This window comes from Phyllopteryx taeniolatus, chromosome 2 (assembly GCF_024500385.1).
Source record: "Phyllopteryx taeniolatus isolate TA_2022b chromosome 2, UOR_Ptae_1.2, whole genome shotgun sequence".
Classification (NCBI taxonomy): domain Eukaryota; kingdom Metazoa; phylum Chordata; class Actinopteri; order Syngnathiformes; family Syngnathidae; genus Phyllopteryx; species Phyllopteryx taeniolatus.
The window spans coordinates 36,602,503-36,746,681 of NC_084503.1; the positions used below are offsets into that span (position 1 = coordinate 36,602,503).

Here is a 144,179-nt window from a genome sequence, read left to right on the forward strand (position 1 = left end):
GTTTGGCCGTGTCACTCGGTGCGCGGCGGGCCTTGTATACTGTACTCAGAAAACGAGCATTTGTGGGTTAAATGTTGGAGTCTTTTTCAAATAACTGTTTCAATTCATGTGACTTCTCTATTTGAATTCCAATTAAAATTTATTTGGATTACTTGTTTTTTCTTTTAATTGTGGTTGATATTTAGCAATATTAATGGATCAAAGCTGTCCGACGTAATGCTGTCCCTCACTGCTCTCATGATCAAACTATTCACTGTCCTTTGAATAAAACATGACCATCACAGTAGAGCCAGAACGCAAAATGACTGTCAGCCTCTTGTGAAACAAATGTGTCTCTGTGCTAATGTGAGGAGAGCCTCTGTCCTCTGGTAGGAGGCGGACAGCAGCCAGCAAGTGCGCCATTCCTCTACTGGTCAAACTGGTTGAGACATGCAAGACTTTTGCTGTCTACACAAATTGTAATGAGCTGTATTGTTCCCAAAGTGGGAGAAGAGAGGGGTGGGGGGGAATCCTAGAGACTACGTGAAAAGGACCGTGTGGGAAAAGACGTCATAAGCTTAGTTCCACTGACAGGTTCATTACGTTTTAAAGGTCACATTTAGGAGTTGTAACATGGATTTAGGCTAATAAGAGCACCTCCTGTCTGCAAAGGATCGGATCCGACAACATCATCCTGCATACTGTAACCTGCCACTTTACTCATTTTCCATTATACAGAATGTGTCTATTATTTTTGTGTGTCTGTAGTGCAGTGGTTCTCAAACATAGGTGCGCGAGCCAAAATATTTTTACAGTACATTTAAAAAAGTGTGTACCAACACACGCATCAGTAAAAATAAAATAAAACAATTACTCCTCCCTACCTTACCCTGATGTATCATTACATAATGTTGTGTTGTTGTTGTTTTTCGAACAAAAAGTGTATTATTACAGGAATTATGTCTTTTTTTCCAGAGCAAAAAGCATATTTGTTTCCAGAATATAATTTTATTTACTTATTTATTTTAAGAATAAGGGTGTCTTTACCAGAATAACAGGCGGCATGTTCCGGGTATAAAGTTGTATTTTATAAATTCACTTTAAATTCATTTATTCTATTGTTAATCATTCACTTTAATATCATAATATTATGATTTTATCCTGGAAAATGACAACTCAATAGAATGACAAAGGGCAGCCTTGGCGGAGTCCAACCCTCACCGGGAACGAGTCCGACTTACTGCCAGATATGCGGACCAAACTATTGACTCCGGTCGTACAGGGACCCAACAGCCCGTATAAGGGGGTTCGCTACCCCATACTCCCGAAGAACCCCCCACAGGACTCCACGAGGGACACGGTCGAACGCCTTCTCCAAGTCCACAAAACACATGTAGACTGTCATGAACATGGTTAGGGCGACGGCGAGGAACGCAAGGCAAGAACATGGTGGACCCAATTGCAGGGAAGCAGGGAGGCAAGGCAGGAGTGCGGGAATCTCAAAATAATAATATTTAATCACAATGATAAAACAACAGGCGACTATGACAAAAACAACTGGCGACTATGACAAAAACAACTGGCGACTATGACATGGCAAGACATGTGACAACGACAATGAACCGACAAGGACTGAAAGAACCCAGGGAACTAAATACAAACAAATTGACGAGACAACGAGGAACACCTGGACAAGACACGAGTGGCTGGAGAGAGCTGATTGGTCGACACAAAATAGACGAGAACAGGTGGACACAACAACCTAATGAGCACACGACAAACATGGAACACAGGAAAACATGGAACAAAACTAAACACAACCCAAACCCAAAACACAGACCATGACAGTACCCCCCCTCTAAAGGAACGGATCCCAGACGTTCCCCAAACAACAACCAAAAAGTCATCAACCCAGGGTGGGCGGAAGGGGGCCTGGAGGAGGGTACAGAGTCCACCCCTCAGGTCAGTCTGGTGGCCATCCAGGCCACCCGAGGTGAGGTGCTTGGCTGAGCGGTTCAGGAGGTCGTCCAGGACGCCAAGCACCAGGGTCTTTACAGGGCCATTCAGGCGGACGGCCACGGTGCCGAACCCAATGGTAATAGGGTTGGGTGGCGGCCGCTGGACGAGCGCCGCCGGAGCGTGGTCGGGTGGCGGCCGCTGGACGAGCGCCGCCGGAGCGTGGTCGGGTGGCGGCCGCTGGACGAGCACCGCCGGAGCAGGGTCGGGTGGCGGCCGCTGGACGAGCACCGCCGGAGCAGGGTCGGGTGGCGGCCGCTGGACGCGCGCCGCCGGAGCAAGGACGGGTGGCGGCCGCTGGACGCGCGCCGCCGGAGCGTGGTCGGGTGGCGGCCGCTGGACGAGGGCCGCCGGAGCGTGGTCGGGTGGCGGCCGCTGGACGAGGGCCGCCGGAGCGTGGTCGGGTGGCGGCCGCTGGACGAGGGCCGCCGGAGCGTGGTCGGGTGGCGGCAGCTGGACGAGCGCCGCCGGAGCAGGGTCGGGTGGCGGCCGCTGGACGAGCGCCGCCGGAGCAGGGTCGGGTGGCGGCCGCTGGACGAGCGCCGCCGGAGCAAGGACGGGTGGCGGCCGCTGGACGAGCGCCGCCGGAGCAGGGTCGGGTGGCGGCCGCTGGACGAGCGCCGCCGGAGCAGGGTCGGGTGGCGGCCGCTGGACGAGCGCCGCCGGAGCAAGGACGGGTGGCGGCCGCTGGACGAGCGCCGCCGGAGCAAGGACGGGTGGCGGCCGCGGGACGAGCGCCGTTGGAGCAGGGTCAGGTGGCGGCCGCTGGACGAGCGCCGCCGGAGCAAGGACGGGTGGCGGCCGCTGGACGAGCACCGCCGGAGCAGGGTCAGGTGGCGGCCGCTGGACGAGCACCGCCGGAGCAAGGACGGGTGGCGGCCGCTGGACGAGCGCCGCCGGAGCAAGGACGGGTGGCGGCCGCTGGACGAGCGCCGCCGGAGCAAGGTCGGATGGCGGCCGCTGGACGCGCGCCGCCGGAACATGGTCAGATGGCGGCCGCTGGACGAGCGCCGCCGGAGCAAGGACGGGTGGCGGCCGCTGGACGAGCGCCCCCGGAGCAAGGACGGGTGGCGGCCGCTGGACGAGCGCCGCCGGAGCAGGGTCGGGTGGCGGCCGCTGGACGAGCGCCGCCGGAGCAGGGTCGGGTGGCGGCCGCTGGACGAGCGCCGCCGGAGCAAGGACGGGTGGCGGCCGCTGGACGCGCGCCGCCGGAACATGGTCGGGTGGCGGCCGCTGGACGAGTGCCGCCGGAACATGGTCGGGTGGCGGCCGCTGGACGAGTGCCGCCGGAGCAGGGTCGGGTGGCGGCCGCTGGACGAGCGCCGCCGGAGCAGGGTCGGGTGGCGGCCGCTGGACGAGCGCCGTTGGAGCAAGGACGGGTGGCGGCCGCTGGACGAGCGCCGCCGGAACAAGGACGGGTGGCGGCCGCTGGACGAGCGCCGCCGGTGCGGGAGCCTGGCGCAGCTGCCGAGGAGCCGGAACGGGAGCCTGGCGCAGCTGCCGATTAGCCGGAATGGGAGCTGCAGTCGCTTCCTCAGCCTGCCGCCATTGAGGTGTGGGAGTAGAGGGTACAGGAGTGGAAGAGTGCACAAGGTCTCGGGAAGGTGAACTAGGAAAAATGGCTGGTACTGAACATGGCTTGGGGGCAGGTTTGACTAGACGTGACTTAATTGGAGCCGTGGAACAACGTGTGGGAACAGGTGAAAAATCAAGTGATTTGTGAACAGGGGGGAAAAAACGAGGGGGCAAAATTTGACCTTTACTTGGGCGCCTCCGTTGGCCACCACGCGACGGTCCCGGGTAGATGGCCAAACGGGTGCCCAAGAAAAGGTCAGAGGGAAAGGATTTGGACTCACTGGGGTTGGAAACGGGGAGACGTGACAAAAACGGACGAGGACGGGATAAACTAGGGAAGGAACCATAAAAATCTAAATCTGTGTCAGAGTCAGAATCAGATAGGAGGTTAACTAAATCAGGGCCATCTTCACAATCAGAAAAATCTGAATCTAAAGAAACATGTGGATGTACAATAGTAGGGCATGGTGAATAACTAGGACAAGTGGGGGGACCCGAGGAAAAGGACAGAAAAGACTGAATGATAGGGCTTACTGGAGGAGGGTAGGTATGGATGGCAGGCTGAGGACGGTGGGAGGCAGTTTGGTGGCGTCCAGGGTGACGCCATGTTCTTCCCGCTGGGTCCTGTTCTGGTCGGTTCATTCTGTCATGAACATGGTTAGGGCGACGGCGAGGAACGCAAGGCAAGAACATGGTGGACCCAATTGCAGGGAAGCAGGGAGGCAAGGCAGGAGTGCGGGAATCTCAAAATAATAATATTTAATCACAATGATAAAACAACAGGCGACTATGACAAAAACAACTGGCGACTATGACATGGCAAGACATGTGACAACGACAATGAACCGACAAGGACTGAAAGAACCCAGGGAACTAAATACAAACAAATTGACGAGACAACGAGGAACACCTGGACAAGACACGAGTGGCTGGAGAGAGCTGATTGGTCGACACAAAATAGACGAGAACAGGTGGACACAACAACCTAATGAGCACACGACAAACATGGAACACAGGAAAACATGGAACAAAACTAAACACAACCCATGACATAGACTGGTTGGGCGAACTCCCATGCACCCTCGAGGACCCTGCCGAGGGTGTAGAGCTGGTCCCCTGTTCCACGGCCAGGACGAAAACCACACTGCTCCTCCTGAATCTGAGATTCGACTTCCTGACGGATCCTCCTCTCCAACACCCCTGAATAGTCCTTACCAGGGAGGCTGAGGAGTGTGATCCCCCTGTAGTTGGAACACACCCTCCGGTCCCCCTTCTTAAAAAGGGGGACCACCACCCCAGACTGCCAATCCAGCGGCACTGTCCCCGATGTCCACGCGATGTTGTAGAGGCGTGTCAACCAGGACAGCCCCACAACATCCAGAGCCTTTAGGAACTCTGGATCTCTCATCCACCCCCGGGACCTTGCCACCGAGGAGCTTTTTAACCACCTCGGTGACCTCAACCCCAGAGATAGGAGAGCCCGCCTCAGAGACCCCAGACTCTGCTTCCTCACAGGAAGGCATGTCGGTGGAATTGAGGAGGTGTTAGAAGTATTCTCCCCACCGGCTCACACCGTCCCGAGTCGAGGTCAGCAGCAGCCCATTCCCACTATACACAGTGTTGAACTCCTCCCATGCCAGAGTTTTTGCTTCAGCGACCACCAAAGCTGCATTCCGCTTGGCCAGCCGGTACCCATCAGCTGCCTCAGGAGTCCCAAAGGCCAAAAAGGCCCAAAAGGACTCCTTCTTCAGCTTGACTGCATCCTTCACTGCTGGTGTTCACCAATGGGTTGGGGGATTGCCGCCACCACAGGCACCGACCACCTTACGGCCACAGCTCCGGTCGGCCTCCTCAGCAATGGAGGCGCGGAACATGGTCCACTCGGACTCGATGTCCCCCGCCTCCCCGGGAACATGAGTAAAGTTCTGTCGGAGGTGGGAGTTGAAACTCCTTCTGACAGGGGATTCTGCCAGACGTTCCCAGCAGACCCTCACAATACATTTTGGCCTGCCACGTCGGACCGGCATCTTCCCCCACCATCGGAGCCAACTCACCGCCAGGTGGTGATCAGTTGACAGCTCCGCCCCTCTCTTCACCCGAGTCTCCAAGACATGCGGCCGCAAGTCCGATGACACGACCACAAAGTTGATCATCGAACTGCGACCTAGGGTGTCCTGATGCCAAGTGCACGTGTGGACACCCTTTTGCTTGAACATGGTGTTCGTTATGGACAATCCGTGATGAGCACAGAAGTCCAATAATAGAACACCGCTCGGGTTCTGATCGGGGAGGGCCGTTCCTCCCAATCACGCCCTTCCTGGTCTCACTGTCATTGCCCACGTGAGCATATTGTACTGTAATTCTAACTTGCATTTAGTATCGTTATTTAATAGTTATTCATCACAGGTATATAGTAAGTCTTATGGTTTAAAGTTACCATTTTTGGTTCCTTGCACATGCCAGTAGTTTAGTTTTTCAAGTATGTAGCCTATCTACAGCAAGTTATATTTGCACAAGCTACATACAGCTGATTCACATTTAAAGGGTAACAAAGGCAAAAAAAAAAAATTAAAGGCTTCCCATTCGCAGGCAAAGAAACAACAGGCCAATAGTGATTATGTATTGTTCATATTAGCCGGACGGCCTTCTTTCTTGTGTTTGTATGAAACCATTTTCCCTTCAGCTTTTTGGCAGGTTTACAAAACACAGGCATGCATATCTCTCGGAGAGTTCTTGGGGAAAGTTGTGAAACCTGTTTTTCTTTAAACCACGTGGCTTCTTGCTGTCAAAGACAGGGTTACATTTCCTCTAAGGTGTGGATGTGACGTGTTCGGATAGAAGCACCTCATCAAACTCAGTGAGTGCAAAGCTTCTGTGGAGGTCAACACATCATTCGCCTAATAGCAAAGTTGCTTAAATTTGATCTGAATGTCTCCCGAAAATGAGAAAACAACAAATTCAACAGTCCACTTGCCATGATTCAAGATTTGTGGATTACTATGACCTGGATGACTGAAAATCTACACAGACATAAATAAAAAAACAATTTAGCACATTGGTATTTTTATTGATATTGTAACAGTAAGTTCAAAATGGCTTGGGCAATTATGCTGTGAGGCTAAGGACATTCAAACTAATGGTTTCAATAGCGTTATTTTCAATTTGAGATTTTTTTTTTGTGTTCACTAAGGCTTACAAAAGCCACATTTGGGGGATTTCCTGGGATCCTATTCTAGTGGCCTCAAGTAAAACAACATTGTATTACATAAAAGTCCGTAAACCAACCGGTTTGACCTCAGATCATTTTGAGGACTTTTAGGCATTAATTTCAAGTAAAAAAGTTGAAATCTAAATACATGCATTTTGAAGCGTCCACATCTTTGTTTTAATGAAACGTGTTCTTCTCCTTCTTCTCCTACTACTTCTATAACTTTTATTATGTCATTCTCTTTTTGCTGAGAGGACGGTAAATGAACGTCAACGAACCTTTTGTCGAGTTTTCTTTGCGGCGGCCCCTCACGTTCGAACTCGCCATGACGGGGCTGATTGGCTAATGAATAATTAATAAGGGGGGAGGAGCGAGTGTCGCGATCGACTTAAGCAAGACGTTGCAACGTCACTGTTGAGAGTGAGGAAGAGACGCGGAGGAGGAGGAGGAGGAGTGCATGGCTTCTCACTGTCACTGGAACGACTGTGCGTGCGCCGAACAGAAGGTAAACGCTCTGCATTGTGATTTATGCTATTATTAAGATAGTGCAGTTACTGTTATGTATGTTGCAAAAAAAAAGAAAAAAAAAGTTGTTTTCCTTGCTCAGCTGAGCTTGGTTGACTCATTCAAAATGGGCTGTGAGGGAGACAGATACAGTGTTATGGTTCTTAATTACGCTGTTGTATGATTTCTCAACTTTGCGCCAAGATTGATATAATAGATGTGAAAGAATCAGATAGAGCATTTTGAACATCCTATACAGACTGTGATTGATTTGCTTCGTGGCAATGGTTGATGGACAGTGCGAGTGTTAAATTAGACAGATATTCGAGCCTCTTTTGTAGGGACAGTTGTGCCTTGAGATACGACTGACCTAACTGACGAGTTTTCCCAGAGACGAATCATTGTCCCGATGAATTTTTGCTTTGAAATTTCAGTTATGACCGCTGTGTGGTGGCAGTTCACGACGAGCAGCAGTTTTGTCAGCTATTGAAGAATTCTTCAAAATTTGTGTTTTCTAGCTTAATGCCCCCCTCAATTGAAGTTTACTGTCAACCTGAACTTCAAACAAAGAATTCCACATGGTGGATTTAAAACAACTACATAGCGTTGCTCGAAGAAAGTCCGCTAAGCTTAATGCTAACAAACAATGCAAAATGCCACAGACGGGCTAATGAATAGCATCATCATCGCTGTGCCGTAACCATTTCATTATTATTATTATTATTAATTGAACACAATATGTGGCGCAACACATGTCGACCAACAATATAACAATGCTGACAGGCATACTGTACAGTCTTTATTCTCCACAAAAAAAAAAACCCAAAAATAATGCATCTTATTGTGGAGTTGTGGCCATCTCGATACATATCTATTATTTATACTTCCTCCAGGTGGCCAAAGTGGACACACCAGGGGGAGCCGCACAATCACAGTGAACGATTTAAATTCCTGAAAGAATGAAGCGCCGTAATTGTTGTTTGTTGGATCTTTTTGCAGGTCCAATTGATTGGTGGTGACGCTAATGTGTGCTTTATAGGCTTTGCATGGTTTGTGGTTGATATTCAGACATTAAACATTAATTACAGATTCATGCAAGGCTTAAATTTTGTTATGGAGTTGTGTGATTTATGGTGGATGAACCTTTACAATTAAGATATTAGTCATGGTATCACTTACAATATAAGGGTATAAACTGGTTAATGACGGACCTGACTGTGACCTACCTAAACTATTGATATTATATTATTTTTATAATCATTATTATGTTATGATACATTGTCGATACAGCTGGATCAAATATTGATATTGAAATGTTAATATGCTGTAACTATCCATTTAAAAATTATTATTAAATAAAACAAATATGATCCAATACATTTAATTGATATTAAAAATGTACATATCAGCCTTTCACCTGACTTTATCTGCATGCTGAAATCATTATATAGTTAAATTAATTTCTTACATTGTCACTTAGATGTAATGTATAAATAGATACCATTGGGAAAAAAAGACTCTATATTGTATGATTTAGTATGCCACTCCGCTCTAGTGACCCACCGCTTGCCCAATAAGGAGCCCACCTTTGGCATTATACGATATGTCACTATTTGCCTATTTATAAATAATTTATTTGGGTATCCGTATTGTAATGCGGTCTCTTAAACTTGACCGATACTGCTGCTGTGTGACTCATTGTTAAATTGGGGTATTTGAGGTTAAAAATCTCACAGGTGACACAAGGTAAAAGTGCCTTTACACACCCGTTCCTGATGCGAGGGTTCAAATGTAAGCGAGCCAATGGCAGCGAGTCCACAGTTTGCTTTGGCACCTTAATCTCACTTGTTCTTGCATGCCGAAGGAATGAAGATTATCTGCACACCGGCTGTCAATGGCTTGATGCCACACAAGGTGCGAGCTGTGCCGCATGCTTGAGGTCCTATTAGACTATTTACTGCAGGTACAGTGTAATGATGATGATGATGATGATGATGATGATGAGGCTGGTGCTGTGATATACACTAGGGGGGAAAAGCCTCTTGTGTCGCTGGCATTTGTCTCCCTCTGCAATTATTTACCGTCACTGCTGTGTGCAAACACTACTGCACTCTTAACACTGTACCTACCCAATCACAAAGTTAAAGTCTGCAGTCATTTTTTAGTCCAGTGTGAGCAACAAGAGGTGACAAGACCACGGCCGGGGTTCCCTGGATTGTTTTGACCCACACATGACCCCTTCCCCACCACCCTTCCTCTTCCTACACTCTTTTCTATCTTTTTAGTCTTTAACAAGGGTTAACGGACATTGATGAGATCCGGATTTGTGCCCTAATTTTTAATCCAGGGAGTCCTGTGGATTATCCAGATGGCTCTAACTTCTAATTGAAAGCATTTTAATCTGATAACGTTGTTAAGACATGTTTGATTCTTGCAATCATATGCATTCTCTTTTCTTCTGCACAATTGACTTGAATTAGCTGTTATATATCTGTCTACTATATGCATGAATGTTTGTTTGTATGGTACAGCGGTACCTTGAGATACGAGTGGCCAGATTTAAGATTTTATCGAGATACGAGCCGTCGTTCGGCCAAATGTTTGCGCTGACTTGCGAACAAATGTTTGAGATTACAGTGCTGTAAAGTGGCAGTGAACTCAACTCAACACACTTCACAACAAGCAGCAGTTTGGCTGACAGTAAACTTTAAAAATTTTTTTTTGAGGCTTCAACATGTTTAATGCCACTCCCAGTTGAAGGTTGCTGTCAAACAAAACATGAAACAAGAAGAACTACATGTTTATTTAAACAATCACATCACTTTGCCTTAAGTATAGTAGCTTAATGCGAATGCATAATGGGTAACGCCATAGACGGGCTAACAAATAGCATTTATGTGGGGATGTTATAAAGCTTTACGCAACGGATATTTGAACACAGGCAGTAGAGCAACACGTGTAGACAATATAACAATGCTCACAGTCACAGGCATATATTCTTTATCCTCTGCAAAAAAAAAAAACGACATTACTGCAGCTGAGTCACTCACAATCGTTGTGGAACGGTCCTTCGTTTGTGTCTGCATGACTGTATTGTACTGCCCCCCGGTGGCCACGTTGCACAGACCAAGGAGCTGCAATGAACGAATGCCGCACCCTGACTCTGGTTGTCTCCAAGGTTCCTCTTTAATTCCATCAAGTCCGCCTGCATGCACTTGCTCTCCAAACATCTGCTTTCTTCTTGTTGTCACAGATGGGTCACAATAGCATTTGTCATGTTGTGTTGTCATAACACAGAGTGTAGCTGCTACTGTCAAGGACAGTGATTTATGGCCCTAAATTGCTGACCACCCCCATCCCCTAACATTTGCTCTGCTGGCTTAAGATGCTCCCTGTAGTGACATGAACGCTACGCTGACATCTCACGTAGGGACGCTCTGCTTTCTTGTGATGGCCAACACAACTGTTTCAGACAATTGACTTCAAAGCACAGCCACAGACCATTTAGATTGGCAGTACGAGGGCTGTTAGACCAGTTTACCCATTTTTATCTAGGATTACAGTTCAGTAGTTTTCACTGTGGATAAAAAATTAATAAGTTGATACGTTGATAAGAATTATTTCGATTTTGTGGAATAGATTGTTGATTAATCGACTCCTGAAGCAATTGACGCCAAATGGAGTGCACTGCTGGGCTTCAACTCGCAAAGGCAATGTTGATTTGGTTTCAACTAGTTCATGATCTGAAGAACAACTATGCTATGTGTTACATAGCATAGTTGATTTTTACTCTAAAACAATTGACGTGCAGGTATTATTATTGTTCACTTGCGGTCGGTGTGTCTTCAAAAGGAGACTAGGTGAGTGATTTGTGCGTCAGCGAATGAGAGTGTAGTTATCGTTTGTTATCGGCAGGCTGTTAACTGGCGAACCGTCAGAAAGTGACTGGGTGTCAGTTGTGGGCTATCGAAGTTTGTGTATGAATGTGCTTAGTGTTTCTTTTGTTCAATAAAGTGATTGAAAGTGCACCAGGAGCTGTCTGTCCTTGACCACTTGCGGGATCATTACAGTACGTTCTAACTAGCGGTGGTAGGCTATATATTATTAGCTAACGATGTATAGGTTACCTTGTGTCGGCGATTGTAGACGTGCTGTTGTGTCAACCAGTTCTATTTTACAGTACACAAGTTGCACTTTATCTTCTTTTTTTTTTTAGGTGTTAAAAAAATCCCGAACTTTGGACATTCTCTGTCTTTTACACAGTTTCCTCCTGGCCTGCTGCAATCGTGCTGACATATTTCTACAGGGAGTGGTGCATGTGTCTGCAATAAGATTAGTCAATGCGGAAGAATGACCGCTGCGAAGCTTCGAGGCAGAGATTATTCGTCAACTTTTTACATTTTTTTTATTATTGATCATTCAAGTTATTCGATTAATCGTTTCAGCCCGAGTGCCGAGGCTCAATAAAGGTTGTGAAACACTGACTGAAAGGATAGACCTAAACATACTTCATCCTTTTTGGTCGACTTATCATTCATGTAAATTTCAGCTTCATATGTATCATATTAAAAAATGGCAGACACTGCTGTCTTGTTTACCGCCATGGCAAAATGGCAACACAAACCAGTTCAGGCTTTGCCGTTTCAAACCAAACCAGGTAAGCTTAACTGCACAGGGTCTATTTGAGCCATGGTGCAGTCTGGTGCATGTCTTAGCAGCAACAAAGACCACACACATTGTGGAATACAGTATTAGGACATCTCTTGTAAGGGAGGTCTAACAGTATGTGCATTGTTTCTTTTCATCCTCCGAGACCCATATTGTTTTCAGTTACAGTGGACCCTTGCATTCAATCATTTAGAAATCCATCCATCCATCCATTATCTGAGCCGCTTATCCCCACAAGGGTTGCGGGAGCGCTGGAGCCCATCCCAGCTATCATCGGGCAGGAGGCGGGGTGCACCCTGAACTGGTTGCCAGCCAATCGCAGGGCACATAGAAACAAACAACCATTCGCACTCACATTCACACCTACGGACAATTTAGAGTCTTCAATCAACCTACCATGCATGTTTTTGGGATGTATATCGGTTGTTAGCGGCATTACTGTATTTTAATCTTGGTCTATGGTGTTGATTGGGGAATTATTATTTTTTTGGTGGTCATTGGTGTAAAAATTTTGCTGGCCAACAAAAAGCATGCATCTCCAAATTTTGAGAGTTCATATTTTTTGCCTAAAAATTCTGATGAATTCAATAAAAACACTACATTTAGAGATCCATGCTCTTCATTGGACAGAAAGATATTACAGATGGAAGAATTCACTCACGTAAAATTTCAACATTCCTGTCTTCTGTCCATCAGAACGAGGCATGGCTGGGAAGCCATTCCGGGCTACCCAAATCTGGAGCAGCATCATCTCCAACCTCCACACTCATGTGGAGGTCAAGCGCCGGCGGCACAATCTCAAGTCGTACCAAGACTGCTTCCTGGGCTCTGAGGCTGTGGATGCTGTTTTGGCGCACATCACCTTGAATCACTTCTTCGGCGACGAGGCCGTTCCTCGCCAGAAGGCCGTCCGACTTTGTCAAGCCCTGATGGACTCGAAGGTCTTTGAGCCGGTGGGCATTAAAGTGTTTGGCAAGGAAAAGAAGCGGGCCACTTTCGAGGACAGCAGCTGTAGTTTGTACAGGTTCACGAGCCCAGAGACGGGCTTATCACCGCTGAACAACACCAAGTCCAACTCCACGGGGACCATAGAGAGCGGCTATGACTCTCCCGCCATAAACAGGAACAAGAACAGCTACAGTCCATTATGTGAAAGGTAGTAACACATTACTTTAGCTCTCATTTTGGACCTGCCAATCCATCTATTGGTGCATTTTGTGCTCATCTGATATATAAAAAAAAAAAGTATTCACTTTGGTGCCATTTCTTCAAGGAACTATGTTGGAGTGAGAGGAAGAACCTTATATAGACAGGCGATAGTGGTATCAAAATCTCTTTTAAGTATGATGCAGTGCAGTGTTACACCACCGCAAACTAAAACCACAACCATCAGTTTCAATATACGGTACTACTGTATATATAACGTTTATATAGCTCCTTAGGGCGGGATGGTGGCCGACTGGATAGCACATCCACCTCACAGTTCTGAGGACCCGGGTTCAAACCCGCCCTCCCCTGTGTGGAGTTTGCATGTTCTCCCCGTGCCTGCGTGGGTTTTCTCCAGGCACTCCGGTTTCCTCCCACATCCCAAAAACTTGCATGGTAGGTTGATTGAAGACACTTAAATTGTCCATAGGTGTGAATGTGAGTGTGAATGGTTGTTTGTTTATGTGCCCTGTGATTGGCTGGCAACCAGTTCAGGGTGTACCCCGCCTCCTACCCGCAGTTAGCTGGGATAGGCTCCAGCATACCCGTGACCCTAGTGAGGATAAGTGGTGTAGAAAATGGATGGATAGATAGCTCCTTTTCTACCGAATGTTGTGTCTGGTGAGTAATAAAATAGAACAACATAGAAAAAAAATATTTTTGATGATGCTTTAAGTATGGACAGCATTGGTCAAATCAGGTCTGAGCAGAAATATTGTGAAACAAAAAACCAAAAAAAGATTCCTTTAATCAGAAACAGCTTAGAGCAGGTGTTGTATTTTGTCTCAATGTAATGATATAATGAAGCCTCAAAATGGTTCTCATCACTCCTCTTCACCAATCCCCCTTCCCTGTCTGATTGCCATGATGTAACCCTCCAGACAAGAAGTGCTGTCGTACTCCACTCACTCCCCTGTAAGAATAGGCAAATCAGTGGAGTACGTGCTGAGAAATATCAACCTGAGCTCGGCCATCACGCCTCAAATGATCAACTTGGGCCTCTCACGGGAGCGTAAGTAGCCGTCAACACGACAAATGGCACAAAAGGTCACAAATGACGGGACGTGTGTACCTGCGACCTTTGTAACCTTCCAACTGCTCTCGACTGCAGTGGTGGCTGAGGTGTGGCATCAGCAGGCTGTGTGCAGGCTTCTGCAGTTGATTGAGCTCCCGCTGCTGGAGAACTTACTGGAGGGCAAGGATGCCTCGCGGACTTCTTTGCAGGCCGTGGACAGCGACTCAGACCTGCTGTTGACATCAGGCTACTTGGACAGAGAAGTGCTCAAGGCCTTCAGTGAGGCACAGTAAGAAAACTGATAAGAATGTTGATTTATTTTTTTTTTTTTTTGGGAGTGGGGGGGGGGGGGCGCTGTTCTTTTACATGAGAACAGTGTTTTGGAGACCAAGAGACTGCACACAAAAAAATCAGTGTGTGCTTACTGGTCTTAAAGGGTGTGATGTACAATATCTCCCCGACAATCATGAAGTCTCCTTCCGCTAACCAGATCTCTGTTGTAGTACCAAGACTGACCTAGTAGTAGAAGAATAGTAGAAAGAAGTAGTACAGGAAAACACTTCGTCCGTCCTGGGCTTCATCTGTAAATGTGCTGATGATGTCTCCACCACCAAGACAATGACTGTGAACCCGAACCAGAAGCCCTGGCTAAATGCAGTGGTGATAGCACTGCCGAAGGCTAAGGATGCTGTTTCAGGGCACATCGGCACTCAGGGCAACAAGAAGACAGCTAGCTACGGGCATCAGGAGGGTGAAAAAAAAATCCAGGGCCACTTCACCTCCAATGACCCTTGGAAATCAACAGCATGTGGCATCAAGTACATCGCAAATTACAAGGCCAAGGATGAACAATGCCCAGAAGACGCTTCCCTACCTGATGCCACAACCAGTTCTTTGCCCACTTTGAGGACCCCAACAATGTTACCCCCACCCCCAGCGCCAGACTCACACCACCACCCGAAGACATGTCCCTCAACTTAACTCCAGCAGACGTGAGGAAGTCCCTGCACAGGATTAACCCCTACAAGGCCCCGGGTCCTGACAACATCCCAAGGTGTAGGTACTGAAAGACTGTACCCACCAGCTGGCTAACAGACGTCTAACATCTCGCGCCAACTAGCGTCTGTCCCAACCTGCCTAAAGACTGCCTCCATCATCCCCATACCCAAGAGCTCCACAGTAATAGTTCTGAATGACGATCGGCCAGTAGCCCTCACTCCTATAGTCATGAAGTGTTGTAAGACGCTGATCATGGCACATATCAAAAACTCCATCGACGACATTGTGGACCCACACCAGTTCGCCTACAGGAAGAACTGCTCCACTGATGATACCGTCTCAGCAGTGGTCCACACAGCCCTCACCCACCCACTCTTCCGCCTGCTCTTCCTGGATTTCACCTCCGCCTTCAACACCATCATCCCACAGACCCTGGTGCAAAAAGTGGACATTCTAGGGTGAGTCCATCACTGGGGAACTCGGTCCTGGACTTCCTGACCAACAGACCACAGACTCTCAGCCTGAGTTGTGCCTGAGTTCAACTTACAGTATCACTGGCAAATTGTAGTATCATTATGAGGAATGTTGCTGATTCCATTACTTTAGTACCATACTGCATGGTTTGGTAGCGCTATTGCACTATATCTGTTATTCTGGTTATGTTATGAAGCTACACAAGAGGGTCTTCACAAGAGGGTTTGCTGTAGCTATTGCGTGGATCTTCAAATCTCCTAATTACATCACGTGGTTCTGTTTGTTTCAAATACCAACTGCTTCCTCTCCCTCAGGGCAGATGAATGGATGACTGGTGCCTTGGACTGTCTGGAGTTCGTCCCCGACGACCAAGTGGCGGAGGTCAGTAAAGGTCTGGCCGGCTGCGCGAACGACCTCATTGAGTGTAAGAGGCTGCTCTACCAAGTCCTGGCTAAGCATTACGTACAAGCCGACCAGCCGCCTCTCCTCTGCAACCACGTGTTCGACATCCACTCGGGCATCTCGGAACTTCTCGGTGAGGAGACTTTTTTTTTTTTTTTTAAATACAGTGAACACCTGTTTAACACTGGAGATATGTTCCAGATCCACCCGCGAGATAGTTGAAAAAACATAAAATATAGAGCAATTTTACCCCTCTCACATGCTTTAAACATATTTAAACCTATCAAAATACAGTAGTAATAGTAGTAGTATTACTAGTAACAATATGAGTAGTACTTTAGTACTCCTTAGTTACTCTTGCTCACATAGTTTTCCAAATAAGAGGCAAAGTATGTATGCTTCAAGCTGTTTATTTGTCATTCACAGTTGAAGTGTACTATAAAATGGACACATAAAACAAGAGAATTAAAAATTGAATATTTAAACACCAGAATGTTCATCCAAACCATATATTCGTGGGCAGCGTGACGCAGAGAGTAAGAATGGAACCGTCGCCAGACTGCCCCAGGGCAGCTGTGGCTATACAATTAGCTTACAACTACCAGGATATAACTGAGGAGTGAATGAATAATGTGTGAAATTGTAAAACGTCTTAGAGTGCCCAGAAAAGCGCTATATAAGTGTAATGCATTATGATTATTATTTTTATTATTATAATAACGAAAGTCCGCTAGCTTAATGTTAATATAATACAAAACGCTATAGATAGACCAACTGAAATTAGCATAGATGTTATGTTATTTTTAAACCAAACAACTGTTACTTTAACACACACTGACCAACATCACATACAGCAAGAAATTAAACATTGTTCATTTAAACACCAAAATGTTCAACAAAACCTTATGTTAACAAAAGTCTGTTAGCTTAATGCTAACATATAATGGAAATGGGTTAACGTATAATAGGTGGGTTAACGTAAATTAGCATATATGTCATGGTAATTATAAACCTTCAAACAACAGCTACTTCAACACACACGGATCAGCGTTCAATACAGAAAAAGTGAACTAAACATTGTATTTTTAAACTGTTAATAGGTTCAACTAAACCACACAGTACAACATTAGTCACAGGCTCATATTCTGTCTGCTTAGTCGGACTCTGCCTCCTCTTAATGACTCTACAGCTCTTGCATTTGAGCTCAGTGCTGGCTGGCATGCTGCGGCACAACTACACTGTATATTGTAAAAACCCATTAAAAAAAACCAATCACTTAAAAATCCACGCTATAGCTCAGTGTACACTCTTTTCTCCCGAGGCTCCGCTTCCCTTTGCCTCATGTCATGACTATTTTTGTGTGGTGTGCGGTCAGTAAACGGCAAGCTGGAGCAAGCTCTGGAGGCACTGCAGCTCAGCGTGAAACTGCAGGACTCTCGGTGCAGGGAGGAGCTGCGGCGGCTGCTCAGGTTCATGGCCATCGCCGCTAACACGCAGGACATCAAACTGCACAAAGAGGTGTGTGCCTATATTTACACAGCTATGTTTAGGAGGATAAGCCACCGTGGCTGCGAGGATAGGCAGAATTGATTATCCATCAATTGACTACACGGTCCGAAAACAAACAATGTGTATGAAACAATTTTTTCCGGAAAGAATACAGTACAAATTAAACTCGCGTCACTGTACATTTTAATTCAAATGAATAACATACAGTAAAATGAGTAAGAATAATGGAAAAAAATAATGTATTAAATGTATTTTTTTTTTTTAAAGTGGTAAGAAATAGATTTTTGGGTAATTTCGTCCGACGTCGCTACTCCTCATTTGATAAGCTCCGTTTTAACGTCAGGATGTAGTTATGTAGTCTGGTTTTTATTATTTGGTGACCCCGCACATGTCCCCCAGATCGAGAACCGAATGGCAGTGAAGAGGTCGTTCTCCAGCGCCATCGTGTACAGCAAAAGACTCTCCAAAGGCAAAGTGGACCTGATGGTTCTGTTTCTGATGGACAACCACTGCGATCTGTTTAAAGTGAGTGTTCTGCATTGCGCCGAGTGCAGGCAATGTCGTGTTTGATTATAATCACGCTCTCAGCAAGATCTCGTAGACCGCTGGGGTCGACCACACGCTGTTTACACGAGGTTCAACTCCGACGCACATCAGGAACAGCTTAAAACTAATTGCATCTGTCTCTCCTCAAAAAAAAAAAAAAAATGACGAGCTTCCCAACAGGAAGGAGGTAATAAACAGTAATGTTATGTAAGGAGGTGCAGCGGAAGGAAAGATAATAATGTAGCTTTTGTTTGTGCTTTTCACTTGTTTCATTCACTGTTCAATGGCCACATACTTACTGGTTGCAACAACATTCCTAAAGCAAACATGTTCTTTAACATATCTTATATCAACTGGTTTCAAGCTATTGTATTTTGTTTATTGAATCCCCAAAAAATATTTTACGCATTAACAATACTAAATAACTACAAATAGTTATATTGTAATTAATATCCATCCACCCATCTTCTGTACCGCTCTATCCTCACAAAGGTCGCGGGCGTGCTGGAACCTATCCGGGTACACCCTGAACCGGTCGCCAGCCAATCACAGGGCACATATAAACAAACATCCACTCACATTCACACCTAAGGGCAATTTAGAATTTTCAATCAACATATCATGCATGTTTTTTGGGATATGGCAGGAAACCGGAGTGCCCGGAGAAAACCCGCGCAGGTACGGGGAGAACATGCAAACTCCGCACAGGCGGGACCGGGATTTGAACCCCAGTCCTCAGAACTGTGAGGCAGATGTGCTAACCAGTCTCCCACCGTAATTAATATATTCAACTAAATAGAACAGTCACAATGTGCAGTTGTTTCTTTTTTGTGTGCAAAAATGAATGTAACACAATTCAAATTTAAATAATAAATAAAATGAAAATACATTGAAAGAATACAAACAGTCTGTATTTTTATATTGCTTAATTAAGTATTAAGTTCCCGAAGTTACACTGTTCCCATATTGTTACATGTCTTTAGTTCCTCAATAATCAGAGGTTGGTAGAATAGCTACAAATTACACGATGACTGAGTTGCACGCCATTGTTTCTGTCAATTTTCATGTAAAGTGTGCCTGGCTGCTTTTGATTGCTAGTAGTCGCTAGTAGTTCCGTTGGATTGGTGAAACAGAGTCATGTGACAGTGCCCAAGGCAGAAGACTTGCTGACAATCCAAAACAAATTGTTCATGCAAGCAAATATAATACGAGTACAGACAAAAAATGTACAATAAATGGTTAATAGCCTTCATGGTATTGGTTCTCATTAGATTTTGCTGGTGGACAGAACAATGTGTCTGGTATACTGATGGAATTATTTAAAAAAAAAAAAAAAAAAACTAATTACAATGTGTGTTTCTTTACTACCTATGTATGTAATCTACAGTAAGCTTAAAGTCACTATTTTCCCACCATCAGGTTCCAGTTTCATTACACAAGACGGTCAGCGACAGATTAAAGAATATCATTAAAGGGAAGGACGCGGATATGATAACAGGTATGCAGATTTCACACTGTTGTTATCTATTTGACTTAATTTAAACAAAAATATATTTACTCTTATTTTCTGTATGCAGGGTCGACATATTGCACAAGACAGAACGCAAAGACTTATTCGGAAGATGCAGAAAAACACACCAAAGAGGAATTGTGGTCGTTACTGCGGACAATCCACGAGAACCCAAACCTGCCCAGCAAGGAAAAGAGACGTTTGCTAGCACAATTTTACAAAGGCCACCCGGACATTTTTGTGCAGTATTTTGGCAATAAATTATCAAGCATGAACATGTTGATACAGTAATAATAATTGGTTAAATATAAAGAGTGGAGCCTTTGTGACTGTGAATGTGGATTTGAAAGGATTAAGCTGTGAAAAGTGGGACAATTTGGAGTTTAACCCAAATGTTGTGGTGAAAAAAATATGCCTCAGAAGACAAAGAAAGCTTGGAATTCAAACCATAAGTGTGATTGCAGCATGTTGTTACAAACTTCAGCTAAGTAGGCATCCAAAGTGTTAAGCTTTTTCTTTAACTTCTTTTTTGTGATGCCATCACAAATGCGTGATAACGATAGACCAGGAAATGGACATTACTGTGACATACAAAAGCATCTGGCTGCTCAGCACATTATGAGCAATACAACCTTAAGATTTTTTGTTTGTTTGTTTGTTTTTATGGTGTGGTTCTTTTTTTAATATTTGTAATTATGTTAAGAGTTAAAATGTTACTGTAAAACTTTAAATATCACCTGCAGAGTTAGGTTTTATTGAATTATTGTTGATCCCGGAACAAATTTATTTGCTTTAGATTATTTCCTATAGGAAACCTTAACAAACTAGTACAGATTGTGTTCAACTTTCGAGGTTCCAATGCATTCCTTAAGCATTGCGACACCTAGTCATTACAGGTAGCAAAAACAGAAGAAAATGTAATGTTTCCACCCTTTTCAGCGACAAAAGCTTTTTAGTTGCAGTTCATCCTAAAGCCATTTGCTGAGGATTAAGCTTGGGTTGGAAAGTTCTTCCACATCAAACTCAAGTATGCTTTAATTGATATTGCTTTGTACACTGTGGACAAAGTTGGAAGCATAGGTCCAAAATGTTTAAGATTCAGGCAGAACTAGCCAAATCTATGGTCGGTGAATTAATCAAGAGGTGTGTGCCGATACCTTATATTTCCCTATTTATTTTTATGACTGTTGCTCTTCCAGGACTAAGCCAAGTATGGATGTTTGTACTTCGTGAAAAAAAGGAACATGTTACAAATAAACGTGATACAGACCAGCTGTGTCTAAAAAAGCCTTCTGATGCTAATTTGAAAGTCTGATGTTGCAAACAGTCAGAGATCCATGCAAATCATCCCCCATTGGTGTCGGAGCCCCAAAACCCTCGCTTCAGTTATGTCATCAAGGTTGGGTTTCATATGGGGCTCCATAGTAAGATCTGTTTACAAAGGAAGTGGCTCTTTTCTTAGGTGACAATAGCTTTCTCATTTCAAGCACAAATCATATTGATCGCATGATTGCAGATAAACAAATGTTTACTATAACCATGTTTAAAGTTTCCAGACAACTACTGTAATTTCTCGTGTATAATTCCACATCCCCCCCCCCCGCCCCCAAAAAAATTGTCACAAGTCAATAGTGCGCATTATTTATAGGTATAGGGGGAAATGAAAAAGAAAAACAACCTTCACATTTTATAAATGTATGCCACCATCTAGTCGTTATGCAAAAGCTGTATACTTTCATTCCAATATGCTACCACCACCTAGAGGTTATGAAAAAGGTGTACACTTTCATTCCAGTATGACTGGGATGAATATGCTTGCATATTTGTACAGTTGTGCTCATATGTTTACATACCCAGGCAGAATTTGTGAAATGTTTTTTTTTTTAATACGACTGATGACTGAACAACCGATTAATTTCTTCTTATTATTATGTCTAATAATAATGCTTTTCTGAAATGCTTGACAGTTTAATTTGATTCCCATTAAAATAAAATGTGTTTCGCCTGGTCCTTCATGTTTTCTTTAAAGAATTGTATCCATCTTCCAAATTCTGCCTGGGTAATCAAACATATGAGCACAACTGAGTGTTTTCTATCCATCCATTTTCTCTACCGCTTTATCCTCACAAGGGTTGTGGGCGTGCTGGAGCCTATCCCAGCTATCTCCGGGCGAGAGGCGGGGTACACCCTCAACTGGTTGCCAGCCAATCGCAGGTGTGTTTTCTCATTTACTAAATAAAAGTAGGGCTGTGAATGTCAAAATAAGAGCACGAAAATAAAAAAAGTATTACGTGTTCAAATAAAGTGCTTAACTTCAGAATAATTCTTAAAAAAAATAACAAAATACAGACTATCTTTCATGTTTTGATCATATGGGTAGAAGCAAAATCATGCATTGTAAGAATGCATTATACATAGGTAGAAGGGTTTTCCAGAATTTTGTGGTCAAATTTGGTGGTGGGTATCATACATGGGTGCGCATTATACACGATAAATTATGGTATGTAACCTAGAATGTGTGACTGAATGGTTACATACAATGCCCTGCAATTTGCAGGTGACCAATCGAGGGTGTACCCTACCTCTCTCACACAAAGTCAGCTGCGATTGGCTCCAGCTCACCTGTGACTCAAATAACAGAAACTGGATGGAATGATGGATAGAAGGAAAAAAAAAAAAATCAACGGCTGCGTGTTCAGTTTTCTGTGGCCATAGTTCCAAAAGATGTCAAATACTGCCCCCTATTGTGCATGTCGAGCGTGAAACATCTGGATAGTTGGTTGTATTGTTCAATTAAGAAGAGTGGGGAAACCATTCTATAAGGGGCCATTTCAGTTTTTATTGAGTCCTCTGAGGGCCATACAACTAATTTGTGGGTTAACTGCTTTTGGCTTTGTATAATATTTTCACTGTGTTTTATATTTCTCACTTGAGGTTGAAAAGTATCTGATTTTAGAGTTACAAGGCTGAACAATGAGACAAAGACACATGATGGACTTAATGTACACTTTTATTCAAAGGGATCGTCTCCTCCACTTATCTAAAAATATTTGCCGCCACTGGAACATAACAAGGCCAAAAACTGAACTGTTTGCCACAACCGGTGGTTGAATTAAAAACTTTGTACAGGATCAGTCAGTCTTTCAACATAAAAACACAAGGACACTCAGGCTTAGCGTGTGCGTGTGTGTGCGTGTGTATGTGCTGTGTGAGTCTGCTGTACAGAGGTCAAAAATCCGTCAGTCCAAAACTCTCCAAAAACAAACATAATACCTCCTTTGGCCGCTTGTTACATTCTTGTAAGGTTCACGCTGTAATGGTCGCTCTATCGAATCCTCTTCTGCTGGCGAGCGCGGTAGATGTCATGGACGGGCGGCGCCACCGCTCCTTTGTCGTCTTCCTCGTCCGAGTCTGCGTTGGGCCTCTTGAGTGACTTGGTGGCAGCGTGGTTCTCCACAGCACCATTGCCCTCGCCGCCACCATCGGGCAGTCTGCCAGTGATGAGCTCCACAGCAGCTTCGACAGCTTTTATTTTGAGGGGGGGGGGGGGGGGGAATAATAAGTATAGAGTAAAGCCCTGCATATTTGCGATTCCACATTTGCTAATTAACCTATGAAGTATTACTTTGGTGCGATCTCGTTAAATATTGTATGTAAAAATGTATGCATTATATCATGTAAATGTTTGTAATATAACTACAACTGTTATTTTTAATTCCCTGATGGTGTTTTTTCATCTGCATTTGAGATGTCCTGTTTTGTTGGCGGTCCTTGGATGCACCTCGTGCAGTCAAAATGAAACTTAAAAGTAGATTTTTTCTCCTCTTCCGATGCACCTACTACTAGTAGCTGGTGTAATCTACTTTGCAGTTATTTATTATTGTGTGTAAATGCCATACATTTTGTGTTAAACTAGTGCAAATATTATTTTTTCCATGTGAGATGTCATGTCAGTTTATGCTAGCGTGTTACTTAGGCTAGTATGCTAACGAATGTGGTGGAGGTGGTTTGTTTGTGTTGAACAATTAAACGACTGAATACAGTTGTTCATGTAACATGGTTTCATAATTGTGTACATGCTGGGGGCATAGTGTTGACGCTTTGCTGTTTGTTTTTACAGACCAAAAAAACAGACCACAGTAAATAAATACATTTCAACACATTACAATTCACACTGCATACCAGCCCCCGTTTTACATGCTCTGCCTCCATCTTGTGGGATGTATAGACATTTACAACCCCCAATTTTAACTATTTGCTGCAAGGCTCAGTCCCTATCCCCCGCCAATAGCATTGTGTCCTCCACGCCAAAGAGTAAAAAGACCATCTGTATTGTTATCAGTTCAAAATCCAGCATCTGTGATGGTATTGGGGGGTAATTAATTTACACATCTGTGAAGGCACCATTAATGCTCAAAGGTACATACAGGTTTTGGAGCAACATATGCTGCCATCGAAGCAAAGTCTTCTTCAGGGACGTCCCTTCTTATTCCAGCAAAACAATGCCAAGCCACATTGTGCATGTGTTACAACGGCATGACTTTGTAGTAAAAGAGTGTGAGCACTAGACATGCAGATCTTTCTTCAATTAAAAATACGTGGAACATTCTGAAGCACAAAATACGACAGCAAGTGAAGTTCAAGCATCAAGCAAGAATGGGAAAGATTTCCACCTAAAAACCTTCAACAATTAGTGTTCTCAGGTCCCAAATGCTCGAGTGTTGTTAAAAGGAAAGGTGATGTCACACAGTGGTAAACATGCCCCTGTCTTGCTTTTTTGGAACATGTTGCAGGCATAAAATTCAAAATCAGCGAATATTTGCAAAAAAACAAAGCTAATCAGTTTGAACATTAAATATCTTTGTAGTGTATTCAATTGAACAAAGAAAGGTTGAAAATATGTTTGACAACATCCCATTTACATTGTAATTTGGGGTTTGTATTATATACTCGCTAGCTACAGTATAAGTGCACAAGCTAACACGAGAGCTGTGTCCAAAATTGTGCCTTTGGCCTCTAAAGTCAAAATGCATGGTCGTAGAAAACCATAATGTATCACCTAAACAATTGATAACACTAGAAAGTGAACCCCACATATTTGCGGCTTGGCATTCGCAAATTCGCTAATTTATTTTAAGGGAAGCTATGTTCTGATAGTCACTAAAAAACTAAACTACAGTATTTGCTGCTTTTGTGCTCAGGCCAAACCCAAGTCTAATATACAATGTTGCTTTGGCGCAATCTTGGGGCCATGTTGAAGAGAGGAGAGGTGCTTCTTTCGTTAGCCCTTAGCCTTGTCTAATAGAAAAGTGTTTTGCCACCATCTTGTACCATCTATAGGAAATTACAAAGCTTTTTGGCTGGCAGAGCTCGGCCCCTATCCCCCGAAATGTATAGAGTTAGATAAAGAGAGACACAGGCAGGCAGGCGGGAAGGCAGGCAGACAGACAGCTAGACAGACAGCTAGACAGACAGCTAGACAGCCAGACAGACAGACATAGATAGATGGATAGATAGATAGATAGATAGATAGATGGATAGATAGAACAACTTACTCTCAGGAAGTGTGCATCTCCTGAAGGTCTCAATGAGCTCATCCACTTGAACAAAAGGACCCTACAGAGTAGACAATAACACATGCTTTAAACATACCCACACAAAAGAAAACAGTAGACCACTACGGACGTTCAGTATTACTGACGGTGAAACACGTGGGTGGGGGGAGCAGCTTCATTAGGAGGACGGCCACTGGGGGGACAGGGAACACTCCACCGGGGACAGGGTGCAGGCCTGGAGCTGCGGACACAAACGAGGCGATTGTGAACACAAGACATGAGAACTGTCGCGGTTCAAGAGTTTAATGAGGACTACGTACCGGCCAGGTGGCGCGGCTGAAAAGGGATCATCTGATTGGTGTCTGGCTTGGGGTACTCTGGTTTTCTGTCCATTTCATCCTTCAGCATGGGCGCAGAGGGCGCCGCCACAGCCTCAGGAAGCAGAGCTGCTAATTTGGTACGAGACACATCCTACAAACACAATTCATTAGAAGAGTAAGACACAGGTTGCAAACTCAAGGCCCACAGGCCAGATCTGGCCATCAAGGTCCTTTCATGAGGCCTGCGAGTAGGTGCCACAATTTTTTGCTGACATCTATTCATAATCAGCCAAACAAAAATTATAATGAAATGCACACACAAGTTCAACATAAAATAAGAACATAAAGTACAAAGGGTGTGGTGGATCTATACATTACAGAGGTAGCAGTGGTTTCTACATAAATTGCATACAAAATATGGGAGATGATAGCACATGTGAAGTACTGTTACACATATGTAGATTAGACGGAATATAACAGTATACACACACACACACACACATTTGTACTGTAGCATATACAGGATTCATTTACATTATTGCAATGATAAGTATTCATTCCATGTATTGCTATAACATCATAGTTGTTGTTATCGTATGGAATATAATAGGGCAATTAGGGTTTCCCAAGAGGAACATACGACGTACGAAACGCAAACAAGCAGTGGAGCTAAGCTTCTGGGTATCCATATGGTTTTGGCAGAATGTCACTGTCATTACAACATGACAGAAATAATGGGTGCTAACTTACTGTAATTAACTTTACTGTACTTTAATTATTTCACACACACCGAAACTTTAGAGCAAGATTCGACATAACGCCGGCAAGTTTACGTACAACCGTTAGTGCTGGCACTAGCTTGCTTGGCAACATAACATTTTGTTGGCTGCCTGTGAGCCGTATCTAGGGTTGGGCATCATTTGAATTTGAGCGATTCCGGTTCCTTAGTTCGATTCCGGTTCCAAACAATTCTCGATTCTGATTCTTTTAGGGGTCTGGGTCAAAAAGGTTTGCATGGTTTAAATAAAGGGTATCAAAATCATGAACATCCATTTTCTTAGCAGCCCGCAGCATAGACTAAAATGAACATTCGACTCGAGGTTCTTTATAACCAGTATCAATATCAAACCTATGAACTAAAAGGCAATGTGTGTGGAACTAACCCAATTGACTTAATATTCATTAATTCATGTTTCAGCTAAAAGTTAAATATAGCATTGTTAAAATAGTTATTTTAACTGTTTTATTTTATTGTTTCACTCACCCAGTTGACTGAGAGTTGACTTCACTGACAGCAATAGTTTTTTTAACAATGCTATATAGCTGCCCCTGTATTCTGTTTCATCGCGTCAAATGGTTTATATGTGCTAGTTTTAACTTGACTTCTTGTTTTAAGCTTGCAGCCTTTTATTTTAAAGGGTACCCACAAGAACTCAGCATTTTGGCACGAAAAGTAACGTCACACGGCACTGGTGATTTTTAATGGCTGGAACCAAATGCTCTAAAACGCTTATTCCTTTCCCTACCCACCGATGAGGAAAAAGGTTAGTGTTTATGACAATGTGAGACATTCATTGTGATGTAAAGTTGCTACAATGAACTTTTAGCCCAATGTTAAGCTTTTTTTTTTTTTTGGTCATCGGCGCTAACGTTGGTTTGAAGACTAAAATAAACACTAAAAACCATCAGTGCAAAAGTGTCAGCAACCATTTACCTTTTTAGCTGTCTCAATGTTGTCATAGACGTATTTTATTGTTTCACTTACCCAAGTGACTGAGAGTTGACTTCGCTGAAACTGCACGGTGTAGGCTGAGGCTCGGAGCGCGTCAGACGCTACACATTGTTTAGAGTTAAAACTCCTTTGCACAATATAATCTTATGACAAGTGTTGCACTGAGGTGACTGGTCATCCATTTTAACAAAGTTAAGACAGACTTTTGTTTGCCGCCGCTGCCATTGGGCACAAGCGCGTCTCGTGCCCGTTCTTCATTGGTTTACGCCACTACTTCTTCGCGGCTGGAGGACTAGGCATCGAAACTGGGAACTGACATTTTTTAATTTGAACAGTTCCAATCGGTTCTCGATTCTCGATACCCAAACCTAAATGCCACACTCGTTAACTCATTTGAAATGGCATTACACGATTGTATCAGTGTAGCGTGTAATAATAATTTTTAAAAGCACAGTAAAAACGCAACTTCCAGTGGGATTTAAACAGCCTCTGCCAAGCTTTACAGATAGAGTTAAAGCAATAACAAATGCCAGTAGTGTTTTTATAGCATAATAATTCACACTACTTGTCTGCACCAAAGCCATGCGAATGCACCACTACACCATCAGTGACTGATTGAATTCCTAAAGATGTTGTTCCCGTTTAAATGTCATGATCAGTTCCTTTTTACACAAGATACAACGTTTGTTTAGCATTTTGTTCCCTTACTGTACCCAATGTGATCCAAACCGTGAACTTAAAACCAAAGTATGCGCCAAACCATTATTATAGATCTATGTCAGGGGTCACCAACCTTTTTTAAACTCAGAGCTCCTTCTTGGGTACTTATTAATCTGAAGGGCTACCTGTTTGATACACACTTCTGAAATAACCAATTTGCTCCAATTACCTTTAACTATATGGTACTAGCGGCACGGTGGACGACTGGTTAGAGCGTCTGCCTCACAGTTCTGAGGACCTGGGTTCAATCCCCGGTCCCGCCTGTGTGGAGTTTGCATGTTCTCCCCGTGCCTGCGTGGGTTTTCTCCGGGCACTCCGGTTTCCTCCCACATCCCAAAAACATGCATGGTAGGTTAATTGAAGACTCTAAATTGCCCGTAGGTGTGAATGTGAGTGGTTGTTTGTATATGTATGTATGTGCCCTGCGATTGGCTGGCAACCAGTTCAGGGTGTACCCCGCCTCCTGTCCGAAGATAGCTGGGATAGGGTCCAGCACTCCCGTGACCCTTGTGAGGATAAGCGGCTCAGAAAATGGATGGATGGATGGATGGATATATGTTACTATTAATAATAACAATATTCATCTATGTGAAGAGGACTGAAGACGAGGGCTAAATGATATTTTGTTTGAGCATTGTCATTGCGACGTACATGGCCGCAATAGTTACATCGCAAGGTCTGCTGCGATGTTAGTGTACTGTAATTTTCAGTGAATCAACTGTAATATTAAAAGCGACCATGAGAGGGACCTGTTTGGACATGCTCAAAAGATTGTACGTCTGGCTGCATTTCCCATTTCCCTCTTCAGAATGAAATTAAGCAGGGACGGGGCAGCTGCGTGAGTGCGCGAGGTAAGTTCAGGGACAATCAATAAATGGGAGTGAATGTTTTCTTTTGTAATACAGTACATAATTGTTAAAATGCATTACTCAGAATGCTTTAGGTAAAACACTACGATCACACTGATAATATGGAGTTTTGTAATATAAGAATAGATAAAATATTTTGTTAATATAGTCAGCCAGTTCTGTCGGCAGAACATGAGCAAAGTTCTGTGGAACAGTGGACCAGCTCTACACTCTTGGCAGGGTCCTCGAGGGTGCATGGGAGTTCGCCCAACCAGTCTACATGTGTTTTATGGACTTGGAGAAGGCGTTCGACCGTGTCCCTCGGGGTGTCCTGTGGGGGGTGCTTCGGGAGTATGGGGTACCGAACCCCCTGATACGGGCTGTTCGGTCCCTGTACGACCGGAGTCAGAGTTTGGTCCGGCAGTAAGTTGGACTCGTTTCCGGTGAGGGTTGGACTCCGCCAAGGCTGCCCTTTGTCACCGATTCTGTTCATAACTTTTATGGACAGAATTTCAAGGCGCAGCCGAGGCGTAGAAGGGGTCCGGTTTGGTGGCCTCAGTATTGCATCTCTGCTTTTGGTTCTGTTGGCTTCATCAAGCCGTGACCTCCAACTCTCACTGGAGCGGTTCGCAGCTGAGTGTGAAGCGGCTGGGATGAGAATCAGCACCTCCAAATCTGAGACCATGGTTCTCAGTCGGAAAAGGGTGGCGTGACCCTCTCCGGGTCGGGGATGAGATCCTGCCCCAAGTGGAGGAGTTCAAGTATCTTGGGGTCTTGTTCACGAGTGAGGGAAGAATGGAACGGGAGATCGACAGGCGGATCGGTGCAGCGTCTGCAGTGATGCAGACTTTGTATCGGTCCGTTGTGGTGAAGAAGGAGCTAAGCCGAAAGGCGAAGCTCTCGATTTACCGGTCGATCTACGTTCCTACCGTCACCTATGGTCACAAGCTGTGGGTCGTGATCGAAAGAACAAGATCCCGGATACAAGCGGCCGAAATGAGTTTCCTCGCAGGGTGTCCGGGCTCTCCCTTAGAGATAGGGTGAGAAGCTCAGTCATCCGGGAGTATCTCAGAGTAGAGCCGCTGCTCCTCCACATCGAGAGGAGCCAGATGAGGTGGCTGGGGCTTCTGATTCGGATGCCTCCCGGACGCCTCCCTGGTGAGGTGTTCCAAACACGTCCCACCGGGAGGATACCGCGGGGACGACCCAGGACACGCTGGAGAGACTACATCCTTCGGCTGGCCTGGGAACACCTCGGGAACCCCCCCGGAAGAGCTGGATGAAGTGGCTGGGGAGAGGGAAGTCTGGGCGTTCCTGCTAAAGCAACTGCCCCCGCGACCTGACCTCGGATAAGTGGTAGAAAATGGATGGATGGATAGTCAGCCAGAGCTGTGAGGAATTGAACCAATGTCCTTCCACTATCTTTCCTGTCATATGGTGTTGCGTGTTTTTGTTTGCACATTAAAGGTCAGAGGACAAAGATGTTATGGGGTCAGTTAAAATTCATATTTGCATTCTTTATATGTTATGTAATACATGAATGTCACTTCCAGCAAGTTGTCAACTATGGTTTAAGCTAAAAATTAAGTTTTTATTACGCGTATTGAGCACTCCCTGAACATACCCGAAGCTCAAGACACCGGGGTGTGGTTACCCTATCCACCGCAAGGGCTACCAGAAGTGACGTTGGAATTAACAAACAGCGCGCTAAACTCTATACACAATGGCAAGCAACGTGTGGGAATAAGAGGAAGAGGAGGAGGATTTCGACATACAGGAGCACCCAACTGAACTTGGCATCGTCAAATCATACGTTTCAGCCGATCAGGAGGTCGGAACCTGACAGTGATGACAACGAGCAGCCAAGTAGCAGCTGTACAACAGAAAAAGAGAGTGGCCACTGGGTCGATGTGACGGTATGTCAAAAGCATGTCATTCTAGAAATAATGGCACCCCAGGGGTGCCAATATTTTTTAGCATGACTATACGTATTATATATTCATATAAGTTTCAGTGACACGGCACAAGCTTTTACATAGTATGCAGTATTCCTATATATTGTGTACACCTCGTTCAAGTAACTTTATAACACGCCGCACAGAAAGTCTGTTGGCTTGTCATACAAGCAAATATACAGACAGTACTGAAAAGTACTTCGTGGGTCTTCTTTTCTACTGCCCAGTGCATAATAACCATAATAGAGTCGTAGGTATATACAAGGAAATGCTCACCTCTTGTCTGCGCCGCTTCGCTGCTGCACCGTGGCGGCTGCGAGATTTAGTTCTCTTGCTGGCGGTTGAGGTCCCAACGGCCGTAGGAAAAATAGTTGGCACCGCAGCTGGTTTCAGCCTCTGCCTAACTACACCTGTGTATCAAATGCTTTCTGCTAAGTCTTTCTCAAAACACGCCAGTTCGAAGTGATCAGCACAGAGTTTGGAATGCTTGCTAGGCACCCATAGCTCACCACGTTTCTTCCCCTGTCGATTGACTTTCAGTATCCACTGCTCATGTATTCCTTTTTCACTTGGAAAGCCAAAAAAACTCACCACCGCTTGTACAACCAAATGCCACACAATAAACCATCGTGACATCGCTAAATTATAAGACAACAAATATACAAAGACGGGAACAACAAGCATAGAACAGTAGCACACAATGGGAAATGAACATGCTGTTTGGCTCGTGTTACGTCACAGCGCCGGATGCAAAAAGCAGAAGGCACATTCTGAATCATATTTATCGATTTAACTGCTGTATATCTGCTGTATAATCACTTCAAAATGGCAGATGTGGGTTCTAAAGGGGTTCTAAAGTTATCAAGAAATTGTTTAACATCTTTGTCCTCTGACCTTTAAGGACAAAAGCAATGTGCAAATAATCACGTCTACATCATTCCGAGGAAATCTTAATGTCCCATTATCTGTGACCTATTTTTAGAACAGGCCCCCAGGCTACTCATGTGGTCCTCGGGGGCTACCTGGTGCCTGCGGGCTATGTGGTTTCATAGTTATAACTGGTCCCTTGTGGGCAACTATAACTACAATGTGGCCTGGAATGAAGAAGAGTTTGACACTACTGGATTAAGACGTATGGTTTAAGATTTTCATTCATCCAGTGGGACAGCCTGTTGTTTTCACTATTATGCTTGGCTCAGACAAGAAGACAAATGTGGCCTCTCACAATGGCACTACGGCAGATTACTCTCATAAAATCTTCTTGTCTTGGTCAAAACACTGATAACACTACAAGACATATACAGTATTATGATATCACCGCATCCAAACTTCTACGATCATTGGGCTAATCTTGTCAAAATAAACTGTCGCGAGAGGCAGGACCGGGAAACGAGTCAATGCCACCGGATAGAACTGCAACAACAACAAACGCAGCAATGTTTTGTTCAAGAAAACAAAAATAATAATAATAAAAAGAGGGGGGGGGGGGGAAGGTGGTGTCGTCCCTGGGTGCTCCAGAGAGGACGTTTTGGGCTGTCCATTCTTCAAGGAGCGCTTGAGGTAATGTTCACGTACATTTAATACTGCTAACAAGCAGGCAATATAACATTATGTAGATAGCGAGTGCTAGCGCTAACATTTGTAGGTAACCATGCCGACGTTCTGTCGATTCATGCGCTTTTAGTAACTGGTTGGTTTGTGTGTGCGAATAAATGTTGACAACAGCGCGCAAGGGAGGTGATGCGCCGTTTCAAGACGCAATCCTATTGGTCGATGTTAAGGTGCTGTGTCAGAGGGTTGCCGTTCATATGTCGAAGATATCCCACAAAAATCAAACATGCTAGACATGTCATTATGGCATCGTGGAGCTACCATCCTGGCAAATCATTGGTCGTGGGTTATGTCACACTACAAGGGGTTTTGTCATTTCTGACCAGATATGTCGGGCACAATCTGGGCAATCGCCCGCGATAGCAAAGTGAGCCAATAACGTTGTTAAAATCCTGTAGTCTGGTCCTGTTATTAGGCACCGGTGATGGTCAAAGCACACACCTTGTATCCCAGAGCCTTGAGTTCACTGGCGGAGCAGGGATACAGGTCCATGAACTTGTATCTATCCACGAGCAAGGCCGTCTCTTTGCCCTCGTACTCCTCCTTGAAGGCAGTGAAACGGCGCCGCTCCACCTTCAGAATACTGGCCAAGTCACCGATGTTGCTCTCGAAGGCCAGAAAACGAGACCAGATTTCTCTGAGAGGATGGAGACGTAGTAAAAGCCAATCAAAATGAGGCCTGAGAGACCGATTGGTCAATGAGTCAATATAATGAACACTGCAGGTACCCTGATTTCTCTGGTGAGAGGTTTCCTGAGGTAAGGACCCGTTCAAACAGAACCCTGGTGTTGTTATCCTCTGCAGGTAAGTAGAAAGATAAAAATATATTACATGACTACAGGGAGTGTTTTCTCTACATATTTCAGCTTCCTGGGTGGCAAATGACCCAAAGTATCACTCTCAAACAACACTTTCCTCTATTTTCTATTTCTTCAACGAGTGGCCTATGCCGTAAGGGACATCGTGCCTCAGTTAATTTACAGCGCCTCCTAGCAGCCTGCACAGCTTCCTAAAAAAAAAAAAAAAAAAAGGTAGACCCACTATGTGGCTAGTTACATTTACTATGACTGATACCACCAATTGTCATGTTGCTAATGCAATTGCTAACCATAGCAGTCTCCAAACAAATTGTTCTCTTAAATTTCATTTTAACTATAACATACATTTTTCTGGGCGGGAACAAAAATATGTTAATTATAAATTTTAAAAACATTAAAAATGTTATAATACTAAAAATTACAAATATGAAAATTCTCATTTAAAATTGCACCATTGGTGCAAGCAAAGTCTTCCCACCAATAGGCACCAGCTACTCACTGCCGTTGAGAAAATAAATGAACACAGAACCCACCATTAAGGTGCGAGAGGTAATCGATGTATGCGAGTATGTACTCTGGAATGTCGCCATATTTCTTCAAACCAAGTTCAAAAATCTTAAAGGCCACAGATTTATCCTGTTGGGCAAAAAAGACAAAACATTAGGATGATTCTGTAAGTGTCTTTATCACCTTCTGGGTAACATTACAGGCACCCCTCACCTTGCTGCAGTAGTACTCCATCAGAGCTGCTGTGACGTACACGTGGTGGCGTGTGCGCAGATCCTCGCGGGCCTTTTTGAAAATTATGCGGCCCGATTTGATGCCCTCCGCCCTCCTAGCGAACTTCATGTACTGGATGTACACCAACGTGGGGTCGATGTCCTCGATGGCCAGCAGTTTATTGTAGATGGTGTGCACCTTCTCATGCTTCATACGGCTCTGTAAGGATGGCAAAAAGCAGATAAATATGAAGGATCCTCTCCAGTATGTCTCCGATTGTTGTAAAGAGCATTAACAGTTCATTGGGTGACCCACTTCTTCGTAGTCGGCGAATGAGAAGTAAAGAAGCATGTTCTTCTTCAGTAGTGTCCCAATGGCACGCTCATAGATGTTAGCTGCTTCGTCGCTGAATAGCTTGGAGTTATTCATGTCCTGAGATGGACAAAACGCAGCCATTAGACAAGGCAGTTTGATGATTTAAAAAACACTTGTTTAGGTACACCTTTACACATTAGTGTAAAGGTGTACCTAAAAAGTGTTAATGTAAAATAAATAAATATTTATTTATTTATGCACTTATTTAACCTAAATAAGTCCAAAACAAGAGCTCTATCAAAGTTTCTGCTTTGACTAAGATACAGTAACTACAACCCCAATTCCAATGAAGTTGGGACGTTGTGTTAAACATAAATAAAAACAGAATACAATGATTTATACAACCTATATTTAATTGAATACACTACAAAGACAATATATTTAATGTTCAAACTGATAAACTTTATTGTTTTTAGCAAATAATCATTAACTTAGAATTTAATGGCTGCAACACGTTCCAAAAAGCTGGGACAGGTGGCAAAAAAGAAAAGTTGAGGAATGCTCATCAAACACCTGTTTGGAATATCCCACAGGTGAACAGGCTAATTAGGAACAGGTGGGTGCCATGATTGGGTATAAAAGGAGCATCCCTGAATTGCTCAGTCATTCACTAGCAAAGATGGGGCGAGGTTCACCTCTTTGGAAACAAGTGCGTGAGAAAATAGTCGAACAGTTTAAGGACAATGTTCCTCAACGTACAATTGCAAGGAATTTAGGGATTTCATCATCTACGCTCCATAATATCATCAAAGGGTTCAGAGAATCTGGAGAGATCACTGCATGTAAGCGGCAAGGCCCAAAACTAACATTGAATGCCTGTGACCTTAGATCCTTCAGGCGGCACTGCATCAAAAACCGACATCAATGTGTAAACGATATCCCCACATGGGCTCAGGAAGACTTGGAAAAGCGTTCTGTGGTCCGACGAGTCCACATTTCAAATTGTTTTTGGAAATTGTGGACGTCGTGTCCTCTGGGCCAAAGAGGAAAAAAAACATCCGGAGTCTTATGGACGCAAAGTTCAAACGCCAGCATCTGTGATGGTATGGGGCTGTCTTAGTGCCAATGGCATGAGTAATTTACACATCTGTGAAGGCACCATTAATGCTGAAAGGTACATACAGGTTTTGAAGAAACATATGCTGCCATCCTAGCAACGTCTTTTTCATGGACGCCCCTGCATATTTCAGCAAGACAATGCCAAACCACATTCTGCACGTTTTACAACAGCTCGGCTTTGTAGTAAAAGAGTGCGGGTACTATACTGGCCTTCCTGCAGTCCAGACCTGCCTCCCATTGAAAATGTGTGGCGCATTATGAAGCGCAAAATACCACAACGGAGACCCCGGACTGTTGAACAGCTGAAGCTGTACATTAAGCAAGAATGGGAAAGAATTCCACCTACAAAGCTTCAACAATTAGTGTCCTCAGTTCCCAAACATTTATTGAATGTTGTTAAAAGAAAAGGTGATGTAACACAGTGGTAAACATGACCCTTTCCCAGCTTTTTTGGAATGTGTTGCAGCCATAAAATTCTAAGTTAATGATTATTTGCTAAAAACAAAGTTGATCAGTTTAAACATTAAATATCTTGTCTTTGTTGTGTATTCAATTAAATATAGGTCGAATATGATTTGCAAATCATTGTATTCTGTTTTTATTTATGTTTAACAGAATGTCCCAACTTCACTCCAATTGGGGTTGTAGTAAAGCAGGGTCATAGACATCCATATGTACCAATACGAAGCGTACTGGTCTGTACACAATGCATTCATCTTCACAGTGTCTTCAGTCTTTGGATTCTGTATGTCATGAAGCTTTGAGGTTGATAAGTCTCAGGCTCTCATCTCATATGTTAATACAGGCGATCACACTAACATAATGAATGTCATACCCCTTTCTCTGCCAACAACTTGCTGGACTGCTCCAGGTACTGAGCTGATTCGTACCACACATCAGGATGGTGCCCTAGCACCAGCAGACACTGCTCATAGGCAAACATCACTGCAATGAGACAAAGGAGTCAGAAAACACAATTTCCTGCAGTGCTTACACGCTAATTAGCAGAGTCATACACGACAACATGTCACCTCTCTTTGTGATGAGAGTCTGGTCTTCTGTGCGCAGCGGGTTGCTTTTTTCCCACTGGATGTACTTCTTCCACATGTCCACCTGCTGGGCCTCCTGGGGGGAGTTCTGGGGCGGCACCGACGGTGCGTTCCTGTCCAGCCCTTTCATCACAGTCTCATACTCCTGCCCACACCAGACAACCGCTGATTCAGCAAGACCATCTTGACATTGAAGGAACAAGGTTGTACATTTAATTTTTTTTGCAGGTGCCTGGGTATCTTACCTTCGCTACTCTCCTGGCGTTCATGTAGTCTCTGCTTCGATCTTCAATCATTTTTTTGGCCAAGTGTATATTGATTCCCTGATGTGTTAATTAACCAACCACCAGCATTAATAGTGAAAACATATTGAAGCTGTACAAAAGATTGATGACCTCACCTCCTCATATTTGCTATAATCTCTCCAAAGTTGCTCTATGTTAATCATGGGATTCACACAGCCCCTCTGGTAGACTCGCCGCACTGCTGTGATCCGCTGGTTCTCTGCATATGAGCCCACAGCCTCACTGGTGGTACATAAAACAACATCAGCATCAATGTTAACTTAAATGGTACATACAAAGATAACTGGAGAGGAAATCACTCACACTCCCTTGAGGAAGTTGATGTAGTCAACCCAAATCTGTGAAAAAGGACCACAAATCATTAGAGAACAGTTGTAAATGTACATTTTAAAATATGTACAGTGCCGTAAAAAAGTATTGGCCTCGTTCTCAAATTCTTATATTTTTGCAGTTTCCTCACTTGAAGATCAAACAAATGTAAATAGACAAATATAACTCCAGTGTATTAAAAAATGCAGTTTTTAAATGGTGATTTAATTTATTATGGAAAAAAACTATTCAAAGTTACCTGGCCCTGTGTGAAAAAGTAATGGCCACCCAAACCTAATTGATTTGGCCACCCTCAGCAGGAACAACTGAAATCAAGCGTTTTCTATAGTTGGCAATGAGTCTTTCAAATCTTTGTGGAGACATTTTGGCCCAATCTTCCTTGCAGAATTTTTGAATTCAGCAAACATGGAGGGTTTTCGATCATGAATGGCCTTTTTAAGGTTATGCCGCTGCCTTTCAGTCGGATTCAAGTCTGGACTTTGACGAGGCCACTCCAAAACCTTAATTTTTTTCATTCAGAAGTTGACTTGCTGGTGTGTTTTGGATTGTTGTCCTGCTGCAGAACCCAAGTGCGCTTCTGCTTGAGGTCACAAACTGATGGCTGAACATTCTCCTTCAGGATTTTCTCTTAAAGAGCAGATTGGTTCCATCAATCACAGCAAGTTGTCCAGGTCCTGAAGAAGCAAAGCAGCCCAAGACCATCACACTACCACCACCATGTTTGACTGTGGAGATGTTCTTTTTCTCAAATGCTGTGCAACATTTACACCAGACACACCCACTCCAAAAAGCTCAACTTTCATCTTGTCAGTCCATATAATATTCTCCCAAATGTCTTGGGAATCAGATGTTTTTATTTGCAAAAGTAAGATGAGTCTTAACATTCTTTTTGGTCAGCAGTGGTTCTCCCCTTGGAACTCTGTCATGGATGTAATTTTCCCCCCGGTTCTCTTCCTTACTGTTGGGTCATGAACACTGACCTCAACTGAGGCAAGGAAGGCCTGCAATTCTTTAGAAGTTGTCCTGAGTTCCTTTGTGGCCTCCTGGATGAGTCTTGAGGTAATCTTTGTAGGCTGGCCATTCCTGGGAAGGTTCACCACTGTTCCATGCTCTCTCCATGTGAGGATAATGGCTCTCCCTAAGGTTCGCTGGAATCCTAAAGCTTTAGAAATGGCTTTTGTAACCCTTTCTAGACTGACAGATGTCAATTACTTTATTTCTCGACTGTTCTACAATTTCTTTGGATCATGCCATTTTGTTGCAGCTTATTTTGATCTTTTGCCTGACTTGATTTTGTCAGCACAGATTCTGTTTAAGTGAGTTCTTGATTGAACAGGTCTGGAGGTAATCAGGCTTGGGTGTCGTCAGTGAAAATTAACCAAAAATTGTGATGAGCCATAATTAATTCAAGATTTAACAAGGGGGGGTGGTAATTACTTGTTTTTTTTATATAGGGCCAGGTAACTTTGAATAGTTTTTTTCCCCTTAATAAATGAAATCCGCATTTAAAAACAGCATTTTAAGTTCACTCAAGTTATATTTGTCTGATATTGACATTTGGTTGATGATATTAAACAATAAAGTGAGGAAACTATGGAAAAATATAAGAATTTGAGAAGGGGGCCAATAGTTTTTTTTACAGCACTGTATATTTAATGTACCTGATATGACATAATTTCCATGCCAATTTTATCCAGGGCAAAGTCATATGCCTGGGCCATCTTCTCCCTGAGGGCAGCAAAATGTGTCTTGAACTCATTGAATATTCATCAGGAAGATTTACAGGAGTCACGCTTTCTTACTTGTAGCTTGGGAGCTTTCCTTTGGTCTCTCGCACATACGCGAGGTAACATTTCCACAGGTCGATGTGCAACACTTTCATCAGGCATCTCTGAAACAACTGCAGCAAGAAGATTGCATATTATACATGAGGACTACTTAGAAGTAGAGGTGGCATCAATGTATTTAAGTTTAAAAAGTACATTTCGAGAACATGATTGGAATTCCGAGCCATTATAAAAAAAATTGTGGGAGGTAATCAACTGTAAAAAATCATTTTGAATTTGACTCTGGGCTCAACAAACAAAATATAACAGGCTAGTATGTGGGGAAATTAATACAGACTGCCAGCCTGCAAGTTTGTGGTTGTTTGTGTTCCCTAAAATGAGTGGAACAACACTCCTTTCATGTTGCCTTATAATATTTTCAAAGCACACGACACCAGAATATGAAATGAATGCAAAATATATTTCATCCCCAGGAAATCAATAACTTAAATTAAAAAGTGCTAGACTCCATTCCAAATTCATAGGGACACTCACCTTTTCTACCTTGTCATAGTTTTTTGCCTTAACCTGCAAATAAGACAAATATAAATGCAAAATTATTTAAAGAGTAATTTAAAAAAAAAATTATGGCTTCCAGGAAACATGCATTCATGCAAATTTGGGTGGACACACACAACTCTGCAGATCAACAAAGTGAAATTCACACAAGAATGACAAATTACTTGCACAAAAGGTTTATTATGATTATTATGTGGGGTAGATTGTGCCTCAAAACACTGAAAAATACCAGTTATAGTAAGATGTAAATACAACTTGAAGGAAAGGAGATACAAAGAAAAACTGCCTCTGTGGTGTATATTCTCTTTGCAGACGTTCTTCAAATTAATTTCCTGAGTGACCAGTGTGAACATCCTTTGGGACAGACTGTTTTTTGTTCTAATAGCTCTCCAGATAAAAAGGATTCCACTATTCCAGCATTGTGTGAAAGAGTAAAGAGGAATAGAAAAATGATAATTGAAATATGATAGAGTCCACTGTTTAGGCGTATGATTTTGTATGAGAAAAACAAGTCAGCCAGTAGAATTGAGACTTTTATTTTTATGAAGCAAAACCAAGCTAAACTTGCATGACAGCTACATGAGCACATGAAGTCATAGGACTGAAACCTTTTTTTCCATAAGACTTGTTCACTCATGTTCCTCTGAAACAGATTCACTAAACACCTGTTTTGTTGAGGCAAACCTTGGTAGTTGCGCCCCTTAAAAATGTCAATTACTGTGAGCCTATTTTACATAAACGCATTAAGCTCAATAGGAAAATACATCTGAAAGAAATAATGAAAACACAAATTATTCACTCAGTCTCTGAATACTACGGCATTGTACTATGAAACCCAATTACCTATGACTGAGTGGCATTCAATTTCTAAATTTAAGCTTCAGTCCTACATGTTAAGTGATTCTAAAAGGTCTACACACCCCTGTTCAAATGCCAGCATTTTGTGATATAAAAAATAAGACCAAAGACAAACTGCATAACTCAATTGTAAAATATTTTTTTGAGAGGAAGTGAATATAAACAGCGGTAATGATGTTGTTGCACAACTATGCACACACTTATAACTGTGATGTGGTTGTGTTCAGAATAGAGGATGATATTCCCAATCGGTCCTGTGGGATGGGAGTGAATGTAACTATTAATCACGGGATTGGGCAGCAGCAGGAACGAAAGTCACCAGGAGTGGGCGGGAACAAAGACAAAAAATAAATGGGCGAAGGGGAGGGAGTGGGATTCTGGAAAATTTTGGTTTGGGATTGTGATAAATCTGTGGGAGGGAGCAGGATTTTCTTTTTTTAAACACTACTCCGGATTGGGATCAAACTCTCTGGAGTGGGATAGAGAGGTGAGTTAAAATACACTCACTCTAGTTCAGAATTACCCAATCACATTCAAACTCTCCCATGTCAGCCTCGAGTTCAGAATTACCCAATCACATTCAAACTCATGTTAAATGGGAGTCAATAAACTTCCACCACTATTTAAAGTGCGGTGGATCAACCCGAAATAAATTTCAGCTGTTTTAGTAGGCTTGTTTTCCCCTTCTGGAAGAAGCCTTAAGGCTTTGTGCTAACACTGACTGATATTTGGACATGTTCTATTTCCCTCCACCTTGACTAAGGCTCTAGTTCCAGCTGAAGAAAAACAGACCCACTGTGATCCACTCTCGGTATTGTCTCCTTTTGGTGATAAGCAGTTGTGTTTGCACCACACATACCTTTTGGAATTATGGCCCAAAATATTCAACATCGGTTTTATCAGACCATAATACATTTTCCCACATGTGTTTTGGCAATTTTGTTATGGTCCAATTGAATCAAGGTTGAATTTTTTGGGTCATAATACCAAAGGGTATGTTTGTCCGAAACACAACACTGACCATCACCAAAAGAACACCATACCTACAGTGAACAATGGTGCTTAGGGGCTATTTTTCTTCAGCTGGAATTGAGGCCTTCAGTTGGAACTCGGGCCTGAGACAAGGTGGAAGACATTAAGAACTGTTCCAAGTAACAGAAACTTTAGGCTTCTGCTAGAAAGCAAAAAAATAAAATAAAAAAGTCAGGAAAATGCTACAAGAACATCTGAAACGTATTTGGGGTTAATCAGAGGCACTTGAAATGTTGGCCTGTGTGCTTACTCAATTGAATATGAGTTTGAATGTGATTGGTTTTTTTTTCTGACATAGCAACATCCCAGTTATGAGTATGTGGACACTAGAGCAACCAGATTATTTCAGTTATTTTTAGCACCCCCCCCCCCCATCTCTTTTCCCCCCCCCCCCAATGACAAAAAAACTGCCATTTGAACCAGGGTATGTAGACTTTTTAGCTCACCTGTGTTACCATTAAGGAGTGGGAAAAAAATACACATTGTGGCCCCATGTACAATCCAGTAGAAGAGCTACATCAAACTGACAATTGCACTGCATCATGCTAAGTGAGGTTCCTAATATTTGACTCCCACATATGATGTAGTAAAGATATGAGGAAAAGCTTTCATTAAAACAAAATACGCTCCTAGCCCCTAAACCACAATAATAAACATTGTTCAATTATTTCTGTCGGTATTGTGGATATCATTTCATTGGGCAAGTGGCCATAATGTGTGGCCGGTCAATGTGCTTTACCAAATTGATAATTATACATTTTCATGCTTTTGAGATCACATATGTCTGATGAATGCTCCAAAGTAAATCCAGACTCAGCAACTTTATGCTGTACTTCAAGGGGACTGAAGGGGCTCACTGGCGGTATGCAAGCAACCAATGCTTAGAGAAGCTTAGCCAACCTTAAAGGTGCAGACCTGTGTTGACTTTCACTTCCTTGCAAACCATGAATAGGGGAGACCACCTACATTTGACATTCAACTCTTAGTATACACCAGAGGTCAGCAAATGACCAAATACAGGTTCTGGGTAAAGGCAATTAACACTGTGAAGAAACGCTGACTGCAAGTCTTCCAAAGGAGAAAACACTACACCAAGAAACCCAAAATAGCTTTGACACATCGTAAAGACTTCAATCCTGCCTTAGTGCAATCTTGAGCGCCTCAAACCAACCAGCATATACACAGAACTGTCACTCATTGACCAAAACAATGATTATGGATCAATCGCTGATCAAATTGTCCTTAATATCTAAAGAAAAACACTTAAACACAACTGCTGCAGGAGGAAATCTTGAAGACTACTGTTATTGTGAACGTATATTCTTGACAGCAGCATTAAAGCAAAATGAATTGCACTTACTCCTGCTGCCAAACTTAGTACCTCCTAAGAAACGTGACACAACTATCATGCTTTTTTAACCTTGTATTCTTATATAAGCTTAACAAGTAAAATACTTTAAGACAGGGGTGGTGAATCTACAGCCAGTGGGCTAAGTACATGTTATAAAAACCACCCAAATATTTAACCTACAAATTTTCATAAAAATAACATGTTATAAACTTCACATGGGCCTGAGACGACTTGAAACTGAAGTGGTTCCCTACAGTTGCTTTAAGATTCAAATCAACTTTGCCCAATAACCACCAATGAGAGATATTTCCCTCTCCCGGGTTCTTTCCGCTACCTGCTTCCTGAGGTCCACTGGATCTTGCTGCAATGATGGTGTAATTTTCCATGATAGTGCACTCCTTTTACATTTGGATGTTACCCACTACATTAGACGTTGCCAAGCAGATTATTAGAGGAAGGAGACTTAAAAGATAGTGTTAACGCCTAACACAGTTGAATGCTCTTTTTTTTAACAAAAAAATGAAGGGGCTTAAAAAGTTCTCTGTTGTTGCTTGCGTTATTTCAAAAAAATATAGCAAAAACAAAAAATGGTGGACTGGTCTTTTTCCATTCATTCAGTGGGAAGGTGGTGGGGAATGTAACAAAAGCAGAGTATTTGTTCATCATATTCCAAAAGAAATGACACAGGAGGCAATAAATTGACACAACAAGTGAATAAAAGGCTAATGCACTCCAAATACCATTAAAATTGTTTTAATACTGTTGCAAACCAAACATGCAACAAATGCATTTTACCCCATTTAAAATATGACGAGAAAAATACTAATTAAATCCTGGGAATAAATAAACTTTCCCATTTTTATGTTTAAAGGCACAATCCTTAATAATCATTGTTAAATATGGACAGATGGCTGTGTATTCTTTGGCAGGGATATCCTTGAACAGAGCTTTCAGCAAGCAGCTCAAATTAAGAATTGTGACTTTAAACCCCATCGACGTAGGAAACAGTGTGAAAAACACATTGTTGATCATGTAAGGAAAAATGGCATGCATACGAATGAAAGGAAAAAAGTATTGACCTCAGCTTCAATGAATAGCTTCCAGAATCTGCCAGAACTTGGAAACTGTGTGACAAGTCGCTCATATGTCTTCCTTGCTTTATCAATAGGTTGGTTCTAAAGAGGGAGAATGCATTTACAGCCACAAAACGTGAGCAAAAGATAAAGCTTTAAGGCTTTAACAAATGAATACCGCCCACCCCCACTTTTAAGCCCATTATTATTTTAAACCCTCTGCAGTAATGCAACTCTTGAGTCACTAAACCTGTGCTTCTCGAATCAGAATGCTCCAAGCGTCAAGGTCATATGGGTTTTCTTCCAACTTCTTCTCTGCCTTCTTCACCTTCTCCGGGACATACTCTGCTGCTGCTGCCGCCGCCTGCAGTGAGAAGACCATATGCATGAAAATTAATAAATGTTTATACTGCAGAATGGAAAGTCCAAAACTTGTACAACGCAGACTGTGATGGAGAACGTATCGGAAGGGGCCGTTTTGGTTACATTAAAATTAAACTTTGTTCTGCACGGTTTGCGCTAAATGAAGCGACAACGCCACTCATTAATTATTATTATTATTTTTTTAAATCGTCTTTCCTGTTACGCTCCTGCGTCTTTCCAAGCCGCATACAAGTGCATTTGCATTTAACAACAAGGATTTCCGTGTAAATATTTCAGTGAAAAGGAGGAGGGAACAATTCAGCCAATCGACACCATACAGACAACGCAACCACGAGCTAGTCATTATAGCGTAAAACGGGCGTTATACTAACATATAGGTATCCGAACGACATTATTGCGATATACCGGTACATTCTAACATATTTACGACACAATGGATACACTTTGCAAAGTACAAATATCACAGCGAGGAAAACTGGCACACGCTAGTAGCAGTAGCATTTCACTACGGGGCCTAAGCGACAAAAGCTAACTTTACCTGGTCGGCTGCTGTATCTGTAGACATGGCTGGAAGAGTAATATGGGGTTAGAAAAGTACTACAGTATGATGAATGATTAAATGGCAACGTGGTGGCGAATTTTAAAGCAGCTCTGGAAGACGCATTATCTTCGAGCCGATATATCACGTTGCCCTCAAACAACTCGCTGCTCAGTAACGAGCCGATTTTTTATTTATTTATTTTTTCAAAATGGCGAGCGACTTGCTTTCCGCTCCGTATCGCGCAAACACAATAAAACTTCCTGCCTCAATCCTTCAAAATAAAACAACACCCTTGTCAAAAACAAATTAACATTCACAAGTTATTTTACACCCTTATTATTGTTATTCCACCAAATTTTGATACTTCACATTTCTCCACTAATTCGTACTCCACCATTCTTATGACAATTTTAAATCGTTGAGTTCATTCGCAGCATCCTGGGAACAATTTTCCACTTTCCTCAAATTCCACACTTCGAACAATAAAATTCAAAAAAGAAAAAATTCCAATAAAATTCCAATAGTTAAAGGAATAGTTTATGTAATAGCCTCGTCCTTCAACATTTCTTGACCGATTCAAATCATTCTAACTTCCAAATTGTCAGCTCATTCAGGACATTTTGGGATGTATTACCATTATAATTACCAAAATGGTAAAAATAAAATTCCAAATTAACAAACATTTTACAATATTACTCCCTCCTTACACATTCCTTGACCTATTCAAAGCAATCCAAATCTCACATCTACATTTCAAAATTTTAGTTCAGTTTCAGCTTTTCAGTATTTACATCCAATTTTCTAGTTTTTTTGTTTTTGTTTTTTTTTGTTATGTTTTCAAGAAAAACAGGTAATAACCCATCATAAAATTGACTACGTCCAGTTCAACCATCAATGGTACACTTTTAATGCGACCTTTTATTTGTCATGTGCTGCTGTTACAGACACTAGGGCACCTGCAAAACATGTATATAAAAAATATTGCTGAATAAATGCTTGATAATTAAACAAAGAAAGTTAGATTGTATTTGAAAACTAATTCAATTTGTGTAGTAATTTTAACTGCTAAGCTAACTGGTCAAGAGCAAACTTAGCTATAGAATAAAAAAGGAAATGCTTTGATATTATTATGTCTCTTTCTGATAATATGAGTAACATGGCTGCACACTCCATTGCAGCTGAAAACAGTGAGGGGAAAAAATGTGAAAAATGGAAATGAGTAATTAGCTTGATGTAATTTCTGCTGAGTCGTGTAGCTCACTTTTTGTCTCTTCTTCTATATAGGTCAAAAGTCTTTAGTAACAGGGTTGTGTGTATTCAGAGCGTAATGTCTGTGACAAAACAAAATGCTTTAACGGGTACAAGAAACCCATATCCACTAAAATCATTAAAAAAAAAGCTGATTTAAAAATCATTGTATATTTACATTGAATATGTTAGTTGGTCTTCAAGAGGGAGGGACAAGAAAAAAAAAACATTTTAGGGGGTGTTTAAGAGCTATTTGGTACTTATTTCTGAAACACTACTACTCCAGGTACACTTCCTTTTGTCTGAGGACAACTGAAATTTACACAAGCGCATGTTTTAATGTTTTGTGCATGAATGTTTTTAAACTTCATGGGAGGGACAGGAAATGTCTTGCAATTCTGGAATGATCCATCCGGCAACCTATCAAATTAAAAGCAAAGAGGTATAGCTCAGCGGTAGAGCATCATCTATAAGGACTTGGGCTTTGGAACCAGGGTCATGGTTCAGAATGTAAAAAATGGCAATTAGTTGTTGGAGAGTTCCCAGTCTCCTTGCTGGCTACTGTCAAGGTGCCCTTGGGCAAGGCACTGTCCACATCCCCCAGCTGAAGAAGTGCAGCACTGTTTGTGACATCACTTGCCTGCGTGTGTGTGATTTGGTTCCATGTGTGTGGTGTGCAACACAAAATGTACTGTATATACAGCTGAGTGTAAATTGAATTCCCCTCTGAGGGACTATAATCACTTGCCTATTAGGGCTGTAACTAACAATTTTAATAATCGATTAACGTTGATTAATTTGATAGTAGATTAGTTGACGATTAATCGATTAATTGTTGTGCCGCTAATCAGTATAATACATTACAAATTGAAATTTGGTAATGGTTGCACGTGGAATTACAACGATGCATTTGGTGTGCAAAAACATTCCACAGTTCCAAAAATATTTAATCGGAAGTTAACTAAATCCTGGAATTTGACACAAAGTGTTGTGGGGGTTTTCCACAGCTCCAATTTCATGACTATTGTACGGCATTTATAGACGTGCTGTTCCCCTCTCTGACCAGTAGGATGGGACATTTGACAATCACGGGAGACGCGCGTGTGCGTGCCTGGGCAACAACCCAAAAACTAGACCAAACAAAAAGATTGCAGAGTCATCAACCATTCATTTCTTTGGTCTGAACCAGTACCACCTTGTCACAAATCCCGTGATCATACAGGATGAAAATAATTGTATTTTAAAATGGCTATATATCCACTAAGGTATACAGTGGTCTGTTTTTAGGCTGTGTTTTCGCATCGATCGTTCTTTGTGATGGATTGCTTTGGTCTGGCTAATGCCGTCAGCTCACAAACATTCACTCTGGGTCGACGACAGAGAGGAAAGAGACATGTTGGAGGCTAGCAGGGCTGCGGAGCAGCGCATCTAGACGGGGGGACGGCCACCCTTTCCTAGATGGGCTACCTTCCCCTAAGTGGAGGGAGACACATTAGAACTGCGTAGCTCTCGCCCGAGCACGGCTTGATCTTTCTGGATGTTCGTATGCGGGATTCAGATGACGTTTGAAATGTGGGAGATGGTGGCTTTGCCGAGGGGGAGCTCTCCCTTCCTGTCGTCTAGGACAAGATGGCAGCAGTGCAGGCGAACTGGGCATGCTATGGATTTATAAATCCGTAACATGTTCAGAGAAGCACTGGATTGTATTTATAGTGACTCTATGTGAAGGTAAGTGGAGAGGCGCACCTTGTGTGTAATTATAATTGTCTCGCTTCACGTTTTAAAACCAGTTTGGTCGTGACGTAACACTGCCCTAACTTACCAACAAACTTGGCTATCACACGATCTTGACTTTGTGGTATCAAAACAATCCTGGTTAGATAAACTATTCACTACTTAGAGGAAAATTCTATATACGCCTACGTGACTGTGACGTCGGTTGTAATTATTAACGCGAGTGTCTTGGGCATTCTTGGTGTTTTTACGTCGGTGTTGTCATGGAGAACCGTCCATTTATACATCGTGATGACATGTTTGAAGAGCAATTTCTACGGCGTGGATTTAACGGACCGGGTCATTTGTGAATTGTGAGTCCCGTTTTCGTTAACGATGTCAATCCATTTACTTGAGGTTAACATCTTAAGACGTCAGTCGACAGGCGAAAACTCGCACAAACACGGAAGACTTTTGAGCTCAGCGAAGCATTGAGAGTGCATAAATTCTCTTGATATTTAACCGGATTCTATCCTACAGTTTGCGTTCAAATAACAGACTATCGACACTATTTGCGTTTTGCGTATTATGTTTAGATTTCGATTCTCAGAATAGAAAAACATTACTACGTGACTGACTGGTTTTCTCCCACTCACCGGCCGCAACGTTAGGTAGGTCTAATGAATATAGGCTTTACACGATCAGGATTTTTGGGGCGAGTTGAAAAAAACGATAACCGATCCGATCACAAGATGGAGGAATGTGTCTATTTATATGACCTGTTCATTTCCTGTATACACTTGTGTACTTAATTGCTCAACAAATTATATTCACAATAAATAATGTATATTTGTTCATCTATTTATGCCAGTGAGGCATAGTGACAGACGCAACAAATGATAAATGGTCTTCTATTAGATGGCAGTAATTAATGTATCCACTTTTTGTGACATTTTTGTTTGTTGGTGTTCCGTGATATATTTCAATTGTAAAATATGTTCCTTGGCTCCATAAAGGTTGGAAATAACTGCTCGAGTTAGATCGTGTATTCTAATCAGTCAGGTCAAACCAACATTACAACATGACAGAAATAATGGGCGCTAACTTACTGTAATTAAATTACTTTATTGTAATTAAATGACTTTATTGTAATTAAATTACTTCACCCACACCGAAACGTTAGAGCATGATTCGACAGAACGGAGGCATGTTTACGTCCAACCGTTCGTGCTACCACTCGCTTGCTAGGTTACATAACATTTTATTGCCTGCTTGTGAGCCGTATCGTATTAAATGTAAGTGAACATACCTCAAATAAGCCTTAAACGAGCGTCCTCTCCTGTACTGAGCACTGGTGACCACTAACACACGTTTTGCCCCATTTTGTCCTTATAATAGAAAGTCGGCGCGCTCCACTCTTGTTGTCGTCGCCACGGTAACGAGTGTATCCGGTCGCATTTGAGTTGACAAGATAAAGCCCAGTGGTCGTAAAAAACTGGATGCGGTGGTATCGGAATACAATATTTTATTGCAGTAATATGACGGTGTAACCAATTATAAATAGTATTGTTCGATGTATGTAAAGAAGGGATTTGGTGAAAACAATGCTTGTAATATCTGTAAAAAGTGAAGGAAATTTGGTACAGATTTTCTGACAAACTGAAAAGAACAAATTCATTTAGCTTTTGCAAGATTCCCCCCCCCCCAAAAAAAAAATTATGTGGGATAAGAGAATGTTTGGGCGGCATGGTGGCCGACTGGTTAGAGCGTCAGCCTCACAGTTCTGAGGACCCGGGTTCAATCCCCGGCCCCGCCTGTGTGGAGTTTGCATGTTCTCCCCGTGCCTGCGTGGGTTTTCTCTGGGCACTCCGGTTTCCTCCCACATCCCAAAAACATGCATGAATTGGAGACTCTAAATTGCCCGTAGGCATGACTGTGAGTGCGAATGGTTGTTTGTTCCTATGTGCCCTGCAATTGGCTGGCAACCAGTTCAGGGTGTACCCCGCCTCCTGCCCGATGACAGCTGGGATAGGCTCCAGCACGCCCGCGACCCTAGTGAGGAGAAGCTGCTCAGAAAATGGATGGATGGATGGATGGAAGACAATGTTTGATGCACTGCATCACACTGAGAGCTGTTTCTAATAGTTTCACTAAGCACAGTAATTCCCAACCTGTGTGGCACGAGAGATCATCAGGGGTGCCGCGGGAAGTTATCCAATTTCATTTAGTTAGTCTGAAAATTATTAGATCATAATTAAAAATATATCTTTGTTCATTTGTCTGTGCCAGTGACATATAGTGACACGCAGAACAATAAACCTGTGTATCTATTTGCCATTCGTACGACAGAATTAGTCATGGCTCCCTGCGCGTATAGCTTTGTGTTCAATTAAACAAGCCCGAATTTCACACTGACAATTTCACACTGACATTTTTGGGTAAATTGATGAGACATGTTCACCATTATAGTTCAATTTGTTCCATGACCACGGTTGTATCTCAAAACACTCAAATCATCTTAACCCATTGAAATTAATGGAAATGCAATTAATCTGTTCCACCCCCCCCAAAAAAAACCACCCCAATTTTTAAAAACATGTTTTTATTAGGAAAAATTGCACTCAGTAGTTTAGCACTGTATAGAAACAATCAGTAATACATAATGTAAATAACTTTAAATGTAAATAATCAGGTTTTTTTTCTTATAAAGTTGAACTTTTCGTAGACATTAGATATCTATCATGGGTTTGTGACCTGGCATCTTCTTCTCCTGTATTGTTATGAAAGTCCTCCTTAACATCTTCTTTGAGGTGAGCCTTCTCGTCACAGTTTAAGACTTTTTAGGGGACGTATCCTTTGGCTGCTATCATTTCAACAAAACGTTTTGTGGTAATCCTCCACTGGCTTCACATTTGTGCTCGTTGATGCACCATGCCTAACGACAGAATGAATTCCGGTCCTCCTTTTAAAATTCTTGAACGAGCCCCGACTGCCTTTAAACAAATCGACCAGTGCCTCGTCCATTGAAGTGCCTGGAGTCTGCTAACGCAAATCAGCGTAAATGGCTCGTGCATTCTCACATGAAACTCTCCGTCACAGTATCTCACGTGAGCTTTCTACTCAGTCAACCATACCAACAGCAGCTTCGCCATCTTTTCATGGTCCTCTGTCCGCAGCTTAGAAATGATTTTAACACCCTTGGCTGGTGTTGTAGTTTTTAAATGACTTTTTTTTTTTGCTTCAGTATAGCAGACATTGTAGAAGTGCTACGCTCGTACTACTTTACTACTTCACCAAGTAAACTACATGCTCACATTGGTCATATTTTTCTATAATTTCATGTTTTAGTTCAATGGCCATCATCAGTTTCTTCTCACTTTCTTAGAACCCATAGGTAGAAAAAAAGAATTTGGGAAACAAACAGAAAATGCAATTAGAAAACATGACTGTCCCTAATGTATTTTCTTTCCACTGCAAGGAAACCAATGGAATTGATGGTGGCCGGATGTTGTGACATTTGTTGCCACCATCAAGCAGTGGAGGGTCTGAACGCACTTATAACCCAAGACAACAAACAGCCAAGCAACAGCTCACATTTCGAAAAACTAATAAGTCGAGGTACCACTGTACTTATTAGTGACCTAAAGCAAAAATGCGGCTTTTTAAAACTCGGCTGCTTCTATTTTTTCCTCTGTCGTCACATACTGTGTCTTTAAACACAAAGAGGTTCTAAGTTAATACTTTCCCAGACTTGTTCCATTTTACTTCTTATCCTTGCTTCTCAGTTCTAATAAGTAAGGGAGTCTTCTTCCCATAGCCCACTGTCTCAAAACATTTATGTTCGTAATGCAGCAATTTGTAGTTCTTAATCTCTTCGACACTCGTGTCTGTGGCCTATATATCAAATTCTTTAGGTTATCTATAGCAAGGCTTTAGGAGATGAAATTAAGAAAGTGTTTGTCACACCACACTGGGTCTGCAATGTGCTTGCACTGTGTTTCCACGTAAAGACTGTTTTCTCAGTAACCTCCTCTGCATTTAAGGTGGAAAATATAACAGTGAGCACCATGACAAGCTTGGAATTTCTGTGGAAAGCTATGCAGATGGGTGGAACATTTCCACCAGAAGTAAACATTAAACATTCTTAGTAGCACAGGACAGAGGCAGTGTTTATTTGAAGATCAGTCAGATAATTTGATTGGAAGACCAAATCTGCTTTTTGTGAAGGAATGGGTGAGAACGTTAATCAAGAAATACAAAGATTTTCAAACAAGTAAAAAATATTTAGGGGTTGACTAGGTGTAAAGATTGAATAGTCATCTACATAATTTTAGTTTTTGCTGTGAGTTTCCAGATAATGCTGCGGTAGAAATTGAAACCAGTTGAAACTGCCGGTGCGTCCACATCTATTGTTCACTTTCTCTGGTCTGAATCATTTGATGACAGTGTCATCTGACCGGAGTGAGCAAAACTGTGGCTACTACTAATGCTAGTTATTTTCAACTACGTGAGGAAAGCAGACTGTAGGAGAGGAAGAAACATGGCTAGTTTGACTTCACAAATTTGATATCACAAATCGTATTGTATTGTCCTGTGGGTCAGAAATCGATATACAAATTGAATGTTAACTTTGGTGTATCGATACAACCCTACTAGAATGTAATCAGGAAGAATATTGGTTTAGGAACTAGTCAATGAAACTGTGGTGATAAATGCAAACTAGCCTTTGTTGATAGTGTCCAAAATGATTTTTATGATATACCGGGTTATAATCTACCAGCAAATAGCCAAATACACACACAGTCAACGGTCTAATCTGTTTACATGACACATACAGTTACTTCACCATTCTGATTTTCAAATGTATTTTGAGGCATTTTGATTCGCCCGCGCTCCCAACTGTGATGGGAGGATATGAACACCGTGGTAGCAATCATGTGTATTGTGCACAGTCTATGCAGAAAATGATTTTATGATAGTCATAGCAGCACTTTAACAATAGTACCCTGCACTCTATGGTCGGTGTGTTTGTTATTAACCACTCTATGGTCGGTGTGTTTGTTATTAACCAACCAAGCAGTCACTGCCCACCCAGTGTGGGATTTTTACAAGGCCTTTTAGCGGTTCATAATTAGAGGCATGACGTGTCACACAGCAGTGTTGGTCTAAAGTGTGATGCTGTCTCTTGGTTCCAGCTGTCCCTTTTTTCACAGATGTCAGTTTATACTGCTTGTCCCTCCATGGCTCAGCCCAATGGTAGAGCATTTTGTCCGCTGTATTTATTGACTGTGTACGAGAACTAATCCAACAAGCTGAGGACTTTAAATGTTAGTCATAAGTTCACAATTGAAATGCCATGTGCTCACATTCCTTGGAAAATAGAGAGGCTTTTGAGCAAAGAATATCTTTTTCACAAGACGTTGGGAATGTTGTGAGGCTGTTGAGCTGTGAATGTTTGCAGTGCCCCTGTTGATAGGCAGAGGGATTGCAAGTAGAAACATTGCTACTATTAGTCTAAGATTTGCCCACTGACTTTGGACTTAATAATGGTCATGTTGAGTCACTCACAGCTTTATATTAGTTAGTCATAGACAATCTGTGGGTTCTGATGATTGCAGAAGCCCTGCTCAAACAGGCAAACTACACACGGTTAATGTACATATTGAAGGGTATATAGTATATTAATTAGGCACAGCACATTAAATGTTAAGAAATAAAAACATACTTAAGCCCACTCTTTGTTGTAAAGCCATTTTCATGCTTTTTGTCAACTGTTTTTATAATTTCCCCTTTAACATGGTGCTGAGCTATGGTACATTTCTTTCTCACATGTTCAAGTGTTATCTGCAATGAACACACCAGCTTTTGTCTTATTTCTAATAGTGAAGTCAAACCACATGGCCATCGTGAGTTTTTGCCTGTGCTAGCTGACTCACTGCATAGATGAGATGGTGTAGTTTCCGATACTTAAATTCTCTTAATCATGTCAAACACAGTTTGTACAAACCCAAATTCCAACGAAGTTGTGTATCCATCCATCCATCCGTCCGTCCATCCATTTCCTTTACCGCTTATGCGCACTAGGGTCGCAGGCTGCTGGAGCCTATCCCAGCTATCTTCGGGATGGAGGCGGCGTACAACCTGAACCGGTCGCCACCCAATTGCGGGGCACATAGAAACAAACAAGCATTCGCACTCACATTCACACTTACGGCCAATTTCGAGTCTTCAATCAACCTACCGCGCATGCTTTTGGGATGTGGGAGGAAACCGGTGTGCCCGGAGAAAACCCACCCAGGCACGGGGAAAACATGCAAACTCCACACAGGGGGAGCCGGGATTTGAACCCCTGTCCTCAGAACTGTAAGGCAGTTGTCCACCGTGCCGCCGACGTTGTGTATAATGTAAATAAATATAGATTATATTGAAGCACTTTTTTCATGATCTAAATACAACCATACAGTACAAAATTATTGTTTTAAACTTTTTCGTGGCCTAAAAACAATACAGTACAAAATTACTGTAAATAATTATAAAAAGCTTGAAAATGTTTGAAATGTTTAGAAGTTCATCTGAACTTACCTTGTCCACCTGGGATTTGAACCCCGGTGGGCCATTTTCAAGAGCGCAGTGAGCCACTGTGCGTGCACATGTAAATTAGCCGTGTGGCTCACTGTGCCAGTCTGTTACTTCTGATATCCGTTAAAACGAGGCTCCACTGTACATTGATTTGCAAATCCTTTTCAACCGATATTCAGTTGAATACACTACTACTCAAACTGATGAATGTTATTGTATTCTCTCATTGGGAATTTGATGCCTGAAACACATTCCAAAAAAGCTGGGACAGTGGCAACAAAAGACTGGGAAACTTGAGGAATGCAAAAAAAAAAAATAGTTTTTAACATTCCACAGGTGAATAGGTGAATTGCAAACAGCTGAGTATCACGATTGCGTATTAAAGTAGCATCCCCGAAAGGCTCAGTTGTTCCTAAGCAAGGAGGGGCGAGGTTCACCTGGAATGCGCGAATTGAACACAACCAGCAGAGGTGCTGTTGGTTCAGTCTCATCTAGCCTGCGGTCCGAAGAACAACCACAAGAAGACCTCGGCTTTGGGAAGTTGAGCTTCATCCACAAACTATGGCAATTCCGCTCAGTGTGAGTCTGGCATTGAAGTGTTGAGAACATTCAGCTAGTGAGCGAGACTTCCATAACATCAAAAGTAATAATCAAGAAAAAGTCAAATTCCTGTCTGTTCGCATCCATGTTACTAAATTTCTCATAGCTTCAATGTCATTCAAAAGACAGTCACCAGTTTCATTTGAGTTGACCTTATTATTGGACCAAGATTGTTGAACAACTTTTGTATAGTGTATTGTAGTGATACAGAAAACAATTGGAGGATGCCCTTTGAGAGAGAATGTGGTCATCCATGACCATACTGTACTTTTTATCTCGCGTATGAATTACAAAAAAAATTCAGGGATATGTCGGCTGTCAATTAAGTTAAGTAGTTTCATACCGATAAAATTTTGCTTTGGCTTGGGTGGGTGATTGCGCTTTACAGAGGCCATATTAGCATTGACGTACTGCAAGTTTGTTTGAACTTTTAATTCATACAGCCGCCAGCTGTTAGTTTTATTTCCTATTACTCTTATCTATTTTGAATGCACGTTGTCTTCTCACTCAGTGCCACTTGCTCGTCGAGGACAGGTGTCTAGTGTTTATTTTCTTCTCGGTTTAAATTTCGAGTGGACTACAGTCAAAAGGTCACCAGTGAGTAATTATCTAGCAGGTCAAGGTTGGTTGAAAGCTTCTGCAGCTTTGAAGGCTGTAATGCAATGCCACAGTTGGAGCCTCATAGTTGACCAAGGGAGTATTTGGTCTCTGCTCATAATAATAGAAGCAGCTGTCATTCTTTTCCCTTCCCACCAATTAGGGCCCTATACTTCATTTTTTTGTCCGACATTTCATAATTTAAGTATATGGTATATTTGTTGGTGTGAGGAGAGGAGTCTCTCTGCCTAGCAGCTCTTCCAGGGCTATGAATGTGTGAATGAATGTTCTCGGTTGTCCAAAAAAGGGAGTCTTTGTCAGGTTTTTCTTGCTGGGTGCTGAGATGTTTGTTGTTGCTTGTATAAACCATAGACCCATAAACTCAAACCCATTTTCATGCTACTGCTTTCAGTAGTTCTGATTTAGAATTATGGCTTCTTGGGTTAACCTGACTAAAGACAATAACTACAGTCTTATATTGGGGGGTATCATATGGCGAAAAAGGCGATTAGCAGGTGTGTTTTTTTGCTTGGGGTGGAAAAAAGCACAGGATTGCTTGCAGATCGCAACAAAATTAAGATGAAATAACACTATTAATTAGGGCTGAAAAATGGCCTTAAATTGAAATCTCTGATTTTCTCCCCATAAATCCTATTTTTAATTGCTTTTTTCCACTTCTCCCTAGCAGTGATAATGACATTATTCAAAACAAGTTTTGCTTTTATTTCCCCTCCACCAGACAAGCAATTTCTCCTGAGAATTAACTTAAACCAAATTGTACAGGAATAATAAAAACATACTTTTATTTCTTTACAGAAATTTAGTTTCTTTACTGTTTTTGCAACTTAGAAATGGCCACCATGTGTCTGGAAATGTTCCGCTCATATTGTCTGCTTCTTTGCGGGAATTAAACCTGCTTGTCACATTTTTGAAAAATGGTTTCTTGAAGGGTCAGAAATGTGGCTAAATATAGCAATAAACTCGATTAATCGCCCAGCCTTTCTATTAATGCTTTAGCCCTCTGATTCATGATTCACTGACATTGCAACTGTCAATGCCCCTGCCCCAGGCTGTAATTTCTAGTTTTTAAAAGCCCTACATAGCAAATTTATAGATATTTTCTCTCCTCTCAGGTTTAGAACACCAAGGTAATAGACACCAAGTGTAGAAAAGTGTAGGGAGGTAAACCTATTTGATCAAATGTTGATAAAAGTGCTTAAAACCTTGAGAATGAACTGTCATTGTCATGTCAGTGAGCTGAAGTAGGTCATGAGTCCGAGGATGGCACACAGTGTCTCCAGTCACTGGTCACACTGTCAGGAAGCCTTATTAGAGCCTTATTAGAAACTGTATTATATTTCATTGCCCATTTTAATGGTTATTAGAACATCAGATCTAATAAGGTCCCATGGGCTCAGTAAACATGAAGTGGGTGATGTCCATCTGCACCCATTGTTGCCTTGTGACTTTATTTTTGTTTGGTTGTCTTCCGCTGATGCTTTCCGTCCCTATTGGTTGCCTGGAGGCATGCAGTAGGATGTATTTCAACCACAGGAAAAGGTCAGGCAAACCTTTGCAACGTTAGTCATCTTCTGTGTGGAGGTGTTGGTGGGCTCACAGTGGATAAATGTCAGTTGAAAGGTGCTCCACTGCAGCTTATTCTCTTAGTTGAGATGAAAGGGTATGACAAATCAAATCACAAATGTATTATCACAATATTGGTAAAAGAAAGGTAAACCCAAAAGAGAGATCCTCAAACCCAAATCATTTTTAATAGAAAAATATCAACTCAGCAATCTTATGCACTTTTTGCACATTTGTATACTTAATACTTTTTAGTTATTTTTTTTATTTCCGGAACTATGCATCAATCCATTATCCGGTTGTCCTTATTAGGGTTATTCATGTTAAAATACTAAAATGATATTCCAAGGCTTCATAATAAATTATTGACCCCTAATGTTTTTTTTTTAATTTATTTGTTTTACTCTTTTCCTTACAGGTATGGCCTCACAAGTCTTGGTTTACCCACCACACATTTATCAAACCCAGACAAGTGCCTTTAGCGGTGTGAAGAAACTCAAAGTTGAGCCCAGCAGCTGTGTGTACCATGAGAGAGCACATCCGTGGACTTATCTGAACAGACGAAACCTTGGTATTGTGCACCCGACGAAAGCCCGCTCGTTCTTGAGCCAAGACTTTACGGCGGGTGCAAAAGTGTTTGGAGGACAAGTGTACCCCGTGAAGACAGTAATAGTGCCGGGCATCCAGAGACAACAGCCCGGGAAAAGAGGTGGAGGATCGGGCACATCTGCGGTCCAGCAGCGGCAGAACACAGGGATTGTCCACAAGCAGGGCCAGGATTATCAGCAGCAGAAGACGGCCACAGCAAGTGGGGGCAGCAGTGGAGCAACAGGGGCAGGAGGAGGGGGAAGGGGAGAGGGCTGCAGCGGAGGAGGTGAGGGAGGTGGAGAGGAGGAGGAGAAGGAGGAGGAGGAGGGTGACACAGAAGCAGACTGTGGAGGTTTGAACTCGGCTGACAGCTCTCAGCGATGTGGACTGAAACGTAAAAGTGAGGAGCTGGATAATCGAGGGAGCACCATGCAGATTGTGGAGGAACTGTCAATGTTGCCTGCCATGTTGCAAACAACGAATGTAGGAAACACAGCTGCAGCGACTGCGGCCGTGGGGACTGGAGGGGGGACTTCCAAGCAAGCTGCAGGACCCGTGGGTGTTGGTGCTGCAGGGGGAGCGGGAGGATGTGACGGGGACTATCAAGTAGTACAGCATGAGGTTCTTTGCTCCCTGAAGAATACTTACGAAGTGCTGGATTTCTTGGGACGGGGCACATTTGGACAGGTTGTAAAGTGCTGGAAAAGAGGCACGGGTGAGGTAGTGGCCATAAAGATCCTGAAGAACCATCCGTCATACGCCCGACAAGGTCAAATAGAAGTAGGCATCCTTGCGCGTCTGAGTGGGGAGAACGCAGACGAACACAACCTGGTGCGAGCCTTTGAATGCTTCCAACACCGCAGCCACACCTGCCTTGTGTTCGAGATGCTCGAGCAGAACCTGTATGATTTTCTAAAGCAGAACAAGTTCAGCCCACTGCCCCTGAAAGTGATCAGACCTGTACTACAGCAGGTGGCCACGGCTCTGAAAAAGTTGAAGACTATGGGTCTGATTCATGCAGACCTCAAACCTGAGAACATTATGCTGGTGGAGCCGATAAGGCAACCCTACAGGGTGAAGGTGATAGACTTTGGCTCAGCCAGCCACGTGTCCAAAGCAGTTTGCTCCACGTACCTCCAGTCTCGGTACTATAGGTGAGTACAAAGCAGTAAACACACACTTTTTGCTGTTTTCATGAAATTGTTTGATTGCTTCAAACATTCACTTTAGTACAACTGCGGGCGTGTTAAGCATCTTGTGGAGGTAAAACTGTTGGTTTAAAAATGTCCTTCCTCTGGCAAAACAAGGAAATGTCTCCCATGCTGCACAACATCCTGCCAACTCCAAGGAGCCACATACCACTGTAGTCTGGAAAAAAAAGTTACTCCACAGTGTTTATTATAGCGGATTTTCAGGCTCCAGAGCCTGGGAAAGAAATGTGTTCTGGAAATAAATGGATTCAATCGTTGATTGCTTTTAACGTCATGCCTTAATTGCCAACAGGATTTATTGTTATTATTTTATGGTAGTGAGAAAATCATGCAGCAGTATTTCAATGCTAACCCCAACATTGTTTGGGTAATTAGATTACATCAAGAAAAAGGCTTGGCAATAAATTACTAAATGATATTCCTTCGAGGTAGTTGCATTTTAATAGCAGAAACTATTATTAGCTCTGCAATTTGAAGCTTTTTAATTATGGAAGTTTGAGTTATGTTTTTTTGTGTTTTCTTTTACGTCAAAGACGGTGACGTGCATTTAGGAAATGTGTAGTTTCTTTATTCTCCCAAGGCTTTGCAGGAACCCGAAGTAAAAACTCTACATGCGTAGTCCTGCTCAATAAACAACAACAACACATATTTGGCTTTTGGTGTTTATACTGACACAGTGGGCAGCATGAATGGGCGCAACAAGTACCAAAAGTGAATAATGATATGAATTAATAACGGAGTACAAAAAAACACGATACCTCATTAAGATTATTTTCCAGGAAGCAGGAAAACACCAGAGCAAATTTGTGATGCCTAAAAACTTCTCCCTAAACGGATACAGTGCATACATAATACATACAGTAGAATGTCTCAACTCAGTACATTTCTGGGAAGTAAGGCATGTTTATTTCATAGTTGTAGTACATTGAAAGTATCCCAAAATGGATTGGTGTATATACGGTGGTGTATATACGGTGGCCATAGTCTTGAAGTGTGACTTTTTGACATAAGGAGGAGGCCCTTTTTGAGTCCTTTTTAAACAGATGTACACTACAGGAGTGCCTATCATTACAGAAGGGCTTGATACTATGGACAAACAGTTAGAAACCAGAACTTGTGCACCATCCGGAAATGCTTTTCATATTTACTCAAACAGCATTGTCAAGGTCTTTTGAGGTCATTTAAAGTTGCAGTGGTAGCCTCAGACTTTGCACTGTAAGAATGGAGCACACTTTAAGGACACATTTACCACATTGCTTTTTGTTTTCATGTTCTACGTTTGCGATCCATTTAAGTATTTCACATGTCCTGCACACTGACAAAGTGCAACGTACATACTTTGATGAAAAGGAAACTAAGATATGCCATAAACATTGGTGTTGATTCAGCTTTTATTCATCAGGAAACAAATGGTTCATGGAGACTTAACCATTAACATCACGAAGTATAAAGACTGCTTTTGTTTTGTTTTCTCCTATGCTTGCATTTGGTTGTTTTTTAACCATCAAAGGTTTTTCCAAGAATCTTTGTGTAATGGTATGGTATGGACTGAGAGAGAAAAGATTTGAGGGCCCATTTAAATAAACCCTTTGTAGTGACAACAAACTTGCTTTGGTGAATGAGAAGTGAAAAGTGAAAATGAACACGATTGCACTAGGCCTACCGCGTCAGTCTGAATGCTGAAAACAGTGGTCTTTGAAAACAGAGGGCATATTTTAGCAGACTGGGACTGGGAATATGCAAGAACCTCTCACATTCAAAGCAGTAGTGGCAGAACAAAGTGCAAAAGTGGTGGAACTGGGATTGTTTTTGACAACGTTGTCTGATGTGAAACTTTTCTGAAATGTGGAAAAAAGTTACTGATTTATGGTTCCAGGAAATTAGTTCTGGTCTATGACAGCCAGATGGCTGACAGGACTTTTTATCGTCCTCCTTTTCTACATTCTACTTTGTTTGGTGGTTCTCAACCACTGTATTGGAGGAGTGGTTACCTAAAGCGGTTCAGATATACACCTGGACATTTTTTTTTTTTTTTAAACTATGTGCAGATGAAGTACTGTACTTTGTTTCTTGTATGTACATTGTTACACAAACTTCAAAACAATGGGAGAAATCTAGAGATTGTGAGCCAGGCCCTCTCATCCATCATCAGTGACCTGTGAGCTTTGACGTCACTGAAGTTCTTCTCGGTGAATAGACAACAATCTTACAGACACACACTAAAATCTTGTAGAACGACGTCCCAAAATAGTGGAAACTGCCCAACCATTCATGTCATTCTGCTGCTCTACTTTTTTATGCTAATGCCTGGAAATAAATGTGGCTGCAATTAACAGATAATATTTTAAAGTGTACAAGTACTGTTTATATTGAAAGTCAACCTACAGTATACAGATGACAGATAGGGCAAAACATTAGACAACAGATAGGGCAAACCATTAGACAACATTGAAAATGTTCCAGTGTACCCAGAAAACTGTCCTCCACTCCCAACAGAAACTGAAGTATTGCTGAAATGAAATGACTGAATGTTATGTAAATAGCTGTTGCGATAAAAACACAAAACTGTGCCTGCTTTGTAGAAACGATGCACAGCATACTTCAAGGGAGAAACATGTTTAAGGATGTGGGTAAAGAATTCTTAAAATAGCTCATGGGTATGCTAGCCAGTCTTCTTCAGTAGATGGATAAGCAGCTAGAAGGCGATGAAAGGAGAGCTTGACATTCTACTCAGTTCTCACGTCATTCACTGAAGAATTAGTGTTTTTGTCCGTTGTTAAATTGTTACTGGTCAATTTTACACCTCAATTAATGGATATACTGTTCATTTGCTATTCAACATTTTGTAAGAAACCAGCCTATTGCACAGTTTACATACATTTGAACAGTTTGGTAGTTTGCAATTGGAAAATCCATATATTTCCACTTTAACATTGTTTTTTTGTTTTAAAAAAAGGTAAAATGTAGTTCATTTAAGAATGGTCTTCAAACTTTCACATTGTTATTGGTCTTTCAATAAATTAATGGCTTTAGGGTGACATGTCTAAAGAATACTTGGGAGGTTTCACCTTGGAAATGAGATCAGTCAGGACTAAAGGACTTATGTTGTAGTTGGCAACCACAAGCAAAGGTGTTACCAGGGACAGAAAAACATGTTCCTTAAACTGTGTGTGTACTCGGGCAACTATTGGAAGATTGTACTTAGCTTTGTTGTTTCAGTCTTGGAGGTTTAATCTCCATAACAACAGAATGCACATGCACACGTTTCTTCAGAGGTGTGCAGAGTAACTATAAAGTTATTAGACCACCTGTCACAAAAAGTGACAGTTGTAATAACTGTTATGGAAAGAAATTTTTATAATTACTATCACGGTACTGTAAATTTAGGGCAGCTGTGGCATTAAACTTATATGTGTGGTGGGCCAATAAATTCAATCGATTTAGTGGGGAATATGACAAGATGGTAACTTCTGGCTGAAAACAAGATTCAGAGGCTTTAATGTCTATGATGAGGTTCATTGTGTAAGAACTAAATATGTCATCATTGTAGATCAGTTAAATAGCAATACAAACTAAAGCAAAAGAAGTAGGAAGTAACAGTAGACTGAACAGACAAAGATAATTAATTTTTTTACAGCAAAGCCACCTTGCTGGTCAAAGTAGGAAAAAAAAAACACAATTAACTAGAAACGCACCCAGTGGAACGCAAACCTCCGCCACAGTTAAGCATTCTTAATTTGGATTAGCACCAAAGAGTAATCTTCGAAGATGCTCGCCTCCTGCATATGCATGAATGTTCCCAGCCATAGCAAAATAAAGGGGGGGGGAAAAAGTAAACTTGCCCTATTTCACAATTATACCCCCCTCTCACCCAAAAAAATAAATGAATAAAAGAAAAAGGAAAAACATTCCCATATTTAGGTCACTCATACTCGGCAATTTGTATTGTGCCTTGATATTGAAAGTGTCTTAGTTACGCTCAAGCATGGTACAGAGTTGGCGATCACGGCTTGATGAAGCCGACAGAACCACATCATCTGCAAAAAGCATAGATGCACTACTGAGGCCACCAAACCGGACCCCCTCTACGCCTCGGCTGCACCTAGAAATTATGTCCATAAAAGTTATGAACAGAATCGGTGACAAAGGGCAGCCTTGGCGGAGTCCAACCCTCACTGGAAACGAGTCCGACTTACTGCCGGCAATGTGTACAAACTCTTACACCGGTCGTACAGGGACTGAACAGCCCATATCAGGTGGTTCGGTACCCCATACTCCCGAAGCACCCCCCACAGGTCTCCACGAGGGACACTGTCGAACGCCTTCTCCAAGTCCACAAAACACATGTAAGACTGGTCGGGCAAACTCCCATGCAGCCTCGAGGACTCTGCCGAGGTTGAAGAGCTGGTCCACTGTTCCACGGCCAGGACGTAAAACCACACTGCTCCTCCTGAATCTGAGATTCAACTTCCCGACGGACCCTCCTCTCCAGCACCCCTGAATAGACCTTACCAGGGAGGCTGAGGAGTGTGATCCCCCTGTAGTTGGAACACACCCTCCGGTCCACTTTCTTAAAAAGGGGGACCACCACCCCAGTCTGCCAATCCAGAGGCACTATATCTAGTCTGAACATCTCAACCTCATACACCAGCTTGGGCTCCTTCCCTGCCAGAGAGGTGACATTCCACGTCCCTAGAGCCAGTTTCTGTAGCCGGGGATCAGATCGCCAAGGTCCCCGTCTTCGGCCACCGCCCAGCTCACACTGCACCCGACCCCTACAGCCCCTCACACAGGCGGTGAAGGGGGACCCACGGTACCCTTTCGGGCTGTGCCCGGCCGGGCCCCATGGGTGCAGCCCCGCTCACCAGGCGCTCGCCTTCGAGCCCCACCTCCAGGCCTGGCTCCAGAGGGGGGCCCTGGTGAGCCGTGTCCGGGAAAGGGAAACCTTGATCCATATAACGTATTCTTCATAGGGGTTTTGGTTTATTTGCTAATAAATTCTTTAAAAATCAGACATGATTTTCTGGATTTGTTTTGTTTTGTTCCTCATTTTGTCTCTCATTGGTATACCTATGATGAAAATTACAGGCCTCTCTCATCTTTTTAAGTGGGAGAACTTGCACAATTGGTGCCTGACTAAATACTTGTTTGCCCCTCTGTAGCTGGACAGCTCTTGTCAATCATCTGCCAAGCAGTGTCGAATCTTGCACAACTTTATCCCATTCATTCTGCCACGGTCGCCGTCTGCCATGAACATCCTTGCAGGTCCTCAGGCACGGCTCCGTGATCCATGATTAACTGCAGGACAACAGTACTGTACAAATGAGCATATATGCAGTAAGTCACAATGTCAGCCATAAGGCTAAACATTGTGATTTTTTTTGTTAATATGTCGCAGCAAGCAGTTGCAGGATGATAATTTAAAATTTGTTCTGATTCGAGTCAGAAAATTCTCATTCTCGATGATCGCTTTCCCACCCCCATTCGAATCCCAATTTGAGTCACCACCCTTTCGTGAACAGCCATAGTTTCAGCTGTGCAAAGTATGATACTAAAAGAGTTTATTGTAATTTCAAAGTCATCTTAAAGCATTACCATTTAAAAATTAACAGTTTACAGATGATTTGATTTCTAAAAAGAAATGCACCAGAAGTGCAGGTGGACACGCACATGCAGCAAAGACTCTCTGTAACGTCCAACAACCCAGGCTAAACTAAACAGACATACAATGCTTGTCTCTGAGTGAAGACATCAGAGCACAAAAACAAATATGCAGTGGATTACTGTATTCACAAAATGTGTCCTTTTAATACAACGCAAACATTGGAGCAGTTGTCGTCTTGTAGCGCCCGGAACCCCCACAGTGGCAGGCGGGGACTTGACTACTTGGTCACGGCTTCCCAACAATTGCCTGACACAATACAGCTGACCCAGTATACTGTACCGTTTTTCAGATTTGAGCCCAAATTCAATGGGTTCATTCTTTATACCGTGTACCACGGTTAAGTGATTTTTGCACTCTCACTAACGAACACATTGTGACAGTGACACAAACCCCGCTAGAATAGGTATAATTGATGGAATCAACAGAGCAAAATAGAAAAATTGGTTCTAAAATGTTCCAATTGAGACACAATGGTGTGCATAACATGAAACCCCATGGACACCCTGGTTCATTTGAGTCCATAGTTCTGTTACCGGAGACAAATTCCTTGCGTGTTTTTGACAAACACTGTACTTGGCAAATAAAGAGGATTCTGATGATCAGTCCATAGGTCCATTATCATTCATTCAAAATATAATGAGTGTACAGGGGAAAAAACAGGGGAGAAAAAAAAAACAAGTCCATTTGAACTGGGACAAAAATCTTTCTTTGACTTTGGCTCCATGTCAGCACATTAAGAGGTTTACGTTGGTCACACTCGCCCAAAGCCTTGTACCCTTAATCCAAGGCCTAGGCTGATCCCAGTGCAACTGCTGTCTGCGTTCCACTTAATAATGCTGAATGACCTGAAAGTTTGTGTGTGGAATAAGGGTTCGCGGAAGAGATGCGCAGAAAGGCTTCCCGCTTCCATCATGGGCTAACTCTGTTTCTAGCTTGTCTATGTGGCAGCATGTCAACCTGTGTCTCCGAAAATAGTTTCCAAATTCCACCTCACACATCATTCCTCCCTGATAGGACACTGGAGAGAAGATGAGGGAACTATTTCTGGAGTGTGAGATAACAGCCTCACTTAAATTTCTGTAAACGGAAACCAAAATAATTGTGCTACATACATAACTGACGCGCTTTATGGGGCGGGGCTGTCATGACTTAAGGCGCATGCATGACACCATTTGGCTTGTTGCTTCTGTCATTTCACAACAAATCTGCATCTTACAAGACACAGCATATAAGTACGCAAAACTGACAGCTTGTTTTCATTCATTTCCTGGTACCTTCGCAAGTGCTTATCAAGTTATGAAAGCTGAACGTTTTTGAAACATTATGAAGGTTGTTTTGTTCAGTACAGCTTCACCTGTCAAGGAGTTAACGCTAGCTGTCGGTTAGAGGATATGAATATAAATTAGTTCTCAGACTTTCCTGTTCCATCTGGGCTGAAACTCCTGTACTTTGCCATCTTTTCAACATGAAAACATTTGAGGAAAATCATGAAAGATAGCCATTGTACGATTGTGTTTCAAACTAGGGATAAAATTTTTGCAAGTTGCTTCGCTGAGGTGTACGTGTACAATAACTAAAAAAAAACTAACCATGTTATATTTTAACATTTTTGTCATTCTTTGAAGCTTAATGTGTATGCATCGTGTTAACATGTTAATTGTTAAATAATGACATGGAAGAGCAATATGATTCGATTCATTGCACATCTCATTCTCATACTTTGGTATTGATATATCGACTTTTGCAAGTGGTGTGGGAGTCATGGCGCTCCACGAATTCAGTGGCTCCTTTGTTTCTACGTCATATTTTCAAGATGGAAAATGGATTTGGTTTCACTAGAGGGTATAGGGCTTTGGTTGCAACTGTGGTTCCCAGTTGGCCCACCCCCCCATTCTTCCCAGCCAACGTATAATGTAGTATTCTTGACTGGAAGTATTCCTGCACGGAGGACTACACAACCCACCCAGTGCACCCCCAACACTTGCTTTAGTCTGTAAAAAATCCTCCCCTAATGCTGATGGGATGAAAAATTGTTGGCCTGACTCCCTGTGGTATTTTTTCCCTATGTTTCTAAATGACCCAGCTTTGGTATGCGTTTGTTTTGACCGCATGGTCAAAATTGTCTGTCTTTTTTTTTTCTTTCATTCTCTTTAAACCAGTTTTGGGCTAATAGTGTTAGTTTTCTGTTATATGAATGGTTCACAATTATGTGTTAACCTTACTTAACCAACACAATAATTCTTTAGATTAAAATGTTTATTACTGATGAAGGTGCAATTGCTTGACAAGAATCTTGAAAAAAACAAAACGGGGATGTTTTTTTAACATGGGTTTATGACTATATTACAATCGCTGTTCACACAGACATTATAAAAATGACTGAAAAACCTTTGTTGATGTCACTATGTAAAACACCCACGTGCTTACACTATTTGGTTTGATGTATGTACGTAATGCGACTCCCCTCATAGAGGTGTCATAAAATACATTTTGTTGGGGAAGGTAATGAACATAACAGCAGTCGTATGGTCTAACAATGTTGTTTTGGTTGCGCCTCTGAGCACTTAATACAGGTGCTCGTCTGCCATTTTCATAACCATTGTCACTGTTTACCTGACAGCGGTAGTGTTTTTTTTTTTTTTCTTTTTTAAATGTCCACTACTTTTTTTGCACCCAAAAACATAATTATCATGAAAACAAACTGAAAGAAACATTTTTAATCTCTTCACTTTAGCCTTCTCAAAGATTCACTTGTTGTAACAGGACGGCCTCATGCAAATAAAGAAATAGTAATTCTGTTTTTCCGTCAGGGAAGAGGAAATATAACAGTCATTGCTCTCATCCTAGCATGGCCGACCTCCTAACCTACTGGTCCAGCCTGCTTATGCGTGGCCATTCTGGCTCAACTCATGATGCGTGCTATTCTGACAGCCATTATCCGGAATTCTATGATATTATGAGTATTTATCTTCTCCAAACAGCAATTGCCAACAGGAGATATGTAATAGTGTCAGATTTGGGGTTCTATAATTGAAGATTGCCCAGTGACAGTTTTTGTTAATATATGTTACATTTTAATATAGTCCCATGAATGTAATTGTTTTTTTGTGTTTTCTGCAGGGCTCCAGAGATTATTTTGGGATTGCCATTTTGTGAAGCCATAGACATGTGGTCCCTAGGCTGTGTGATAGCTGAGCTTTTCCTCGGCTGGCCCCTTTACCCGGGTGCCCTGGAATATGACCAGGTAAGCAACCATATTCGCACGACAGTCTTTCGCTTACACGGACTTTCTTCATACTTTTAAGATATTGTATATTTATTTTATCGTGCATATGATTTTTGGGGGTCCTATATGAGCCTGTATTTTGGAGTCAGATTTTTTGTTTCTGGCTCTTTTGTGGATCTCCCCTCAATTTGGGCACCTTTGCTCTCTGACTCAGAAAGGCAAAGCTAAAAATAGTTGGACTCTCGCCCTTCCTCCCCCATCTTCCATCCAAGCCAACGGTTCACTGTCCATGTCTGGGCAGCATCACGTCCCCCTATTTCCACTTTTCCATTTATTTCCCCCTTTCTTTCCTCTGTCTTTAGTTTTCTTTTCCAGTGTTCATGTAACTTTCCAAACGTGACATTCCACAGTGATTCTTATTTTCCATTCTATGCAGTTTTGAATATTTCCTTCAAGTTTGATTATGCAGAATGTATCTGGAGATGTGATGAGATGGCTTATGGTTAGGACTAAAATGCTATAGTGTTCTGATGGAAAACCCTGTTATTTAAATATCTCTGGAATATTTTTATATTAGAAACAGTAAATGTACCTTCCTTATTGGGTAGGAGAGTGCATTTTTTTTTAAAATTTAGCATTCAGGTGGTATCGGCGAGACTGAGCAGAAATCGGTTTTGCTCCTCTCAGTGGACCCCTGACAGTGTCTTATGGGGACCAGACTGAGTAGGGCTTACGTTGAGCCGCTTTCCCCTGTTCCCTCAAAGCCTGCTGAAAGCCTCTGTGTGCCATACTGCACCCTACTTGAATGATGCTCAGCCTCCCTGCAACCTACACTGACACCCATGAAGTACTTTAATGACCAGCCTTAATTTTTTTATTATCGCCAGGTCAGGGGAAGGAGAAATCACTCAAGAACTCTAAAACGGATTTGACATCACTCAACCAACACAGGTCTCAAAATGAAAATCTCATTTTGGAGTAGCCAGGCAACATGGAATAAAGATGATTTAGGGATATTTAAGGAGCATCCTCACTTCAAGAAGAGACCCCTTGGTGTCTGGTCTCAGATAGGCAGATGAAGCTGGATAGAAAAAGGTTGCCAAAAATAGGAGATGTGAGACTGACTGAAAAGGAAGCGAGATTATAGGTGAGAAGGAACTTGTGAAATACAGACCAGTTTATCAAATGAAACTGAAAAACACGGGAGTCCAAATGCGTCACAGAAATGCTCTTTGTGGCACGAGTGGGCCCTTGATGTAAATATGATTATGTCACAGCACGTGGGACATTGCATTTAACATTCTGCTTCCTTGCATTCTGCTTCCTTGCATTATCTTTGTATTCAAATAGCAGTAGTAAACTTGAAGTTCCGGGTATACTACGGTACTCCATTACACTAGGAAGGATTCTGTATTCGATAGTGACCTATTTACGTTCATGTACAGTGCTCAAAATAAATGAGTGTACAACAGGTATTTTCTATGGCATACTATATTACAAATTACATCCAAAAATGTGTGCTATGGATTGCAACTGACAATTGTCAATGCACACACAAAAAATGTAATTTTTCTAATAGATGAATTAAATATTGCAAAAAATAGTACATGGAGATAAGTCTAGCAAAGCCAAATTTAGGATTAAAACATTCGAACCCAGATATCTAATTGTCATCAAATTCTTAAAATTGGATAAAAGCCTTAAAGTTCAAAAGGCAGGTACTAATTTATGTTGAGCACTGTAGCTTGAAAAGGACACACTGTAAACTGTAGCCCCATGGTGTGATTTAACACCCAAAGGAAGAAGCAGTGAGAAAAATTAGAACAAACAGGCACTCAGCACAGACCTCCGCTAATTAATTTGCAACTACTGTTCCCTTCGGGATTTTGATTTCCCCTTGCCATCCTTTTACCCATTATGCACAACAATTGTCACAACCTGTTCTGAGGGAATTTTATATTTTGGAGAAAAGATTTAAACTAATTTTATTAATACATTTTGAAATAATTCCCACTAACTTTAAACAAATACATTTTACAAATATGCTGTTGAAGGTTGGTGAAGTTGCACATAAACAAACCCACTCCAATTAAAACTATTCATAAAAACAACTAAAATAAAACATCTATACAGTGTTCCCTCGTTTTTCGTGGTTAATCGCGACCAGAACCAGAAAGGTGAAAAACCGCGAAGTAGGGTTTCCCCCCTCCCCGCACCTCCCACCTAGGAATTTTCGTGGTTGTGTATGTGGGTACCAGAATGTTTAAAATATGTAAACAGTATTTATACTTTACATATTTGAGACAAAGATTACAACAGTACACGTATTTACTTAAATCTTTAATTAGAAAACCTTATACAGTAATTAACATTTACTATACACTAATTTTGTCCTGATAATATTAGTGTCCAAACTCACTGTCTTTTCCCTGCAATCAGCAAATGCAGCTTCCATTTTCACAATTCTCTTACGCGGAGTTACCACGTTTCGCTTCCTTATTGAAGGTTATTGAAGCAGTTTTGCGGATGTTTGCGTTCTCTTTCTTTATGTACCACACTGTAGATTCATTCACGCCATAATGGCGTGCCACAAATGCATAACTTCTGCCCTCTTTGATCAAATCTAAAAGTTTCACTTTTTCAGAATCAGAATCATCTTTATTTGCCAAGTTTGTCCAAAAAACACACAAGGAATTTGTCTCCGGTAGTTGGAGCCGCTCTAGTACATTTCTAGTAGCATTTCGCTGATGGTCATCATCTTCTTCCTCTTGGGCGCCCCGGAGGCATTGTAAGGGCTCGCTTAACTAATCAAAAAAATTATCGCTTAAACAAAAAAAGTTATTGCGAACACAACAGCGTGGACGAGACTGGCGGGACACAACAAGGGAAGATGCTGGGTGAGGCTGCGATGATGCGCAGCCAATCAGCTCATGGGATAAATCCACTCGTGCTCTCATTGGTCGATGTCGCGCCGGGAACCAATCACGCGCCTTGTATGAGTGCCCGTACAGTACAGGCATGTGCAGGCATGTACAAAGCCTCTGAGTCAACTAATCTCTTTGTTTGGCATGCAGGGAAAACTTCTCTCGCGCACATCAACATGAAACAACGCGTCTTTCCCCAATATGGCTGCCGATATGGCTGTATTATTATTGTTTTTTTAATGAATATTTTGGAAAAACCTGCAAAGGACGGAAGCCGCAAAACGTGAAGCGCGAAGTGGCGAGGGAACACTACTGTACAAAGTGAATATTGAAATATTAACTTGTGTTAATATACAGGGAATACACAAACTGAAAATAGGATTCTGACTAAAATAAAAAGGCCACAGTGAGGCAGCTGCCTGCTGGTGTGAGGTGTCATCCACTTGCCATGGGGAGCAGGGGGGCTGTCTGGCTAGAGCTATCAAATCCGTACCGTTTTGTACTTATCTTTCTGCACCGGGTCTGGTTCCATCTTATACAGCATATTGTATTTATAACTCAGACTCTCGAACTCCTCTCACTCTCACCTTCCTCATCCTAAATTACACCACCTTTTAGTTCACTTTTAATTTCGGTAGCAAAGCTTGAGAGTCCATGATAGGCTGTCTAGTCTGAAAGGGGTTCAAAGTTGCACAAGTGCTCTAGTTGTGAATATTAAAAGCTTTCTACTTGTCTCAAATAATCCAAAGCATATTTTAGATTAATTGAAGAATCTAAGGGCATTTTTGCAAGTGTATATGGATTCCATGGGCCATACTAAAGTAAATAAAACGACACGAGTTATCTAGTGTTTTTTTTGTTTGTTTGTTTTTTAAATCATCCAACCAAAAAACCACTTATGTTCAAAATTGATCAGTTTACTATTGGTCTATCCCCATATGGGTATGTACAAATGATTGACTAATCTAAAGTGTTAAAAATGGCTTACTCTGATGCAATGTTATTTGCTGAACAAAAAGATTTGTGCCCGACACCAGTATGTTGTCTGCTATGTTAAATAGGGTTTTTACTTTTTTGGTCCTATTTTTAACAGCTTAGATGTCACGGAAAACTTCTAAAATGTATTTTTAAAAACCACTTTTGAATATGCATCTGCCTGCATGCGTCGGCCCGTGTTGTTTCAACACACAACTGACTGAGACAAGCTCTGAGAGACAGGAGTTCTGACTCTTATATTTGGTAGTCAGTGTCTGGTCCATGCAACTTGCACATTTAATACAGTGGTGCCTCAACTTACGAGTGACCTTACTTAAGAGTTTTACTGAAATATGAGCAGTCACTCGGTCAATGTCTTTTTTTTTTTTTTTTTTTTTTTTTTTGTCTGAGGGAAAGCCTTTTGGGAAAGAAGGGAAGGTTTTGCCACCCACACATGCTGGCTATTTTTTGTTATTGTGTGGACTTCTTCATACAGTGCTGCTGAAGAAACGAGAAATATAATTATTGCACTTTGACATGACTGCTCCGTATTGCATGTATTCCTTGCCAGTGTGATCATGATATGAGAGGCATGGAAAAGCATTTTTGTTAACATACTGTACATTGCTGAACAAATTTAGACTTCCACCCAATGTAGGTTTTATGCCACAGCTCCCCTAAAATTAACATAATTGGTAATCACCAAAATCATTTTACATGTTTATGTAATGATTAAAACACCAGTATGTAGAAGCTCTTTAACCCAAATGATGTATTATTGCTACAATGTAGTTATTGTTATCCGTGAATTTTCTAATTTACTGTTTTATAAAAAAAACCCTAAAAGAATCGTAAAGTACATCATGTCAAATTGTAGTTATTATCCTGTACTCTTATTATTGTGTTTGTTTGTGGTTGAGTGTTATTCTTAATTTCTGACTTCTTGGAGAAGCCCAGTGAACGAATTTGGATAAAAAAGGTGTATTCTGTTGGAAAACTCCTCATTCCTGGTCAAAATGGTAAAACCTCAAAAGGTCACTGAAAGTCATAGAGTCCCATTAAAGCACTTTTTTTATACTGGATGGATACTAGAATATAGTGGTCTAATAAATAAGCACTCTATATGTGCTTATTATCACGTGCTGCATAATCTGACATAATTATACAATATTTTATTCTGATTTACTGTACATCTTGAGAATTCACATCAACCAATAAACCAGAAGGCTTTACTTTTATCCAAAACAAATTAATAGGGATGTCCCGATCACATTTTTTTGCACCCGAGTCAAGAGTGTTTTTATTTTTTTAAATGATCCGCCGATACACAAAATAAATAGATGATAAATAAAAATAATAATATAAAACAAATACACAATAAATACATAAAAACAATACATATTTTGCATTTAGCAAATATTAATAATTTTGGTAATACGACTTGACCTGAAAAAGGAAAATTCTATTCTGATTTCATGTCAAACTGTCAAGGGAAAAAAGGATTGTATCTGCTGTTCCTGCTATGCGCGCCTTGGCCTCTTACGGGCAGTGTGGTGCAATGCATGCACGTGCATGCACGGAGCTACATTTTTGCAGTAAAGTAAAAAAGAATAGCACAAAAACGTCATGATAAAACATCAATTAAACTCGTTTTTCCACAGATTAGGAAGAATATATGCCTGTTAGTATTGTTATATTACCTGTCTGTATGTGTTACTATGTGTTACTACCCCTGGGGTGTCATTAAACAGTTTAAAGAACATTCAGGGAGGGCAGAGACTGTGTGTGTGTGTCTTTCAGTCAATTATACGCTAATCTCCATGTTCTTTAAGGTTCAAAGAGCAAAAGTATATGATATTTTTATTCGCTGAACGATTCTACAATGAAATGCTTTCCCCGAAGCTTGTTGGCTATTAGATCACTCACTGTCAAGATTGAACAATGCAAATACAGATGATTTACACCTAAATCTAGGGTTCTTGTAATCTTTTTGCCTTTTTCTATGTGTGCCTTTACACAATTATGTAACTCTCAGCACTGTTTTTATACATTCAAATCCTAGTTTGTTTTATAGCCTTGTTTTTCCTGCCATGAAAAAGACTTTCCCCTCCCATATCATTCTTATTTTGTAAACCACCTCCACTCTACTGATGTTTTTTCAGTTTCTAAAACATGATCCTCAAAAGCTGATCTTGTAGCAATGTTGCATTTAATTTCTGCCATACTGGCATACACAAATAGTGTGACATAATAGGATTTTATCATATTAAGTGTTATAATAGTGCTACAATGATTGACAACGTGTGACAGATCTCTCTCACTCTGTGGCTCTATGCCCCTTTGCAGTTTTGAATCTGTAATGCCTGTTGTCCTTAACACTTGAGTGTGATTGACGTCAGCTAGGCTTCTCAGTGGCTTCCTCTCATAACTCTGTGTGTGTGTGTGTGTGTGTGTGTGTGTGTGCGTGCGTGTGTGTGTGTGTCACACACTCCACCGAAGAGTCATTATTACCAAGCAAGGCAACTGGCATTTAGCGCAGGAGGACCTTGTTATCACAGCTAAGATGCAAAGACCCTGACAACTGTCAGACATCAGCACATGGATATTTGGGTTTAACTGTTTCACATGAACTGCAGTATTCAAGGTCTCTGAGTCAGTGCCCGGACGTAGACAATCTGCACCCAGTGTCTGTGTCTGGATATGAATGTGAATTTTGATGCCTTAATTTTCCGCACTGTAACTGTCAAAAGAATTATGTTTATTCTTGTCACTTTTTCTCTCTTCCTTTCTGCCCAACAAGATTCGCTACATTTCTCAGACACAAGGTTTGCCTGGAGAACATTTACTGAATGCCGGGACGAAGACAACACGTTTCTTTTGCAGAGAGTCTGACTCGCCTTATGCAGTCTGGAGAATAAAGGTGAACAGTTTTTCGACACACAATAAAACCGTGTCACCTCTTTTTCCTGTTTGACTCCACTGACACTCGACAACTAAACATATTCTGTCTCCACAGTCTACAGATGAGCATGAGGCCGAGACGGGGATGAAATCAAAGGAAGCGAGGAAGTACATCTTCAGCTATTTGGATGACATGGTGCATGTATGTTCAACTCTTCTGACTACTAACAGGAAACTTTCAAATAAGTTCAACATCAAATGTTGAGAGGATGTGGTTCTATATTTGCGGAAGTGGAAAGAAAAGCGGAATACACATATTGTTAATGCGGGAGTGACGACACTTGATAATCTGAACTTCTCCACAGTTAGACATTAAACAGACAAAAAAAATCCTCTTTAGGTTTTAGTTATCCTTTACTTGAAGACAGAAAACGCCGACTCAACCACGTGATTGTCCAGGTCGCTTTTATTTTAAACATAAACTGCTGTCAGTAGTTATAATTTCTGGAAATATCTACTGTATTATAATAATATTAAAGTTGCTAAAGTGTACATTTAAAAAATGGTGAGTTGATTTCAATATTTGTGTTCCAGGTGAACCTAGTGATGAATCTGGAAGGCAGCGACTTGCTCGCAGAAAAAGCAGACCGCCGGGAGTTTGTGGGTCTGCTGAAGAAAATGTTGCTCATCGATGCAGAGGAGAGGATCGCCCCCGCTGAAGCGCTCAGTCACCCCTTTGTGACAATGCAACACCTGCTCGACTTCCCTCATAGCAACCAGTGAGTCAACGTGAAACTTCTGCAGATGTGACGACATGTTGCACATCATTTTGATCTCATCCTTTCTTGCACACAGTGTGAAGTCGTCTTTCCATATCATGGATATTTGCTCAACCCGTCCCAACACGTATGAGGGAACCAACAGAAGTAAAGGACCCTTCGTCAGACCTGTGGCCACTCCTGCTGCAGCCACAGTTAACCACCCGTTCAACAAAATGACTGTTGTCCACCCTCAAGTAAGCCATCCTTGCCGTGTTTACATTACAACCTTCTATCCATACTTGTGTCTAATTGTAATCCATTGTTTCTCATTGAAAAAAAGATCATAGTTGTGTTTGGATCACTTGACTATATGAAGATACATTTTCAAGTAGCTTTATCCACTAATGAATGCCACACTCCTCAGGATGGGTGGTGGATGGCCAATATATAACTTGGTTGTTGATGAGTTAAAAAAAAAAAAAAATTCACTGTAAATCGCACTGACTATTAAGGAAAATAAACAGCAGCATTTTGGAATGCTGTGCAGTTATGCTTTCAGCCGTGGATTTTGAAAAGAAAAATGATGACTTTATCAAGAAAATATATTGGAAATGAAGTTAATACAAAGAAAATGTAATGCTATGCTGCAATTGACTGGCGACCAGTTCAGGGTGTACCCCACCTCTCGCTCAGGGCCAGCTGGGATAGGCTCCAGCACGACCGCGACCGTAGTGATGATACGCGCTTCGGAAAATGGATAGATGTAATGCTATGTTCAACATCCTGTCTGAACGTTTAAAAAGCTCCTTACCCTTATTGCCTTCATAAATGCAGACTTGCACAACTCCTGCGATGTAGCTCTGCTGTCATGGCAACAAAATCACGTCATGTTGCTGAGGTCATGGCAACGGTGCAAATCTGTTGTTGCTGAGGAGAAATAAGGAGCTGACCCTTTTTTTGTCAGTGCCACTTCATGATGCAAGTCTCCAAATCTGTGATTCAATAAATGCTATCTGGAAACATAAAAATATGAACATATTTTTTCATGTTTTCAAGTCACAACAGTTTTCTGCTGTATGCAGATGAGCCACTGCTCACGCTGCCCCATTATGGCTGGCCCAAAGCAGAGTACGTTGCTGAGCCCTGAGTCTAAATAAGGTCAAACTGTGAATTACAATTAGTGCGTGGATATGTGTATGCGTCACATGCAGTTGACTTCAATGAACATTCGTGTATATACCACTTATTAGGAGCGAACACTGTTTGCTAACGCATTATAATGTATGCATTCAGCAAAACTCAATACAGCGCTGCTTACGTTTTGAACTTGACATAGTATTTCGGACAGTGTAGTCCAGCCGAAGCTCTACAGTGGCGGATCTTTGCGGAGCCTAGGTGGCAAGTCATGGGCAGAGAAACTCAGTGTGGTGTGGTATTATGTCACAAATTGTGATGTCACAATTCATTGAAATTCAGAACTGCTTGGTCCCAGACACATTTACTTAGTTGTTTAATTTCGCAATTGATGGATGGGCAGGCACTCCACAGACCCAACTGTTTGTATACAAGCAATTAAAAAGTCAATTATTCATACTATGTTCCGTTTAACGCTATTAAGGACTTAAAATGTAGTTCTTGTATCTTCTAACATGTGGCTTAGGGTTAACAATCATGTGCACCCGTGCGGAAGCTGTTGCAGAACAATATAGGCTCAGTTCTTAATGTCCAATAAATGTAAATGATAGCCAGCGTAAGTAGTGAAGCAGAGGCACATGCTTAAGTGGCATGTGCACAAAACTTGTCTCAAAGGCACAATTTAGTCTCCCTTAGATTACATTTAATTCAGATTATCAATATTTCAATTGTTCTTAAAGTTGTAAATACATTTTTGGGTGTGGTTCAATCACTTTTGTTGTTGTTTTTTGTTTTGTTTTAGGCATTAGCACCATCTGCCCCCTCAGTGTTGCACCCTGCAATACCATTACAAACAGGAAGTGGACAATTTGGAGGCAACGATTCATTTCAACAGGCGCTCATTTTATGTCCCCCCACCATTCAAGGTAGGATGTGAACATTTTACACTTATCTACAATACAAATTGTACTGGTGATATAATTTATTTTCGGTTTGTACAAACCCCAATTCCAATGAAGCTGGGATGTTGTGTAAAACATATAAATAAAAACAGAATACAATGATTTGCAAATCCTTTTCAACCTGTATTCAATTGAATACACAATACAAAGACATTTAATGATCAAACTGATGAACGTCATTATTATTATTTTTTTGTGTGTGAAAATATTCTCTTATTTTGAATTTGATGTCTACAACATGTGCCCAAATAGCTGGGACAGGGGCAACAAAAGATGGGAAAGATGAGGAATGGGAAAGGGGGGCCACTTTGTGAACAACTGCATGAGCAAAGAGTCCAAACGTTTAAGAACAACAATTCTCGAGATTCATTTGCAAGGAATTTAGGGATTCCATCATCTGTGGTCCATAATATGATCAAAGGATTCTGGGAGTCTGGAGAAATATCTGCATGTAAGTGGCAAGGCCAAAAACCAATATTGAATACCTGTGACCTTCGAGCCGTCAGGCGGCACTGCATTAAAAACCGACATCATTGTGTAAAGGACATTGCCATGTGGGCTCAGGAAGACTTAAGAAAACTAGGTAACACAGTGGTGAACATGCCCCTGTCCCAGCTTTTTGGGAATGTCAAATTTGGAGGGAATTGGTGGTTTGTACATATCTCTGGTTCCTTTCAATTTCATTTTGTGTCTATAGCGCCCATTCACAACAGTTAAAGGCACTTTGCATATGGAGCAGGTGTAGAACCATGCTCCTCACACTTAAAAAAACAAAAACAAAACAACTCTAACCAAGTGTTCTGTATTTTATCCTTGCAGGAATACCAACCAACACTGTGAAACCAGCTGGCTTCTCTGTTCGAATGGAGGCCTCTGTGCCTCTTGTCACTCAAGCGCCCCCAATCCAGCCCATCCAAATCAGGCCAGGAGTAATCACACAGGTACTGCAGTCCCACATTTATGACATCAGACACAATTAGGCTATAATGTGTCAGTCAGTTGAATTAAATAAAAATTGCGTTTGAAGATGAGCACTCATGGGATAAATGTGGCTTCTTTGAATTATCTACCCTTAAACAGGCTTGGTCGAACCGAGCCCAGCAGATTTTGGTGCCCACTTGGCAGCAGGTGACATCAGTTCCCCCACCGCCAACCACTTTGGCATCTGACACAGTGGCGGGCCCACCGAGAGTGGGTGACTGGGGGTAAGCTAAAGCTGAGCTATGTTAGTCATACTTTCTACTGCGATGCACTCATTTTAAAACAATTTTGATACGTAGTCTCATGCAGTATATAGAGTGAGGGTATCATTAGCTTAAGTTGTTTTGCTCTCGTGTGGGGATTTGATTGCGCTACAACACAGACACAGAAAGCTGTGTCCCTTGAATATTAATGATTGGTGAGTCATATGCGTGTCCTTTGGGACTGAGACCATTTTGTCAGTAATGGTGCTAAAGGCTTTTGGCTCAATGTGCAATGTTCTGTTTTCTTAACGCAGGAAAGTGCGTCCCCATGGTAACCATTACAGCTCCATGATTGCCCACCCTCAGCCATTCTTAACCAACCAAATGACCATGCCCGCCCACCAGCCAATAAATATAGGCATTGCACATGTGGTGTGGCCGCAGCCCGCTGCCAACAAGAGAGCGAAGCCTTGTACCAACAGGTATGCCATGCGAGATGCTTTATTCAGTGTGTGCCTTATGAAATTAAAATGAGCAGATAACGCTGCATTAGATTGAGTAGTGCTGCTACTATTTGGCCCCTCCTATGGTGCTAAATAAGGTAACCAGAATATAAAATACACCTCTCATTCTGCATCATGCAAACTATCATCACATTAATAAAGATGTTAGGTGTATCAATGAAGTTTTTAGTTTATTATCAGTGCTGCTTTTCATGATGTTATGGTGTGTTTTTCCTCCCGCAGAGGCAGCAGCTTTTCCCAAAACACAAACATCCAAACTTTACCATGCCAGTCCCCAAAGATGGCTGATATAGCAAAGAATGTGGAAGAGTCGTCAGAGCAAGATGCTAGGTGCCCTAAAAAGGGGCATGCTGTCGTACAGGAGCAGGAAACGGAGCAGGCCGAAGAAGACGATGACAACTGTTGTAAAGTACAGCCGGACAGCGAGGAGCTTTCGGTTTCGCAAGAGCAGCGGCATGCCATGGTGATCTCTGAACTAACTAGCCCATCTGTCAGTGTCATCAGCATCAGTAGTGATGAAGAGGAGGGCGCACAAAGGCACGCAATGGGCGAGTGAGTACAAACTGCCAGGTACCTTGAGCAAAAAAGAGCTATGGCTCAGTCGTAAATGTCCTTTTCTTTGTCAGATGTAAAGGAAGTGCTGATTGCGAGGCATGTCAGAGCACAGTTAATATGGAGAGAGTCTGTTCCCTCAGTAGCCCCGACAGCACGCTTAGCACCAGCTCCTCGGCCTCCGTGCAGTCCAGCACGTCACCCTGCAAACATCCCAACAGGTATGATCAATACAGGCTGTCACAACAAAGGCTCAAGTATCAGGGTTTGGCATTAGTCAACACAACAAAGTGTTGTCAGTCACGTTTTTCCTCTTCTCGCCAACAGTATGTTTGATGATGAACAGGAGAGTGGGTGCGACACAGTGGACATCTCACCTGCTTCCAACGGCAATAACAACAGTCCCTTCCCCGACCGGTGTTACATCGCAAACAGCAATCAGAACTGCAAGCCTCGTGTTACACGCGTTGCCCTGGAAACCGAGCCCAGCAAGCCAGCCGTGCGTACGGCTGCAGTGCCTCCAATGAGGGTACAGAACAACAACACTGGCGTCAGTGAAACACCTGGCAACACAGGTAATGCTGACCACATATAGCACAATAACTAATGCATCAGTAAATATTTTAATATTCCTTGTAGCACTGAATCATGTGATCTCTGTTAATATAGCAAAGTGAGTAATAAACCCTGAATTACTTACTTAGCTACACAGGAGAGCAGCGAGTGCTAGGTCATGATAGCTCAAAAGTCTAGTCACCACTGCTGCTGTCTGCTCTACAGGTCACATGGCCTGGGATTACGCCATCTTAGTCGGCCACAGAGGTTCTCCCAGGTGATTATGGGTGACCTGACTTGATTTATCTGAGCCCATCTCTGGAATGGATATTTATTTTCTGCCGATAGTCTAATTCCAAACTGACACAGCTCGCCTGTGTATCTGTGTGAGTGTGAGCTTCATAAAGCTACACATGGCATGTGGAATTTGCTTTGAATGAAATATTCAAAACATGGATGCCTTCCAGTAAACACGCTTCCTGGCTTATCATCAACACAAAAGTTTGAATATTTAATTCATTCTGTTGTAAAAGAGGATTTGCACACGCCATGAGTAGGGTTTATAACAGCTGTGGCCAGTGGGACATCAATGTCTTTTGACTGACTGACTTTATTTAACACCCCCCCCCCCCCCCCCCGCCCAACCCTCCCTACACACACACACACACACTATTTTTACATTTTAAAGGGTTAGGGCAGGTTGCTATATAAATCCTTCACAGAAATCATTCAGTCATATCACATTTCATGTCAAAGTCATGTCTCACCTCCAAACAGCAACTGCGGCCGTACATAAAAGGGCACATTTTGCTCTTCCAGGGCTACCAGCTATTTTTATAGCTCATGATCTGGCCTCACTATAAGCTCTATGAAAGAGCTTAGTTACCAGTTCCTCTTTGATCCCGCAAACACGTCTATTTATAATCATAGAGCTCACATTCAGAGGTCCGATGCTGCCACGATGAAAATTTGGAGCTGATCAAACTTCTAAAATAGCAGACAACTGATAAAGCCTGCTGCCACAATTGTTGTTTAAAGTTATCTACTTTTAGCAATTACATGGTTTTGCTCTTTTTGTTCTTCATTTATCCAAGATATGAATATCGTCCTCATCTGTTTGTTTCTCCCTCGCTTCTTGAGCAGTTTTGGAGTCTTCATACCAGCCCAAAGGGAGAGGCCCTTCTGGGCGGCATCATCACCACTCCACTCCTCTTCTCAACCGTTCCCAAAAGATCACCCCTTCATTCCAGCCCCAGCAGCAGCAGCAACAACCCATTGGCTTTGGGCAGGTGAGAACTTGCGGCGTCATGCGTCCAATATTACACTGTCACACCCTCATGCACGCATGCCAGTAAAGGTGTTGTTTGACTGCTGGATATTTCCCAGAATAAGGATGAGTAAAGAAAAACAAGTTTGACTTAATATAACAGAAATGTAACATAGATCAGTGATTGTCCAAATGTGGTACAAGTGCCACTAGTGGTATGCAAAAGAATCACTGAGTTAAATACAGATTCAATTTACATTTACAAGATAAGAAAGAAGATAAGATCACAAATTTTAGAAATAAGTTTGTGGTCATGTGTATAGACTGTTAAGACATTTTGAAGTGTATTTTATTTTACTTTTCAAGTACAGTTCATTTTTTAAGTACAGTTCAGTTGTATTTAACCTAAGTACAGTGCAATAGATTTACATTTAATCTTGAACTTTTATGTGCAATACATTTTAACTGAATAAGTATTGAAGTACATTTTTTTTTTAATTTCCCAATATTTAAGCACAGTGGTAATGTTCAAATTGCATAATGTTAAAGTGGCTTACACCTTATAATAATAAACTTCTGCATTTTTTGATGATCACTTAGGCCAACTACTTCATTGAATTTTAATGCTGGTACTTGGAGAGGTAAATATGATTTGAGGTGGTACTTTGCGTTTTGAGACCCACTAATTAGATGATGCCTACTGGTGTGCACTTGGCCATGTTTAGTCCTTCTTTGCATTCTATTTCGCTCCTTGCAATGTAAAACCTTGGGCACAGCCCCATCTAGTGGCAAACAAAGGCACGACGTGTTGTTGAAACCTGATCCGTATTTCCACCAGGTCCAACATTTCACTTCCTGCCACCAGGAATGGAACGGCAACTTTGCCCACCGCAGACCGCAGGCCTTCATCCCTCCCACCATACACGGGCCTGCATTCACCCTGTCCCACAGCAGTCCGAACCACTCTGCAGGCCATCCCCACCTTGGGGGGCACCCGCACTCCCAACCCACCTTGTTGTCCTATCCCCCGTCTGGTCCTCTGGTCACGGCTGCGCCCGTGGCCCACCTCTTGGCCTCCCCTGGTGCCACGCGTCCCGTCCTTCAGCCCGCGTACAGCATCTCTCACCCAGCAGGCATCGTGCATCAGGTCACAGTGGGCATCAACCGGCTTTTGCCCTCCCCCACCTTGCATCCCCAAGGCCAATTCAAGCCCCTCTTCCCCCCGCATTCCTACATTGCCTCGCCGGCATACGCCAGTTTCCCACTCAGCCCCACCAAAATAAACCAGTACCCCTACATCTGAGCATGGGTGCCCAGGTACTCTTTTCACTACCGAGGGCTAAGTGCACGGGGCAAATTCTGTCTTAATCCACAAGCAACATGGTTTTTCATTTCCAAAAACCATGGCACAACCACAGAGAATGCAAGCTATTTTTTGAATCATGTCAACTTGGGTGTAATTGAACTTCAAGCTTTAAAAAAAAAAAAAAAAAAAAAAAAAAAAAACACGTTTTGAGATTTGGGCAAAAAATCTGAAGGAAATAATGTATGAATGATTGAATGAATGAGTAGTTAAAGTCACACTTAATGTGTTTTGCACATTTGATATACCTTTGCATTGGATCTTTTACGAATACTCCTCAAAACAGGTAAATAATTGGGGTGTTGTTGAATAGTTTGACGTTGCACCCCCGATCCCAGCTATTTTTCTATATTGCCTTCTTACATGAGCAAGACACATCCGCATTTGTAAAGCCATCCCAGTCTCTAGCTCTAGATTGCCAGATGTCGTCTACAGTGTATGTTGTACCGCGTTCCGAGTATTTGTACTTTTTCAATGTCTTTCGGTGTTCGCAATGTCAAAAGTCAATTAAGCGATTTAAATATGGTCGTTCCTCACGCTGCATGTGGTCTTGCATGAGCAAAAGTGTAAGCTGAACGATGCATAGACGTTGCTCTTATCGTTTGTGTCACAAGACTCGCTGCATTGTATAACTGTCCCCAGCCATAGTGCCTTACATATTGTTAATGTTACTACTTATATATGACTATATACAAGACTATTAATGTACTGGACTGCAGCACTTGAAATTCCAATCGCTCGATGCATCCTATGTGTGAGTATATTTATATGCACATAGCCTGCATGGATGTGATGTATCGCAGATAGCGGTGCTTATACTTTGGAGTCGGTGTATATTTCAGTGTGTCGTAAGTTCCTTTTCCGTTCATGCAAGAAAAACAGCATGCTGTGCTGTTGCGAATGCTTTGCTGTTTGATTATGACAAAAAAACAACTTTTGTTTGTCCGAATGATCTAGTGTACAAAGTGCAAGTACTGAGTATTGCTTCATATTTGATAATCACTTTCTACTTAGTGAAACTCTTATTACTAACAGTATTTGTACTGTTTGACAAAACTGCAATACAATCTAAATAGTCGTCTTTCCCTCCCCACCCTTCTCCGTATTTTCATTTTGAGTGTTTTCACTTTGTTTCTTCGATGTTTAGACGTGTGTGGGCATGGCTTTGACGAGGTAAGGAAAACAATGCAAATAATTCACGGTATGGATTTTTCTAAGCCTGAGCAAACCATGCAGTGTTCGATATAGACACATATATGGAAATATATTATAGAGATAGAGTATTTAGTACAAATGCTTGATGAGGTGTGAGTTAATCGTGTGCAATTCCCTCATTTATGCATGTGTGACAAAGTTAACTTTGCCCTTTACATTTGTTGATGGCTAAAGGCTTCTCGGTGTCGACTGCTTCTTTTAAACATTCCGTCAGGGAGGATATATATACATATATAAATATATATATGGTGGGAGCAGGTGTCACCAGTCTATATACCATATATCTATATATGTAGATATTCTGTGTGTGTTTTTGTGTTTCGTTAGTTATTTGTGTATATTTTTTTGTCTTTAATTTCAAATGAAGTTGCTTGGCAGCACCAAAGACTGTAATTCATTTCCTGAGAAAGGTAGCTACTCTGTTTATTGTAAACCTTAGAACGTAGTAGTAAAATGGGGGTGGATTAAAAAAACAACAAACAAACATGTTTTTAAAAACGGCCGAGGTTTTGTCTAGCTTATTGGGCAATTAATGAGTCGTATCATTTCTTTCTTGAATGTATCATAGATGAGCTGCTAAATGATGATTGCCACTTCCATAGCTGTGAAATTAGGGGAGTTGTCTGAGTTTGAACCTAGCGTTACAATGTTTTTTTTTTCTTTCTTTCGTTTTTGTGTGTGTGTGTAGGTCCCTAATTATCTAAAATAGAAGTGGTTTTGATTAGTTTTTTCGTGTTCCTATTTGGAGTGTCATTGTAACTACTGTATTGCTGATAATGAACACTAGTTGCATTTGTTGTTTTTCAGGGTGTGCGTGCGCGTGTGTTTTTGCATCAGTATTTTATTCAACTCGACCTATCCTTCGGGCTCATCACTGCATATAAATGATGTATCGATGTGTAACTTAATTTTTGTATGTTTTAATATTGACGTTTCGTACACATTTAAAAACTGTAGCTTGCAGTATCAATTTAACTTGTACGTTAACAATATTCTACCAGTGCAGGAGTCCCATGAGAGGGCAGATTAAAAACAGCATTGTGCATGTTAAAATTGTCACTTATAGTCACCACAAAGGAAGGCGGATTAGAATACGTGCCCAAATATGAATGATTTTCATCCCCATGAACTGATTTGACCTAGTATTTATGATTAAAATGTTTTTATCTGTTCAATGTTATAAGAATATCAGCTTTGCCTTGCGTTCTGATCGCTGCCCCCGCTCGTCTCAATGTTTTTAATTGGAAAGCGGCTGTTGTCTTGTGGTCCTGATTGAAACTGAAGCAGTGTGAGCAGCACTGTGTATGTGCCTTGAGATTCAGAACATTCGAGGTGGTCATTGCTCAATGCGTATTGAAGGAGGAAGGCCTAGAATCCATTAAGTCTATTAGTACTCCATATCCGGACCAATACTGGGACACTTTCAGGAAGTGAAAATGGCAGAAAATATGGCGTTGGCCCACCCCATTTGCCTGGCTCACATTCACTAGCCTCTTTTACACAGAGATAATGGCCACATCAGAGCTGTAACAGAAAACAATAACTGAGTTTTATTTATCAAGCTCTTAAAAAATCGCAACTGAAATTAAGTGCTGTACATGAATAAAAATCGCACATAAATAATTAATTTCCTTTTTTTAACCAGGTAATGAAATTGAGAGCAGTTTCTCATTTACAATGCTGACCTGGAGGCCATTTAGGGTTCAGTGTCTTGCACAAGGATACTTCGACAGCGGCTAGTGAGAGCCAGGATTTGAACTGCCGACCCCTTTGGTCAGTGGACGACCCTCAAGCAAACATAAAACTCTTGAACATAACAGTAACAAAAATAATCAAAATAAGGGCTAAATTGTCAGGCTGCGTTGATCCCCATGGAATTAAATGGATTTTTTAAAATGGACAGCGGTGGCGCTAGTCTAATGTGCACCAGGGGATCATTCCATAATTTGGCACCAGTGACCGAAAAAGCCCTATTCCTTCTGAGCTTCCACTTCGACTTTGGTACCTCCAGGAGCAGATGGTCATCTGACCTGAGGCACCGGGCAGGAGTGAAGGGATGGAGCAGCTCGGAGAGACCATTTTGCAATTGGAGAACAAATAGCACAATCTTAAAATTAACTCTTAGGTGTGCAGGCAGCCAGTGGAGTTTGGCCAGAATAGGAGTCATGTGCTCCCTCTTACGTGTTCCAGTTAAGGGGCGAGCGGCAGCATTTTGAGCCAACTGGAGATGTTTGAGGGAGGACTGGCTGACTCCAAAGTAAAGTGCATTACAGTTATCCAGCTGAGGTGTGATGCAGGCATGGCTTCCTGTTTCAGAGTACTGCTGTGTAAGAAAAGGCTTCACCTTTGCCAGCTGCTTGAGGTGAAAAAACTGCTCCGAGTTGCCGATCTAATTGAAAATCCCGGATACAAGCGGCCAAAATGAGTTTCCTCCGCAGGGTGTCCGGGCTCTCCCTTAGGGAGAGGGTGAGAAGCTCGGTCATCCAGGAGGGGCTCAGTAGAGCCGCTGCTCCTTCCCTGTGACGTGGCATCCCACAGATGTATGCATCATCCATAGATGATTGATGACATCAGCGCCAGCAAGGCCATTTGGTCTCCCCGTTGCATTTTAGCAACTTTGAAAATTGTGTAAAAGAGGCTACTGTTGAGTGTGTGATGAGGTTCAGGTCAGGTATCTGGCATTCTTCCAGGCCAAAGCCCAGGACATTGCTTTGTGCGTCGCTAATGGAAAGAGCCCCCATCTGTTCCTAATGAAGAAAAAAAAAAATGTAATTGTCTAAATGTCTTGGTAAAACGAGTTAAGAGTTAGAGGGAACTAAGGGGTCTTGTCTAACCCCAATTGTTGACTGATTATCAGGAGGTGTGTCCCAAGACTTTACTCCGTAGAGATGAGTGTTCAAAGTGTCTTACTGACCAGAAAATAAAGAAACCCAAGATAAGACTTCATCCTGTTCTCTGATCAGCTTGTAGAAATATCAGAGGATGGTGCATAGTGGTGGATTGTACTAATAATAATACACTTAATGATGATGATAATAATAATAATGTCACACGTCTTTGGATCATCACTCTGGCTTGAAACAGCAGATGCAATACTTTAAACATTTTTGCCGTTATTGCACCACACAAGTGTTCTTAGATGATCTGTACTTTACATGACCTTGGATGTGCGTTGCTTTGTTTTCGTCAAGCACCCAGAGCACATTTGGTAACACTGGCTTTGAAGAATCATGAACTTCTCTTCTTGCATGTTGATTTTTCTCTTGCGCGATATGTTTCAACACTTATATGGTTATTTTCTCTTTATTTGTTACTGATTATATTCTAGTATAATTTTGGACGAGAGAGCTTTCGAAAACAAGACGTGAACTTTGCAGATGATTACTGCTTGAAAAAGTTTGCCAATAATGCGCATGGGAAATGTAATGCGTGTTGTGGTTCCTCCCAAAGTATTCACCAGCAAAGTGACACAAAAGGAGACGAAAGCTATTGTTTTCAATTCTACACCTCACCAACACCTTGCTTTACAGAAATATTATTTTTCCTTTGGAGGATTTGTGTAACATTTAACAGATAAAACAGTTTCTAAACTATGATAGTAATGATTTTATGAATTATGACAAAAAACAAAAATCCTCTGCTGCGGTTTTATCCTTTAGCGCTGTTAATTCAGGGTCTGTATTAATCTCAATGGGCTATTGTGTTACTGTTTGATTTGATCTGATCTCTATTTTGTTCTAGCTTGTGTTCATCTATTTCTGCAGAGTTAATTCATGCTGCAAGTTATGGAATTATCGGTCTAGATGGCTCATCAAATACACATGATTATGAAATCTGAGCTATTACTGTTTAAACACCTGTAGATTATTTTGTGGCTTTGTTTTTTTTTTTCATTTGTTTTGCTTTTTTTATTTGTTTGTGCTACACTAGTTTGCCATGTAGCAATTGCACTGTGCAATATTTACAGTATGAGGACTGGGAAACTAATTATGGATGTGATGTCTCTTTACAGTTTGCGTTAGTGTTTCCTCTCTAGTTCTCAGTGATTTAGGTGTGACCAAGCCTTCTCTACTTAGTCACATTAAGCGGGTTTTCCAGGTGACTCTTTTGGTGAGTGTCGAAGTAAGACTTATAAATGGTGTATTATTGTTAAGATTCACTTTGAATTAAAAAAAATCGATTGACTCAGTTCTGTCTGCTTGATCATTCATTTTGGTTTGACTGTTCAGTCATGGCCAAACGTTTTGCCAATGAGTCACATTTTCTGTTTCACTAACTTTACCACTGTAGCAATTTTAAAGACAATTTTAATGTTTCCATTGCACAGTGGAACCACAAAAGTTTTAAACTATTTTTACCCCAGAATAAAAACAAAACCAAAAACAAACAAAAGAAAAACTTTGATGTAATGTATGGTGCCTGCAAATGTTGAGACATAAGTTTTTTTTTTTGCAATTTTTTTTTGTGTGACACATTACAATTATTAATTCCAACAATACCTATAAAACTCAACTAGGTGACAATATCATAATCCAAACCCTCCTGTTCCCTCTTCCGTCGTCTTTCAGACATCTTAAAAAGGGTGAGCAGTTTTACTTTATTTTCATTTTACTTAGTTTTATTTTTCCGTGGTTAACTTTTCTTAGCTAGATATTAGTTGTGAATTTTTACATTGCCTCCACTGTACTGTCAATAAAGGTTTTATGAAGATGACAGTAAGAACCTGAAAATTAATTCATTCACTTTGCATGTGAATGCAGGTGCATCTCAATAAATATGAATACGTGGAAAACGTTATTTCCGTACTTCAGTTCACAAAATTCACCTTCTCAATAATTTTTTTTTTATTTTTTTAACAAGTGAGGTGTTTAAGTTAGGTTCTGTCTTTTGAAAAGTATTTTCCTGTTTTCAATGAATTATGTAATTAGTTTTACTTTTTAATTTGAACTACAAAAATCAATTAACATTGCAATGATATTAAAAAAAATTTGAGAGGCGCCTGCATGTAACGAAGGTCGTTGTTGTGTAACATCAAAACTGAAGTGACATTAATGAAACACATTTGGGTAACTGATAAAACTTCTGACCTCACCTTGATACAACAGTCACATAACTTTACAGCTCCAAAAACTGTAATCCAAAAATTCCCAAGAACTAATTTTAGTCCATGAGATTGCCTGCCAGAGATTTACAATTTGCGATTCTTATCTGGAAAGAAACTGTATGCTTTAACACAGTGACATGGCTTCTTGCAATCAGATAATTTTGATTTGTGTCTAAACCATCATCTGATGTGACATAAAAATTATTAACAGACATCAACAACAAAAAAAGATGGAAAAACACAGCTTTAACAATTGGCCGTGCAAGCGCTCTTATGTTGTTGAACGCTAGGTCTCTTTTCCCCCTTTTTGTGCTATCGGTCCAGGTATTTATTTTTTTTAAATTATTTTTTATGTCTTCGTGTTTTTATCTTGTTTATGCCAAGACTGGTAAGAAACCAATAAAGATACGACATGCATTTTTTTTTTTTTTTTTTTTTTTAATCTTGCAGCATACATGTTTTATTAGTGTGTATTAATGAGAATTTATACTACATGCATCCCCTTCCACCCTAAAACCCGGGAGTCCTCGCATCCATACATAGAGCAGTTTTGGCTGAAAACACTTACGCAGCACTGATTCTGGGCCAGACCAGTACTGAAGATTGGGTCGCAGTAGTTACTGATATGTTGGGCTAGCATCAGGCAGCCAACCTTATTCAAGTGCAGAAAGGTGCTCAGCCCACACCACCCCCAAGCTAGGCAAACCCCTAGGACACAGAGGCCAAGGAGGTAATGAGACCCCAGCAACGAGGAACCGCCAGATGCCCAGAAAGTCACCCCATCAGGTGCAGCCAATGCACTAAGGCAGACCGCATGGGTGCTGGCGCTGGGTGTGTAAGCCCCAAGGAACTGCCAGAACCCCCACCCACCACAGTTCCCGCCCATCCTGGTCAGCCATGCCCCAGAGGACCCTGGGCAACCCCAAAGCACTACCCATCTACCTAAAGACCCGAGGGCCACTACCGCACAACACGCAAAGATAACGAGCAGGCGCTGGGAGGCGGGGGGACGGGGCAGTCCCAGCGCACATTATCCATACCACCATTCCCAATGAGGGCCAGGCCCCATAAGCACACAAAACCTAGACTAGTGAGGAGACGAACCACCTGTGTGATAAATGTACTTTCTGTCCGGTCACCCCTACCAAGTCCCAGATTGGCAGAAATGACCTTCAGGAATCTTCCTGTGAGTGCACCATAAAAAATGTATGTGCATGATGAATGAATGCACTCAAATTGGGGGGGAGGGGTAGTGCCTCATGGAGGGCCACGGCACACTCCTGCACTGCAGACTCCCCCGCGACAACCACCACTAACCAACCCCCCAAACCTCAAGTGAAACCGAATCTGTGTTTTTGTCCCCACTGAGAAAATTGTGTGCGCTAACTTGTGAATTGCGTTAAGAGGACGAAGTCTGTGGAGCCCAGCCAGACAAGGAGGTAGGCAGGAGCAACCAGGACAAAATCAGTCCCCGGTCATCCCGCCAGAGAGCCCTGGGTGCATCACGCCATGACCCAATGGTCCCCCAGTTAGCATGGGAGAGGTGGGATGGTCACCCATAGACACAAGTGGGTGCAGCCAGACCAGGCAGAGCTGGGACCACAGCTGGCGCATGGCACGCGATCACCACACCAACCGTCCAGGCCCCCCAGCAGCCAACCCCCAAATGGCAAACTCAAGCCATGCAGCCCCAAGGGCACCCCACAGGGCAGGTGCCGTCCGCCCCCATGCTCCCTCGGTCGCGGGAATGCCCCTGTCCCCGGTCCAGGTATTTTTCACCAGTTTGAAAAACACTTAATTTTTTGGGTGATTTTGTAAATGTACATGATAGCTTGTTTATGGACCTTAAACAATTGTACTACTCAAACAAATACACAATGGTGACATGGCACAGGTACAGTATATACTGTAGTAACTGCACATTTTATTGCATGTATTCTTTTATACTCAGTAAAATTTCGTCCCTTTTCTATACTGCATATCCTCATCAGGGTTACGAGAGTGCTGGAGCCTATCCCAGCTGACTTCGGACGGGGGTACACCCCGGACGGACTGGACGCCAGCCAATCGAAGGGCACATCGAGACAAACGAGCATTCATACTCACATTCACACATAAGGACAATTTAGAGTATTCAATGAACCTAACATTCATGTTTTTGTAATGTGCTCCCCACGCAAGCATGGGGAGCACATGCAAAATCCACATAGAAAGGCCGGAGCCATACGAACCCACGACTAACCATGCAGTTGGCCACTGTGCAGCCTCAGAATGATTAGTTTTTTTCAAATTTAGTATTGGGAGTATATGTAAATAATAATAAACTATAGCTAATTAGTCTGAATATGTCTAATCTCCATCTCCTGTTGCCTAAGAGTATTTCCCAACATTTATTAAGCCATGGCACATATTTGACATAGAAGAACTCACCTCACAGCCCATGAACAAACAAAAATGTCACAAAAAATATAAATACTAAAATTTCAATAATCGTGTCTCAATTTACTCACAAATTTACTTTCTCAATATGAAACTTAGGCCTGCTCTGTTTAGTTGAACACAAAGCCATTATTCTATTGAATGGCAACCGGTGGATACACAGGCCAATTGTACCTTCTACCATCTACTGGAAGAGTATTTAATTGTTCTGCCTGTGACTATATGTCACTGGCATCGATAACTGTCGATGAACAAAGATATTGGGCCCTGCCCCAAATAACAAAAATGTACAATTGACTCCCCCGCAAAACGTTTTATACAATATTATTATTGCTTATAGATGCCAGAAGATGGCGGGAAAGGACTAGTTTTGTCTAAATGGAGGCCCGCAACTCACTGCACCACCAGGATGCCGCCAGATGGCTCAAAAACAATACTGTTATTGCATGAAAAACAGCAAATATGTGAATTTTGCTGTGACTAACGGAGGATAGCCCCCCCCCCCCCCCCCCAAAAAAAAAAATCCCATATGAATATGTATCTTTGTTCATCTATCTATGCCAACAACGTATAGTGACAGGCAGAACAATTGAATACTCCTCCATATTTGATATAAATTGATCATATTTTCGGACCAGTTCAATGAATTTGGATAATTTCCTTCACCTGATGATCTGGCACGGCATCGTGATTGGGAATTGGCCCAAGATGACCCCGACATGTTTTTGTTTGTAAAACCGCAGAGTGCTTGAAGACGTGATAAGGCTAAATGCTGCAGTGTCAGCGCCGCGCTCTTTGTTTTCTGGCGCTATCCTGACCTCGTGTGGACAAAAACAGGTATAACGGCCACATTATGTTATTCAGAGAGAATTAGATGATCGAGTCCGTGCAGATTTGTTAAAGCTCCTATAGACTGCTCACAATTTCGATTTGTCAAAAATAGGAATTCATCGATTTATTAGCAGGAAGTATGAACACCGGGAGTTGCAGCCATAATTGTAACCTTTTGGCGATGTGCGCGCGCCCTGCGCCACCCGCCGGTGATGATGATGATGATGATGCTCATGATGATGATGATGGTGATGATGATGATGGGTGGACCGAGCGGAGGTGGACCGGTAGGGCTCATTTCTTCATCTGGCTTCAACGCAGCGTCAGTCACCCCGAATAAGCCCTTGCACCCTGCTACCCCCTCCCTCCTCTCTGCAGCCCTGGCCACAAGACCGGATCACGAGCCCGCCGAAGCCTGACCCGATGTGTTATTTACGCGCCAAACTTCAGCAACTCATCCACCGGATATGGCTGCCGGTCTGAGGAAGCGTGCGCCGGGGGCAGCCCGGGGAGCGGACCCTGCTCCGGCGAGGGATGCTGGAGGAGGAGGAGGAGGAGGAGGAGGAGGAGAAGAGGTGATGCGTGCAAGAAGAAGGAGAAGGAGAAGGAGAAGAGGGCTGGGAATGCATGCAAAGTGTACGCTGTCTGCGGGGATGTTTTTACTCCTGCTCCGGTGTTCTTTGGCCGCAGAGGGTAAGAGATTAAAAAACAAAAACAACACATGCAGATGGATACATCTTCACTATGCGCCTCCTTCAATCTCCTTGCACTGTGTGTGTGTGTGTGTGTGTGTGTGTGAGTGTTGTGTTTCACACGGCATTGTTGTGCACACTATTTGCTGCAGGCTGTACGACTCAGTGGATGAATCTGGGCTCACCTGAATTTAAAATGCTCCGTGCCCATTGTTTCTACGCTCCGTGTCACTTCATTAGGAAAACCTGCACTGATCTAGTGAGATGCAATTTGAGAGTTCTGCACATGTTTATAATGGTTGCAGGGGTGTAGAATTGCACTTCGTCACACTGAGAGGCTGGGAGTAGTCACTTGTCTTTCTCTTCTCGAACCAAAATATTAGAATCGGCTCTCTGTGTGATGCAGTGCAGCAGTCAACAATATTTTTAGTTTAGTATTGGAGTTGGCAGTGGTGCAAAACTGCGTTGCAAACTATGGAGAGCTGGTTGTAATATTTTGCTTAGTGATCATTTTCGAGCAATAGATAGGGAATGTTTTTCCTATCAGGGGCCATTTTAGTTTAAAGTCATCTTGAGGCACATATAAAATTCATGACAGAATGTAACCAATAATGAGAAAATGTTTTACAAGCATCCATCCATCCATTTTCGATACTGCTTGCCCTCATAAGGTCACGACTCACGAGTGAACTGGAGCCTATCCCAGCTGACTTTGGGCGAGAGGCAGGCTACATCCTGGATTGGTTACCAGTCAATCGAGCGATTCTTTATGATAAGAGTTTAATTCGGTCCGCATCTCAAATCATCTTTCGCCATTGAAATGAACGGAAACACCATTAATCCGTTCAGTCTCCCCCTGAAAAACAAAAGAAATTGTGTTTTAAGTAAAAATAGCACTATTGTCCTTTATAAAAAATATAGCGTAATAACAATGAAATATAATGTAAAGAATAAAACAGTTTGTGCATCCTAGTGTGATGCCACAATCCAATTTATTGTGCAGCCTCTTCTGGTGTGTCCGCCATAACCACCAGGTGGGAGTATAATACAGTCATGCAGACTAGTGTTGCCACAATACCAAAATTCTGACTACGATACTATTCCTGCGTTAAATAACTCAATACCAGTACTGCAATAGTACCACGACAAAAATTTAAAACATCAGTGAAAGCAGTGGAATGAAAACTGACAAAACAGCTTCAAATTCTTTTTAGTTTTATTAATACTAATAAAAAAGGATATCCCTGACAAACATTTCATTCTCAGGACATTGAATCAATCGCAGCTGGACTGTTGTGGTCGTCTGAGAAGACGTTTCGCCTCTCAGGCGAATCGCAGGCTTCAGCGGTTCATGCAACAAGGTTTAGTTAGGACTGACTAGCCTGAGTTGGTGTGGAGAAACTCAACTATTTATGCTCCAAGTTAGAGCACCGCCCCAAACCACAAATGGTACAAAGCACAGTCATTAGGATGCCTGGCAGAGAGTCAACAAGAGTCGTTAGTGGAAACTCTCTCAATTTGCGGTTCAGTTGTAAAATGGTAGTCGAGCTACCTCACGACCCAAGGAGGCTGTATTTTTGTGTTATTTGTTGGAGACAATTATTGAGTTTTTTTTGGAATGGATGAAATGACGGCATTGTAAGTGGTTGTGCCACTGACAGTTACAGTATGTCAAATGTGCAATATGCATATTAACTGGGGGGGCTGGCAGTGAATGATTTAAGGCATTTCCCACTTGTCGGCAGACTGGCAGCCAGATCGAGTTAAGACTCAGAGTAGGAGAGCTGTCGTGTTCTATTATTATCATATATATATATATATATATATATATATATATATATATATGTATTTTTTAAATACAGGCAGCCTACTAAAAAAATTGGTATCGTTCCATTTTTGACAGTGAAAAATCGAAGTCCTTCCATTGCAAGGAAACCAATGTGAAATTGACGACGGCTGGATGTTGTGAAGTTTACTGTCGCCATCTAGCTGTGGGGGTGTGAACCACACTTGTATCTCAAAGTATCTCAAGACAGCAATTCTGCTAAGTAACGCATGGCATGGCACGCTAAGCATGTATTTTGGAAAAGTCGTAGCAATTCACATTCACACCTATAAGGAGTTTAGCATCTTCAATTAATATAACATGCAAGTTTGTGAGGATGCGAGCATGGGGAGAGCATTCAAACACCATACTGGAGATGCAGAACCCCAGGATTGTGAGGCAGATGTGTTACCCACTAGTCTGCTGAAATACCGAATTGCATCGCCGGCCATATATGGCCCACACTCTGTTGGTTCTCCACCTATTTACCCTATCAGAAGTATCTAATGCAGTTTTCCACCATTACAAACTATAACCACAGTAGTAAACACATGTTAATTAACACATTCTAAGCTTTCTCAAAGCTCTTTGTGGAGATGTACCTAATGAAGTGGCCGGTGAGTATATGGTCCTCTTTTGTCATACTCACGACACAAACCCTCATTTCCTCCGTCCACTCTCATTACAAGCTCTACTTTGCTTTACTGTCAACTTTTTAAAAATTGCTTGAAAATCCTCTTTTTTTTTAAATTTTATTTTATTTTTTTAGAAATATTTCCGTTAACTATGATCATTGTCTGTAATAGGCTGAAGGGAGTTATTCTGGGAATTCAAAGCAGTGCAGTCGCATCTGGGTCAGCACTAATGACACACACAATGTTGCCCAGAGTAGGTTTATATCTGGGGTCAAGGTTGGCTGTAAAAACAAGGTTTGCTCACGGATTAAGCTGCATAATGTTTTTATTCTTGTACGACGTTGACACAGCGCAGTACATTTGACCCCACACAACAAAACAAAACAAGTGCATACGAGTGAGTGCTACTGGGGTACATGTTTAATACTACTGGATGTGCTGACTGTTTGGAAGGGGCCTGAGACGAAAGAAGCGTTGCCTCAGCACAGGTGACTACCTGTACCGCCACCACTGCTGCACACACACTACAAATTTTGACAACCAGCATTAGAAACAACGGGCTGCAAAGATGTTCATTACAGTGCACTGTTTCTTTTGCTGACAGTAGCAAATATAGTGTGCCCCCGCATATTTGCACATTTTTTTTTACAACCTATTTTCCGGTATTTGGTGAAGAACTCACCTATTCCCTGTATTCGTGCTTAGGGTTAGGCCAATGCTTTGCGCCATCTTGTAGCATTTTAGTGCCAAGGAACTATGCTGACGTGAGTTAGGCAGATTCATTTAGACAAAAGTAGTGCTTTGCAACCATCTTGTGGCACGTATAGGCAATTATAAACCTTCTGGGGCGTGTCAGTTACTCGGGAGTTTCGCTATTTACGGCAGGGCTGTTATGAATTGTACAAACAACTAATACTTTTTGATTTATTATCAGACTTCACACCTGAAAGAAACAAAATAGATCACATGTTGCCAGGCCACTTGTTGCTTGGCAGAATTCAGTCAACAGAATTGTCTGATGTCATGGACAGGAACAAGAAGTCAGACAGTCACACACACACACAATAAATGCTAAAAAAAAATGGCAATATATCACTCCGTATTAAATATAAAATAGATATTAGAAAGCAAGAAAATCACTATCATCTGGTGGGGCACTGGCTCTATGTTTCACAAAATGGTTCACGGTCACCACCTGGGATTGGCATTTGATGCAATACCTTCGGTCAACGAGAAAATGACTGGTCAATTAATTGATATTTGAAAAAACCTAAACATAATTTTAACTAGTTTAGAAGGCAGAAAATATGAAAGGTCTGTGTGGCTGTAGACTACAAACTACAGACTGAAGCGAACAGTGCCTCTGCTGGTTGCAGCCTATCACTGCACTCTATTTTGGGTCAAATCCTTTTATGACAGAATTCTTAATGATCAATGAATCGATCAAATGATTATCATGCCCATCCCTACTCATCCTTCTGGGGCAGACCTCAGACTGTTTGCCAGTCATTCTCAGGGCACAAACAACCATGCACACCAACCTAATGGCTGATAGTCTTGAGTCTTGAAATTAAACATGCGTGTTGTATTTGAGGCGGATTACATAGAGAAAACCCATGCAAACTCCACACAGAAAGGTCTGAACTGAAATTCAAAGCATGAATCTTTTAATTGTGAGCACAATCTGGCTTTTGTTATGGATAATTGCATTTCAAGATCAGTTTTGCTCGACTTGATAATTTCAAAGGAAATTAGACGAACGATTGATTTACCTTTGAGCGGGATAAATCTTAGCAACACAAGTGTCAACGCGACCGCGCAAGCTTCAAATGCATGCACGCCCTTAAGCAAAGTACTCCCCAAACAAAACATCCACAAATGAGGGCAACATGCTGATGTGGGAATGCCATTATCATATTTTGCCATGAAAACACTACAATCTTACATAACTTCAAAGTGGTTACAAATTGGGCTTTTTAAAAAAATCATTCCATTTTTTTAAAGTGACCTCTGACAATACATCCATTGATTCGTAGGTTGGATTTTACAACTAATAGCCTACGGATATTTGGCTATAATAGTGTAGAATTTTCTTTCATGTTTTGTGTGAAATATGACATCCCTCCCTATTCCAGTGTGTTTGTATTCAATCTGTAAAAGCTAAGGTTGTCAAAAAATTATGGAAAGACTCACTGCCCTTTTTCATGTTAACAAAAGTACATCTTAAAACAAACAAACAAACAAATTGTTTTACATTTCAATCCTGAACCATAGATATGGATGTTAGTGAGCATTATCCGTCTCAAAGTGTCAAAACCCTGACTGACAGGTGATCCATCCGGTGTGAACCATGCCTTCTCGCTTTAATGCCACACTCGTACTGGGCCAGTTTTCTAATATCATGCTGCACCACAGGGCCTTCACAACTTCAGATTTAAAAATCAAATCAAATAAATAAATTCAACACAAATGAAAGCCGGCTCGATGTTAACTAATAGTTGATGAGGTCATTGATATTGTTTCAGTACAGTGCTAAAATTGGGAAAAAAAATACAGGAGGAGGGAATGATTTGCAATAATCTATATTCAGAAGGGACATCTCAGTGACACAATTTCCACAGAACAGAACACAAGAGCATCGATGTAGAATGGGTAAAAGCTCGACCACTGTGGCGTGATCTTATTTCCACCCAGAGGGGGGAAAAAAAAAAATAATCCTCTTGCTTGGTGTGCTTGCTGCTGGGAGAGCCGCATACTGTTTGCACAATTTGGCCAAACGACAAAACCTCTCCTTGTTCTGGGCCCACCACAGCAGCGAGTTCTGCATGGTGAGATTATTTGCGGTGGTTGCAAATAATCACAACCCCCACCCCCTTACCTTACTCTCCCTCACATACCAAAGCTGTGCATTCGGAAATGGAAGACACTCATTTGCTTGCCGCAAGCGGCTCTGCCTCCTCCTTAAACCGAAAACACGTGATTAGCGACGAGTTGACATCATGCGCTGAACGTGAGTGTGCAGTCGAAAAGTCGACAAATTGGCAAATTGGCTAGTCTGCACAACCTCTTCTCTGCCCTCTCCGTGTCCAAACCCATTTATGTATTCAATGAACTGGTATATTACTGCAACTTTCCTTACTTTTTTCGTTGGAGCATATATTCAAGTCGTTCTGTTATTTTGAGTCACAGAGGAGTATTAGGGCCACACTGAAAAGAACAAAAATATTAATATTTTGGGAAAAAAGTTGCGTAATTAAAGTCGTAATTTTACAGCCACTGCCAAATCGCTGCCGTCGGATGGAATTCTTGCATCGCCGAAACCATCCCTTTTCAGAAAAAAACCCCAGCATGTTTGTTGAGCCATTAACATCACCGACGAGACGAAGACATTTTCAACACTTAACCAATAGTATTGATTTGTGAAAAACTATTAAATTTACCAAATTTGGGACAGAAGGTTTCCGCTCGCCACTGTCAATATATTCATCAGCTTTATTCTTGTATCATTTTTTTAGCGTGCACATCAAACTCCTCCGTGTTATTACGTAAGGTAGCAGAACGTATGAGCTGATTGATGACACGTCTACATGGGATGCCGGCGCATGTGCCCACCTCTTCCAACTGTGCTGGGTCCAGTGTCTCGTGCTTGAGTGCGGCACAAGATGATGTTTACACTAGTCAAGCATTTCGGACTGTAGGCGTCAGGTGTGCTCTATGCGTGTATGAGCAGTATGGGCTTCAGCTTCCCTGTGCGCTTGTACAGTAAAAGCAGGAGAGAAAAAGGACAGATGATTGTCCACATGATGTTTTCACAAGAGTAGTGATGTTAAAACAGTGTCTCATTCTTGAATTGAATTTTGACCAGTGCTTTTACTTTTTTAAAGGCTTAAAGGTATGGTAGATAATGGTGCTTTCATCCTCTTGGAATGTATGAGAAAAGTTGTGTTAGAAGTTTTTTAAATTTTATTTATAGAACATTTTTAGATGCTGCTCTTGTATTAGATGCCATTTAGCTGTAACAGTGTACTGTATCTGATGTTATGACTGTGTTTATTGTTGGCTGCTAGTCTGTGTGAGTTTATGAATGAAAGACCTCGTTGCCGAATTAACTTCACAGGCTCACAATTCCTTCCCTTTTTGTACAATCTAATGTTAATTTCTGTCACACCTTAACCCTCCTGCAAGTAAGAGGCATTGAATGTCATTTCCTATTGTACTAGGATGACGACAAGTATATTTAATTGATTTGCTTTGTTTGGTTAATTCCTTTTTATTAACCATGCTGTTGACAGCAGCAGTAAAATGGTCCTGAACGATCTTATTCAGCAGTTTGGCTGTGTCATGTTAAACTCTCCTGCTTCATAACTTTCAGTTCATGAACTGGGTGTCATTGAAATGAGTTAAGCATATGAGAAGTCATTTTCTACTTGTAATGGCCTTTCTCCTCACGCTAACTCAAAGTGCAGCAGTTGACCAAGGAAGTGCACATCACAGTTGTTTTTTCTTCCCCTGTTTCTGCCAGCGTGAGCCCTTTCAAAGCTGCCACTAATGTTAAAACAGTTTCCTGGAAGTCGGTTTACACAAACAACAACCGTGATTCACCCGCGCTAGCACGTGTCCGACCCCGTTTCCCTCATTTTACCTCGTTTAGTCCACAGCGGTTAATTAAGTTGGGTGTAAGCTAAAGATGAATGTACCTCGTCCAGATCGATGTTTGTCTCCGTAGATGCGGCTTGTGCCTCATCACTAAGTCAATATGCAAACGCGTTAAAAACAGCGACTTGCTGTTCAAAACGTCAACGTTTAGATTCCGCTCACACGTCTTCATCTGTCTGGAGTTCTTGCAGGCCAAGCGTTTCAGCCCCCAAATTGAAAACGCTGGTGTCAAGTAATTAAACATTTATCGGTGCTGGAAATTATCTCTTGAGAGGTTTCTGTTTGTCATATCCTAATGCAGTTAAAAAGGTCTAGCTCTTCTCCGTTGAATGCTTGCATCCCTTCTAGAACCCACACATGCAATGAAAAAGGCAAACATGCCTTCTAATTAGTACAGCGGACCATCTGCTCGGTATTATCCCCAGTATAGTTCAGTGCAATCAAGGGAATATTTGTGTTTGTGTGTTATGAACTACATCCATGTTTCTCTCCAGCATTGCTCTGTGCATTTTAGTGCTCGTGCATAATGGCACACATCGCTTTGGCTGTGGTGGTGCCTCACCAAGGCCAGCGGCTCTGATTTATAGACACAGAAAAAAATATACATTACTCTGGACCACAATGATGTTATGTAGTTTTTGCTTTGTAATCCTTTATGGGGCAAGAAACCATATTAGATAACTGATGGACCCTGCATGAATCATTATGCGACCGTAGAATGACATGTTTCCTCTCAGCCAATCAGCAAAGAAATTAAATAAAAAATATCTACCCATCCGCTCTCTATAGCGCTTGTCCTTATTAGCGTTGGGGGTGAGCTGGAGCCTACCTCAAATCTTCAATCGTCAGTCACATGGCACATTTATATACTGTATAACCATTCACACTCACATTCACAAAAATGGACAATTTGGAGCCTTCCATGAAACTAACATACATATTTTTGGAATGTGGGAGGAAGCTGAAGTACCTGAAGAAAACCAACACAGGCACAGGGAGAACATTCAACTCCATTCAGGAAGGCCAGAACCGAAATTCGAACTCAGAATCTCTCGACTGTGAGGCAGACATGCTCACCACTACTTCTCTTTGTAGTTGCTGTTTTGTAACCTATTTTCCATTAAATGTAGCATGGTCACACGATTTTAATTAGAGGTTACTATGAATGGCACTTTGTTGTTCCGTGACCTGACCTGATTTTGGAATTCTCATGACCACAACTAACAAATAATTCTCGCATTGTCATGTAAAAGCAGAAAACAAAATTGTTTTGTGTACCTTCATTGTTTTACATATATGCTTGGATGGGCTTATACTGTAGGCAGTATCTGACATGATAACATGTTTTTTGGCGCTTCAAGTAGAAGCAAGATTTGTATTTGCTCCAAGATTCCCGCTACAGTTGAGAAGTGTAATTTATTATCTTTAGTCTTTTACCTTAGCGCTGATGCAACTGATAAAATAACTAGATAACATAATTGGCTGGTCCAGCATAATTACCAACCATTCATGTAGATGCTTCAAGTAACCATGCCAATACTCCCTTATTACAGGCCATATTATTACACCCCCCCCCCCCCCCCCCCCCAAAAAAAGCATACTCTGGCTTTAAACTAAAAGGGAAAAGAGAAATATTCATGATATTGAAATATTAATTTCCGCCATTTCATAGTCTTGAATTATTCTCTGTTTCAAAGTTATTCATGGGATTTCATTGCATAAACCAACATGTCAATCAGTATTGTATCTAACCTCAGGAAGTCATAAGGTGACCCCATGTAGTGTCCTCACTCAGTCCCTAAAGTTTTACTTATGAGGCCGACTTGTGGATTAAATTGCAATTTCTTTTCTATATTTCTTTTTTTTATTTTAAAGTCTCATTATTCCTGGTTTCTTGCATTCGTGTGCAGGAGTTGAGAGTGGCGGAGCCCATTTGCTACATCAGTGCCGGTGAAGCATCTCAAACTCAGAGCGCATTAAAGGGAGAGTTCAACACTTGTTGAAGTGTTATTAATGAGTAATCAAGCTTTCCGAAAAGTCCTGCGGCCTGCATGTTTAAACACTTTTAGTGCTTCTCACATTTGGAAGTAATTTGAACAGCTTTCACCAAGTTCATTAGAGGATATGCCTTGTGATTGACTTGTGTGACCAGTTCGGGGTGTACCCTGCTCTGGCTCACCTGTGACCTTGAACAGGATATACTGGAGAAAATGAGTGGATGACTGGAAGGATATTAGATGATACAGGGAGCCATATATGACACCTTTAATATAAATGCATAAATATGTCATCATAGCAAACCTTAACCTGAATGGCACTCAGTAGATCTCAGACCTCCCCCTAAGATGAACATTTCTTAAGATGAATTACTAACTGAAAACTATGACTATGGGTGATACAGTTCTCCTCCAGTGCTGTAGATGGCAGTAATAGCGCATTACTAAGAACAGCAAACCTTTTTGAAATGCTTGAATCGATGGGTCACTGCCCCACTTGTTCCCACTCAAAAATAAAAATAAAATAATGTGATCTGCACTTTTTAAATTAAGGCTCTTCACCAAAACCAAAATGCCCTTTATATACCCGAATGTTATCGTTGAGCTTTCAGTGCATTATTCTGGGGCAGGGGTCATCAACATGGTGTCCATGGGCAACAGGTCGCCCCTCAAGGACCACATGAGTAGTCCACGGGCCTGTTTGAAAAATAGCTCAGTTAGTCAGTGTTTGTGGTTAGTGAACATGCGACATTGTGTAAAATATTGCATGTTGATATTCACAATGGTGCCGTACGATACTTTATGAGTGACCCGATAGGCACATTTTAATTTTTTTTAATTTATTTTATTTTTTTTGCTTTGACTTGCGACCACAAACTTGCGATATGGCCGCTGTATGGTGGCAGCTGACTCATCTCACTTCATAACACTCAGAAATGTGGCTGATAGAATTCATAAATAGGATAGAATAGGCACACGGGCTAATAAATAGCATCTATGTGGCGGTGCTGTTATCCTCTAAGCAACGGATATCTGATCACAAAAGGTGCAGCAGGTTACACATGCGGACAATATAATTATATTATATATATAATACTCACAGGCATATCATTTTTATCCCCTTGCAAAAAAATGACTGATATTACTGCTGTACTGAGAACCCGAGAGAGGAGCTGATTTTCCAGTACATTATAACCGTGTCTGCCTGATACTGCTCCTTAGGTGGCCACCGCGTGCACGACACAATGAGCAGCATTGCAGCAGAAAGTGTGACAAATACTGTTTAATTCTAATTGTAATTGTTTCATCTTTTTGTAGTCTATTATATTATTGTTATCATTAGATTATATATAATATTAATGTTACTTCTCTTATTAAAAAAAACATTGCAAATATTTTTTGGGGCAAGGAATGGCATTTCCATTCCTCTTAAAGGGGAAAGATGATTGTAGATGCAAGTGTTACGTTGTTAAATTAGTGTTGATGATTATTGTGAGGGGCGGCACGGTGGGTGGACGACTGGTTAGCACGTCTGCCTCACAGTTCGGAGAACCCGGGTTCAAATCCGGCTTCACCTGTGTGGAGTTTGCATGTTCTCCCTTTGCCTGTGTGGGTTTGTTTGATTCATGCTTTCTCTTTAGTGCTTTGTGGTCCCCCAGTTAGTGTTCAAATGACACGGCTGGCTCCCAGAGGACCAGTTCACCCGAGGCGTAATCTCAATGTGCTTCTGCACTGCCTCTGGAAAGATGGCTCTTTGCACATTTGCAAACAAATCAATGTTGCATGCTACAGTGTAACAAACAGCAGAAATTATTTCCTGTCATCCATCAGGGATGTGCTGTTACATCATTTCATTGTGTAGGTGTGATGTTTGTCTGAGATTGCCACTCCCTTGATTTGCAGAGAGGGGACATTACAGCATCGTCCCAGGATACATTGAATTTATAGGAATTCATATCCCACTGCAGTGATTTTGTGCAGAACACAGGTCACAGTTTTTATTTGGAACATGTTCTCATTTTGTGTTTTTATGAAAATATTATGACATATGGACTTTCATACAATCTTCTCATGTGGCATTACTCCACTCGGCACCATTACTGAAATCAGTAAAATGCTGGCATTGAAAAAGGAGTTCAGAACATTTAGATAGCGTCTCCTTTTCCAATATGTTGGAGTCCAGAAGTTGTCTAGTGGGAAAACGTGGCTTTCTTTGTGCATTAATTTTTAGTTTCTGTTGTGACTGCTTGATTCCTTATTTTTAACAGCCCTTTTTTTGGAAGACTGTTGAAATACAGTACATTGTGTTGGTCTTTCTTGCATTACAGCCTATACGAGTAGGTCAATGGAGGTGAAGAGCAGCATTAGATGGTGATACCGTCTAGTGTTCCCACTGTATGTCTCAATAATGATATTGTAAGTCAGTCCCTTATTCCATTACGTTGTACATCAGAAGAGACATTGATGACACCCATTAAGTTGTGTTAACGGGAGGGTATGGAGAGGAACCCCCCCCCCCCCCCCCCCCCGCCCCCTCTAAAAAAATCTATGTATGTAAGAAAACAACAACACTGTAGAATATTGTACTTTATAAAACAGACAGTAATGACATACAGTAATTCAATAGAAGGTAAAGAATTAAACAGTTTTTGCCACTTTTCTTTTTGCTTCAGTTCAATGAACATTGTGCTGCTCCTTCTAGTGTGCATGAATTAGCAAACTGGGGGGCAGTATAATACAGACATATAATTTCTTAGCAAGTCGCACTAATATTAGTCTTTTCACAGAGGATGAATAATATGTGCCTGTGAGCATTATATTATCTCTACGTGTGTTGCTTCACCATTTGTGTTCAAATATCTACTGCTTAAAGGGTTATAAAACCGTGATACTGATACGATTTGTTAGCCAGCAATTTGTATTGTTCGGATGTCAAATTTCTGTGGTGATATGTCATAATCATATAAGAGCTTTTAAATTGTCCCAAAGCTAATGTAGGGAGTAATTAGTTTGGTTTACAACCCCAATTTGAATTTGTTTTATTAGTACACAAGTCCCCATATGTATGCAGGCACTTTTTAAAAATGATACAACATCCCCCAAATTACGGCTCATAAGTCCCCAGTTTGAGAACCACATCTCTTGTCCAATGACTTTCTGGGGTTCTTTTTGTGCGCACTCATTTTCATAGAGCTTGAAGGAATCCATCATGCTGTGTCAGGTTAGTTAGAAGAAGCTCACCTAAAAGAGAGAACATGTAATTTTTTTTTTGATTAGTTCAAATGGCATCTGAGATGAGCGTCAGGTGCCTCCATCCATCAACCTTCTCCACACTGACAAGTAGTGATCTGGCCTAGTTATCATTCGGAAAGAAATCTGCTTTATGGATGCGAACAGTGCTTAGCTGCAAGAAAAAAAGGGTTCCTGTGAGGACGCCTCTTAACAGTGTCTGTCTGCCTTTTGGGCTCTGAAATAAACCCGCAATAGTACTATTGCAAAACTGGGTGGACACAGTATGTGGTGTAAAGGCTTGAGTCTTTGATTTTCAGTTCAATAAAATTTTCCCAATTTAATCTGAGAACCTAGCAGATGGTTTCACTCGAGCACTCACACTGTATATCAAGTTGTCCTTTTTCTGAACATTTTAATAATCTAATATTTTCTTTTATTCATTAAAGATCTAATTTGCTTTTCATTAGTAGTCTCTGAGAAGCTGCATCACATATTGGGGCTTATGGGCTTGTGTCCCACGTTAATATATTTATAAATTCCAGTGTAAAGACTATAGTTTAACAGTTTTGCACAGTGGTATCCATTGTGGGGATGTTGAAGAGTGCTTAAAAGTCTTACTAAAATGTCTTTGTCTAATGTTGCATAGTATATACATTTTTAATTTAAATATATTCACCGAAAGAAAGGCCTCCCCACTAATAAATGCCTTATACTCTGCATTTGCGTTCATTAAAGCCACTGTCCGCTCTACGAGGAAACGCTGTAATATAAATTTTTAGGACAAATCTTAATCCATCCATTTCTTTATAGCACATTCAGTCACTGGGCACCGAAAGGCAATCATTTACGCTCACATTCACACCTAATATAGGCAATTTATATATTTTTAACTATAAAGCACTCATTGGAAAGATCTTTGCTCTCTGCTCACCATGCATACCGCCACCCACAGTTTCCGTCCCAGCAGTTTTATTAACCTATTCACTACCCAATTCCACACTGCTTTTGGTTGATTGTCTTTTCAATTTTCTGCCCTAAATGACTGGAAGCCTCAGCAACAATGAATTAAACTCATGTCATTAATCCCAATACATATGTAACTATGATATTATTAAATTGTGTAACTATATCACATCATACAGTTTGTTGTATATGTACTTATATTTGCTTTTAATGTGCTTTCATTTACTCTGGTTATCTGCACCCACGTCAGCATTGAAAATGAGACAGTTCTCAATTGCATTACCTGGATAAAGAAAGATTAAATAAATTTATAAAATACATTTACAGCCGTTCATTAACCTATCATGCACAAGTACGGGGAGAACATGCAAATTTCACACAGAGGGCTAAGCGAGATTCAAACTCACAACCTTTGACAGTGAAGCAAACACGCTTCCACCATGCCGCCAGCCTCTGGTGTTGATCTGAAACAAAACCTCCTCTTTCTGTTTGAAATTACCATGTAATTATCATAAATATGCAGACCGCAGGGATCTCTTTGTTCTCTAAATTAGTTGCTTGTTCAATAATTATATCTAATAATTTGATTGATTACCACACAATGAGATAGTGGGGAAAAAAGTGAAAAGTAATTTTGCTGTCATAGTCGCAATAGTAGAGCAACAAAACAGCCCAAATATTTATATAGTCCCACTGTTCAGGATCTGTGTGTCTGGGGGGAAAGGTTGCAGCAGTGAGAAATTCTGCCTATCATGCATTGTCATTGTGAAATGAGCATGTTGATTTTTTTTCTCTCTCCTATTTTTGACCTCATTAGGGACATGACAGCGGTGCGTCCACTAGCGTCACGGCGCTAGCTGCAGTAACGTGTGGGGCTGCCGTAGAGTGGCCGCGGCTTCCCTTGCAGAGCTGATCCATCATTTTGTCAGGGAGAACCTGTGGAGATTTTCTTTTGCACCAGCTGTGGCGCATCAAAGTTAAACGTGTGATCGCTGCGATGTCACTCAATAGCGGTGTTGCCGTGGCGGAGCCAGTTTGGTGTGTTATTCAATCACGTGCAGGAAGGAGCCGTTTGTTCACACATCTGGGTGTTTTTTTTTTTTTTCTTTTCCCACTATGTTGCTGTTTGAATAATTTATTCACATTTATTTAATCAACCATGGAGAAAATGTAGCAGTAGCAGTTTATTTATTTATTATTATATTTTTTTTAAAATGCCATACTAGAGACTTACCTGGGCAGCAGGGTTGACTAGTGGTTAGCATGTCTGCCTCACAGTTCTGAGGTTCGGGGTTCCAATCTTGGCTGACGCCTTCCTGTGCGGAATTTGCTTCCTGTGCAGTACTCTGGCTTCTTCCCACATTCCAAAACATGCACGTTAGCTGAGAATGCGAGTGATTGCTTGTTTGTCAATATATGTGCCCCGTGATTGGCTGACTACCAATTCTTTTACCTCAAAGTCAGCTGGGAATAGGCTCCAACTCCAACATTTTTTTTTTCGGAATTACATTACATCATAAGTCCAGTTAACATTGAATCATACAGGCAAATGCTTCAACAAACAATAACAGAAGGCAAAGCTCCACCAAGATACAGCTCCATCTGCAGGTGTGGTCGTTAACTCCCCCACTTTGTCCCAAAGCAAGTGGACTGTAACGGTCAGAGTTGAAAACAAGTTATTGGATCCACACCTTTATGCAGAGCCCCACAAAACTTTAAAGGCTTCTTGCACGGCACCTGCGGCACCACTCCATAAAGTTTAATGGAAATGTATTTTGCTCATAATCCTGTAAACTCACAAAAGCAACAAACAATGATCAAAACAGTACCCCACCTCATGTTTGGTGGAGGTATTAACGACAAAGTGGAACCAATTCCACAACCTATCCTAACTCAAAGTTTCAAGGCTACTAGCCAACCACATTTCAACTTACAGGACAATATTGTTCAGTTCTTTCTGAAGGCCAACTCCTTAGAAATGTTCCTACAGTAATGGAAGTTTGGATTTGATTGTGCCTTGCAACTTGCGGAGACCTCTGACGACAGCGCATTCACGCTTTTGTCAGTATTCCCATGCTCAAGATTTCAGTAGGCTTTAACAGGAAGCTTCGCAGGCTTTCGTCACCATATTATCCCCCGTTGTCCGCTTCCCTTCAACCTTCTCTCAGCCTTGACCGAACTCTGTTGCTCCCTTTTGGAAACGGATTTATCCGAATCACTAGTATGACTTATAATATACTGCATGGACAGAATCACTCTACAGTGATACCTCAACTCATGAGTGATCTGAATATTGAATTTTTCTGAGATTGGAGCCGTCTGGCCGAATTTTTTTTGTCTTGAGTTGCGAGCGCTACACGGTGACAGCGAACTTCACAACAAGCAGTACACTAGATAATATATTCAAAATAGAGGCCAAGTACTCCCAGCTGAGGTTTACTGCAAAACATGTAAAACAAAGAGAAATAAACGCAAATCGCAAAAGTTTAATGCTAACGCCAATAACGGGAAGCGCTGTAGACTGGTTAACGAAACAGGTATTGATATTGTGGTAGTTATAAAGCTTTAACTTATATTTGAACGCAAATGTTAACAACACATGCAGACAGAGCATACAACAATACTCACAGGCAGATATTCTTTATTCGCTGCAAAAACAAAAGACACATTTTACTGTAACTTAGTTGCAAAGGTCTTCTTCCGTGTTTCACCATCAACACTACTGTATGTGTGGTATTTCGGTATGTATTATACTCCCCCCGGTGGCTGTATGGCAGTGAATTACAGCATGAAATCATGATGAACAAACTGTTCTGTACATCCTATTTAATTGTTATTACTGTATTTTTTTTAATGAAGTACAATACTGTAGGGTGCTATGTTTTATTATTAAAAACAGCTACACAATTTTTCTGGCTGGTGTCTTTTGGGGGTCTGTAACGGGCGAATGGCATTTCCATTAATTTCCATGGGGAAAGATGATTTGAGATATGAGTGTTTTGAGTTACAGGCATGGTCTCGGAACAAATTGAACTTGTAAGTCAAGGCATCACTGTACTGATAAACAGTCTGTCAGTTGACTGGAGACTGACTTCCTCTGAAGTGTCTCTTTGGGCCCAATTAAAGAGTGAGAGGAAGGGAAGCGATCGCTCTCACGCAGTCATACCGGATATTCTCAAGTCGTCTGCTTGCCTTTGCGCTCATTCTGTCACAGCAGATGACCGGACTTTGCCATCACCTGCACACGTCACCCCGTGAGGAGACTGAAGCCTTGTCTTCCTACACAAACAAGTGCGACATTGTGGCCAGTCCAAATGTCCATTGCTTACATTGTGTTTCTGTGAAGACACCGCCAGCTAAAACCAACAGGACGGCCACGTTTTATGTAAAGCACTTAAATTATGCATGTGGAATCAGTGCTTAAAACACTAATAAGCTAACGTAATGTGTGTCGGTGTGGTTTCTACTCCACTTCCTTTAAGCCACTTCACTTTTGTTGTGATAGCTTTGCGTTTGTAAATCCCGTAAACAAATCGCGATCATCTTTTCTAAAAGACAGTCTTGACATCTCTTTTCAAATGACGAATGAATAGTCTGAGCCTGTGCCATTTTATTATTACTTACAAGTGGCTTTCAGCTATTTTAAAATTGTTGTAGTATATTTCCTTTTCTGTAGCAAATTATGCTGTATTTAGCATTTAGAGTGTTTCCGAAATGTGGATTGTTGTAATTTTGCAGCATGTTACTGCAGGGATTTTGGAGCTATTATAGCCTATATACTATATATAGCCTGTATTCATGTTATTCATCAGGCTGTTATGAATATTATAGGTATAAGAAGTTGGGTTATTCTTCCAGTTACATCTGTAAATGTTTTTTAATCATCGTTGGAGTCAAAAAACTCATTTACTCATTGTTATTGTTCAGACTCCTCACATCAAGCAACTCCTCAAAATATATCCCCTCGTTACATATGATTGAGCAAAGAAGTACCAGATTTGTTGGAGTTTTTTCCAGACATTTCTGCGAGTGGGAATGTTAACGTTGTTTACTTTTCTCAGTTGACTTCAGTGTATTGTTGTATCAGCGCCATAATTACTGCAGATGCTCCACTGTATAACGCCTGTTACCTTGAGAATTGTATATTCCTGTGAGATGATGTTGTCCCTCTAAAAGTGAAATTTCCAATTAATGAAAATGTCCCCATCAAAGTATTAGGTCTGCCAACTTAATTAGAGCAAATGCATAACTCAGAAGGCGACAGTCGTGCTCACCTTGTACGTAATCTCATTAGCTGGCGCCCTCCCTTGACCCCCACCTGCCATTTCACATCCACCATGTCAACTGGCGGCTGCAGTCCCAACATCCATCAGAGTCACAGCATGCAGTTATCTCCTCGTCCTGTCTCCTCCGGCATCATGCACGCAGCGGCCGACCATGAGTTTTAATGCAGTGCCGTCCTCGTCTCTGCACGCAGATGCACCACACAGAGCCGCGCTGTGACAAGATGTTATTTGAAGAGGCACGATGATGTACTTCTATTGGATTTTTGCTAATGTGATGAATTACTTTTCCACTGTCAGCCCAAATAATTAGCTAAAATGAGCAGCAATGTGAAGACAATCATTATCTTTTTTTTTTTTTTTTTTTTAAATTATAGTCATTATAATCTCTCAATCCCCAAATTCAACTCACTCTGCTGGATAGTTGTGTTGGACATATTCAGAAGTATTTGGACAACAGCAGGGTTATAACTGATATACTTATAGATATAACCATAACTTTTCATACATGAACATCACCACATTCCAAGTTTCCATCTCACATTCACATGCCTTCACAAAATATAGTTTTGCGAAACTTCTTAAATTAGAGCTAAAACTCTCCACATCACAATCACAGGCAGTTGGTTTTATTTCAAATCCACTGTGGTGGACTAAGAAAGTAAGATCTAATAAAGCTCACTTCTATTACTGACAGAGGACTGCTTTTAATGGTTCTTCCTTCTTTCATATCATTCATTTCTAATGATGAGAGGATCCTGAGTAATATGCACCCAATTCTTGTGAACTTAACCAGTCCATTTGAATTCCAAGGACTGTCATGCTAGTGTTCCACATCCAGAATGCTGATGAGCAACCTTTTCAGTGCATCCGACAGGTTGTCACTGTCCTACGTCCTGAAATGGAAAATTACTGGATTCAATTTAAGAAGATAAATGCTCAATATATTTTCATGATCAAGAAAAATACAAAACAATGTGAGATGCTGTGTCACATACTGTACGCGCAAACACAAACTACAATACAAGTTTGCCTTTGAGGAGACTGAAGTATGCGTTAAAGTTTGATTAACAGGCTCAAATCTAAAATCAGTAATAGTTTTATAATGTATCCGTCCAGGCAATATTTGTATTTGTAAGGGTGTATAACTTTCACAGCATTAGTTTCTAGATTTTTAATGAATATATTACATTTAAAATAATAACATACAGTGTCATTTATTTCATTAATATGCGTTGTATTTTCAATTGCTATTATTATCTGATTGGCTAAGAGAAATCACATTGTTCTGCGATCTTATATTGAGGCATATGGCCTCCATTTCATTAAATTACCAAATATGGTTCCTTGGCCGACAAAGGGCCGCTCAAAAAACTTTCCTGGAATAGCTTGCTTTTTACACGTGCGCCATTTAGAGAAATTGCATCTTTCTGAATGTGCACATTGAGGCCAAGAAATCAATAGCTTCTGGCATCTATTTCTCTTTTTTTTCTCTCTCAAAGTGTTTGAGCCAGCAGGTATATAATCTTTCATGTAAGAATTCAGCGAAAATGTGTCCCTTGCTACCTTTTAAAACTAACCCGAGTAATGGCTTTTATTTTGCCTGGAGTAGAAACCACAAAATTATTTAAAAAAAAAATTATATGCTTCACACTGTTTGAGTAAGACCCTTTTTCTGAGTCCACAAAACAAGTTCCATATAGGCATGCTTGGTGTGGAAGAACTTGAGAAACCTGACCTCAACCCCATCAAACACGTTTTGGATGACCTACAACAGATATTGTTAGGCAGGCTGTCTCTCAGATCCAGGTTCAGGTTTCAGAACGTGACTCAGCCCTGCGTCAGTGTTGGTGGTGTAACACAATGATATAGCCTCGTAGCCTGGAGCACATTGACAGTGACGGCAGTCTGTCACAGAATGACTCCTGACTGCTGCAACCCAAAGTGCATAAAACAACACATATACAAGTCTGTTTGAACTGGACATGTTTGGGCAAATCCCAAAAAAGAGCTTCAAAGTCTGTACCTAGACAGGCTTTTATATGGTGGGAGAGGGAGACCAATACACAGGGTGTTACAACAAAGCCAGCGAAGAGTATGTTGGGTGTATGGGCCAATGTGTATGGGCCTCTTTTGATTTTGAATGATAGCTGAAAAGGGCGGAATGGCGGACTAGTGGTTAGCACATCTGGCTCACAGTTCTGTCATTCGCATGTGTGGAGTTTACATCTTCTCCGAATGTTATGCCCCCCACTTTCCGAAAACAAGTTATTTTAAGACCATAGGTGTTAATTTGAGTGTATGTGTTCAAAATATTTTCTCCGCTCTCGAACGCTGTGGGCGTGTCCACTGAATGAGTGAAACCACACCCCGCTGAAAAATGAATGCATCTTTCGAATGCCTACACATCTCAAAATTTTTTCAGCCATGAAAATGTATCTGCTTAAAACGTCCAGTGGCCGGAATATACACTACCGGGTTATCGCGGGGCTTTCCACGCCGTGACGAGAGGCGCTAGCCACCAGCTAGCTTGTCGAGCTCACAGGCTCGTCCACAGCGTTACCTCCTCGCTTGGGAAATTAAATGTGCTGTTCACACAGTGTACATTGTGGTGATAGAAATGGGCTTATTAATAATAACGAAGTAAACGGCAATTGCGTCAGCTAAACACTGATCCGAATGAAGGTGCTCAAGTTTGTATGTAGCGGGGGAGGCGGCACCCATACCGGATGCCATTTTAAAAAGCAGTTTACCACAATATCTCCACAATTCATATATACATAATTCTCAGCCTTTACATGTTTTCGGCAAATATCCTCAAACATGTGTAATGTATAGTATTTAGAAGAAAATCTATGAATTCACTTGACAGGTTTTTTATTTATTTATTTATTTATTTTTTTTTATAGAAAATGGAAGAATGGATGATATCTGACACATGGATACCTGAGCAGATTGATTCATTGTTTACTCTTTTTCCCTTCCTGCCCGGTCTGTTTGTTGACTTTCAGTGGATAGTGACTAGCCTCTTGGGAACAAAAGACTTTGATATTCTGTGACTGATGTCCTACCTGGACAAATATGTTTGTGACATTTGACAAGAGCAAGCAGTGACAAAGGTAGTCAAGTCTACATCTTGACTACCTTTGCCACAGTGGAAAACTCTACCAGACCAACAAAGACTGTGAGCACACAGCCTGATTCTTCTTTCAAAAGTAATTCTCCATCTTTCTGTATCTCAAATGAATGCTGCATTTCTTTTGGAGGCACCCTAACCGAATGGCAACTGTCATCAAGAAAGATGAAAAAGTCTTGAAAGAGAAGATAAACATTTCTTTTATCGACCACATGTCCACCTCTCTGCATAGGTGCCGTAGTTAAGTGTTTCCCGGGCTGAGTTCCAGACAGCTGATGCATGCCTCTGAAGAAAATCGAAAGCGCTGCATTGTGTCACCTCAGCAGTGACCATCACTGTGCACACACAGGACACGTGATGTCAGGACCTTCCAAATGTCCCACCGACTTATAGTCACACTTGAAATAGGACAACAAGAAGAGCTTAGTTTTGTTAGCATCCAGTGTGTGTGTCTTCCATGAAAAGAGTCCAAACCTGAAGCATGCCTCTGGCACCTCATCAGAATCAGACGATCCTAGTTCTGAAATGTGTTTCTCTGCTCCCAGGGTTCTCTGCGCCTCTCTTTTGGAAATGTACTCTCTTGTTTACCATTTTCCGCACTCAAGAGCACAAAAACAGCTGAGAGCAAAAGGAGAAGTCGTGCATAATGGAGCACGCAGTGACATGTTGGACTGCTGGTTACTCAAACATAGTGCTATCTGCTGAGGGGATGAATATAAAGCATTTGTGTGAACTTCTGAGAGAAAGTTTTAAATTGAAAAACTAATGACTGAAGGGCTGTAAAAAGACAATATTTCCAAACATATTGTTAGAATATTGTTTATTCTGTAGACCTGCACCATAATTGTCCTACCGGATCACTAGATAAAGTAACCAACATATTAGAAACAACTCTCAAGATGATGAAATACAGTTCTAACCCACTGCCAACACAACCAAAACTAACCCACTATTTGTTCAATCAAAACCTTTGTGACAGTGTCAATCATTTTGTAAAAGAAGAATTTATGGTAGAGCTGTTGTATCTGTGTGCAGACGTACCAAATGTTGTGGTCTGGTAGTGTAATTGTTTGGGAGGGTTAGAGTTTAAGACTGCATACTAAAGCGCTGGTCATTTCAGGAACTGTTGTTGTTTTTAGAAGGGAAAATACTGTTGGGTGGATCAATGGTCACAATTCAAATTTTAGCCAAATTACTACTACATTTTGGTCTTGAGATACCAGTAACCTGACTTAGGTTTTTTTTTAGATACGAGTCGTCGTTTGGCTGATTTTCTGCTTTGACACGTAAGCAAAAATTTTATATACGAGCGCTGTACGTTGGCAGTGAACTCAACTCAACTCACTTCAGAGTAAACAGCAGTTTGACAGATGAGATGGTGGGAAGTTATTTAACAAAAGAGTCTTCAAGCTGGAGTTTACCATCAAAATGAACAGAACAAAAAGAATAACGTGTATTTAAAACACTTTGCCTTTGAATTGGCCGCAAGCTTTGTTAGCTTAGCTAACAAACAATGCAAACTGCCATAGACGGGCTAACTGGAGCGACATACATGTATGTAGACAGATAATACAGCAATACTCACAGGCATATCCTCAGTGAAGAACGACTAATATTACTGCCACTTACTCAGGAGCAGTAACTGTCTTCATGGATATTCGAATGTCTGTATTGTACTGCCCCCAGGTGGCCAAGGCGCACACAGCAGAAAAGGTAGCACAATGTCAATTGAATTGAAGGAATTCTTAACATATTTAATCATGTCATTACTGTATGGTATTTGTTTAAAATAAAGTACAATATCGTAGAGTCCTATTTTTCTTATTAAAAACACATTATAAACATTTGTGTTTTTGGGGAACAGATTAATGGGATTTCCATTACTTTTAATGGGGAAAGATGATTTCAGATCCAAGTTACGAGTGTGGTCATGGAACAAATTAAACTTGTATCTCCTGGCACCACTGTATAACAGGAAATATTAATTTAATGGTTCTGAAGGACTGTTGATTATAAATTTGAAACATCATTTATGACATCCTGGTTGACACCCAACATTGTTAAAATTTGGTGGTGGTGATGGTGATTGAACTAATCCATTCCAGAGTGAAAAAGTCCAAAAAGAGTGAATGCGTTGTAGCATGTTTAACTGAGCTTAATTAATGTTTCTGGAGAATGGCTGAACTCTTGCACGATATGCTGTACCATTTGTCTAAAAAGCATGATCTCTGCGCTAAAATATATCACGCACAGTGCCAAAATATTTCCTTCAACCAATGGTGACACCTTTATCATACTTTAAATAAAGTGGAGAACCATGAGCACTGATTTTCTTGCCTAAAAATAAATTACCTGCAAATTAATTTCCTTGGCAAATGACCTCACCTCCAAACCCTTTGCTGTTCTTGGACCTATTTTTACTGCACTTAAATGTCTGCTCTTGTCAGCTCTACTTTCTCTTTTCCCTATTGCTTGCCAAAACTTTATCTGCGCACCTTCCCTTCTCTGGTCCGTTGTTAAAAAAAAATCATCCCATATGCTCTACTCCGTCCGAGCAGGTGGCTAACCAGAGGAAGCCAAAACCTTAGTGAGGATTGGCATCCCAATCCATGTTAACAGAGCAGGAGAAGTGCTGGAACGTCCCTTTCCTCATTGTTGTGATCAGATGGTTTGGCTTAGTGACCTTATGGTAGCACTGAAGCAGCTCACACATCCTTTGGTATCTTTTGATATTTTGGTATTCACACTAATCCATTTTTTTCCACCATCTTTGAATAACAGATTAAGATTGTCATACAGCGATAATCACATTTGACCATGTTATTCAGTTAGTCAAGGACGGGAAATAACCTGGCATGAAGGGGCTGTGGATGTTCACAAGTTCGCAATGTATGTGAAAACAAAAGAAAGGCACTGCAGCACTTCTCTGGGATAATGGTGACATTTAAAGGTTGACATGGCACTTTTATCAATATTCTCTCATTACAGTTCTAATGTAAAAATCTGTACATAGCAACCTTGTGTAGTTTTACATGAGTGCCCATCTTTGGGAAACCATTGTGCAAGTCATTTTAAATACACATGGAAGCAAATGACCGTATTTGACTGTGCTATTTCATTTAATATTCAAAGTTCCCCCTCAAATCTTATAATGTGCTGTGAAGGAGCACTATCTGGATGCACTTCACCGTGCTGAGGGGATGGAAGATAGTCACAGGAAATGGATGAAACTCATTGATGGATCCATTGAAGATTGGATGTGAATAAAAGCAAAGAATGGGACCAGCAATAGAATAGTTATGACTTCACACTGGCCACTCATCTCCTCGAGCTTCCTGATTATTTCTGTAATGTGAATTACAAAAATTCTTGCAGCGTTTGGCCAAACTCAAGCAGGTCCTAGTTTATTCGTAAAATGTGAATGACCTACTTGTTTAACCAACCTGGCAACAGATAAACTCCTTTAAGAGAAAGGTCTGCATCAATTTAACCAGGAATATTGATCTTATATTTCCTTTTTATTCCATTGACAGAAAGGAACACCAATGATGCCTCTGGCTCGTCATCTTTATCAAGCGACCCCGCAGTCCCAGCTGCTCCTGCTCATGCATCGGGTGACCAGCGGGTGCCTTTTGCGGTCCCCAACTCAGAGGCTGGCTCAGAATCTGAGGGGCAAGGTCTATCGGGCCTACCTGCCTTTTCGTCTGTCTTAACTGTCATGGCGGAATCAGTCAAACACCCAGAGAGCCTTGGTCATAGTCGAACTTCCCCGACACTGTCCACTGATGTCAACATCACCCAATGGCCTTCACACAGTTATAACCGAGACTCTTCATCGTCCCCAGGTAGTTCCTGGAACAAAGTCTACCTACTACACCACTTTTTGCTTTTTCCATGATAATGAAGTGTGTTCTTCTTAAATGTTAGGACACATTTTATCATCATCGCTGTCTACAGCAACTTCCTCTGTACAGTCTTTGTTGTCTCCATCTGTTTCTCAGCAGAGCACCAAAGATTTTTCCTTGCACGGTCATAAAATAGTTCTTAGCTCTGTTCCACTGAATTAAACCGTAACATCCATCCATTTTCTATACCGCTCGTTCTCATTATTGCTGCGTGTGAGCTGGAGCCTATCCCAGCTGACTTTGGGAGAAAAAAATGGGTACATTCTGGAGCAGTTGCCAGCCAATTGCAGGGAGCATATTGACAAACACCCATTCACACTCACATTCACACCTATGGAACATTTAGTTTTCAATCAACCTAACGTGCATGTTTTAGGACTATACTGTATGTAGGAGGAAGCCGCAGTAGTAAGAGAAAACTCACGCGAGCGTGGGGAGAACATGCAAACTCCACACAGGAAGGCTGAGATTTGAACCCTGAACCTCAGAACTGTGAGGCAGATGTCCTAACCACGTATTCACCATGCTGCCGGAAACCGTAACATTCACACCGTTGTTGGTTCTTGCTTGGAAAGGGTATGCCAATCATCTGATGTTTATAGTTGTTAATCCACCGACTTCTATTCAGGTACCACAAATCACAACTGCACTGTCTCAAAACCATCATCATCACCAGTGTTAAAAAGGGCAATAAATTGAAAGTACGCCTAATTGATTCATCATTGGATAATTTCCAAGTAGTAAGTAGAGACACATCATTCACACCATGGACAGTGTTAAATTAAAAGAACTCACAAGGGCTCAGTTAGGATGCCTGACCATCAATACAAGGGTTGTAGATGCAAACCTGCTAACACTATATTCACGAGTTTTCTTGACCATTATAAACATCTATCTGTGCAGAGAGCTGATGCCGCTGGTGTCCGAAGAGACTTGATTTACTGGTGACAGGTGGTCACAGTTGGCCATAAGTCCCTGTTATCATTTTATTTAATGACAGCCTGGGTTAAATATAAGACTCACTGCTCAAATCTATGTTATCTAAAGTTTACCCGATATCTTACTTTGAGTCACACCTCTGAAGCACGAGTTCACCAAGGCTTGAATTCATTGTCAAATTAAATCCACTGGCCGAGTAATAAACTCATAAATGTGAAGAGAAGAGAACCCAGGAGGATGTGAAATGTACTGGAGTGTTTTTCCCCAAAATGATGGACTGTCTTCGAAGCTAAGCTACGCAAGTCATCACATTGTAACACAAAGGAAGGAGAACAATTTGCTGTCAAGCAATCAACGGACCACTTTGATGATCACTCCAAACGAGGAGTTATAGAAAAGTAATAAAATCCCCACTGCACTGGTGTGCTTGTTTCTCAGATAAGTCCAAAAACCCAAACAGCAGTGACACCAATGATGGGCAGCATACTGAAACACTGAGGTATTAAGAGCTATTTTCAGCTTTGGCACAAAGGTAATGGCAGTACATCGAAAGTGGAGCACCACCAAAGATTAACTATTTTTAAAGAAATGCCTTTGGATCAGAAAATACAGCTTCTAGCCTTTATTTGCCAAATTCAAATTTAGCAACAGATGGACCATCACGCAAACTTCCAAATTTGGATGGTGGACAATCATGCACGTGCATATGTAAAATTTGACTCATGTAATAGTAGTGGGCAGTGATTATATTTATCAACTGTGGATACTTTCTCCACCTAAGCTCGTCTCAAGAGAGTGAATCCTGCGTGTCGCTTCTAAAGAAGCCTTCCTTGAAGCAACATCACCCCATCTGACCTCATCCATAGCACATCCCACATGGGTGCTCCCTCATAATAATGTTTGTCTACTTACAGTGGCGGAAACGGACAAGTTAACCGCTGGGACATCCAGAGTGTCTGTGCCCCTTTCTCCCAAAGAGGCCAGACTAGCCCCTTCTAAATCCGCTGGAGTGACTTCTCCCCCTGGGCCCACTGAGAGGACATCTCAGGTAACACCTCTGACTGCTCGTCAGGACACCACAACAGCCTCGCTGAAGCTCAGCACCACGAGCCTGGCTGCAAGCAGCACTACAAGAATGCCCCGCAGTTTGACGCCTTTGCAAAGAGTCACCACCACGCAGTCCACCTCCATAACCTCGTTGCTGCCTGCGACTGTCTCCTGGAAAACAACAACCACTACAACCATCAGGGCTCCATCTACCAGGAGAATATTCACACCACCCATTCTGAGGACAAGCCCTCCGAGAGTAGGCACTCCTGTCGTCATCTCCCCTTTTACCACCACCACTGAAGCTCCACCTCAGCAATGCAACATCACGGAAAGAATGTGGGTGAGAACAGGTAAATATGACGCTTGTTGATTTTTATATTTTTGTTGACCTCTGAGTTCTTTATTCATCTCTACATTCCTGTGTGATAGTTGTGTCCATCTATGTGAGGAGGAACAGGCTGGACAGCATCCAGAGGCAGAATCTGCGCCGGGGACTCAGTCAAGGCCTTCGGAAAGCTTTGAATGATAGCGCAATCCAAGCACAGGTGGGATTATCACTTGCTGCTCTAAATTTGCCTCCCTTAAACAGTGCATGTTGGGTACGGTCAAACGAAGGATTCATACTTCCTCGCATATACACGAGGGTAGGCTCTTTCTAAATTCATGTATAAAAAAGATGCTTTCAAAAAGATCACAAGATTAGACCTCTGTAGGATGTATAATGAACCATTTGTCCGTTAGCAGGCCTTGTTTCACACAGGAAAACATGCAACAGGATCTTTGATTCTGAGGAGTAGGGAAAGTCACTGATGGTCTAGCGGTATATTCGTCTGACTTCGGTGCAGGCAGTGTCATTCATTGATGTGAATGTGAGTGTGAATGGTTGTCCGTCTCTGTATGTAGTAGGGCCGTGAAAAAAAATGGCCAAGTCGAGCACCTACAACATCTTTTCCAGAAGAGGCAGGAACATAGGGTGACCTACAAGAGCGGACGTAGACATACGCAGGTGGATTACATCTTGTGTAGACGATGTAATATGAAGGAGGTTACCGATTGTAAGGTAGTGGTAGGGGAGAGTGTGGCTAGACAGCATAGGATGGTGGTGTGTAAGTTGACTCTGGTGGTGGGGAGGAAGATTAGGAAGACAAAGGCAGAGAAGAGAACCATGTTGTGGAAGCTGAGACAGGATGAGTGTTGTGCAGCTTTTCGGGAAGAGGTGAGACAGGCTCTCGGTGGACAGGAGGAGCTTCCAGAAGACTGGACCACTGCAGCCAAGGTGATCAGAGAGGCAGGCAGGAGAGTACTTGATGTATCTTCTGGCAGGAAAGGAGAGAAGGAGACTTGGTGATGGAACCTCCCAGTACAGGAAATCATACAAGGAAAAGGTTAGCGAAGAAGAAGTGGGACACTAAGAGGACCGAGGAGAAGCCAAAGAAATACACTGAGATGCGACATAGGGCAAAGGTAGGGGTGGCAAAGGCCAAACAATGGGAAGGATGTGCAGCAGGTTAGGCTGATTAAGGATAGAGATGGAAATATGTTGACTGGTGCCAGTAGTGTGCTAGATAGATGGAAAGAATACTTGGAGGAGTAGATGAATGAGGAAAAAGAGAGAGAAGGGAGAGTAGAAGAGGCAAGTGTGGTGGACCAGGAAGTGGCAATGATTAGTAAGGGAGAAGTTAGAAAGGCATTAAAAAGGATGAAAAATGGAAAGGCAGTTGGTCCTGATGACATTCCTGTGGAGGTATGGAAGCATCTAGGAGAGGTGGCTGTGGAGTTTTTGACCAGCTTGTTCAATAGAATTCTAGTGCGTGAGAAGATGCCTGAGGAATGGAGGAAAAGTGTACTGGTTCCCATTTTTAAGAACAAAGGTGATGTGCAGAGCTGTGGGAACTATACAGGAATAAAGTTGATGAGCCACACAATGAAGTTACGGGAAAGAGTAGTGGAGGCTAGACTCAGGACAGAAGTGAGTATTTGCGACCAACAGTATGGTTTCATGCCTAGAAAGAGTACCACAGATGCATTATTTGCCTTGAGGATGTTGATGGAAAAGTACAGAGAAGGTCAGAAGGAGCTACATTGTGTCTTTGTAGATCCAGAGAAAGCCTATGACAGAGTACCCAGAGAGGAACTGTGGTACTGCATGCGGAAGTCTGGAGTGGCAGAGAAGTATGTTAGAATAATACAGGACATGTACGAGGCAGCAGAACAGCGATGAGGTGTGCTGTAGGTGTGACAGACGAATTTAAGGTGGAGGTGGGACTGCATCAAGGATCAGCCCTGAGCCCCTTCCTGTTTGCAGTGGTGAAGGATAGGCTGACAGATGAGGTTAGACTGGAATCCCTGTGGACCATGATGTTTGCAGATGACATTGTGATCTGCAGTGAAAGTAGGGAGCAGGTGGAGGAACAGTTAGAAAGATGGAGGCATGCACTAGAAAGAAGAGGAATGAAGATTAGCCGAAGTAAGACAGAATATATGTGCATGAATGAGAGGTGTGGTGGGGAAAGAGTGAGGCTACAGGGAGAAGAGATAGCAAGGGTGGAGGACTTTAAATACTTGGGGTCAACCGTCCAGAGCAATGGTGAGTGTGGTCAGGAAGTGGAGAAACGGGTCCAAGCAGGTTGGAAAAGGTGGAGGAAGGTGTCAGGTGTGTTATGTGACAGAAGAGTGTCTGCTAGGATGAAGGGCAAAGTTTATAAACAGTGGTGAGGCCAGCCATGATGTACGGATTAGAGACAGTGGCACTGAAGAGACAACAGGAAGCAGAGCTGGAGGTGGCGGAAATGAAGACATTGAGGTTCGCTCTCGGAGTGACCAGGTTGGATAAAATTAGAAATGAGCTCATCAGAGGGACAGCCGAGGTTTGATGTTTTGGAGACAAAGTTAGAGAGAGCAGACTTCGATGGTTTGGACACATCCAGAGGAGAAATAGTGAGTATATTGGTAGAAGGATGATGAGGATGGAGCTGCCAGGCAAGAAAGCTAGAGGAAGACCAAAGAGAAGGTTGATGAATGTCGTGAGGGAAGACAGTTGGTGTTCGAGAGGAGGATGCAGAAGATAGGCTTACATAGAAAAAGGATGACACGCTGTGGCGACCCCTAAAGGGATAAGCCGAAAGAAAAAGAAGAATGTAGATACAACATGATGTTTGAGTGAGCTGGATGGTAGTTAGCGTTTTTTAACCTAAAATGGTAATCGCTATTTCGCTAATGCTAATTGTGAATACTAACCATTTAGCAAATGCTGATATTGTACAAATTCTGTTTATACCATACACTCAGTACCAACATATGCAGTTTTAAGGATAGAAGTCCAGCCCTCATAAGTGAGAATAAAATGTTAGTAGTTAAATTAAAAAAATAAAAATAAAAAAAAATTTCGGCTGCAGTGATTACTCGAGTAAGCGATGACATACCCATGGGATAATCGATTCTAAAAAGATTCAATAGTGACAGCGCTAGTATGTAGTCCGCCTTTCACCCGAAATCACCTGAGCTATGCTAGCGAACCTGAACAGGATAAGCGGTATTTAAAAAGGATGGATAAATGGAATGGGGAAAGGTTCCATTTTTACTCAAACAGCAAAAAGGGAAATAAAATCTCTCAAACAAAAGGGACAATAAAGTGCCTTTATTGTGTTTGTTGTCTGTCAGTTTGCCCACACTGTTCATGCAGGGTAACGTTAAATGTAATTCTCAGAGAATAGGACTCTACCCGTTGCACTATATGTAGTATCCATAAACCTTTATCTTAATAAAAATTTAATGGTACTTTCTCTCGGCGGAACGGTGGTCGACTGGTTAGGACATCTGCCTAACATTTCTGAGGACCGGGGTTCAAATCCTGGTCCCACCTGTCTGGCGTTGGCGTGTTCTCCCTGTGCCTGCGTGGGTTTTCTCCGGCCACTCCGGTTTCCTCCCACAGCCCAAAAACATGCATGGTAGGTTCATCGAAGACTCTAAATTGCCTGTAGGTGTGAATGTGAGTGTGAATGGTTGTTTGTTTATGTGTGCCCTGTGATTAGCTGGCGACCAGTTCAGGGTGTACCCTGCCTCTCGCCCGAAGATAGCTGCGATAGGCTCTAGCACGCCCACCACCCTAGTGAAGATAAGCGATGCGAAAAATGGATGGATGGATGGTTCTTTCTCTCACCTCTTTGTCATTGGATTTGACAGGTTTACAGCTTTAGGATTATATTGTGGTTTTAATAAGTGGTGAATATGGGCACGCTATGTTAAAATAAACTTTGTTTTTAGCTGATCGTCATCCACCTTTCTATGAACTGCCTGTAAGCCTTCCTTTGCTAAAGACTTCTAAGGATTTGTCAACACTTTCCATTGTTTCCCTTGACACACGTTTAGAAGTTTATTAACTCAAAGTAAATTGAGCACTTAGACCAAGGACCCTCATGTAGGCTATGTGAGGACTGATATAGAAATGAGGTTGAGTGATTGGGTCCCACAAGGCAGTGGGTGACGAGGTGCAGTGTCTAAATGAGGACTGCAGCAATCATCAAGCTGTCATGTCTCGTGGTAAAATGTATAGTATTGTGGTTGATGTCTACAGTGGTATAATTGCACTGTCTCGCACTGAGAGGGTATCAAATATATATTTTTTAACTCTCTCATGTTGCTAAATGAGGTAATTATACCACCTGATATGAAAGAGTGAAGTTCTACACCACTGAAAACTACAGCCACAATACCATATACATAACATATACCTACCTGATAGTATCATTCAAAACTACCTACCTGAAGGTCAGTTCTCTCCTGTGTCTCCTTGAAGCTCACAAAGTGTTTGCCTCATTGCAACTCCTATCACCTATTTCACCACGGGATCCTTGGGCTTCTTTTAGTAGCACTGAGCTCTCATTCGATGAGATGTAAGCTGCTGGCAAGGGCAGTCGCCTGTGTGTTTGATTAAGGCTTATAAATGGTTGGGAGGTGAGCAAAAACTCAGATGTGACAATGATGATGGCAAACCAGTGTTGCAGTTTTGAGGAATTAAAGGAAAATTATCAACCACATCAATTTGAATGCACATCTTTTAGATAGCTGTTTTTAGCTGCAGTGGAATGTTTGAAGTGGAACACAAGGAGGTAACATTTTTATACTCTGTATAAGAAGTTAGCCGCTGGTAATTTTAAGACACAGTTACAATAAAATGCATCTTAATAACAAATTGTTGATGTTGATTTATGTCACAGATGTGCCTTACAAATTAACATTCTGAAACATGTTCTTACTAATCACACGTGTATAAAAAGAACGTCGCCGCATTAATAACAAGTGGCGACGAGTATGATGAGGCTCGAGGTTTTCTGCTGACTTCACATAATTTCCTCTAAGATGTTATTATTTTTCTCTTCTCGCGTTCTTCTTTGAACACACCTGGAAGCTGGTCCTTCCTTAGTAAGAGTCATAAAATCACACAAAAAGTGAAAAAACACAGAACATGATTTGCAAAAATGATTTGCCTTCATTTGCTGAAAAGCTAAAACTCTCGCTGACTGTATCGTGCCTCTGAATTATTCCTCCCAGCTCTTACCTGCATTTCAGTGGTTTATTTAAAAAAAAAAAAAAATGTTAGTCATGAAGTTACAAGCAACATTCTTATGCAAATTACCACATTATTTTGCCAACGATACCAATACAGTTCTAATCTACTGTATATACACTATTGGAAGAAAATAATTTAACGTGATGTAAGGCCACAATAAAATGTGTTTTCTTTGTTTCTTTGCAGTTTGACAGTACATAGAAGAGGAAATTATGATCACATTAAAAGCACAAAATCATCATGAAGCGTCCATACTTCTACTTGGTACATTGGACAGCCATGATCCTTTTGTATCGATATTGTAACTTGATTTACACCCCCCCCTCCCCCCAACTACAAGGGTAATGAATCAATATTAAGTGTATTTTGGTTGGGTAGTAAGAGCTTCTGCTTACTGTGTGTGGTTTACTTTCCCATGTGGAGACTTTTGCCATAAATCAGTAACTCATTTTATGCGTACATGGGTGCTCTAAAGCTGGATAGCAGTGGATACAATCTTGAAATTTAATTCCACTCCTAAGAAAGGGCAACATTTCTGTTAGCATAAAATTATCATAAAATTATCAGATGAGGCTGAAGCACCGAAACATTGTTGCGTTCACGACAATGAAATGAGATTTGTGTTTGAGTGGAAAATTGCACACAAAGTTAAGCACTTTTTAACAGAGCTGGCTCGCCCATTAGGCAATATAGGCAAATGCTAAGGGTGCTGTGGCCTCCAAGGGGGAGCCACAAAATATGGAAAAAAAAATCACCTTGAATAATAAGTCATAATGAAATGATTTAAAAATGTATTTTATCATTTAAATTCAAACAGCCAAGTAACTGAACTGTATGTATGGTGATTTTCTTTTTTTTTTTGCTCTTATATTATACAGTATTTGATATAAGCTTTAATACCATAACATCCGCTGCTTGTTAGCAGTATTATCATGCAACATAAAATGCAGTGGCTGGTTTTGTAAGACTTTCAATTGTTGTAATGTTTTTAGGTGGAGACTGTATTTGGTTCGCCCAACATGACCGTGGCTTATCACGTGACTGGAAAAGACATGGTCTACGTCCCCTCCATGGTGCTTTCGGGCTTGGATGCTTATGGTCGCGATAAACTGATTGCAGACCTGCGACAGTACCTCCCCATGGTTACAGCACTTCCCATTCCCATTGCAATGTGGAGAAGCAGCCCGGCTCCTGGCTTCCAGCTGAAAACAGGTCAGGAAAAATAAAGGGAAAAAAAGATGTATTTCAGACTTTCTTCGGATGATATTACAGATTTCAATACCATCATTCTAAAAGTCTTCTCCTGTTTTTTCCACAGTTCTCCAGTTTGTGGGAGCTGCCGATGATCCGCGCTCATGTAAATTTTCCCAAATGATGGAAGAGAGGTTGGAGAAGGTTTTTTCCGAAGCAAAGGCCAAAGGGGTCAGTGACAACAGAAAACTTTCTGTACAGGTGAGGAAACTACAAGTCTTTTCATTTGGGATGTGAGAAGAAAGTGTGGTTTATGTATTCATTCTATAAAAAAAATATGCTTTATTGCTTTTCCCTTTTCTTCCTTCAATGTAATTTTCTGTATCCCCTCATTTTAATTTGCCTGTACCCAGATGCTGAGTGTCACCCAGGCTGCAGGCTCTCCTGCTGTGTCATTGGTTTACAGTGTGAAAAATGGGACTGTCTTTCTTAATGGCACCACTGCTTCAAACCTCCTTGGTCAGCTGTCCTCGGAGCTGGTGGGCTACTTCCTCTTCTACCCGCCGCTTATCGTCGCTGAACGTAAGTCACCATTTGGTCCATGATATACATCAATTGCAAATTAACGGCCCCGTTTTTTTTCCCTTCAGATTGATGCCTACGGCAACCTTTTAACCTGTGTGTAACAGAGCATGCTGGTCGTAGATTTTTGTGGACTTTTGTTTAATATGAGGTGATGCACTGTTTTACCCTCACCGTGAGCCAAACATTTTGCGACCTTGCGGCATTGTGATTGCTAAAAACAAATTAACTGTACCTATTTCATCTCAGCCTAATTTGCAAGCCAAGTTTGCAGTCTATGTTTTACATGTACTTAAAGGAGAAAAAGCAATGATGACAGGGAATCACCATGAACCTAAACAGCATTCCCGTAGAGACCTAGTGTGCCGTCTGTTCTCATCCCATATACAGCCTCAATTGCTTTGAGTCAAAATTCTTACTTCTAATAAGAAGCAATTTTGAAAATAATTTTAGGAGACTAGAAAGGAATGTATTCATTTATTTTCATGATAAAAATTTGATCATCTACAAAATTCCTGTTTCTGTATGCAATGTTGGGGCGACATACTCTTCCCTGAGCTGCAATACAATAGTCTGGTGTCACACACAAATGGCATCGCCCAAGGGGACACACTGAAAGACGATAAGAGAGCGCATAAACTGTAATGTTCTGCATTTATTTCTTACACCAGATATTGAAATTTAGGACAAACTGCTCTGTGTGTCAGTAGGGGTGTGGATATTTCACACTCCACTGAGTTATTTGGTATAATGTGCCAAAAAAAGATGAGATTTTGTTGTCACGATTGCTGCAGGTCAAATTGTCTCGCCGCAAACAAAACAATCCAATCCAATCTTACCAACCTCGGCATTGTTTTTGTTTTGCATGGAACGCTTAGAGGTCGGGCCCCTGTGAGTGGTCTCGAAGGCAATATGATTTTTTCCCCCTTCTTTTAGCTAGAAAGAAAGGTTACAGTTTTAATACATTTAGAGAAGGCATTGTAATGGAACAATATGTATTTGATGCTTTTTTTAAAATTACATTTTCACTGGCGGATGCTATAAGCATTATTCTGAATCAACTATTGACATATGGCCGTTTTGTTTGCACAGAGTGTTAATGAGGATTGAATTAAGCGCTCATTAAAATTACATTAGGGAGGGAAGTTGCCTCCAAACAGTTTTGGTGCCAAGAATGAAAGAAGGCTACAAAGTGTAAGAAAAGAGCGTAAAATTGATCTCACTGAGACAAGACTGCAAATCAGGGGATGTTTGTTTTTCCACCGTGTCCTTCAGTGACGTCACTGCTGTTGGGAAGAGGTGTGACGCCCTCCTCACCTCCAAGTCAATTTGTACCGGAAATAATTAACAGCGGGGGATTCTCCCGCCACCTTTGGTCTTGGCTCTGACTGTCTGGATACAGCACCGTCCTGTGGTGCCTGTTTACAACACCGAGTGCACCACTGGTTCTTTGGTGCTCCGTGTGGGCTTGATACAGCTTTCGGTCTCTTTTGCTCCCGCTTGACTCTCTCAAGTGGAATAGAAGGGGGGTAGCAGGCTAAAGTTTATTTGGAGTTAAAACACTAGATCTACCTCCTAGTGTATATGGTATCATTTTTAACTATAGACCTTTTCACCATGCATGACGTCACTCGTACTTCTCGGTGGGAAAAGCTCAAGCATTCTCAGAGTACACAAACCTTTCTATGTCATTTGACCACGGTAGAGCGATTGAGTTAAATTTAGCCTTCTTCTCTACCACCTTAGTTTGAATATAAGAAGTGTCAGTCGAAAAGAAAAAGTTATCTCAGGTAAATAATTTTGAATCGAGACCTAACGCTGTAATTTGATTCAGACATACTAAACATGCTTACTTAGGGACTGCCTAATTAAGTGACTTTCTTGAAATGACTCAACGACAACCCAACCAAACATTTAATACATATGAGAAAATTCCTTCCACAAACCCGAGCATGGAGGTTTGGTTCCCAGTCTGTCCCTTTAGAAGTAACTGCTACATGCAAATAGAGTCTTGCGATCTTCTGTGTACAACTATTTACAACATCCACTGAACCTATTCTTCTCACCCACACAGGTTTCTCTGGATTAATTTAGATTTTTTTGAAGGACATAGAAAAAAAATCCTAAAACCCTAAAACAAAGCTAGTTTTTGTCACAGTTATCTGGTCAGGTCAGCGGTAGTCACTCATGTTCTGGCATTCGGGAGTACCCTGGCCGGCGCCTATCGTTTACAAACATTATGAAAAGGTCCATTGATGTACAGTATAGGGTTGAGAGTTATGGAGAACAATATAGCTGAATTAGCATCATCCAGTCTCAAATTTAAAGCTCCTTGAAGCCAAATCCCACCAATGGGCAGCTCTTTCTGCAACACCCCTAAGCTGTTATTTGGAAGCTTACAAGATCAGCCTCCCATTAAAATAAATTGACACAGAGCCAATTATTAATGACCATGAGAAGGTAAAAACTCCCTACCTCGCATCACCACATCTGATACAAAAGCATCTGCTGACGTTGCCTTGATTTACAGATAACCTTCGATTGATGTGTGTACGCAACCACTTTTAACAGCTCAAACCACACTGCCGTGATACCGTTTCCTCCACCAAGCCTGAAAAGCGTGATGTGGGAGATCAGGTGTTGATCACCATTTGTTTTATAGCACTTGCCTACTCACATTCAACAGAACAAGCAGTAAGTCACATTCTTGAACATGATTCATGGCATGGGGCTAAGGTAACAGCCACATTGGTAACTTGTCATCGCTTCATTTGTGCCCGTTAGTTGTCTTGTGATTTACGTAACTGACTTTCATGCAGGTGGCACGGGATCAGTTTCCGTGCAGTTGACTGGTGACCAGTGCAGGTTGTAGTCCGATTTTCAAGACAACAGGGATAAGCATCCTCCTGCTGTGAAGGTGCAAATGTTTAGCAGCATAGTGAGAACCTACTAATAGTGAAAATCTACTAGTAAAGGATGAAAAAAAAAAAGGTTTATCATTGCCTATAGATGCCACAAGATGGCTACAAAGCACTATTTTAAGCTATGGCCTGACTAAATGAAGTAGTTGCTTGGCACTAAAATGCCACAAGATTGCGCAAAAGGTATATTTTTTATATTGGACATGAGTCTGACCTGAGCACAAAAACAGTGAATGTGAGTTTTTCAACAAATCTGCTAATAGGTGAATCCACGAATGCTGAATACTTGAATATTAACTGACATAACTATGTCACGCTGTCGTCGATTCAAATTCACCTGTTTTGCAAGCCTTATGTCATGTATTGCCTTTTGCATTCATTTGACAAACCGCATTGATGTCAAACTTAAACCATGTCACAAAGTCATTTTGGCCTATACGTTATGCATAAAACAATAGAAAATATTGGCTTTTGATGGCATGGGACCTTTAACTAAACTATGAATAACATAAAGGATAAATGAAGGGTAATGACACGTAGAAGTTTGGATAAGAGGCAGTGGGTGAAATCTGGAGCTTGAAATGAGTGTGTGATATGGAAGACTGGATCTACAGTTGAGATTGAGGAGGTAATTTGTGCTATGATAAATGTAAACACCTCAAATAGCGAATGCATCAACCCCATTAGCCAAGCAAGTTGCACTCACTCCTTGAAGAAGAGAATGAAGTTTTTAAATCTGGGAAATACATAGGGAAGGAGGAGTGTTGGATGCATGGAAATGAAGGCAGAGCTGATTTGGTGACGCCGAGTATCCATTCGTTTCTGACGTGGAGTCCGTCATGGCCCACGCAGGCCGTCTCCTTGCCGGTGGAAAAAAGAAAGCGGTAAAAGTATGTCGCAGCTTGCCAGTTCAAAGTCACGATGCGTACAGAATCAGGAGGAAGAAAAAAGCGGATATGAGCGAGTCTTTCTATCCGCATATGCGATTCCATCCATCCATCCATACATCCATTTTCTATACCGCTTGTCCTGTTCAGCGTCGTGTGGAGCTGGAGCCTATCCCACCTGACTTCAGGCGAAAGGTGGACTACACCCTGGACTGGTGCGGTCGAGATTCTTCAGCAAAAAGTTCGATAGAGTTCCGAGTGGACAAAGCGTGTGGGCCCGACAGCCTTTAACTGCTCTCTTAGTCTGGCCCCTCCCCAGGGGGGCTTCCACTGCACCAAGGCGGGAAACTCATCTCCTCCTTCTTGAATCTTTGATCCCCATTTCATTTCCCCCCACATAATTTTACCAGATCCATTACTCTCTGTAATCTCAGCTGCATGTAAATTCTAAACATCACGTCTTTCCATGCAAGATTTTAAATTCAACACACAATTAAGGATCGATTTGGTAAGAACTAAATAATGAAACGGCAACATTGATGTAGTAATTTGAGTGCGATTGTGTATGTGCGACTATATATAGATGATTGACCATTCATACAAATAAAAGAAGAAGAAAAAAACAAGGCAATGCTAAGACTAACAGTCCCTTTTTTTCTTCTGGAATATGGCCACCAGGAAGGGAAGCGTTAGTGTTTAAATTGCCTTGCGTGTCACTGTTTGAGTTTAAACAGGCCCTGCTGTAGCTCCATTCTGGACTCACACAAGGGCAGGTCAGACCGTTGCCAGGGAGACCAGATTGTTTTGATGATGCTGTGTAGTTGAGCAGGTAGTTGAACGTGGCCCTGTGTAGTGAGTTTTGTTGAGTAGTTTTGGATAGGATGAGTCTGCAGAATGGATGCTGGAATGGAACTGGGATAAGAAGGCGATACAGAGGAAGACTTGATCATGTCATTGGTTTGTCCGTAAGAATTTCTATAATCTGACTATGATGAGTCCAGATGAAGCTGAGCATACGCCGTGAAAATTGGATGAACAGCATGCATAAGTCATACTGTTAATACACCGATAGCCACAACTTCCTCTTCTTCTTGGTTTGTTTGACATGTGTTGTTCTGCAACAGTTTGACCCCTACAGGACTGAAGTGGAAGAGCAACAAATCTAATGCACATTGTGAGCGGCCAAGTCATTGCTCTCCGTCTGTGATGAACTTGCAAAGTGTGACTCGGAACACCTCTCAGCCGAATGGCTCCAGCTCTGTCTTCAATCCGAGAACCAGTCCAGCTACTTCAGTGCTACCTTTGACCTGAACTGACTTTTCTATTAAACTGATTTTGCATTGAGTCCTGTAGCTACAGTATGTTTTCAATGCTGACTGGCAACGTCTTTTCCTCAACCACCATTCCTATTGCTTGGTTGCTATCATGCCTGCGCGTACATGAGTCTGCTTTCACAGGCCAGCGATGCAGCATCCTCGCAAACACTGCAGCAGCCCGCGGCACAGGAGTTTAATCAGGCAGGAAATAGATATAAAAAGAACACAGCATTGACCAGAGCTTAGGCAGCTGAGCGGTCTCCTTGCTGCTTTGTTTGTCTGACATGCAGCCAGCTCAGATTTGTATCACACTACATCAGATATTTTACACCTCATAACCAGATTACAATGATTGAATGCTCAATTAACATAGAATATCGCTTGTTAGAATGACTGTTGAGATATGAGAATTATGTCATTGGTTTGCTGTTTACAATTATTGTATTTTTCCCGCATGTCTCCCAAAAGCAATAGAATGGTGACTGAAACAAAATATGTAAAATTATTCAACTATAACAGAATCGTTGCTTTTATTACAAATAATTACCTTTTATTTCATGTTGACTTTTCAATATTTTAAAACAAATATGAGCAATAAATAATTACAATTTCCTTTCTGTATTGTATGTACAAATCATTTTGATGTAATTTTAATGAAGTTTAATATCCAGTAAAACATAAATTATGCATTCAACACAGTTGTATGCTCAAAAGGAACAAACGAAACAACTTCATCTTTAGATGTCAGTCAGATGAGTTAAATATAATACATATTTTTATTTATTTTTCCAGCCCTGGAGTATCACAACCTAAACACTTCTATCGCCACCAGAGACTTTTGGGTTATCACAGGTAAGAGTATTATTTCATTATCAATATTGTCTTCTTTTTTTCCCTTCACCTTACTGTTGTGTGTAGCAATAAGCCTCACTTGTTGCAGTGTGTAGATATTTAAGACGATCATGAATTCTTAGCAGACCAGTTTCTTACTAAACTTACTGTCAGGCAGTGGCAAAGGCTGCTAATGAACCTTTCAGATCATAATGCTTCTCTCTGAACCTGCACTTCTGTTCAAGGTATTCTCCTTGATAACAACATTTAGTGACACTCAACAAACCACACAGTCTGAAATATGGCCTTTTGACCCTAGACAAATTGGAAGCTTGATGAGGTGATTATTGATCAGTGAGTTTGTGTAGATAATCAGCAAGTACTAGGGTTCACTTCCTGCTTGTAGTAGAAATTAAAATCATGTAAATACCCAACTTTTGCAAACACATTCTGGACACGTGTCTAATTTGGCCTCTTGTGTCTGAAAGATTTCTAACAAACCACTGGGGCTCTCTCATGTGTCGTCCCCCTTCGCAGTAATCCAGGATGTGGACAACGCCAGCCTGGCTGAACTGTACCAAAGCTTTGCCAGTCTGATGGAGCAGCGGCTCGCCGAGTTGTTTGTGTTGGCAGGCCAGCAGGGCACTCGCTTCAGACGTGCTACCGCTGTAGGCAGCTACACTGTCCAGGTATGATAGAGACAGTCGTCCGTGGGGAATGGCAGCTCTCAGTTGCAACACAACGTAGATCCTACTGAGTGACTCAAATGAATTTATAGCATGCAGTGAGAATGTCTGCTTCAGAGCATCAAGGTTCACATTAGGATGTTGTGCTCAGTTTGGCCATTACTGTCTGAAGTAATGTGTGGGTTCCCTCTGGGTACTCCAACTTCCTACCACAGTGCAGGTACTATTTCTGGGAGATGGTCAGCCAGAATTTCAAAGTGTGCTGAGCTGATACTGTACCATATGAACAATGTAAACCACTGACCATTGGTCCAGTCATTGTAACACATGAGGATGCATGGCGCAAAGAGAAAAATAAACACACATCCTAACCTTAAGATTAGCTTGTTATGCTTTAACTCAACTGTAGACAATATTACACTCAACAGTCTCTACTTGGCCGCAGCGCTACATTTTCTGGGTGCCCTCAGTCTCCCCATCAGGTAGAATTCATCTCCTTAACATTGCCAACAACCACATCCTCAGAAGTAAATACAGGAGCTCCTCATTTTCCTCTCTTGTTGTTGTTTGTTAGCATACTACATCCTGAGTGATGCAATCAATGCATCAATATTTTTGCAGTTCCTCGTTAAGCTTCGTGTATTTAAAAGTGGAACAATTACTGCTCCAAACCGATTTGAGTCAAGCTGAGCTGAGCCAAGCCAGTACTTGTGCAGTGGAAAAGCTTGATGAATTGCCTGTAGGTCTAATTGTGAATGTGAATGTCTAGTAAGGTTCAGTTTGGTTTGGGATTCGCTGGAAAGGCTCTAGCTTGCCTGTGACCCTGCTCATCAAAACAAGCCTTGTTATCTTTGTCTAAATGTGAAGATGCCAGCACATCTGATATTTATTGTATTGATCTTCTTCTGTTCGGTCTGGTCAGATGGTGAGTGTCAGAAGGGTGCCGGGATTGAAGAATCCAGCAGAGATGACCTACTACGTGCAACACAATGGCATTCCCTTAGCGGGCACGTCAGCTGCCAAGGTCCTCAACACTGTGGATTCTCAGACTATGGCGCTCACCCTGGGCTACTTTGTTCAGCTGCAAGCAGAACGTAAGCAACAGCATCATTAAAGCGTTTGACAAGTGGACGCAGACAACCTCAAACCCCATAGTGGGTTTAGAAAGAAGAGCTGCTGGAAGCTTTGTGTGCTATAATCTTTCTCAAAGGCTGCCGGCAGGACACTGTTTGCTCAGGCTGCAGAGCTGCTCGGTGCTTGGTGAATAGTAAAAGAGGGAGACAGTTAAGGGAGTTAAGAGCTTGCAACCTCCTCTCGTACAGTAGATTGTTGCCCACAATAGACTCAACATTAGGTTGAGCAGAATGTAGAGTATTATAGCGTAGGTGTATTGGCCACATTTGCATGTTTTAGAATGATAAAGTAGACTGTGTATTATATTATGCATTCAACAAGCACATAATTACGTGGGTCCACTTATGCTTTGTACCACATTGTATAGTTTTCAATACGACATTGAGTTTACAACTGTATATACAGTGAACCTCTGCGTTTTCCAGAGACCTGCTGCAAAAAGCAAAAATCTGAAAAATTAACGCCCCCCCCCACCAGAAAGTTTTAAAATTGCCTGGAGATGCCACAAGATGGTGACAAAGCACTACTTTTGTCTAAATGAAGCTCCTCAACGCACTTCAACATAGTTCCTTAGCACCAATATGCCACAGGATGGCGGTAAAGCACTACTTTTGTCTAAACGAAGCTATTCAACTCACTTCAACATACTTTCCTAGCACCAAGATTCCCCAAAATGGCAGCAAATCACTACTTTTGTCTAAATTAAGCTGAAGTAGAACAATTATCTTCCTTAGCAGTCTTGTTTTAATGAATACAAAAACAGCAGAGACCATCTACATACCAGAAAATGTACAGTACTCGCTATGATCTGATATCCATCCAGCTATCCATCCATTTTCTACGTAACCTCCTTATTAGGGTCTCAGGTGAGCTGAATCCCATCCCAGCTGACAACGGGCAAGAGCTGGGGTAGACCCAGGAATTGTCAAATCAAATCAAAACAAACCATGTGATTCATTATTCAACATTAACACGAGCAATGTTGAAACAATCATTTAAAAAGTGTAGCCATTTGAGTTAAAAAAAAACAAAACAAAACATGATTGGTGCAATGAAATTACGATGGTAATGATAATGGTTTATATTCTTCAGCTGTGGTCAAGAACCCTCCAAATAACCTTTGGATCATCGCCGCAGTGTTGGCGCCCATAGCTGTCGTGACGCTCGTCATCCTCATTATCACAGCTGTGCTGTGCAGAAGGAACAAAAAGGACTATAAAGCAGATGCCATCGGAAACCTCAATCCACGAGCTAAGGTAACAGTCTATACATCTGTATGTTGAATTGCATCCTTTCCATCTCGACAATCCATTCAAACACCCCATTAAAAATAGTTCTCTCTCAAGCCAGCTGCACACCAAGCCAAGCACCCGAAATCTGCTGAACAACTTAGTGGCATTGCACATGGGCTCTGCCACTAGTTTTAATGAGTTACCAACCATCTGCAACTAGTTTGGCTGTGATTCCAAATGAATGGTGTCGCTACAGCACAGACATTCCGGACGATCAAAATGCCTGCTTATATGACATGATCTTTCACAACAGTCTCTTACATATCTACTATTTCATATACAGTATTGTCATGTTGTTGTGCATCACAATTTGAATATAATAAGAGAGAGACAAGTATGTTTAGTTTGTTCACCTGTATTTCCTGCAGGGTCTCAAACCTATGGCCAAATGTGACTATTGCTGCCCAGTTCTAATTGTGCTAAGCTATGCCCATAAACGTTCTGCTTGACCGCATGTGACTACCATTCACTAAAACGTGACAATAAATTAGGGTTTTCCTGTCTATATGCAAACAACTGTGTTTTGGAAAGTCTCAGCTCAGGCTGGAGTGTTCCAAAAATTCCATTCATTATTGGGAAATGGCCTTGCTATATTTTACAAAAGCTGGCTATCGTAATATTCGTGTCTTACACGCAGCCAATTACCACTATTTCGTAATAGTAAATGAAATTAGTTAATGAAATACATTGTCACTCATGGTGCAATGGTTCTCACCTGACATCTATGCAGGCAGCATAGGTTCAGTTGAATTTGAGTGTGACTGGTTGTCTGCCTCCATACAGTATGTGGATTGACTGGCAACCAGTCAGCCTTTTACTTGAAGTCAGTTGAGGTAGGCCCCAGATCCCCAAGCGGTCTGGAAAACGGATGGATGGAATAAGCTGCTCAGTGATATGAAGAAAGTGGATCGATTGAGCTGATTAGAAGTAAAAAAAAAAAAGGATCGTTATAACATCAAACTTTGATTTATCTCAGAACATATAGCTTTCCATTCATCCCATCATCCAATCTTCCATCCAATCAATCTTCCATCTTTCATTTACCCTATTCTTCCATGATTAAAATGAGACGTACTGTAGCTACCTACGTTGCACTGTTGAAGCACTTTATCTCGCTTTCAGATGGCGTATCGGAGGGATGTCAACTACTATCACCAGGTACAACATTTTCTGTCTTTGCATGCTGCCAAATCAGGGGTTAGAAGGAACTATCTACACTGCTGTATACTGTGCCGTGCTGATGAAAACTAACAGCACAGCAGCCCATTGGAGCAATAACGCTTTTTACAATGGGATTCTCTTGGATGAAAGACAATTGGCTTCAAGCAGTCTCCAGATGTTACGTGACAGATCCAGCCAGCTTTTACACAGAGTGTTTATGAAGCACAGGCGTGTGAACTTACAAGACTGCAATGAGCAGGTTGTCGATATATCCCGCTCAAACTCATCTGAGCACCTCCTGTGTACTGTTATTTTTGCTGAGTTGGGCTTCTTTTCACTCGAACGGCTCAGTGTAGATGAATGAAAACAAAAAGTGACGCCCTCAGCACATTGTGCTGCTTTATTGATACTAATAAAAATGCTACACTACCGTCTGTAATCCACAGTTATTACAGCACACAATTGATCCCACTGGGATATTCGCATGTAACCACCCACATAGTGATTTCCCTTTGAGTAAAAATGGTGATTGGTTGCTTCTGACAAACGTGGTCAGTGCATATATTGCTGCACTAGTAATTTATTGCAACTGAACTGAATATTAGACATGGTTAAACATTCAGTGATTTCTATAGACTATATGAGGGTGTGCACTAATACAAATAGAGAGCTTGTTCAGTGGAGTGCCACATTGATTTTGCAACATTGAACGGCTGCGTTTAAAGCAATGTATACAGTATTTCAATCTGAGCGTGTGTGTGTGTGAGTGTGTGTGTGCGCGTGCGTGTGTGTGTGTGCTTTCATGTGATTGCTACTTTCCTCTATACAAACACTAAATCATTCCTCCTCCGTTTTCCCTAATGTACTTTAATATTTTAATCCATCATATTTTTATGAAAACTTGCCAATCTCATTTTATCACCACCCACTGTGAGTGTTTATTGGACACGAAGTTGGAAGAAGATGAAAAGGGCTTTCGTTAAATCAATTTATCTTCTGCAGTTGAAGGCACAGCAGCGGGGTAAACACAGTTTTTCCCTGGTTTGTCTACAAATATGAGTAACATCTTCTGCTATTTTTGGATACCTGGGTTCATGGCATTCTTTTGGATGCCTTGAATATTAATAGTACTTTTGGAATATATTAAATACCTCTTTCATTTCTTCACAATAACTCATTGGGGTAAACAGTTTTTCCCTAATTTGTCTACAAATATGAGTAACATTTTCTGTTATTTTTGGATAGCTGGGTTCATGGCATTCTTTTGGATGCCTTGAATATTATTTATACTTTTTATCAAATATTATTTTATTATTAAATACCTCTTTCATTTCTTCACCATAACTCATTGGAATACACCTATGAGTGCTTTTATGTTAAAATGTATACTGTATGCTCACGTGGGGAATTGAGACCTGGAAGGGCCTGATTGGGAGGAATGCCCCCCCCCCAATCAGAACCCGAGCGGTGTTCTGTTATTGGACTTCTGTGCTCATCACGGATTGCCCATAACGAACACCATGTTCAAGCATAAGGGTGTCCACACGTGCACTTGGCACCAGGATACCCTAGGTCGCAGTTCGATGATCGACTTTGTGGTCGTGTCATCGGACTTGCGGCCGCATGTCTTGGACACTCGGGTGAAGAGAAGGGCGGAGCTGTCAACTGATCACCACCTGGCGGTGAGTTGGCTCCGATGGTGGGGGAAGATGCCGGTCCGACGTGGCTGGCCCAAACGTATTGTGAGGGTCTGCTGGGAACGTCTGGCAGAATCACCTGTCAGAAGGAGTTTCAACTCCCACCTCTGACAGAACTTTCCTCATGTTCCGGGGGAGGCGGGGGACATCGAGTCCGAGTGGACCATGTTTCGCGCCTCCATTGCTGAGGCGGCCGACCGGAGCTGTGGCCTGTAAGGTGGTTGGTGCTTGTCATGGCGGCAATCCCCAAACCCGTTGGTGGACACCAATGGTGAGGGATGCCGTCAAGCTGAAGAAGGAGTCCTATCGGGCCTTTTTGGCCTGTGGGACTCCTGAGTCAGCTAATGGGTACCGGCTGGCCAAGCGGAATGCAGCTTTGGTGGTTGCTGAAGCAAAAACCCGGGCGTGGGAGGAGTGCAGTGAGGCCATGGAGAACGACTTCCGGACGGCTTCGAGGAAATTCTGGTCCACCATCCGCCGTCTCAGGAGGGGGAAGCAGTGCATCATCAACACTGTGTATAGTGGGGATGGGGCGCTGCTGACCTCGACTCGGGACGTTGTGAGCCAGTGGGGAGAATACTTCAAAGACCTCCTCAATTTCACCGACACGCCTTCCCATGAGGGACCAGAGTCTGGGTTCTCTGAGGCGAGCTCTCCTATCTCTGGGGTTGAGGTCACCGAGGTGGTTAAAAAGCTCCTCAGTGGCAAGGCCCCGGGGGTGGATGAGATTCGCCCGGAGTTCCTCAAGGCTCTGGATGTTGTGGGGCTGCCCTGGGTGACACGCCTCTGCAACATCGCGTGGACATCGGGGACAGTGCCTCTGGATTGGCAGACTGGGGTAGTGGTCCCCCTTTTTAAGAAGGGGGACCGGAGGGTGTGTTCCAACTACAGGGGGATCACACTCCTCAGCCTCCCTGGTAAGGTCTATTCAGGGGTGCTGGAGAGGAGGGTCCGTCGGGAAGTTTAATCTCAGATTCAGGAGGAACAGTGTGGACCAGCTCTACACCCGCGGCAGTGGTTTTGTGGACTTGGAGAAGACGTTTGACCGTGTCCCTCGGGGGGTCCTGTGGTGGGGGGGGGCGCTTCAGGAGTATGGGGTACCGAACCCCCTGATACGGGCTGTTCGGTCCCTGTACGACCGATGTCAGAGTTTGGTCCGCATATCCGGCAGTAAGTCGGACTCATTTCCGGTGATGGTTAGAGTCAGCCAAGGCTGCCCTTTGTCACGGATTCTATTCATAACTTGTATGGACAAAATTTCAAGGCGCAGCCGAGGCGTAGATGGGGTCTGCTTTGATGGCCTCAGTATTGCATCTCTGCTTTTTGCAGATGATGTGGTTCTGTTGGCTTCATCAAGCCGTGACCTCCAGCTCTCACTGGAGCAGTTCGCAGCTGAGTGTCAAGCGGCTGGGATGACAATCAGCACCTCCAAATCTGAGACCATGGTCCTCAGTCGGAAAAGGATGGCGTGCCCTCTCCAGGTCGGGATGAGATCTTGCCCCAAGTGGAGGAATTCAAGTATCTTGGGGTCTTGTTCAGGAGTGAAGGAATAATGGAACGGGAGATCGACAGGCGGATCGGTGAAGCGTCTGCAGTGATGTGGACTTTGTATCGATCCGTTGTGGTAAAGAAGGAGCTAATTCGAAAAGCGAAGCTCTCGATTTACTGGTCGATCTAGGTTCCTACCCTCACCTATAGTCACGAGCTGTGGGTCGTGACTGAAAGAACAAGATCCCGGATACAAGCGGCCGAAATGAGTTTCCGGGCTCTCTCTTAGAGATAGGGTGAGAAGCTCAGTCATCCGGGAGGATCTCAGAGTAGAGCGGCTGCTCCTCCACATCGAGAGGAGCCAGATGAAGTGGCTGGGGAGAGGGAAGTCTGGGCGTCCCTGCTAAAGCTACTGCCCCTGCAACCTGACCTCTGATAAGCGGTAGAAAATAAATGTAAATGTACATCCTAAATGCTAACCGAACTGGTGTGTGTTGCAATGGATTTTCTCAAAATGAAAATGTTTTGATTGTTTTAATGTGCCAATTAGCGCTGATAGTAATGCTAACACTGAAAAATTATTTTATGGTATTACATTAATGTAAAATACAGTTTCATATTGTTCCTTTAATTTAAACTTTTTTTGATCCTTTTTTTTTTTTTTTTTTTTTTCTCAGCCGGTTCAAGGTTTTGACTACGCGAAGCAGCATTTGGGGCAGCAGGGAGGAGACGAGGAGACCCTACCTGCTGGTCAAGATACTTTGATGTTATCCCTGAAAATTCGGGATGCGCCACTTTCGCTGGAGAAGTCCTTGAAACATGAGGTCAACAAGGCGAACCTCACCAGTGACAAACACAAAAGGTATTTTCACCTCCTGCATCCGAATGGAAACCCGCAGCAGGGACAGCCCATTCAGAGAAGTCAGAGAGTGTCCTCTTAATGCCTTGAAGTTGAATAATACAAAGGTTTGAGCAGAGATCTACGTGTGGCCAGGTCAAATTGACAGCAAGAAGTGCTGTTTTGGAAATGAATTGTCATGTTAAATCATAATGGATTGTTTGATCCTGCCACAAAAAGGGCAGAATCTCTCAAAGCCTAGATTCAATTTCAGTCAGGATAATGAGATTAAACTTAAATGTATGTGACAGAAGAGGCAATACAGGGAGCTGGTCGTGCGGATGACGTCAGGATGACTCACTTTCTTCAGTCACAAGTCAGACGCACTTCAGCTTTACCTTCATATTTCAATCCAAATTGGACCACCAGTTTTCCATGATTATCCTGTGCTTGGACGCAATGAAGCTGGGACATAATACAGTTAACTAATTAGGCAAGAGGCACGGTCTGATCACATGTCAAATCACTGACGCATAGCAACAGATAGTTATACTTAATGTTACATGTTTTGGGGTTTCGGACATAATTTCAAAAAAATTTATTAAAGGAGGCAGTGTTAAAACTGCTAGCATAAATTTGAATGTAGCCTCACTTCACTAATCCCCCCCCCTCAAGTCTCTGACAAAGCCTCACTGGCCATTATCAAACATGGTCATTCATAATGGCATGCAATTATAAAAGTGAGTAGTCGTGATGAATAGTCACAGAGAATGCTGTGCAGCGTCAACAAAATATCAGCGCCAGCAATCCGAAGCTAGCATTAGCACTGTAAACAAGCTGACATGAGCCATAGCTGCTATGTTGGTAGCGTGACTTTTTAGTAATGGAATCAGAATCAGAATCAGAATCAGAATCATCTTTATTTGCCAAGTATGTCCAAAACACACAAGGAATTTGTCTCCGGTAGTTGGAGCTGCTCTAGTACAACAGACAGTCAATTTACAGAACACTTTGGAGACATAAAGACATTGACAAAAAACAACAACAAACAATAATTGTGCAAAAAGATGCAGAGTCCTCTTGCACTTAGAGCAGTTTGAATGGCTAATATCGCAATAGTCCGGTGCAATGACCATTGTGCAAAGGGCACTGAGACTTCAAGGAGTGTATGCGGTTTAAAGTGACGAGTTACTATAAAACCAAAACACTGGTTTGAATTTTTATTTTTGTATTATCAATTAAAAATCACAAAGAGCCTGTAGAATAGTGTAAAGTGTAGCTGGTCCAATACCTTTGTCCACCTAGTAATCTAGTTCTCATAGAACACCTCAGTAAAGGCGCATTTGTGGCATATGAACAGAAACTGCAGAAGAAATAGTCGATACAGCTAATATTACAATTCATCCATCCTTCCATCGATTGATTTTCTTCCGCTTATCCGGAGTTCGGTAGTGAGGGCAGCAGCGCAAGCAGGGAAGCCCGGACTTCCCTGTCCCCAACCGGCTCTTCCAGGGAGATCCCGAGGCATTCCCAGGTCAGCCAAGAAAAATAGTCTCTCGGAACGATTTCAACTCATATCTCAAGGCACCACTGGATCTATTTTTCTTACGTATAACTGAAAAGGGCAGCACAGTAAACTAGTGGTTAGCACACCTCCTTTACAGTACTGAGGTTTTGAGTTTGACTCTCAGCTCTGGCCATCTTCCTGTGTGGAGTTTGCATGGTCCCTTCGTGCTTGCGTCGGTTTTCTAAGGACACTTTGGCCTCCTCCCACGTACCAAAAACATGCATGTTATGGAAATTGAAGACTCACAATTGTCCATAGGCGTTAACGTGAGTGTGGATGGTGTGTCCTGCGACCCAGTCCCGGGTGTAGTAGTTGTACCCCACCTCTCGCAACAAAGTCAGCTGGGATAGGCTCCAGCTCACCCTCGAGGACAAGCGCTAAAGAAAACGGATAGATGGATGTAACGGAATAGTTGGATGATTTGATCGATATACTGTATGTAATATCATGAGTGAAATTAGGAAGGCTTCAATTTGACCGGTCATTTCAAATACTTATATAACATATTCCCACTCCTACGCCAAATTCAGTCACCGTTAGGAAAGATTTTTCATCCTGCCATTCCCTTCATCCCATTTGTCATGATTCCACACATCTTTTAACCCAACTTCCCCCTCGCACGCAGCCAATGTAAATGTATTCCCTACGTCTCTATTAGTTATCACACAGTGCACGTCTTTGTTGAGGCCACGCAGCGCCGCCTCAGTGGGAGCCGGGAGTGCATCCTCTGTTCCTCTGTCTCTCTCTTCGCTGTTATCATTCTTAGCAGACAAATAAGGGCTGGACTGCGGCGCTTTGATGTCACTGTCGGCGCGGCTCTAATTCCAGCCTCAGTGCAGCGTTTTAAGGCCCTTTAACACGATGCGGACAGAGCCAGCGTAGGTCTAATTAAAAGCAAAATGATGTTCTATCACGGCATCCTTTTAAACATAGCAGACACACCCATGCATGTACTAATACAGAGAATATTATTTATTGATAAGGTTTAAAGGTTGCTGTTTGATTTAAGACTAATTCATATCCCAGTCCTTTCTCTGTAGTCCGAATGTTTTTGGACTGACATAACTTCTTAAAAAAATGCAGACTGTAGTGTTGCACAAGTCTATTGTTTTAACAAACAACTGCCATCATAATTCAATATGTTTCGGAAGGTGTTAAAGGGAAGGGTGACATAACCTGGCTGCGAGCCCGGCTTTTCTGAGAGCTCACCGCCTCTACTGTTGCCATGGTTACTTGCAGCAAGTTGTTGAGTGAGGACGGTTCCGTCATCAGCAGCGAATCAGAGCAGCGGAATTCCGTCCGGGGCTTGGCGGCGCCGAAAGTCACAGCGCAGCAGAAACCGACAAAGGAGGAGACGCGCAAGAGAGACGGTGAGCGTCTCACACACACGGGGGTGTAAATACAAAATCATTC

The 144,179-nt window shown here is 41.9% G+C and overlaps 5 protein-coding genes across 11 annotated transcripts in view; 3 read left to right on the forward strand and 2 right to left on the reverse strand.

Moving 5' to 3' along the window:
- Positions 1-511: 511 nt before the first annotated feature.
- Positions 512-4,609, reverse strand: LOC133474512 (uncharacterized). Its single transcript, XM_061766303.1, has 3 exons — positions 4,105-4,609; positions 3,347-3,534; positions 512-518 (listed from the first exon to the last, which is right to left on the reverse strand). Exons 1-3 carry the CDS (start codon positions 4,261-4,263, stop codon positions 512-514), a joined length of 354 nt encoding a protein of 117 aa, XP_061622287.1. The 5' UTR covers positions 4,264-4,609.
- Positions 4,610-5,483: 874 nt separating this feature from the next.
- depdc7a (DEP domain containing 7, paralog a) lies at positions 5,484-20,899 on the forward strand. Its single transcript, XM_061766305.1, has 10 exons — positions 5,484-5,504; positions 7,172-7,283; positions 12,647-13,106; positions 14,038-14,168; positions 14,268-14,460; positions 15,959-16,179; positions 17,422-17,564; positions 17,955-18,080; positions 19,521-19,599; positions 19,679-20,899. Exons 1-10 carry the CDS (start codon positions 5,484-5,486, stop codon positions 19,900-19,902), a joined length of 1,710 nt encoding a protein of 569 aa, XP_061622289.1. The 3' UTR covers positions 19,903-20,899.
- A 1,704-nt stretch (positions 20,900-22,603) lies between these two features.
- cstf3 (cleavage stimulation factor, 3' pre-RNA, subunit 3) lies at positions 22,604-44,810 on the reverse strand. Its single transcript, XM_061766036.1, has 20 exons — positions 44,590-44,810; positions 43,918-44,031; positions 43,674-43,769; positions 39,330-39,362; positions 38,811-38,908; positions 38,670-38,736; positions 36,982-37,016; positions 36,774-36,900; positions 36,619-36,696; positions 36,356-36,518; positions 36,160-36,269; positions 34,206-34,322; positions 33,891-34,109; positions 33,704-33,806; positions 33,081-33,150; positions 32,794-32,989; positions 25,487-25,637; positions 25,313-25,407; positions 25,167-25,227; positions 22,604-23,136 (listed from the first exon to the last, which is right to left on the reverse strand). The coding sequence occupies exons 1-20, from the start codon at positions 44,614-44,616 to the stop codon at positions 22,937-22,939; spliced, it is 2,160 nt and encodes a 719-aa protein (XP_061622020.1). The 5' UTR covers positions 44,617-44,810; the 3' UTR covers positions 22,604-22,936.
- A 2,384-nt stretch (positions 44,811-47,194) lies between these two features.
- Positions 47,195-88,109, forward strand: hipk3b (homeodomain interacting protein kinase 3b). Of its 4 annotated transcripts, none has more exons than XM_061766037.1 (17): positions 47,195-47,568; positions 57,332-58,655; positions 67,498-67,621; positions 74,303-74,422; positions 74,519-74,605; positions 74,998-75,182; positions 75,259-75,418; positions 77,101-77,224; positions 78,080-78,201; positions 78,341-78,465; positions 78,759-78,926; positions 79,191-79,520; positions 79,595-79,741; positions 79,848-80,095; positions 80,301-80,352; positions 81,219-81,364; positions 82,181-88,109. In XM_061766037.1, the coding sequence occupies exons 1-17, from the start codon at positions 47,496-47,498 to the stop codon at positions 82,708-82,710; spliced, it is 4,065 nt and encodes a 1,354-aa protein (XP_061622021.1). In that variant the 5' UTR covers positions 47,195-47,495; the 3' UTR covers positions 82,711-88,109. The 4 variants fall into 4 exon arrangements, with proteins under 4 accessions (XP_061622021.1, XP_061622022.1, XP_061622024.1 ...); XM_061766038.1 differs by having other exon boundaries at positions 82,208-88,109; XM_061766040.1 differs by lacking the exon at positions 80,301-80,352 and having other exon boundaries at positions 82,208-88,109.
- Positions 88,110-92,191: 4,082 nt separating this feature from the next.
- The window catches only part of kiaa1549lb (KIAA1549-like b), a 63,796-nt gene continuing 11,808 nt past the window's right edge, over positions 92,192-144,179 (forward strand). Inside the window, exons 1-15 of one of the 4 annotated variants that reach the window (XM_061766042.1) lie at positions 92,192-92,581; positions 92,673-92,987; positions 117,246-117,557; positions 119,471-119,956; positions 120,036-120,151; positions 126,168-126,387; positions 126,494-126,627; positions 126,780-126,948; positions 132,865-132,924; positions 133,441-133,592; positions 134,512-134,683; positions 135,816-135,979; positions 137,138-137,173; positions 141,039-141,223; positions 144,006-144,136. In XM_061766042.1, coding sequence (XP_061622026.1) covers positions 92,762-92,987; positions 117,246-117,557; positions 119,471-119,956; positions 120,036-120,151; positions 126,168-126,387; positions 126,494-126,627; positions 126,780-126,948; positions 132,865-132,924; positions 133,441-133,592; positions 134,512-134,683; positions 135,816-135,979; positions 137,138-137,173; positions 141,039-141,223; positions 144,006-144,136 — 2,563 coding nt within the window. In that variant the 5' untranslated portion in view covers positions 92,192-92,581; positions 92,673-92,761. Of the gene's footprint in view, positions 92,988-117,245; positions 117,558-119,470; positions 119,957-120,035; positions 120,152-122,491; positions 123,554-126,167; positions 126,388-126,493; positions 126,628-126,779; positions 126,949-132,864; positions 132,925-133,440; positions 133,593-134,511; positions 134,684-135,815; positions 135,980-137,137; positions 137,174-141,038; positions 141,224-144,005; positions 144,137-144,179 lie in introns of those variants that run through there. The other 3 variants (XM_061766041.1, XM_061766044.1, XM_061766045.1) reach the window with 3 other exon arrangements.

Bases quoted from the DNA above. Each gene is read 5' to 3' on its own strand.
- LOC133474512 (XM_061766303.1), bottom strand. From the start codon at position 4,263: ATGTTCTTGCCTTGCGTTCCTCGCCGTCGCCCTAACCATGTTCATGAC. The intron at 3,535-4,104 runs GTAAGCCCTATC...CAATGGCGGCAG, and splicing joins TCCATACCTACCCTCCTCCA to GCTGAGGAAGCGACTGCAGC.
- depdc7a (XM_061766305.1), top strand. From the start codon at position 5,484: ATGAGTAAAGTTCTGTCGGAG. The intron at 5,505-7,171 runs GTGGGAGTTGAA...GATCGACTTAAG, and splicing joins TGAGTAAAGTTCTGTCGGAG to CAAGACGTTGCAACGTCACT. The intron at 7,284-12,646 runs GTAAACGCTCTG...TCTGTCCATCAG, and splicing joins GTGCGTGCGCCGAACAGAAG to AACGAGGCATGGCTGGGAAG.
- cstf3 (XM_061766036.1), bottom strand. From the start codon at position 44,616: ATGTCTACAGATACAGCAGCCGACCAG. The intron at 33,807-33,890 runs GTGAGGGGTGCC...TTTGCCCAACAG, and splicing joins TGGAGTACTACTGCAGCAAG to GATAAATCTGTGGCCTTTAA. The intron at 32,990-33,080 runs GTACCTGCAGTG...CCATCCTCTCAG, and splicing joins CTCTCACCAGAGAAATCAGG to AGAAATCTGGTCTCGTTTTC.
- hipk3b (XM_061766037.1), top strand. From the start codon at position 47,496: ATGCTATGGATTTATAAATCCGTAACATGTTCAGAGAAGCACTGGATT. The intron at 79,521-79,594 runs GTGAGTACAAAC...TTTCTTTGTCAG, and splicing joins CAAAGGCACGCAATGGGCGA to ATGTAAAGGAAGTGCTGATT. The intron at 80,353-81,218 runs GTGATTATGGGT...CTTCTTGAGCAG, and splicing joins GGCCACAGAGGTTCTCCCAG to TTTTGGAGTCTTCATACCAG.